The sequence below is a fragment of the Diprion similis genome, chromosome 3, assembly GCF_021155765.1.
Source record: "Diprion similis isolate iyDipSimi1 chromosome 3, iyDipSimi1.1, whole genome shotgun sequence".
In the NCBI taxonomy this organism is placed as follows: domain Eukaryota; kingdom Metazoa; phylum Arthropoda; class Insecta; order Hymenoptera; family Diprionidae; genus Diprion; species Diprion similis.
In genome coordinates, this window is record NC_060107.1 from 11,360,445 (window position 1) to 11,504,623 (window position 144,179).

A 144,179-nucleotide genomic window follows, 5' to 3' on the forward strand; every position below is an offset into this window, starting at 1 on the left:
AAAAAAAAACGGTGACAAAAACACTTACCACCGTGACTCAAAGGGTTTAAAATTGAGACCCGAAGGGTGCAAACCACCCCCTAAACATATCCCCAATAGAATCGAAGCGGACCTCCGACCGACGAAGAGAGATGCAGACAATGGTCATCCAGGTGTGCCGTGCAGGTAAAACTCGGGGTGGGATGGGGTGTCGACCCCCCACCCCCACCCCCACCCCCACCCCCCACCCCCTCCACCACCACCTACGCCGCAAACTCGGCACCCGATTGGCGAAGAGCTTTCGTGACGTCACACCGGCGTCACCCTATGTATATGATGAAGCACGCGGAGCCTCAGTCTGCCCTTGCTTCTCACGCTGACCTGTCTGGCTAGCTTTGTACGACCTGCAGGCCCCTCATCTCGCGAACGACCTCCGGGACGATTACAGCTTTGGCCAATTGAAATCCGAACCCGCATTCGAAGATCCCGTGAAGAACCGAAGAGACGGGAGACTCGCAGATTCGAAAAATCGTAGGTGAGTTTGAAAAAAAAAAAAAATGTTTGTTTTTATTTTTTTGTTTTCTTTCTTTTTTTTTAAATTTTTTTCGAATACCTTGCAGGCTAATTTACACTTGAAATTGTTACGAAAAAAATTGTTACGTGAAATTTAAACTATAATAGCTGAATATTTTCATGTTTCAAATACCCCTCCCCCCCCCCCCCCCAATTTTATTTTATACCCTTTGCAGTTTACTGCAATCGTGTTTTTGTCTGAAAATATTTCTGACTGTTTTGAGAAATTGTAGAAAAAAAAAAAAAAAAAAAGAAACACAAAAAACGTGTCATTTTTATGATATTGCTTTGATTGGATGATAAAAAATCATTCGATTTTAGCGAATTTTTATCACAAACTACGATCGACGAAACGGAATTTAAAGTAAATTTTTTTAAAGGAATTGAATGTTAAATTTTTAATTTTTTTTCTTTCGTTTAGGTACCAAATTTGTATTTTTAAAGAATTAATAATAGGATGTCTATGATCTAAGATATATCACTATGATCTTATTTTAGAAGTTTTAAAGAAGAAAGTTTTATAGTTAGTGATTTTTTTCTAAATCAAGTTCTAATTTTTTATCAAAAACTTTTTTTAATCTTTCATAATTTTCTCAAAATCTAGACTATGATGAATATTTTTTCATCACGGTTTATATATTTCATTCTACTTCGGATAGAATCGAATAAAATCGAAAGGGAATTCTATGTCGCACCAAACTGTTTAGTGAGATTTCACTCGGATTTCACCAAACACGTAATTGAAGTGTATATTTAAAAATTTATTATATATTGTAATAAGCAAGAAAATCTTCTTTTTTTTTCGAGAAAATTAACACGAAATAACAAAAAATTGCGAATGATTGAAAGACAATTTTTGGGAACTTTTCACTTCGGATTTCCGTGCGAATTTCGAGTTCCTTTTCTATTCCTTTTCCCTCGTCATATTTATGGCGTCACTGGTACCACGTGACCCTGAATGGTTACGTCAGAAGGATTTAGCTGCGGAAATGGCGATCAAAGTCGGTCCTAATCGCAAGTAAAAATTCCCGTCGTGTTTTCGTCGTGTGCATATTGTGTCCAAAGCTGAGATTGCTCAGTTCTGATGTGCTCAAGATATCGCGAGCCGGTCGATTGTAAGAAAGCTTCCACCGATTTAAAATCAGTTTCGCTGCACGCAAATCGCGGGCTTTTCTTGATTCGTTTAATCGGATTTTTTTTTCACCCCGAAATGAACTCGCGTCGTGTTCGTATTTAAACGAACACAAAATTTATCCACGAAAATTCAACCGATTGTTAGTTTCTAGTGAATTTAACAAGGAGAAAAAAAACGAAACTGCTTTACTTATTCCTTTAAATTTTCACTGTTTTCTTAATTATTTTCAAAATTATCAATTTTTTGGTAAAAACTCAAATCGGAACGTCTGTCCAATAGGTGGATGAAAAACTTTATGATTCGACAGTTGGGACATTGTTGAAACTGTAGTGGAAACGACGGAATTTCTGTCCCAAAATTTTCTGAGTGCTCATTTCGAAATACGAAGAATTTTCAAAATAGAAAAAATTTCTTCGTTCGTTATTGCAATCAACAGAAAAAAAAACAACTTAATCGATAACGATTGAAAGGAAGAAAAACTTTAATCAGTAGCTAATTTATTGTACAATTTACTTTAGAATATAAAAAATGTAAGGCATTTAAAATGACAAATTTTTTATCGTTGACCAGATCAAGATTTTGCATCCTTTTTTTTTTTATTGCCTAAGAATCATCCTCAAGAATTAAAAACTTTTTCTTCCGCGAATGGGAGAGGAAAATTCTAACAATCGGTCGTGAAATTTTTGAGGAACGTACCACTGAAAAATTTTTCAACTCTGCGTTAAGTTTGTAAGCAAGTTTTTTTTTCACTCTAATTTGCAATAACGTTTGACGACGAATGAAAAAAATTCGCGAGAGGATATCTCTTGAAACTAATTTTGAAACGTCACTCTTGGAATTTGAAGTTTTTAATTCAGATTAAATATGTGAAATGTAAAATGTTTATTGCTAAAATTGTTACTATTCAACCAAATTTGATGATATGAGATTAACCCTGGAATCATTTTACGCTGAATTAAATTCTCTAAGAAAATATCAAGTGAACAATATCAGTAGCTAAAGTCAATTCAAGTTCGCGAAAAAAATTCATCGATCATCGCATGCTTTTAAAGGCGAAATTACTTTTAATTGTCGTACAAATGTCAACAAAAAAATTTACTTCTCTACAAAACATTTTGCACAGTATCAAGTACGTAGGTATCGTTAAAATGCGATCACGTGGTATGTATAAAAATTTTTAAACATGACATTTTTTCCATGTCATTTTAACTCCGAGGAACTGACTTTTTGAAATTGGAATACAATTTAAAATACGACAAGCATTGAGGTGAAAAATCATCAAAAATAAATAAAAAAAAAAAAAAAAACAACAAAACGTCTCTTCCAAGCAAAACACCCTAATATAGATGTATATATATATTTTCAACTCATTCGAGTGCGAATCGTTGCAACTAAGGGTGCTAATTTACCAAAATTCATGCATCAGACATCTGGGGATTCGCCTTCGGGGGACTCGAATTGCGGCCGACGGGCTTTCGCAGGGCTTATAAAGGCCACGCCGGAAGCTCACCCCACATCGCTAAGTTGGTAGAAGCGATAATGTCTTAAATCGGGCTTAAGAAGCCACACTTCCTCACATACGTGTATATTAATGTGTATATTAAACACTGCATATTTACATTAATGTGAATTGTATTGCGTTAATGATTTAGGTATCATTAAAACTAACAGCATTGAACAAGCTTTTTGAAAATTTTTGTTTTTTCCTTGTTTTTTTTTTTTTCAGTTTGTATTTTCATTTTCATTTTCATTTTATCAATAATCAATTATCTTTTTTCTTCTTTCCGTTGCGAAATCATTTTTACAATCGATAAACAGATTTTAAAATCTGTCGATATGTTCGTTTTTCGATATAGAAAAAACGCCGTGTATCGCTGTATAGATTTTATTAACGATAAAATTCTTATGAAACGGTTTTGAAAATGTTACACGCAAATATTTTTTTTTACATCTTTTGATAAAGTGAAATTGATGAAACGATAATAATGGCAATAAAAATTTCAAAGAATTTGACGTCAAATAATTATAAATCAGTCATTATATTTCGCCTGAAAATTTTTGTTAAAAAATCCACTTTTTTCCGGAAAATTGTTCCACTCAAAGTTGAACTCGGGACCTGTTTCATGATCTTAAAAGAAATGAAAAGTAAACGAATATTGAAAAATCAAGATTCACGGAAATTTGTTTCCAGTTCGAGACACGTTTGATAAAGTAAAAGGCAAATCGAATAGTGTAATTGCAGCGGTGAATTCTTATTTTCAAAAAACTTGATGCAGGCGTTGGTTGGTACGCGTATTAAAGGTCGGCAGTGAAAAAATTAAGAGAATATAAACGCGGGTAGCTGAAAACGCGTTATGGCAACAAGGAGTGGTACACAACATAAATTACACGGGAAAATGAAATATTCAGTACTCGCTGAATGTGTTCTTGAAATACTCACGCGATGAGTAGGCGAAACGAAAGTGGACTGAAACGATATCGTTTTGCCACCGAAATGGCCCAAATCATACCGTAAACAATGAACATACATGGAGAATTTAATTTTTACCAGCTGAAGAAAAAATAATAATACACGAAACGCAATGTGTTGGATTGTGAAATAAATTAGCCTAACAATTAGTTAACCATAACTGATTAAGATGGAATTTGAACGGCACAAATAGTTGCTGAAGAAAAAGTAAAAATTTTCACTGGGTTTGCATTTAGTTGCGGAGTAATTTGGAATAGAAAACAAGCCCATTAAAAAAATAAATATTGGCTCGTTACGAGTTGGCGAATTTTATGCGATTAGGTGAAAGCTAGTTTTGACAAGAAGTCTGAAAGTCTAGAAAACGTGTTATTTCGTGTAATGAAAGGAAAGTGAAATAAAAAATTACGAAGGGAATTTAACGAATAATAATATTTCTAAGGAGTTAATTTGTCGCCGGAATTATGAGTTTCAAATTTAAAATCAGTTATACGAACTTACGAAATTCTTATCGTAATCGATTAAAGTTGCAAAATCATTTGAAATATAAAGAAGCTTCTTACTCTTCGCCTAAGAAAAGAATTTTCTGTAGCATGAAAAGTGAAGAAATTTTGATATATGATTCAGTTCTGCCTGAAAAATTTCAATTTCGAGGATTTGTTTAACGATAAAAATAAAAATATCATCTAACATCAAGATTCTGAAGTAAAATTTAACCAGAATTCAGAATTGATTTAGTAATCGACTCATTGGATGAGAAATTTTTTTCTACCAAAGTGTTACGGAAATCGGAGAATATATTTAAAAAAATTTCAAACCATTCTATAATTCATGATATTATATAATTTCTTCAAAGTTTATAGAAAAGTTTCGATACAACATTGAAATAAAATCCAAAAACATTATTGACGGTAAAAATTTCGTGCGAATCGAGCGACAGAAACGAACAACTGTTTTGTAAGTAAATTAGAGTTACCCTGGTGAATAATAATTGTGATGAATAGCAGTGAAGATATTGATCTTTGAAAGTAAAATTGGCGATAATTACGATGTCAGATAAATTTATATCGTGCTTAGTCAATTTTTATAAAAACATAGTATTGTATTATTTTCGGGGTCGCTGCTGACGAATCTGAAATCGAAATTTCATAAATTCAAGATTGCGGATCTAACACGGCGGACGAAAATGTCAAATTTCATCGAATTCGTTAAAAAAAAAAAAAAAAAAAAAAAAAACTCTATGCAGGGAGTTTTTGGGGTCGCTGATTGGTTTCGTAATTCCGAATTTTCAAAACCTGATTTCAGATTCGTCATTAGCAACCCCAACAATCCCTGGACAGAGTTTTTTTCTCTTGAAAATTTCGTACGGCATATTGGATCCATCGTTTTGAATTTTTGAAATCTGATTTCATATTCGAATAGTTCTTTAATTATACAAAAACTGGATATGAAATGGGTGGTAAAAACACTCACCACTATGACTCAAGAGTTACGCAGGTTAGACAGAAGGAGTGAGATGATGATTAATGGGATTTTAATACACCATGGACTATATAATTTCATAACAGCCGTTCCCGCAACAAGTCTTTCTAGGCGTGTACCGATTTTCACGCTTGTCAACGAATCGCTTTCCCCCTGCATTGAAACGGAGAAATATTGCAGAAGTTCAGGGAAGTTCAGCTGCTAAACACAAATAGCGGATTTGAGCCTGGTGAAAAAAAAAAGTCTGAGAAATACTTGCAGTTTTTTTGAAAATTAATAAAATTTTCCGAATAATATTCTCAGAGAAAATTTCCTCATTTATTTTGCAGAAAGATATTAAATTATTCCGATCATGTCAGAGGGATTTAAAAATGTCGTAGAAATTTTTAGATTAATATCAGATGTCTTTGGGAAATCTCATTCTTTGTAGAAAATCCAGGTTTTCTGGTCTTTTAAACAATTTCCAACCAAGTTGAGTGTAAGGTAAAAATCCTTGCAAATTTCCCGAAAAATTTTACTTTGCATATTAAATCCAAAAAAAATCGGATCTCAGTTTTTTCAATAAACAGTAGAAGTTAATTGCTCCGAAATGTAGCTGGTAAAAAATTTGGAAAAATCTTAAAAAAAAAGAAATACGTTGAATTATGTATTATTATATAAAACTAAAATTTTTTAGATGCATCAAGACTTTTGCCACAAATTGATCGTAATTATTGTCTACGTGAAGATCGAAAAAGTAAAGAGAATGAGAAACGTATCTGAAAGTTTGTGCAAATTATTTTCGCCAGGGGGCTAATCGCTTCCGTCGAACTAGGAGGCGGTTAAAAATCAGGTTAAACTTTCAATTTCCTCTAATTCTTCCCACGTACCTAATAGCCAATATCACCGTAATTAATGCTGGTACTTGTCTGAAATCTAATTGGCCACGTCTACGATACTAGGATCTAAACTTATTATTATATAGCGTAAAATTTTGAAAATAGTGTAAAAAATTTGGTCCTTTTTCATAAGAACGTCGGAGTTAAAATAGATAAACTTAAGTTCACTTGTGTTTCCTAAAACTATCGGCTCATCAAATTCTTTAACGCGTTTGTTTACTGATCGCATGAGTTAAATTTTATGCATCGAATCTCGTAAAAAAAAAAAAAAAAAAAAAAAAAAAAAAAAAAAAAAAACTGCAAACATTTTCAACGTTAATTATTACACGTGAAATTTGGCAACTTAGCATAATTTGTGAAAGAATTAAACCGAAGACTTTGATTTAGTCGCATTTGTTAGGAGATTAAATAGAGATTAAAGTGATTAAAAAAATTTTGTGTTCAAATCAAATCCACGTTCCACACAGTTTTCCAAAATTTTATATATAAGAAACAGACGTGGATTCGTTCTTGTTTACGAAGAGCTGCAACTTCTTAAAAAATTTCGATACTCCGACTGTGTGATTTCGGGGTTTTCAATTTTCACGTTAGATTGCTCGAAAGATCTTGAAAATGGGGTCTCAAGTTGCGCCGTCGATTATCGTCGGAATTCAATCAACTTCGAACGATGTCCCAGATTTTTTTGGCCCCTTTACAGAGCAGGCACAACGTGTTTTTAATCGGGTAATAATTATTTGGCTTCATTTGACGAGAGATAATTATTTTGGTAGTAAAATCAGAATCCGCGACTCCTCAAACTTGGCATCCTCGCTAAAGAATCAATAAATTGAAATAAATTGTATTTGAGTTTGGCTCGAGTTCGACAATCCAATCTAATTTTTACATATTTATACAGTTAGGAAACCTTTTCAACACTTCTCGATTATTCAATCTTTTTCAACTGCCATCTTTACTCCACCGGATTTCACTATTCAATGTTTTTCTTCGCGTAAATCTAGCGAGAGGTTCAGACGCTGGCGAAAAAAAAAAAAAAATTCTCACAAATTTCTGATGCTCTCCTTTTTTCTACCGGAAATATTTCAGAAATTTATCACGTTTTCAGACGGTTAAGTGAAAAAAGTTCGATACTATTTCCGGAGGAAAAGTTTGAATTATTTTGACGATGCTTAAGAGATTTTGAAAAATTCACTTCTCAAACTCTGGTTAAAAGTACTTTCAAGAAATTTGCAAAAAATATTAAATGCTTTTACACAAATTTTGAAAAATCACAATTCTGCCCAGAAATAGAGAAATTCTTGCAAAATTCTTAAAAGTTGTTAGAATTTGTTGGTGAGTTTTGAGAATAATTGTGTATAAAATATTTTTACTCAAAAACAAAAAACAAGCGACTAATTTCGATATTATCATTTCTCAAATAACCGCAATCCCCAAATCAAGCCTGAAAAAAAGGTGAAAATTTTTTTTTACAATAAATTGTTTTCACCAAATCGGAACCGTTTGAATATTTTCGGAATATACCATAACTAAAAATCAATTTCGTCAGTTGTAAAATTGTGCAATAAATGTAAACTGAGTAAAAAAAAACAAAAAAACAAAACGACAATCGAGCTTTCTTTAGTTTCGTTAACGCAATTTTCATCTCGAACATAAAAAATAAACAGAATCTCAAGTTTTTGTTTAAATAAAATCCGGTTTTAGTCTCCGAGTAAACACAGGGCAGATAGCGGCGTATCTTCCGGTCAATATCTGCTCAATCACATCATCCACTCCGTCAATTTCGTCCACCCTGATAATCCCGCGGGATTATTGTATGCACATACATTCGCACACCGAGACGCAGGGATTAAGTGTAAGTGAAATTCCCTTATATTACAGAAAATTCTCAAATTTCCCAGCCCAGTCACGTCTGTAATCGTAGTGCGTTTCATTTTTCTTTGATCAAAGCAACATCCCGCAATATTCTTGCGTGCAGACAAGCTGTCCGATTTTTCTATCACCGATGTGTGAACATTTTCGAAATCAATGAGACTCGTCCGGGCCTTTTAATGCGAGAAAGAAAAGGAAAGTCTTTTTTAAGGATGCAAAGGATTCTTAATTTTCACAATCATGTCTTTGTCTTTTAAATATTACTACAAATTTAATCTGCAGAATATGAATTTCGGATAGTTTATCAATTTTTTTTTTTTTTTTGTAAATAGAAGAACTATTATAATGTTTTTGCAAAAAACTGATTGACAAAATGACAAAAAATGTCTCAAAACTTTTCGTTGTTTGAGTTTTATTGGAAATACTTTTTTACAGAGTCTTCGTTAGATTATGATAAAAAAAATATAATATTCATTATAAAAATAAACCACGTCTAGAAAAGATCGTCAGAACATATAATTAAGAACGGTGATTATCAAAACTCGGCAATTTGGCACGGAATGCACCATACGTACATATATTTCTTTGTAGAATATCGACGCCGTTAAGTGGGAATATTGAATACCTGTTGATTGAGGCGTGAAGTCTGTAGGTATCCATAAATCTATACGCGATGTACATTGCAGATTCTGTAGATTTGCGGTATAATTTTTACAACAACGGTTAATGAAAATATTTCGTCAATTTGGAATAAAATTTCTCACGCGGATGAGCAACAAACGCTTACATAAATCCTAAATCTGTACGATTCTTAGGATTAGCTGTATTTCTCACAACTTTCGTTGATTATTTATTATTAGTGGATTTATTTTGTGTTGAATATTGGCGTAAAAATATTAATTGTGCAATCGATTGCCGACCTACGATTAATTCATAAAACGTACTTTCGGCTCACGAGTGTTTAAGTAATACGTAAGAATCTTGTTATAAAAAATTGCATTATAATTATAAAATAATCACTTATTGAGCTAATTGTAAGATTTATTAGTTATTTATTTGTATCAAGACAATATGACGTATTTGACGTATCATAACCTCACTATTTTGCTTTCTTCATCATGTCGATAAACTGTTTCCCAACTTTACCGACTAAATCGATCAAATATATTGCGAGAAAGATTCCTTAAATGAAGAAAAAGAAGAATGATCTCAGAACAACAATTTGTGTTATCAATAAGTTAAATAAAATTCATTTGAATTTGAATAAAATTTATTTGAATTAACGATACGTTACTTTCGCCATATTTTATTTTCACATTTGGCAAGTTGAAGGCAGTTTTTTTCCTGACTGTTATGACAAGTTTCAACCACGTTACTCGATTGATCATTTCACCCCCAAGATCCAGGATTGTAATTTCGTCAAACAAGGGGAAAATTGTAGGGGAAAAAAAAAAACACGATCTTCCCACAAATGCCAGATTGAATAATAAAAAGTAACGAGATTCCGTGTAAAGAACTGCGAGAATACAGGCAGAACTCACCTTATGCCACAAAGATATAATTGGCGAACTCAACGTTACTCAAATTTAGTTTCATAAATTTAATGTGTAAACTTTAACGCTTAATTTACATTAAACAAGCAAAACCTTCCCGAGTTGTTAGATTCTGAACGATTTGTATTTTTTATCCACAACGTCAGGCGATCATTAACAATTTTATCGCTCAAATCTCTGCGCTTCAAATCTATAATCGATGTCGATAAGATATCAGTTCGAGTACTCGTGAAGTTTTAATAATTACGCATAGAAAAAGTGATAAGTGTGAAATGAAGTGGTGATTTATTTTATCTAATCGTGTATCATTTGGCACTAAAAATAAAAATCAAATTAAAACATTATTATTATTACTATTGTTTTGTCTTCAATTTAATTTATCAGGCTAAAAATCGTACAAGTATAATCGATGGCTTGATCGATTTTCACGATATTTTCAGATTGTTTAAATAATAAAATTAATCTGCAGTTACCTGAATTACAAAATTAAAGTTCCCGATTTATTACAGCATCAATTTTGTGCATCAACACAAAATATGTACGCTTTTTCAATTTTTTTACTCTTTTTAAATATTTGTTCAGTTCGTACGTTGAACGAGAAAAAAAATATATATTCGTCATTTAACCAGTTCACTTATAAATTCTGTGACTTTCTTCGATTATGAAAATATATAAATATTTCGTCTTGGCTGAGGTAAATAATCATCGATAAGAAATAAATAATTTGCATCGCGTTATGAACGACAATTTTTTTTTTTTTTTTATCATCTGCAGTAAGAAGTGAAAAATTGCTGTAAGCATCAATGTTTCAGGAAATAACAATTTACTCGACTTTTCTTAGCAATATCTTCATGTATTCAAGAAGGTAAAAGTATTTTAATTCAATCGTAAGTCAAGACGTTAAAATTGTTCATAATTTGAGTTTTGAATATTAAAAAAAAAAAAAAAAAAAAGAAAAAAAAAAGAAAAACTGTGATAATATGCTCAAAAAAATTCGTACCGTTATAAAATCCACATCAATTTCACAAGGCAAACAAAACCATTATTTTCATACATAATTCTAACCCAATTACGACGTGGCTTCGTTACCTTCGCCTCATTATCCTCGTTATTATTAATTCACAGGGTGTATAAAACCAGGTGCATTAAATTTTTCCATATTTTATACGGCCAGGATAAACGAGAAGAAAACACCAGCGGCAATTGAAAAGGGTTTTGCGTTGTCCTATAAGGTGGCAATTTTCTCGGGAGTCCTTGATTGCTTGCGACTCTCCGGGCGTTAAACCGCTCCAAGGAGATTTCAATGCGACTCTTGGATGCGGTACGTCACCGTCTCTATAAAATACGGCAAACCTAAGGATCTGAAGGACACTAATTGAATTTTCCCAATCACTTCTGATGCAGTCTTAACCAATATCGATAAGCAGAAATTATGCGCTAAAAGGACATACTTGATTCATGCTACTTTATCGATGGTCAAAAGTTTTATGTGTGGGGGTCAAAACTTGAGAGGATTAATATTGGAATGACCGATATATCGTAATTTAAAACGAAGGAAGAACGAATTGCTCAAAATCTTGATTTTTGAATGTCTCACTGATTACTGGTCATTCTAATCAGTGAAACTTTCGAAAATCAATATTTCGAACAAATCATCTTTCCTTACTTTATTTTCGCATGTTCGAAATTTCGATATATATCCGCCATTCGAAATTTTGATCCTTACAAAGTTTTAGCCCAACCCAAATTTCATGCCAGTCGTAAAAAATTCTTTGAACTTCTCCACGGAATGTTCAAAGAATTATTTTGAAGCTATAAATTTCTGCACACTGCGATAAATTTCTTTTGTCATATTTGTAGTTTTTCTGCTAGAATTTTCATGCTAGCAGATTACAACGACGGTTTAGATACAATTGAAATCACTAGAAAACAGGGCACAAGTAACTGTTCATAATTTTTCTTGTATCATTAGGAGTTTTTTCTTTACAAAATAATGTTGTAATTATTGTGTAAAATTTTTCGAACCAGTGTGTTTGGTCCCGAGATTGTATTTCGACAGTTTTATAGCCTCGTATTAATGATGACTAAAGTTTATTTATCGCCATCTTGAAAAAAGAGCCAAAGCTGAGAAGAGGGCGTGAGACTTGAAGTAAAGACACAAAATTTTACGAAACAACCAAGTTTCGAATGGTTAGAAATCCGACGACTCCAGATTTTGAAAATTCAAGGTTCCAAAAAGTAATATTCCGATGGAGCACAAAATTTCGAAAAATAAAGTTTCGATAGAGTAAGATTCCAAAAATTAAAATAAAACTCACACGGCTTAGTTTACTCAACGAATGCGTGTAAAAAAGTCAGAAAAACCAAAAATCCGAATAACCAAGATTCGAAACGTAAAAATATAAAAAATCCAAAACAGAGAAAAATCAAAGTCGCGAACTTTCAGCAAGCCAGAAATTCACAGAGCTAAAAATCTTCGATCATTCAGAACATCGATGTTTCAGGTGATAAAATTTTTTCATTTTCGAATATCCGGAACGTCGATTTCCCAAAGTTACGGCCTTTCGGAACTTTGCATTTCCGGAATTACGAGCATCGTGTCTCGACTTTGATTTCCTCACTTCAACTTTCGCCACGAAATAATTCGAAATTTATAAGCGCTTTCGAGATTCTTCAAATTCGGAATTTCCATCCAACCCCCTGTCAAGATTATATTTCAATAAAATATAACCGGAAAAGCTGATTATCGTAACAAACAACAAGTCGCGATTGTTCAAAACCTCGACGACGTTCGTTCGCATGAATAAATCTAACGAAAGAGTAATTAATTGTAAACTAAAGAGTAACCGACACGGAATAAGTTGAATTCAAATTCCGAAATACTCACCCCTGACGTTTCCACGTGACTTTGTGTGCTTAAGGGTATATCGAATAAAGTCTTCACGTGCCTCGCAAAGTGTGCTTGGCGATGATTGGCCGGGGATGGGGTTCTGAGCAGTTCCGATATGCCGAACCACTCGCCGAGTCTATTGTCAGTATTATTATACGTATATATATACATATATATATGTACTTACCTACCCTGAGAAATGTCGTAAGGGAAAACACCCCCAACCTGAACGATGTAAGGAAATTCTGTGTAGGAAGCTACCTGACACCGAATCCGCTTCACAAATCCAAAATTCGCTGCCAAATTCAATACACAGTAATATGGAATTTACCCCATAGAATTCGCAGAGTTTGTATTTATTCACCGGCTTTTACACTCCGCGTCAATTGCGTTTTGATATTTAGTCACGTGGTTTAGCCGATTTTGGGAAAAAAGTTGTTTCCTCGCGAACGAAGACTCGTCTTGACTTTGAAAAGTATTACAGAATCTTGACTAGCGATTCCTGTCGTTTTTACAGTTTTTTTTTTTTTTTTTTTTAAACTTGCAGGTGAAATAATATTCTTTATGGTTTATAGAAAAATTTCTTACCATTTTTAAATCAATTTTGGATGTATTTTTGAACGGACGGGATTAACCGATTTTTATGGTCTCGTCTTGATCGATTTTATTATACTTCAAAATCGTAACATTTTTGGTGAAATAACAATTTCTCGAATCAGCAGTAAGTTGAAAATGGTGGATTGATGTAAATGATATTTGATCAATTTATTTGACTTCTTAAAACTTGGAACTCACCAAATTTTGGGTAAAATCGGTTGAAGGCGTTCGTCAACCTAAGTCGCTTAAGAGAATGAACATTTTTTATCAATGATTGTTTTACAATTTCACAAATAAAGAAAATAGTAAAAAGTCTTGGAATTTTTCCTGGTATTTTATAAAAATTTTATCAATTTTTAAGAATTTCCAAACGACGTTTGATACTGCATTTTGCTTTACCAATTATGGTGAGCGTAGCTGCGATCAATTTTTTTTCATTAACGATACTGTTTTCACTAAATAATATTATTACAGTATAATAAATAATCCTATTTTTTGGAAAGATTGAATTTTTAAATCCGTAAAAAATTAAATTTTCTCAACATGGAATTTTTTTTTTTATTGCGAACAATCGTAGATATTATCACACAAAAGACATTGAAATGAAAATTTTTCAACTTCAGCAAACTAATTATTCGTTAAAAAGTGTATTACATACCTGATAAAATTTCAGAGAGACAAAAAGAGACGAAAAAAGAATCACTTTTCACTGAATTGTTTACCAGGAATACCCAAAATCCGATTAAAAAATTTTAAACAAGAATAACAAACAATTAAAATCATAAACGATAAATTAAAAATTAAAAAAAAAATTTAAAACAATAAAATTCTTTTCCCGATAATTTAACAATTTAAAATCCCTTTCAAATCTACTTTTCACTCTTCAACGAATAATACTCACGTATTTTGCAATTTACCTCGATCTGCCTTACTTGTGCAACAATTTTTAGTTATCCTAGGGTCCCAGGACGGAAGAACAATAACCACGTAAATCCTTAAGATTTCCGCTAAACAATTTAGGTCGAACAATCGATGCAATTACCTACTAGCTGGATCTGCTCGCATAAGATGCTATTTCGCTCGGAATGGAGACGTGGAATTGCAGGTTACCCAATCTTTCTACCGCGACTAATTGGCGTTACGTATTTCTTAGGATCAAAATTGCTAATCGATTCTAATCCCTGGTGAAAATAATGATCAATTATCCCTAACGAAAACGCTAAAAATCGATGGTAAACATACATATATATTTTTTTTTTCAAAGAAAACTACAAAATATGACGTAACATCGAGATATAATCTACGATTCTGGACGAAAAATCTGAAAAAATTAATTTTTTTTAGTGCTAATCTCTTTTTTTCGAAGAAAAAAAAAAGAAAAGAAAATAAATTAATGAACTCTGATCCCCCCCTCGCCCCTCCCAAAAAAAAAAAAACAATGTAAGAAAATTTTTCCCAATTTCCGTAGACGCGCGAATACGATTTTTGTTTCTTTTTTTTTTTCGTTTTTTTTTTTTTTGTTTTTTTACGCAAAAATTACGAGAGAAAAAATTTCCTACGAGAGTTACAAATTATTACGAAATATTATGAAAATGTGGAATTTTTAATGTGAAGAAAAAATAAAAAAGATAAAAAAATCTACGATTAAGAAAGAAGAATTTTGAAAGAAAAACTTTTCACTTCAAATCCTGTAATGTTCGTGTAAGGAAATTTCGATGGAAGTAATTTTACCGAGGATATCACGCAACGAATGATATAAACACGTTTGAATTATTCCGAAAATTATAGCGAGTTTACGGGAAAACACGCAAATATCGCCTGGCTTTCTCCTCTTTGGTATCCTTGGCATTAATCGTACGATAATAATCGGTATTCATACAATATCACATTCAAAAATTATTCAGAGTCTGATTTCCTCGTTGAGTCATTGAACAGAGCTTTATAATATATACAATTCCGATATTAATTAAACCTCGAGATACCGTCTTCGTAAACAACACCAAATACACATGGTGCGTTCCATCTATATTCCAACAGACTTTCACCAAAAATCATTTCGAATTTGGTTAAAAAAAAACAATTTCACGTGATGGTAACTTTATTTATACAAACGCAGTTTTTTTTTAAATTTTTTTTTTTAAATCTTTTGTTTGTTTGTTTGTTTGCTTGTTTTTATTGTTTTTTTTTCCTCTACTCGTCGAAAAGTTTCTGAGCAGCGAATGTCTATATTCTAACGGACTTTCATAAAAAATCATTTCGAATTTGGAAAAAAAAAACAATTCCACGCGAACAAACGTCGAATTTCTTATCTTTTGTTTGTTTGGTTTGGTTTTTTTTTTTTTTTTACCGTCGAACAGTTTTCGAGCAGCTAATATACAATCATTTTTATTCATCCAAGTTCCCGTGAGACGTTTGACGATTTTCTTTCTTTGGTTTTCAGATCGTTTCAAGATCGTTTCGATTATGCAATGATTTTATCCTTCATCTTTTTTCTTTTGGCACTTTGAACATTTTTCATTCGTAAAAATCGATGTTTAATTTTTTCACAAAACTGAAGAGAAAATAAAAAAAAAAAAAATTAACAAAAAAAAAAAAAAAAAAAAAAAAACATTCGTTGAACCAACAATTTTATCGCCTTCTAAATCCCAGCTATGCACACTGACGTCTAATAGCTGTGCTAGTCGACGCGAAATGGAATTGGCGGTTAAATTATGCGATGATGAGTTATAAATCTTCGTTATGGTGGTCGGTTCGCGTCTTCAGTATTTCCCTGATATTTCGCTATGAGGAAAGAGAGAGAAGAGAGGCAGCTAAATGCGGAGTGAGACAGGAAGAGAGGAAACGATTTCATTTTTAACTTGATAACGGTTAAGGTGGTTCAATCAAATCAATATCCGCCCAACGATTGACGGAAATATCCGATTAAGTTTATACACAAATAATAACTTTTTTTTTTCATTGAGCTTGAAAAATCTTGTCGTCGAATTTAATGCGGTAAAAGAAATATTTTTAGTAATAAACTTGAAATATTAGATGCATTTCAGTAGCTAAACTGAAAAAGTAAAAATATTGGACAGTTTCTTTTTTATTGATAAAAGTTGCAAAATCATTGAATTTTATTAGTAATTCTTTGACGAAAATTCGAAGAGATTTTTTATTTCAAATTTGACAAAAATAAAAATTTTCCTCTTTTCCACGTTTACCCAAAAAATTGAACGGGTTAAAAACCATAAATTTTTTTTTTACGATTTTCGAGTTACGAGTAACGTTCCCGAGTTCCGGTAAAAAGAAAAAAAAAAAAATGCGATGCACCGTAGAAATCTGATCCCTTTTCGTTCGTTCGTTCGTTTATTTAACTTACGAAGAAGAAGACAGACGTCGAGTTTGCTCGATTGGTAAAGGTAGAACTAGTGCACGTCCTTAATCCTGGTTAGCCGAGGATTGAACTTTACGTCTAGAACACGTAAAGCGTTCATGATGGCGTTTGAATTATGAATATATATATATATATCCAGCAGATATTCCGTCGGATGAACGGCGAGTTTAAGGTGGCAAGGGGATGAATGAACATCCGTTTACGTCGCAAGTCTTGCGAAAGCGTCGTTTTGACCTGCGTAGAATGAAAATCCGGAGGGAAGAAGGATCTCCGGTGTTTGTAGATCGTGAGCCTAATTCAATTACCATCACGTCTGCCAATTACACCGGCGTGGTAGCAGGTTGTTACGTAACAGAAAATAGTTCCTCTTACTTCTAAGATGAATCTGACGCTGTGCAGCTGCAGCTGCAGCAATAGCAGCAGCATCAGCGAGCTTTTCGCCGTTAATTCAGCGCAGCATCCTCAAGCTAAATAAATTTTCCCTGATATCTGTAGCAGAGTAATTATGATTTTCCTGCTACGACTTATAACACGAATGGCAAGAAATGAAACACTTTTGTTAAAAACTAAAGATTGCCAAGGGTTAAATATAAAACGTGAAGCGTAACGTAGCCGCTAGCTTCCGGAGGATATTTCTCTCTCTCTTTCTCTCTCTCTCTCTCTTCCTTTCTCTATTCCTCTCCCTTTCCGCCTCTGGGCTTGACCCTCTTCGAAACTTTTTAACTTTTCTCTTTTCCCGCCTTCCCGCATATATACAGTTCCTCGAGCATGGTTAAAGCTGCCCTTTGATTATCCCGACTCCAACGAACCGGAGTTCGGATATCAGGTGTATGAGGGCTTTACCGTCAAATTGCTGAACTGAACACCAGATTATTCTGACTACTAGCAATTTTCGAACCCCTTTACGCTATTCAAGATATCGCATCAAAAAGGTGTGCGACCTGTAAAATCCATTTTATCGGATTTTTTAAATCACCGGTTTCGATTTTAGCCATTCATCGACTTTTTGCTAAATACGTAGCTTGAAATATCGATCTTGGCATATTGTAACTCATTTTTTGTACCTACATGTTTTGAGAAGAAAAAAGATAGAAAGACGAAAAAAAAAAAAATTTCCACAAAACTTTATTTATCAAATTATTTCTTTCGTCAGCTACGAAGATCTCTTACATGATAATAAAATAAACAGTACTTGAATTAAAAACAAGGCTTCTCTAAATATCTATTCTTCGTTTGAATTTTTTTTCAAAACTTTTGAAAATCTGGTGTACAGATGTCTTTGATTTAAATTTATAATGAATTTTACTTTATTTTCAACAGATTTGAAACATATTTTTTCTCTTTTTTAGCCGTCAATTCGGTACAGCCATTTTTTGATTCTCATAAAATATTGTTTGAATCTGTTTGCACTATCGCGAATTTCTTACACTTCGATTTTCAATTTTTTCAAATTTGCAAAAAAAAAATAACGGTTCAAATAAATGGATAAAAGATTTCAAAAATCTACTCAAAGTACGACATTTCATCTTTATAGTTTATCAATTTTTACTGCATACTACAATAATTGATATCAGCCACAAAATCCGCTCCTACATGTAATCTAGATGAAATTTCGTGCAGGTTCAGAAACTCGAAGAGAAATAATAACAAAGGTTCTGCAGTATCTGCAGTAGGTAATATAACGTAATACTGTCTTCTCAACAAAACGAAGCCCTCTAAACGCATCCGACGTTTTCTTATCGAATCGACTCTCGCAATCAGTATTTGAAACGGACAAGTCGAGCTGCAATCAGCTTTCACATTTATACAGGACCGTTTGTTCGTTTCTTTTTAAATATCAAACACGAAAAACATTATCAATTTGAGTTAGATTTTTTAGTTACATGAAATGCGATTCTCTATATTGTTATATTTAATTATTGTTTTGTCGAAAGTTGGAAAGAGTCGAGTATGTTGTATAATTATAATATCACGTGACCTGATCCTCGAAACTGTTCGATAATAATTTTAATACGCAGCGCGTAATGCAGATTATAAAAGTGCAACGGCATATTATCACTTCAAAATCCCCGGAAGCCTGGCCTTTATTAATAGCAGAAAGATTGTGCCCGGGAGTCAATATTATTTTAATTATCTTAATCGCAAACTTTCCGATTATCCTGCAGATTAATTAAGAAGCACTTTTAATCCCTTCAGTGTGCCGTATGAAGGTATAATAATAATATTATATATAATGTATACCGTTCGTTTATAAATCCATATTGCGGCTGGCTAGATGAGATAAACTAAATTTATTAAACAAATAACACGTTATTGGGATTGCAACCATAATTCGAAACCCTAAAAATCACGATTTGCCTTCATTCAAGTTAAAATTTTAGGTTATGTGGTTATAAAATGGCGCCGACAATGAGACTCTGACGTCATGAGGATAGAAGAGTAAAAAAAATTAATGGATTATTCATCTACGATATTTTAACGACAGAATTTCGAATAACATTTTGTTGGGATTGTCACTTTGCATGCATCATCCGGTGGAAAAAAACAACACACAAATTAATGCAACCATAAATCGAAAGCCCAAGAATCACGATTTGCCTCCATTGAAGTTAAAATTTTAGGTTATGTGGACATAAAATGGCGCCGACAATGAGACTCTGACGTCATGAGGATATCTTGGAATAGAAAAAGAGGAAAAAAATTGATGGATTATTCATCTACGTTACCTCAATGATATTTTCACAACAGAATTTCAAAGCGTTCGAGATGCGTGGGACGGATTTACGCGAGTGAGGATCTTTCTTTATTTACGAGCGTTCAAGATGTGTATGAAATTTCAATTCTCGATTTATCGCCCCGTTTGTGTGCCGGTTCAACCCGTCTATAGATACGTCTCGATGAACTCTATGCCTCCGTGTATCTTCACAATATATTCTTGTACATTTATGGGAATACTTTTGTATGCCGGGCAATCCATCAAACTCAAAGGCGTCGACGTCGCTAGAGGATCTAATTCTGCTTCCTGCTTCCTTCAAAGCCTTAAGCTTCTTGAAAATTTTTACATGGAGCTTCTGAGTTTGACGTGGGGTGAATTCGATCCCGTCTATGCAGCTGAATAATCTCATATGCTCGTCTCCTCTCTCATTGGAAACCAAGAAAATAATTATTTTCTGAAACCCTTGCAAGTTTCTACGAGTTTATCTAATTTTTTATAATTTAATAATTTATTAATATTTTGTAAAATCATTTTAAAAACCTTGCGATTAATTCTAATCTTTTTTTTTTAGAGATTTTTCAGAAACATCGACGTTTCCCTTGAAAAATTTTCGGAATTTTAGTTTAATCAAAAATATTCTTTTACAGTTAAAGCCAGATTTTTTCACCTTCGTATCAGAATAGTTGATTCGGATTGTTTCCTGAAAATTTTTTATTTCCCTCAGGAATCAATCCCCCCTTACACTTTGACGCTTTTCCAATAGAAAATAATGTTTCCCACAGAATATGAGTTCTTTTGAGAAATTTCGTGTAATTAAAACTTTTTCTGAAGTGATTTCTAAAACTAGACAACTTGTTTAGAATTTTTTTTATTTTACTCGTATCAAAGATGGATGTAATTGAAAAAATTGTTCGAAGGATTAAACTTTTTTTGGGTCAGCAACCCTGTAACTTACATATCGTGAGACTCGTTGTTAGTGTGCTTCACTTGTTATTTACGCACTATAAATGAAGTATTTGAGTTGATTTATAGCGATGCCGAAGCCGAATAATATAGTAATAATATCCCTTCGTCTCGAGCTAATGAGAAAGGATGAATTTGGCGAAATTAATATCAGCAAGAATATGAACCACATGCAGGTTAAGCGTTTGGCAACGGTGTCAAATATTAGATCATAATTATTCTGTTATTATGGAACGGATTTGCAGTTTGGAAAAATTATTGTAATTTAAGGGATATCACAACTTCCTGATTCACCAACGGAATGAGGAAAATTTATCTAGCACTAGTTTACTTCTCTCAAGTAAGGAAATATTTTCGATATCGAGACAATGCAGAACATGTTTTTCCCACAATTTTTATACCTTCGTAAAATTGCGTGTAATTTTTTTGGAAAAGAGAATTAGTAATTTTTTTCTATAGTGACTCTTAAGGGGCAAGATTAAGCTTGAATTTGAATCGTTGAAATTTTTGATGTAGTTTTTTTTCAAGGTTATGTAACTTTTTGTACAGTGCTTTAGGTTTTGAAAAATGCATTGCTGCTCGCGAACTATATGGCTTAAACTAACGCGTCAGGACGGGAAAAAATTTCACATCTTCAATCCGAATATGTGAGAATTTATTTGGAATTTTTTTCGTGCTGTGTAATTGGATGTTCAAAAAAAAAAAAAAAAAAAAAATATGTCTAAATAAATTTGTGAAAAATAAATCTTTCAGCAAAACTCTGGTCTCAAATCGATGGAAATTTCAAAAAATTTGCTTGCTCTGTGGGTCAAGTGGTGAATAAAGCAGATGTTCACAAGCTTCAATCAATATACCGGATTATTTGGTGAAAATATTTCATGAGTAATTTAAAATAGATTTAATCCACTTGAATCGAAGCAACTATGTACATTTTACCCATCGACATTTGCCCCATTATTAATTGTTTTCAATGCCTGAAGGCAATCTCGATCGGTAACGTGTATCTTGAGTTGCATAAATGCAGGCGGATCTATTTCGTGCATACATTTTTCCTGACATGCGATTCACTTCAAATTTTGCATGCATAGGCTTTTGGGTCCGATGATTACGAATCTAAACTCGAACTTCTAAGCTTCAAAATGGCGGATCCAATATGGTGGACAGTCAAAAAAAAATCTAAAAATCTTGAAAAAATTCTGTCAAATGTTTTGGTGTGTATTAAGTTGTTGTAAAAAATGGCATTCAGATTTTCATGGTAGCTTAGCAGAAAATCCTTTTTTTCGTGAAAAAGTACGAAATTCGACCATTTGTTTACACGTGCTATTTTTGCAATAAGTTAATAAACTTTGTTTTTTTTAGCTCCAGAAATATTTCAAGGACCATTTGTTAGCAAAAAAGTAGTTTAATAAATAAAAAAGGTGGGACGCTGGACGTCCTAGCGTGAATTAAAGGTTAAGAGGATGCTATCGTCAATCTTTACCGACAATCAGCGGAATGCGACATGCAATGGCGAAGTCAAATACATATCCAAATAAAGTTTCTTTACACGCTAGAATAATGCTGAGAAATGAAGAAATGAAGAAATATATAAACGTAATTTAATTATCACTTACTGCAGGAATACTTTTAAGGAAAATCATTGATACGCAGATTTTCATAATAGTATAAATAAGTGATAACTCAGTCGATAAAGACTGATTACAGCACCTAATTCCAATTATTCCTGAGACTAGTCTGAACATGATTGACAGTTTTCGTTCTTCGTTACAAAAATGGATATCAACAGTCTACGAATGGATGAATTTACGACGTATCACGTCTGCAATGAGTTTTTGCCGTGTTACAGTGCTTCGCATTTGTTTTTTATTTGTTGCGTCAGCAGCGTTGCTATGACGACGAAATATAAACAACTGACATTCGCCATTTCACGGACGTTATGCGCTATCTGGTGGATTTTAGGTAGCACTATAAAGTAAACTAGGAACAGAAAAAGTGACTAAGACTTGAAAAATGATTCCAATAATGTAAGATTTTATTCGCATTTTGGAGTCTCATTGGAAAAAAAAGACAATAGAAACGGTATGAAGGTTATAATAAGTGACGAAATTATTCCAGAAAAGGGTTCAATTTCCAGATTCAGAAGCTGAAGTGGCAGAAATTATGCTTAGCATGATGGTTATTGACGAAAGTAACGAAAAAAAGTTAAACTTTGATCACAAGATTTATTTTTGTCATTGTAATCGTCTGAAATATGATTTCATTTTTATTTTGTCGTTCATTTTGGATGGTTTCAATGTGGCACTTAACGCGAATCAGAGGTACTTCAAATACTTTTATATAATTTAAAAACAAAGCGAAAGTGTCTAGAGAACAGTTCAAAAGATTTCTGACGTTTAAAAAGAGTTTTTTTCGACAATTGAGTTTTTGAGAAATTTTCCATCCTTTTTCTTCAGAGAGTTCGCTTGTCGAGAGCCGACAATTTTGCATGTATAACTTTTCGTCCGGATCACTGAGGCTTCGGATTCATAGTTGTTACAAAAAATCCAAACTCCTCAAGAAACGAAAATTGAAAACATCACCATTTAGGCACGGAAATTGGGAAAAATCTGAAAAGATTGTGTTATCTCAATTGCTACGACTACAAAAGAGAAAAAAAAACACACACACACAGTTAAATCGTTACTGGCCAGCTTCCTGCACTCAGCAACATTACTTTCTTATTTTTATTGGCTTTTTAGAGCTGTTTGATAGTCCACCTATAACTTGAGTACACCGAGGGATACTTTGCACTTGTGGTCTAGGCCTCAACTATTTCCATTTTTTACGAACACCAAAAAAAAGAAACAAGGTTCAAAATGAAAATGAGTTTTGTAATTGTTGCCAGTATGAGGTGAAAAAAACTATCGTTAAATCAAGAAACAAGTTCAATGTTGTAATAACAAGAAAATATAATACTGACATCTAAAATCAGACTAAATGCCTATTTATATCACATTTTCCTGTAATAACCTGTAACTTCCGGTTTAAACCGTTGTAACGATACTTAATTTCCTTGAACTTTCCGGTAACCATAACAAATGAAATTTTTCTTACAAGTGTTATGAGTCGAGCTGAGCTGGAACACTCCATATATGTATGACCGTCTATCTCGACGCTCGTTATTTTTCTAATTTCTCCGACTGCACGTGGTTGGAGTAAGAAAAAGCTCAAGAACCTTAGCCCTACAGCTACAAGTTATATCGTGCCACCTCGGATGTTTTCTTTTGCCGTACAATATTTTTCCCCGTCTTTCTAGGCAATAAATTAACCTACAAGTACATTTACTCATTCATCTCTTTATTTACGATTTAACGTAAAATTCTGCTTCAGTTCTATTCTGAAATAACTTCGTCGAGTTGTTGTGTTAAAGTTGTGCAGTTAAATTAAGTAAAATTTTGACAAATATGTCATTGAATATGTAGAAAGTCAAAAACGATTTGTTTTGGTTCTTACTTGTGCGCGATAAACTGCTGAGGGATTTTGATAGTAAAATTCATTCATCGGAATTACGTTTTTGTCTAATTATGGTGATGCATTCTTCCACTATTTCTAAAAAATACTTATTTATTTGTTTTTTTAGAGAATTCTTTAATCGAACATTAAGAATTTAAATACTGTATGTGTATTTATAGCTGATGGGTTTTGGAAAATATATTATTTTTCACTTTGGTATGACTTAAGGAGATGCTTGACCAACGAATTGTTGCCCGATAATAATTTCACCTGTCAGAATTCAGGACTGAGTATCGCGTGCGGTCCACCGCCAACTAATTGTATAATTATCGTATCGATTCGAAACTAAAGCTTGCGGCGTACAGTTGTTGCAAAGAGGCAAGTAAAAGAAATGGAATAAAAGATTAACGCTTGTAATAAAAATAAGAAAAATAATAAAAGGAAAGTTACAAGCGAGAGTTGCAAAATTTTTTTATTTTACTTCGACGGTTGGATCTTGGTTTTGAAATTTTTCTTGAACTCTTAAACAGTCGTTACGTTTTTATCAGGGAAACAAAATACTTTAGTAATTTTGTAGAAAATATAAATAAATTATACGAAACAGAAGACGTACAATAATAATAATAATAATAATAATAATAATAATGAAATAAAAACCGAGTAAGTCTGCAACAAAAGAAATGATTGAACCCGAAAATGAGCAACATCGCTTTGCTATTTTTGTGAAAGACGACGCCAGCAGAAGCTGCAGTTACGATTTTAACCCACAAGTTTCTGACCGAATTCCGATTCCGATCTACGCAATACTTTGATGAAATTGAATAGTGAAATTCAAGCGGATTAAGGAAAGGATAAAAGATTCACACGAAACACGTACTATATTCTATCGAAGCAAAGTCGTTTCTCCGTCAATTTGATCCTATCGTTGCAGACACTATAAATTCAGACTATAATCCAAAATTGAACCCAGCTCGGAAGCTCTCGGACCGCGATATTTCTCTGGCGAGGTGATCTTATTCCAGAGAATATTATACACATACATGCACGCGCGTGTTCGGTGGATACAGAGGCATTCAAATCCTTTGAAGTTGAGCATAAAAGTACGACCGAAAGAGTTTTCGGTCGACTATGGAGGCCGGAAAGTCACGAGCAGCTGCAAAAATTAGTTTCCAATAGTTCTAAAAACTTTTAAGTATTCAATCGGAAAGTGAGTTCCGGGTTTATTTCAAATTATAATAATTTCTGATAAGTTTTCAAAAATACGTACATCAATTTTTATGGAGTCAATTAAAAAACAAATTTTTGAAGAATTTTCTTTCCCAGTAAAATTGAAAATATATTCCAAAAACTCGAACTTCATGGAAAATAATACAAAATAATTTTTCTCACAGCTGTCCGAAAGAATATATTGTACATTTTGGAGGAATGCTTTTGAAAAAAATGACAAATTTTAAGAATTTTCTTTAAGCGAGAGAAAGAGTGAAACTTTCTTATTCTTTCTTCATCTCTCAGAATTGTCTTTCGAGTTCTCTAGACCACACCTCGAGACCTTTTTCCGCTGTTTGACCCTCCGAATCTTGACCTGGGAATCCCGGCGCTGCCACTCGCAGTGCCGAGTTGAATTACCATTTAAATCGCAAACTTGAAGTGGATAATTACTTCCCAAATAACCGAACTCCGAGTGTGTACACGTATCCACGTTACACCCACCCGCCTGTATGCAAATAAAATGCCTGCAGAGAGCAGCTTTACCCCGAAAATGCATTTCGAACTCTCCCCCCCCCCCCCCCCCCGATATGTATAATTCCGATCGAACAAACATTTCAGCTTAGAATCAAACCCTCTGGAAAAAGTCGAGTGAACACTCGTGCCGAAATTCACCGCTGCTATTAGGTAGAAAACTGTCGAAAAGTAGACAGACGCTGAAGGCCGATTCAGAATACAGATTCCCATACCGACATTTACCGACACTGTATCCAAAGCTAGACTTTCCTACCCACTTCAAACGTATTGTGATAATTTTTTTCGACAAGCTTTTCGACAGATTTTTCTTCAATTTTAACCAATAAAAAACTTGGGATATACTAGAGAAAACCCTCATTACGAGTGTCAAAGTTTCTAGTAATTTGGAAGAAAATTTTGTATCGTAAGAGTGAAAGGAATTTTAATGTATGAAAGAAAAGAAAATTTCTACCTAGACTGTTACACTTTCATTGGTTCATTTAGAAAATATAGAGGAAGTGAAACTGGCGAATAATAATGTTTTGCCAATTTTCTGTGAGAGTCAATTTTTCGAAAAATTTTCACTGTTTGTGTGATATCAGGTATGATTAGTGCAACGTCAAGCTTTTTTAATTGATTTTCAACTATTAATAAGATTTCATGAAACAAGTGTTAATAAATATTTCAAATTCTTATGCAATGCTTAGAATTTTATAAATTGACGGACTTAAAAAATTAGCATTCATTCTTTTTGTTCTATAAATATGAAAGATTTTGTATAAACGGAGGAATCAACTTACATCAAAGTATGGAGAAAATCCTGCTGTTCGAAATCACGTGAGACGTTCGAAGATCAAGACCTGAAACAATTTATCTTTCGTTATTTTATTTTCACACGTTCGAAATTCCGATGTATCGGCCATTCGCAATATTGACCCTTCCAAGTTTTGACCCCCACTCCACATGACGTATTGCAATAACGAATAATTTCAGGGAAAAGACGTTTCGCGGGTAATGATCATTTTGCGAGCAGTTAACGCAGCGATGATGAAATTCAGTCAAGAGCAAAGGCACCCGAGATTAAACACGTTAAGCATCGCGAATAAAACCGAAAATCCGTAGCTTGATTGGCTGCGTAAACAAGAAACCTTCAGAAGAAGAAAGGTCAAGAATTATTTTCACGCCAGTGAGAAAAAATTAATTCGTTGTACACAATTGGTTTGCATTTTCGAAAAACTCATCACCATTATTTTATATAACCTAATATTCTGATAAAATAATTAATAAATCGTTTTCTTTTTACAAATTAATTTAAAAGAAAAAATTAAGTTTTTTCCGCATAATAATTTAACTTTGTGATCGAGATTAACTGAATTTAAAAAATTGAAGGTTCAACCTGAAACGGGTTATTTTAATTCGTTGCTTCCGGTAAATTACATCGCTAAAATCCATTACGGTTATCAATATTGCTGATCGAGCAAGACGAGAACTGTTTCCGCTGTAGCGGGATTGAAGAAATCTTCACAGAAGCTTCCATGAAACGGCTGCTTCGAATCTATAACGGTTCACAATTTATTTCAATATTACGTTGGTACTCTCTTTTTTCTCGTCTTTCCATCTCTGGTGAAGTTCTTTTCTGGGATTTAGAATGATATCGCGAAGAAAATTCTGCAAGCAATCCAAGGTTTCCTTGCTAATTGAAAAAGACACGATTTGACGTCGCGGGTGCTAAGATTAAAACGTGCAGAAAAAGTTGATGAAATTTTACTGACTCGAGACTTGAGTCTTACAACAACGATGTTCTGGAATTAGTTGGGAAAACCCGGTTTCTGTTTCGGTCACGAATTTGCACAATTTATTTCATTCGCAAATCCCTAAAGACTGTAAAGCGTCAAGCGTGTGTATACATATACACATAAAAAAAATTTTCAGAATGAGTGACTCGTCGAGTTCTCGACTTTATTATTCGGTTTAATTTTCTCCCGTTAAAATTTAGCGTTGTAATATTTTGTGTTATAGTCCTCCGCTGTTTGTTCTTATTTTTTTTATTATTATTATTATTATTGTTATTCTTGCTTATTTATTCTTTCTAATTTTAACGAAAACAATTAAGGATTATGATAACGCAGTAAAAATTATTACCCTAAACTCGTTATTCCTCCGGTTTTTTGAGACACATAGAAACATCTGCGATACACAGAACGAGACATGAATTCATTATGAATGATTAAAGCACGTAAAGTCACTTGCCGCAGAAATTATAAATTATAAGAATGATAATAACGAAAGGTGTTGAAACGAAACGTGATGGACTTGGAATCCGTGTAGAATCTTGAAGATTAGTTACGTTAATACGCGTCGTTAAACCGAAAGGTCTGAATTTAAGTAAAATAACTTTGGACATGGGAATTAATCCTCGTTGGTTAATCCATTGATCGTAAGCATGAAAACTTTACGTCAGGTTTATTAAATGTGCGTAGAAGAAGAAACTCATGCTGAGCCCAAAATGTTAATTAATATACAAAATATCGTTCGGTGAACATTATAAAACTGCGATTAAACAACGGGGAATTTCATGCAAAGCCAACCAAAATACACAAAATCATTAAGGCTGAGAGTTTGTAAAATATTTTTTTTATACCTCTAAGTTGTTTTTTTTTTCTTCTCTTCGTTCTTGGAGAATTTTCATTTCATGGTTATCAGTAGGGAAAACAAAGTTTGAACAAAATTTCGGTTTATTCTAGTGACAAAAAAAATTTTTTGCAAAAATATTAGATACAAGGAAAGTAGAATTGATATTGCAATCTACTTAATTAATCTAGTGTTTAATTTAATTTGTCATGCTTATGTCTAGAATGTGACTTTCATGATCGAATAATTTGACGCTAATCAATCCTGTTGCACAAGACTTTACTGCCCTTCACTACCTATCAAATCTGTACACGTTGTACGCATGAGGTTTTATACACTTTCATCACGTATTTAACGTGTAGCTACGAACCGAGATTGTGCTTTGTGTTTTACAGCCTTGTTTTAACGGCTTAGTTTATACTGGATACTGCGTGTTGCCTTTTTGTGTGTTATACACGGCCCGTCAAGTGAAGACGGCTTAAAAAAATTTGTTTTGGAAAAAAGGATCTTGAAGAGGATTTTAAAAATCTAAAAAACGTTTTTGTTTTTCTGATTAACGATGAGATTTCTGACAGAGTCGAGTCGGTGCCGAAAATTTGACCAGTTTATAAAAAAAACTCATCCTTCTTTCACAACTTCATTTTCTAGCACGAGTCTATGTTCAGGCGTTTTTGTAAATATTTTTTGACAATGTAGCCACGTTATAAAAATTATTGGGATGGACTTTGGATAAAACGTATATTTACATTGTTGGTAAGCAGTTGAAAGAATTTTTTTCCAAAATGGGGATAAAGAAATCTGAAATTAATGCTTATGAAAGAATATTTTGAATAAATATCAAAATACATTTTTTCATCAATATTCTGGGATCAACGATAGTGAAAACATCGAAAAATTTAATTTTCAAGGCGAAAACTGAAAAAGACTGGGTTGTAAAAATTTTTTTTTATCTCATTTCGCTAAGTTTTGATCTGAGAAAATAGACTCATCTTTTATGTTCCACATAACATTTTTTCATTCAAATATTGAGCAGGTTCGTGAAAAATACTCAAAGATTCGAAAAACAATTTTCCCCAGAATTGTTGTCGGACAACATCGCGTCGATTGACTGCAATTGACCCGAACGCGCGGATCGACATTCTGAGTATCTGCGGTGGGTTTGAAGTACCGGAATCCGGATAACCGTATCCTTTCTACCCCGCATCTCGTTTCGATCTTCTTTCGTCGCCTCGTGTTTACTCGATGGCTTAACTCGCTCTCCCTATCTCCCTCCATAAGTCTCTGTTTGCCTGCTACCCCAGTCTGTACCTTGAGTAAACACAAACAAACACGAAATACGACACAGAAACCAAACAACTGCAGAGATTCGCGGGAATCGTCAAGTTTGATTTCTACCAAAATCTACGAAGCAATGGCTATCGGGTCGTAAAAGTAATTCTTGAAACTGAGAATCACTGCCCATCGCACTGACATACAATTCCCGCGACGCGCGACGTTGAATCGACCTGTACAGCTTGAATTGGAGGTTAGAAAACGAGAAAAAAAATGGATGGTAAAAAAATGTTTCATATTTGGAATGATCAAAATGGCGGTTTAATATGGATCTAATTCTTTTTATCCGTGATACTCCACAACATGCTAACAGGAAAATAAAATTGAAAGCAGCGAGGTTCGTGGCTCGGTCGAAATATTCTTGTGTGAGATAGAAAAGCAAAAAAATTTACATTGTTTGTTATTATTATAATCAATGCTACCACTCTTACCAGACAATTTCATTTTCAGCATTTATTTTTGTTGCTTTGGTAATAGAACGTGATAAGTTTTGAAATAAGTAAGATCCTTCTCCTGGATCACGATCGAGTAAAACCGCATTCTTACCACCACTTACTCATTACTCCCGGACACAGTCGCTACGAGAAACTCAAGCGAAATTCGCAATCACCTGAACTCAGCTCCCAATGGTGCGACTAGCGCGTGGTCACCCTGTGCAGTGAAGTGAGTGAAGGTTCACTCTGGGGGGTAAAGTTCGCTGCAATGTGCTGTGGAAACTCGATTCAAGCACCTGCCGTTGCATGTGCAAATTTATTTTTCTCCACGTGCGCAGCGAGTTTCACTCCATAAGCGATGTATAATGATCACAGAAGTTTGGAAAGTCTATAGTGAAAAGGGCTTCCGATGATACACACAACGTTTAAAACTGGACGTTTGGTTGGTACGATTGCTAAATTCGCGGGAAAGTTGGTCAGCTGGTTTGAACAGTTCTGACTTCTGTTCGTGCTTATGTATGTACCAACCTAATACCTAGTTTCTGCAATAAGGTTGGCAGTTCGAACTGCACCTTCGGCAGATAATCGGTGTTGGCTAAGTCACGGCTGGCTCCTGGGTGCCAATTCAAACTCGGAATTATGTGAAGCTGCTTTGCGGAGGCTGACTGACGCGTGTTAATGACGTATAGGTTAAGTGAGGCGTCACAAGATCAATGGCGGGAAATATTTGAAATTCGTTTTTATCAGAATCATCGTTTGGTAATCTCGATCTCTTTGTTGTGCTTAACGCAGTTCACTTTCAGAGTTCTGTGCACCGAGGAAACTTTTTAGTCGTTTACTGTTTTCATTATTTATCATAACGGAGAAATGTGGTTGTGGATAAAAAAAATGAGAATCAGTTTTTTAATTGTAAGCAGAAAATCTAATACGTTTTAATATTCTTAGGGCCACAATGTTGTTTTTTTTTTTGTTTCTTTTTTTTCTTTTTCACTCCACCAGTTTCACAATTTCATTGATTATTTTTAATTTTTTTACTTTATTATTTAATTTTGTTTATTATTAAACAGACGGAAAAAGAAACAAAACTACGAACGAAGTATTATTTTACGGCACCTCTTCTTCATGGCGCACAACTTGACGCACGATTTACAATCTTCAATCTTAGCTAGAAGTTATTGGTTAGTTTCCACAGGTGAACTGATCAATGAACTTGCTGCATTTACTCGCCGATCGATGCGCCCCACCGGCTGATATGCATGTGTGCTTTTGACTCGCTGTTGAGGTTTGGGAAATGGTTAATTTCTTGAGCTAAATGCCAGCTCTCACTTCGTCGATCTACCGCAATTTCAAAACTGATTAATCATTCGTGGCGCAGGAGCTACAGAGTCTGATATTCGTGTCGTTAAGGATGTTGGTTCGCCAAAAAACGATACGTTTTATTACTTTCATCACGAAATTGTTGTATATTGAGTATTAATAATGTTATTATATATGTAAGCTGCAAAGATTTTTTTAGGAATACGAAAATAAACAAAGCATCGTATTTTAAATAAGAGCTTACATAACGATGTTTCATTTTTTATCGATTCTAAATCGGTGAAAATCTAGTAGGTTCGTTTGAATTCACTCCTACGATGAAGCATTTTATTCAGAAAACATTTTTTCCCAAAAATGTGAAAGAGATAGATTTTGTGAAATTTACGAAATATAGTCGAAGAACGCTGTTTTTTTTAAATTTGAAGAAACGTCATTTGTTCGCGTCATAGTTTAAAAATTGTAATTTTGTAGCAAAAACTCGGAATGGAGAACTTCATGCGGAAAATAGCATTCAAATTGCAACCAATTATTTCGGTACATTTTTCGCAATTCCGAAACAATTTTGCATAATTTTAGAGAACTTAGATTCACAATAAAAATTTACGGACGTGTTCAACAAGCTCGTTAAATATTTTCAACTCGTTTATTAATTCAGAGTTGTAAGTAACACATCACCCACAAGCTTCATAAAAGCGATATCCGCATCGTCAAATCTTGAATCGTTTCATCAGTAAAAATGTTTTGAAAAATCGTCACAGGAACATATCATCATCTTTCACTTCCTCCTAGAGTTATGGAAAAATCCAAATGCCAAGAGAGGTGAAAACAGCTCGAGAAGTAATCAGAATAATGTTCGCACGACACGAGGCAGAAAATAAAGGGAAAAAGAAAAAAAAAAACATGAACCGTGTAGAGACAAAAATAAATAGTTATGCCAGGTTTTCAGTCTAGTACCATCTCATCACATTGCACGATTATCCTGATGAAAAAGACTCAGGAATTCCTCAAAAAAAATTTATTTTCACTGTCAGACAAGTTTGAATAATTTCGATAACATATTAAAATGAAGCTATTTTTTATATTGATAATAAAAATAATAAAAAAAAAACCAGGTTTTTGTCTAGCTGACTATTTTTCTCTGATATTCATCGTCGGCAAAAATAATTTCCGACATTGAGGTAAAACACTCGCATATCGACGCTGGAATGTCGGAATCTGGACAGACGAAAGAGGTTATGTGCTTAATAGAAATAACGCGGTTATTGCTTGACTAGTTTTACCTGGACGTCGATGAGCACGGTTAATCGAATCTTGATTGAATTCACAACCGAAGCAAAGCGCTGCTGCATGCACGCTCGAAAGGTTGATAAACGGCTTCTAAATTGTTTTTCTCCGGGTTCCGAAGTGCGGTATCGATTTATAAGAGCTGGTCGGTTTCCGGTCCTGGCTATCGCAGCTATCAGCTTCGTTTTTATTATTTAATCGTCCTTTCCCAGTCGAAAGTTGGAATAAAATAGGTCCCTGGATTCACTTTGATCTCCAGTTAGTCCGGAGCCAAACCGTCGATGAAAGGTTCGAAAGTGAATGGACTAAAAAGAAGCTCCTGACGACCTTTGCGGTTTTTATTCCGTGTCCTTTTACCTGCCACAAATTTGTTCTCCGGAAACGACGTAGGACATTGTTCGAGCTTCCAGGCACCATTTAACGTTTTCCCATTGCACCCATGAAGCAAAGGTTAAGGTTTTTCTTTTTTCCCGAAGGCATCGATTTTTTAGATTCTAATTTTTCCCGTTTTCAATCAGTCAGGTTATGCGACCTGCAATTTGTGACGCATCAATATTTCATTCGTTTAAATGAACCGGCAAAATTCATTCACGTAGAACGCAATCTGCCAAGTGGGGTGGGATTTTTTATACTTATGTTGCAATTTTAGAGCATCAGAGTCTAAACTCGGGGCTCGGTAATATCTGAAATGATGGCTGTATTCTGGATACATCTAAATGGATCTGAATTTTCTTTATTCAAGAATCTATAAAGAATTTTTTTCAAACCATTTAAAATTATGTGATAACATTCAGTGTTCGGGTGGTGAGCCAAAAATTGATGCTCTTTCATTTTGTTACAGAATAGTTGCGTTATTGAGTCTATATAACAATTCAGTATTGAAAATTCAAAATTGAAAAATATCAGAATTCAAACAAAATCTTGGATATCGATGTTCCGTTTCAAATCGCTTCAAGATTACGAAAAATCTAATAGATTCTTTCAATTTCCTACGGACTAGTTTCTACTAAGTTATTGGAACAGATTTTTATTTGGTAGTATTAATGTAAAAGAATTTACTTGGATTCCGAATTTTCATCAATAAATACGCTGAAACAAAAGGAATCGTAATATTTCGTCAGACTTGTGATAGAAAGTAGAGTTTTTAGAAATTGGTCCGAATTTAACTTCTGATTAGACTTATTCAAAAATAGTAAAAAAAGATGTAAACTCTGAGTTTTTCAGATTTTGTTACAGAAAAAGAATTTCCCAAAAAAATCTGTGCCGTCTCCAGAGATTCATTTGATTTTTACCTTGAACTCTATTACAAATGAGTCGGCAATGTTCGGAAACTTAAGGCCTGAAAATTTTCCATAACGATTTATCAATAGAAAATAAAATCCCTCAGTATTACGATTTCTTTCGAAAAACTGTCTAAAATTTCTTACAATCTCTCGTGTATTCTCAAAACCGTTCAAGTTTTTTTAAACATTAACGTTGTTCCGAACGGTTCAAAAACGCGAAACACTTCTAACTCTGCAGAGTCTGAAGAAAAAGTAAATTAGAAGTAAAGTTGTTGAGAACCCCTGAACCAGCGTTAACCTCAAAGACAAATAAATTTCTACTCTACCTGTTTCAGACAGACCGCATTTCGGAAAGCAGACCAGTTCCAGTTGTAGGTGAGTATCTTAAACGTGTATATCTATCTATACTCATCCCGAAATACGACTATCAAAACTGTCGGTAAAATCGCTCTGCTAAACCGAATCGCCAGAGGCTTAAACGTGGTATGCTGCAGGTGAAAACAGATTATATAGAGAACTTTACGAGTTAGTTCATCCACTCGCCCCAGGATACAGAGGCATCAGTAGCTGGTGTAATCCTTATCGTGGCATCCGATTGCAGCAAGTTTTCGTTGAAAGTGGCCACCCACCAGTCGGTGAGCACCTGTTTCTGTGATCCCAGAGTGCGAGTGGCCAATTTCATGAGATATTCTCGTTGTACATACATACGCCTTACAAAGGAATCTTATAGAAGTTTAGAAGCGAGCCGAGAAACTAATCAATCAAGACGTATACTCGGATGCTTTGGGACATGATAATTACATCCTGGTGTTTGCGGCATCCGGTTTACTCATTCGGAGAATAACCTCAAGCGTTAGTATTATACGAAAAGCTTCTGAAACCACTGGCGTGTCATGTTGAGTAAATAATCTGTAGTTCGGGGTTGAGCTGATGCTGTTGTCAATCCTTACCGACCGTTACCGATCGAGTAAAACGTACGTCACTTATTCTTACTGTTATATTAAACTTTACGCATCACTGAAGTAAAAACAATAAAAATAGTTAACATATAGAGTGTTATCAATGAAAATAGTGTAACGGTTGTTGTCCGTCAGAAGAAACACTTCGTTAACACAAGAGAAAAAGATAAAATGAAATTTATTGTAAACGACATAGAGTTCAAACATGAGATAAAATTATTTATGCATGGAATTGATAGAATTGACCTCAGTCGAATTTTGTTTTATTAATATTTCGAGTGTAATCATTATTGTTATTATTATTTTTCTTTTTTTTTTCTTCTTAACGAATAAATCAATAAATGACTCAAAGGAATATATATTTGTAAAGATAAAATTGAAGATATTAATTATTCTCAAGAGCATTCGTTCAGATGTTTAAAACACGCGTTATTGTATTAAAAGTGTTAATTAGTTTTAATTTTAATACAAAAATTTTCTTGTGATTAGTCTATCCTAAGGTTTTAAGGGAAGTATATTCCCATCCAAAATTGAGTCTCGACGAGAATATCGAAAACTTCGCGTTGAGTAATTGTGAAAAAAAAAATCAGTCACAACAAAATTGATAAGATAATTTGTTTCGAATGATAATTCCAGAAAATTTTCAAGAAATTGTTAAAAAAAAAAAAAAAAAAAAAATTTATGTAACAAATCTTCGGTCATTGTAAAAAATAAGAACATTCAAGGACTGTACGTAGAGTAACCACTACGAGAAATTTCTCTCGGTACGGATGGTCACCGGACCACAGAACCTTTGCATCGTCATCTACAACCAAATTTTCATTTTGAAATAAAAAAAAAATAAAAAAAAAGCAAAGCAAAGCAAAGCAAACACGCCTGCACACAAGGCTGAATAAACACTGGACAAGTTGGGCGGAAGAATGACGACATAGTCGTCGACGGGACGGAAGAGGAACACAAGGGGTTTTCCACCGAAGGTGGGCATGTCAAAAGTGGACAGTGATGCGATGGAAAAGGTGGTGCAAGAGGGAATAGCCACCGGCTAGTAGTACGTATCCCACGTTTGCTTCAACGCGAGTCGGTCACTCGTGTAATCGCTGTAAGCATCAGCCCCTTCCCGACTTCCGCCCCCCCCCCCCCCCCCCCCCCGCCCTTTCTCGCTCTCTCTCTCTCTGTCTCTTTCTCTCTTCCACTCTGGGCGACCTTCTCTTAAAGTTGATCACTTGCGGAGTTTCTTTAAAAATCAACTACGGGGGCTTGGATATCCGGTTTGGAATTGAAAATCGTTGTTACTAGGGTGGAAAGTAGTTTGAAAGAATTTTTCATCGTGTTTTTCAAGATATTTCATGGGAATATTATATCTAATATGGGTTGAAATAGATTTTTGTTATCTTTGAACGAGTAGGTATGAGTTGTTATGTTATAATACGCCTGAGGAGTTTTGTAAAAGGTATAGAAAAAAATGAGAACGAAATCTCGGTTTTTAATTTAATTTAATGAAATTTTTTTTATGAAAAATAAACTTTAGCGAAGCGAAACGATTTATTGATTTTCAAATATTTCAAGCTCATTAAAATCAACGACGGTCGCTGTTATTATAATATACTCGAGCCGTAATGTTAAAAATCTTCGTTACTGGTTGAAAATTTAAAGTGGTTGAAATGTATTTATCTTGAGGGAAAACAATTACTTTTTGACACACCAACGAGTCTCGTGAAGAGTATTTTGAATTGAATCTTGCTACAACAATTTGCTAGCTTTCTAAAATATTCAATCGGATGAAAGTCAGGATCTATAATCTATACTTAAGATGATTTACCAAAAATATTTCTTTCTATGAATTAACAAAATAACCTGAAGCAAAGTCTCCAAGTTTGCAGAATTTTCGTTGTTCAATTTGAAATCATACGTTGAAATATAATATTGTATTTGCATTCCAAAGATTCCATTTTGTCGAGTACATACAGTAAGAAAATTCACAGAAACACTTTTTTCATCATGTTGGCATTATCGTAGGTATATTTAAATTTTCAACATTGCACTAATATTGACTATGATCAACAAATGGCAATATTGAATTAAGTACGGAAAAGAAAAAACGTGTTTCCGTTATTTTCTGCAAAACTAGTCTTCGGAATAAAAATTATGACAAAAGTGGAAAAAAAAAAAAAAAAAAAAATCAAACCAATTTACTCATAGATTTCTGACCATTTCGAAGCGAATAACGAAGTATCAATATCTAAAGATTTGTTTATAATTTCATTATTTTGTATTGTGATATTTTCAAACGGATCGTAGCTTACGGTTATAATAATTTGACAAATAAACAATAGACGACAATCTTTTATTAAATTTAATGAAAAAAAATATCCGTTCCAGCCAACCCAACATCCTTGAATGTGCTTTTTGTCGTCCTGTTTGATTTTATCAGACATATTGTATCGAGCTATATTGTCACCTTTCATAAATATGTTGTACAAAAAATGTCACGAAAGAAAAATATACAGCAAGAGAGAGAGAGAGAGAGAAAGAGAAATAGTAGAAAAAGCAGGTGAAAAAGCTTCGTCTACTCTATTCAAGATAGCGCATTCTTTCTCGTGTGACGTATTTCAGGCATAACACTGAACCAACTCCAGCGAAGTGTTGCTGTCTATTGTCTATTGAACAGCTTATCTCGCTTGTTTGTTCCTGGCGACGTTAAGGCTGGGTAACAGAGGTTGGCTCGTGTCGATGCTTCAGTAGCTGTGTGTCTCGTTGAGAAAAGAAAAGCTGGACTAGTTACACGTGGGTGAAAGAACAGGAGAAAGATAGCGCGCCATGTTGTGTAATGGCTGCAGATCAGCGGACGTTGCAATTCTCATTGCTTTGCTACTGATAAAGACCGTTGTTTCTACGATGGAACAACACGTCGTGTGAGTATACATGGTGTGCTTAGAACTCCTACGATACGCCTCGTTTCTTCGAGGTTAAAGCCTTTGGTGAGATGCGTAACAACTGTCTAAAGAAATCTCTATATTGCTAGGGAATTATTTTTCTAGTGAACGCTACCCTGCTCGGTAATGCCATCGTGTATAGTTCTGGTGTGAGTTATTTTAAAGTCCCGCTCATTTTTTCCCCAGGCAGATTCAACGTCACAACAATTAATCACCGCCGATCTAGGGTTTTTTGGCGCCGTTGGTACACATCTTACTTAAGTTCAGTCCAGCGTGAGAGAGAGACTTTTTTGAGGAGAAAGAAGCTGCACTTCTGGGCACACCGTGTATACTCACATTATGGAACAACAGCGGACAATGTGTGTTTAGGTTAGGTTAGGTTAGGTTAAAACTTATATTGTATTATATATTGAATTATTTCTAGTTGTGTGGACTGGACAGTCCTAGAATACTTTAATTTCTTACGATAACTGAAAAATACAATTCTGGTTACAAAATGAAAATCAATTTTTTAATCGTAACCAAAGAATCTAACACGGGTTACTTTTCTTTTCGATAATGATCATCCGCGCTATATTTTTTCATAACTATTGAAGGAATTTGATGCTGATGCAACAACACGGAGGAAAGAAATTCTTAAACAGACCAACAAAATAGATTTTGTTGGAGTTCAATCACATCGATCTAATATTCCTTATTTGTTACAAGTACGATGTCTTTAATTCAACAATTTCGATTTAGTTGGTTTGCCAAAATGATTTAGGCAAGCGAATTCCGTGATTCGACAAAAGCCTTTCTTGTCGCGATCGAGTAAAGCATTGATTCGAGTTTTGACGTGTTTCCGAAATTGAGTTTTTCTTATTTTTCTTTTCAATCGCATGTATGTTGACAGAAACAATTCGATACTTCAAATAAAATAATTATATGGTGTTCTCGTGAATAAATTCATAGCATGATCATTCAAAGGCTTGATACAATCCTACATTAAATTGTCATAAGTATTTCATCCGACAAAAGTATTTTGTTGAATTCAGTAATTCAATATTATTTGCCCTTCAGTTTATCAGGTGTTATTAAAATAATTCAAAATAATTATTAAAACGAAATAATTCGAACTTGAAACAAATTACGGTGTAAAAAAAATAGCCGTAATTCTACTTCGAGAGTAAGAATTCAGCGCGTGAATAACGCGACACCATAGATTAATCATCGACGAAGAAGAGAGGAATTTGCAATGTACTGGCACGAAGAAATGTTCCGAGATTATTTATGCTCGGTATGGAAATTGGACGTGGTCAAGATTCGCTATTCATAACCATGCAATAAATCCGTGTATATTAAAAAAAATACGTCAACTGTGGGTGGAAATATGGGGAGAAATAAAATTCCAGACGTGTTCAACCACTGCTATCATTTTTATAAACCCCTCAAAACGACGTCCTTCATTAATTTACGAGAAAAATGTTCGTAGAAATTTAGATCTCAGAATTCACCTTTCGTTTCTTTTTCATTGACGTCTATAAAAATTCAAAATATTAATTCTATAAAATTTTTCAAATTACGCGACAATAATCAAAATTAGATCACAGATAATCATCGATCAACACGAATTCTGAGTCTCGGTTCTGGATTCCAAATTTTGATTTCTTCCTCGTAACTAATGAAAGTAAAAATAGTTTTATTATATAAAGTTTGCTTTTCAAGAAAATAGAACGATTTTTTTGGATTTCAAAGAAAAATTACCAATTCTCTGAAAAATTTTATTGTAAATAACAATTAAACGAACTTTAGTTTCACATTTGAATTTTTACCATAAAAGTGATTTAAATGCAAAATTAAAGTTTTTTTTAATTATTATTAGCAATAAATATTTGCGAAAATAGCTTATATTTAAAAAAAATCTAGATTATCGTTCTGGTTTCAACATTAAAACTTTCTACAAGCCTTACATCGAATCAAACTATTTTTCATTTTTTATTAGTGACGTAGAAGAACTCAAAATTTGTGTTGACGGATGTTTATTTATCAACGTAAAAAAATTCAATAGCGAACTTTATAAGTAATAAATGAACATTTTAATTATTACTCGATATATAGCATGAAAATTTATTTATTTAAGTATAAACTCTGAAAAAAAAAAAAAAAAAAATCAGAGTTCGTAACAACATTTTCTCTCATTTTCGCTCAGACACTTGCTCAAAAGTAGAAAGAAATGATTTTGGATTGAATTTTTTCCGCCGATTTCAACCTTATATTTCTATCTGCGTAAGGAAGGGAATGTTTGTCTGTCACTTCAACTTCTGAGGGCGGCGCCTGCATACCGAACTAAACTTGATTTCATCCAAGATTCCGATTACTATTCCGTCCCGGTGCGCCTAACTTGATCTTGTGTTTGATTTCCTAGTCTTGCCAACGCCATATTTTACGAGTTCCACACTCGACGACGAAGTCGTCCACGAGTTTGCATCAAGAGACGAGAGGGTGGGAGGATGGTTTTCATTCCCGACTAAACGGATTTCCAGCGATGATTAAGCAAATAGCAGATCATACAGAATATTTCATAAGAGAAGGAAAGTATATAATCTGCTTTTGCAGGGGATTTATTGCCGCCATTTCTTACTCAGATATCTCGTTTCCGTTTGTTTATTCGATCTGCAATCGTTGCAAGAAAATATTTTAGAATATATATTACGAAGTCGCTGAATTAGTCAAATTTTTTAAAACGTTTCTCAATCTTGAGAAATTAATGAACGAAAACTTCTTGGCTTATTACATACTGCGATAAGTGGATCAGAGTGATTTCCTAATTGTATTACTGTCGTTACGACTGAATACTTTCCAGACGATAAAAACGTCAAACGAAAGCTTGGCAAAAAAGAAATTAATTCAATTATCCTCGTTTAGAGTTTATATAATATGAACATAGTTAAGTGTTTTCAAAAAATAGTCAGCTACGAGGTAAACGAATGAGTGGAAAATTTGAAAAAGAGGATTTGCTATTGGTCATGAATAATTACTACCGGTTATACAATTGGAACAATGGATTTTCGTAATATCGATGTATTAATTACTACGCTTGAATTATAATGATCGATTAATCGCGAAGTATTTTTCGATTTTTCAATAATCGTTTAATCGATTGTGAAAAAATTGACATTCTATAAAGCGCTTCCTTTTTATAAATGAACATTTTCTTTAACATTCGCTGTCGTATTAAAAAAAATTTCTTGCATCCATGTTAGACGTTTTTGAACATGTTTCATATTCTATATCACATATATATCGCTTTTTCAAATCAAAAAGTGTAATCAACTAAAAGAATAAAACTACAATTTCTTTTTATCATCGTTAAACTTTCTGTTCGAAATTATATGTAATAGTAAATGAGCGTGAAAAAAATAAATGAAAAAGAGAAAAATAAATGTGATTTAGGTGATTCAAAATTTTGCAATTTTAACAAATTTAGTTTGGAGAAAAAAATGAAGTTTCACTTCAGCAATCTTTTTTCAACTACATTTTTCTATACAGTTATATTTGAGTAATGAATATTCAAATATTGCTTTTTTTTCACTTTTATACTTTTTAGTACTTCGATAATTTAAAATTTATAAAAATATCCATAACATAACAGTTTTAAAAATATTAGAAAAGTTGTCGAATCTTATATGTTAAAATTATAAATAAATTGATATTGATTATTATTATTAATTTTGTCATATTTGCTATGAAGTTGAAAAGATTATAGAATTTTTGCAAAATTCTTTGAACATTTTAGCATTTATTCTTAGGGAATTCGAAACTCTCAACGTGATGAAATAAAATCAATTAAAAGATTGATCACTTTTACGTGGTGGATCAGTGAAAAATTTTTAATATCTATACCTCGAAAATGGTTACGTGCAAAAAAAAAAGTGATGAGAAATGTGGTGATTCTACAAACGCTGTATAACCTTAAAAATTGGACACGAAATTTACCTAACATAACGAGGTAAATTTGCCTTGGTGATCTGGTATAGAATGCCCTATACCTACCGTATATAACCTTTCTCTACAGCGAAGCTTTCATTGGACAGGTATATTCTTCGAGATTCTCATACGAACACCGTAAAGCTTAATGCTAGCGCAGCGGCATGGCAGCATAAAAACATGATTTATGATCACGTTAGCAAAGTCGTAAAGATCTCGACTTTCGAGAAATTGTGCTTTTCTCTTTTTTGCACTAGCAGTAATAGAGCAGGGGAAAAAGAAAACATTGTTACGCACGCCATCTACGTTACCATACGAGTCTCTGTTAAGATCCTGCAATTTTCCAGTTTTAGATCTCGTGATAAGTTTATGATAAGAAAAAATTTGAAAACACTAATAGTCTAACCGTAAATAACTGTCTTATTATATAAAATAAACGGCTTTAGAATGGCCATGATCCAACCCTCGAATTTCCTAATCTTACATTGTAGGTTCATAGTTTATAGAGGAAATGAAGAATAATATCCAATTCGAATTTTGAACTTCAAATTCGATTCGTGATTAGCAAATTCAAAACCCTCGGACGATTTTTTTTTTATTTAGAACGACCATAATAGATCCGCCATTTTCATTCAAATCCATTCATCCATTATCGACATTATCACTTTTTTTTTTTTGATTTTTTGGAATATTGTTGTTTAAATAATTGAAAAAATACGGAGCCAATAAAAGCCAAAATCTAATCAGTTCTAAGTTTAGAAAACCACGCGTCGATTCGGGCTAAAATCATTGAAATCGAGATGTCGTCGGATAAAAAAATTGGTCACAGACGTTCATCCGAAAATGGTAAAATGGAAATATAGCAAAAAAGTAAAGTTTCATAAAACAGTTTTTTTCGAACTATTTGGATCGTACATATCTAAATTTTCCATAATTTTCACGAGTAAAGGTTTGGAGTCTCCTTAATTTTTGACGTATTCATCAAATATTTGATTCATTTCCCATAATTTTTTTTTTTTAAATAACTGACATAATCAGTTTCTAGATCATCAGACTGCAAGTTGCATATCACATTTAGGTGAACATTACTATTCTTATTATTAATAATAACGTAACAAGCTTTCTGCTCGCAACGCCAATTTTCGACGTCATTGGAACAATTGTGTATAAACTAAACATCCATCAATTCAAAAACACAAACAAATATTCATTCCAGAAAACTTGATCAATAAGTAGTCAGAATTCCATGTACCAAAATGAAAAAAAATTGAGATATGAAAAAAAAAAATTTGACACAATTTTTAAAATTTCCTAAAATCATAATTTTTTTTTTCAATAATTCCACGAAATATTTTCACCACGTACCAAACAGCGTTTTTCGTTAATTTTGTTATCATCTATGACGAGAACTTCCGTCATCTGCAACGATGAGTAAACGGCTAGGCGAGTAACGAGAACAAAGTGAGCGAAGGATCGGGCTCCTAAGTCTGTTGACAGCACCGGATTCATCATCCGGATGATGTGGATGAGACATGGTGTCTTAACATAATACACCTATACAGTAACGTAGTTAACGCGTTGTGCTTCCCCTTCAGAACGCGAAGAACGTGACTTTGGACACGTGATTGCGACCCAAGGAAAGAGGAAAAACTCAAATTCATCGAAATTAAATAAACTTCTTGTATTAATTATGATCAGGATTACTTTTATTCTCAGGATGAAAATCAACTTGGAGCAAGATTGTCTCAGCAATAATTTTAACACACTTTTCGAGTTTAGAACGAGAGCTTAAATTAAAAAAAAATCACGAAAATTTCATATTCAAAGTGTGTGAGTGTGGATTTTTAACGGATTTTAACGGTCAAATTTGTCACGACTAAATTTATATGGTTCATTGTAGTACTTAGGATTGATTTCATGGCAATCGGGTGCGTGTTTCATCAGTCATTATCAAACATGAACATTTTTGCCCAACAATAATTCGAATTGTGTAAATCATTGCAGAAGAAATTTGGTTTACTTCCGTTTGAATTTGTTCGACTTAGAGTTACTCAGATTTTTAATAAAATCTGGAAAGATAAAAATCTCAGGCCAAATAAATTTTGCCTGAATTTTTGTTTTATATATTTATATTCTACATTCTTTGAGAAATAGAAAAATTGGTTGACGTAGAATTTCTTAGAGTGAAAATAAAAATCTTATTTATAAAAAGGAGGTTCACTCTTGATCGATCGATTTATAGAGCGTTGGGATGATGGGAATAACTTCGTGGGGATTCGGTGTAAACGAGAGTGTAAATTGGGGTTAATCTTCGTCATCCCTGTTCGGACACGAGTAATTGTCGAGGGCGAATAGCAAGGCGACGGCAACCAGGAGAATCCCGACGCGCACAGACCCGCGGCATCTCATTTTGATTCGTCGACTAGCTGCAGCTGTGAAAAACATTTTTTGAAGTAGTGATAAAAAGTTTCCAGTCTCGAATCCCTTCCGACCTTGAAAAAATTTTGCGGGAGTTGTAAAACGGGTCAAAACATGTATTTTTTCGTACTCGCGGGATGTAGATTGTAAGAGGGTGAAATCAACCCCTTCAAATATCATATTCAATCGTTTTTGGTTTCTCATGTGCGCCCAAACGACGTCATTAAAGACTAAGACACCTTTAAAAAAATGTGTTGTAACCTGAATGCAAACTAGTTAGACAAAGGCTCGATGGACAAGTTAGACGCATATAATGTGTATGAAACGTCCTCTCTGAGTAACGAATCTTCTATGGCGGATGCCAATCGGCATCAGTTCGTAATGAGACGCTTAATTTGAAGAAATTTAAGATTCTAGAATTCGTTAACAAACATTATTGATCATAATATGAACTCCTGTGGGACTTTATTTGGACGAGATAAGCGAGTAATCTCTTCAACGATACCACAAATGTTCCACAAAAAAAGTCTTCTGGCACTTCCAAGTCATGAAAAGTCTCACTCACCACTCAATCACTGATGGAATCGTGCATATTCCACAGCGCAGTACAAGACAATCACCCCAACGATCAGTCTAACCACTTCGTCCTTATGCATTTACACCGTTTACAACCAAGTGTTAACCTCGTAGATATTCGAGAATAAATAAAGCATCGCTTTGGCAAAAACCTGCAACTTCTCGCCATTGGATGTGTAATAAGAAGAGAACAAGAAGAAGAACAGAAGAACTGCCAACACTGATCGGACGCCAGTCACGGCATATTCATGTGCGTTTAATCCCATGAAATTTCCGGCCGTTTTAATCGCGATACCGGGATATGAAAATTGAATAGTACAGAATTCCGCTCATTGAATGAAACGTGGGTCAAAGCTGGAGAGTGAAAGATCCGCGAAGATCGGCGCGCGCCGATCACGCGTTCCAAGTTTCGCGAAATCGACTCAAAAGTGAGGTTAACGAATGCTGGTTTCCGTTCTAGAGGTTCATTCCGACTGGAATGACACGCGCGAAAGTCTGCTACGATTGTTTGGATACAGCAGTAAATTCGGATCGATTTTCTTCGAAGATTGATGAGTTCCGCGAAAAGGTTTCAGGCGGTAAAAGAAAAAGGTCGTTGCTCGACTGCCTCCAAAAACTGCGTTACAAACCGTGTCCTGTGGCCCTTGAAAAATCGTTCGAAAGAGGTGGAGTACCTGCAGCCAAGGTCAGATATTCGAAAAAATCGTTCCGCCGTTCTTCGGCTTTAGTAAAAAGCCGGAAACTTCCGGAAGAGAAACCGAAACTGAACGAGGAGTCGCCGTACTGTGTGGACAGTGATGGATCAAGGATCAACGGCCAGGAAAACGGGACTCGAGTCTCACAGGATCGGGGCAAAAGTACTTTCCTCACACTTTCGCGTGCCAAGTCGTCGACCAATTGGCGAAGGAAATTTCCTTGCGTTACGAGAGTATCAAGAGCTCCTGAGAGTCCAAGAACCAGAACTAGTGCTTCGGGTGTTTCGGGTGCACCGATTGACAGGTTCGAAAGGCTTTCGCGGCGACTCACGAGGACTCATGCACGGTCTAAACTTGACAGACGACGATTTCCTTCACAGGAAAGAGTTTGCAGTCCGTGTTTTAGGTACAGTCGTTGTGTCATCCGGGCTGCTTCGAGCAGCGACGACGATGAAGACGTCGACTATCAAGTTCCGATCAGGTCTTCCAGATGTTGTGGAAATCTGGTACCATCGTCGTCTCACGTTACAGTTCGGATTTGCTCAGCAAACTCCAGCTCTAGTAGCACTTTTGTCAAATGCAACGAGCGGAAATCGGAATCTTCTTATGTTCCAACCTCGGACGAATATTTACACGATATTGAAGAACGTGTTCGCAGAAGAATCCGGGAGACGTGCTGCTGTGACGCTTCGGAGTACAGTACCTTCGGCAGGAAACCTGAAACGTGTCGTACAGGATCGAGTTGTCGACCTGGAGAATTTGGAAAGCACCTCGTTAAGCTGCATCAGCATCAATGTCTACCTTGCAGAAAAACCCTTCTAACAAAACATAACACGTGTAATTCGAAGTGGACTCCCAGGTCTCGAGTCAAAGCCTTTTGCTGTGGATGCAGGAAGATTTCTGGTTTGGAGAAGTCCAAATCTCCAAGAGCGTCGGAATCCCAATGCGGTGTCCCAGGGTTCCAAAGACCAGTCTGCGAATCTGGGATGAAGAGACCTAGAAGAGCGGATGGAATACGGTGTTCAAATTCAGCGACATCGATTGTCCTGACCGGTTCACAGTACGGCGAATTTATGAGGAAATGTAAAAGGATAAGAGAATCTATGAGGGTAATTGATGCTGATCTTTGTCGAAAAAACCAGATGTCTTCTTCGACGAACAGAGAACCCAATTGTGGCATAACGTTGAACGATCTTTGCCCAGATCTGCCGCCATTACAGCACTGGTCACAGTTCAAGAACCAAATGCAGAGAGTGACGGAAGAATACAAGACGCTGAAGTCGTGTTTAGACTCGATGGAGTCCGAAGCAGAGAAACCTGCGCCGGTTTGTTTCGAGGAGAAGAGAGTGACGCGTTGTTATCCTTCAGGAACGGAGTTCACCTTCGGTGTGAAACGCGTGCCTGAAGAAAGCGTAGCTTCCGGTGAAGAGAGATGCTGCGATTGCCCGAAGCCGGAAGTTGGAAAGAGGTTTGTCGAAAAGAAAGATCGTTCGATGTGGTTCGAGAAGATCAGGAGAGAGAAGGAGTCCTGCTGCAGCTGCAGCGACATCCCGGAAGCTGGAAAGATGGAGACGATAAACGCGAGAGAAGCGGACCTGATAAAAACGCTGGAAACATTTTGTGAGAAGATAAAACGCATAAAGTCAGAGTTCCAGAAGCCATTGATCAACTGCTGTCTCGATAATGGAAACGAAAGCTTTTCTCGAAGGTCTTTGTACTCCGGAGGACGAAACAAGAGGTGCTCTTGTGGCAAGCTCAAGGCCAAGAAGCTTCTGATTTTTCCACCCGAAGGTGAAGACGGTCCGCCGTTGACCCTGATAAAAAATTCATCCAACGTAAGCTGCAGGGTGAAGGGAGACGCGGAAAAAGGATTTCAGTACAACGTGACCTACGTCCAACGCTTTGTCAGCTCGATTAGGCGTCCTGGGAAGGAGAATCACCAACACTGCGTGGACTCTGGTTGAAACATTAGCTCTGCCAAATTACTACACGAATTTTCTTAGGCTGGATACGCAAACTTTCGCAATCAATTTTGCTCGGAGCAGCAGATAAGAGACGAGAAGACATTTCGCTGACAATCTGTTAAGGCGATGCTGCAGTTGATTTTTCACGACTGAAATAATTGTTTTGAACATTTTTTAAACGATTTTACCAAACCGATCGTCTCTTTGACATGCGATGATATTTATGAGAAAAAGGTTTGAAATCTCGAAAGCAATTCACTTTTTGCACTTCGTAGTTTGACTTGTTAAAAGTGAATATATATGTATATTCAAAAAAATTTTAGAGCAGCAATTTCGGTCGGTAAAAATCGACTTCCTTCAGGGTCAAGCGAGCGAATCTAGCAATTCGCGGACACTGAGTCTATATAATAATTGTATTTTACACTGTTTTTGTGGGTCTTATCATCGTAATCATAATGTATAATATCAATATAGGTATACACGTGTTTTTTTGTAGTCCTCGTATTGTTTACCGTAATAAATGGCACCGTAACGCTTGCCATGATCGGAAGTTTATTGTGTTACTATAATATTATATCGCGAGATTGAACGAGGTTTTTACCTATCGTTTCACGATATTATGCGCTCGATCGGAGAATGAAGTGATCGTGAAAAGTATCGAGAATAACTGATCGTCAAGTTACAGAATGGCCCAGAATTAATCAAATATTGTTTAGGAGGACCCAAGGGTAAACCGATTCCCTAAAAAAAACTCTCAATTTGAAAATAAATTGACAAGGAATAAGCATTTTCTTCTCGAAATATGTTACGTAGACAATTTTTTCATAAGGTAAAATAAGGCTTTATAGCTATGCTGTTAGGGTAAATTTATGAACTTAATCAAAAAGTGAGAATGCCAATTTAATTATATTTCTTTGAAGAATTCATTAACTGATAAAAAAGGAATCATTTTTATACAAGATAATAATAAGATTTTTTGATATTGTTGATACGGTGAAATGTTCACATTCCAAAATCAGTGCACATTCAAAATTCTCTAACACTGTATAAATATAAAAAAAATCCTTATAATCAAGTTAACGATGAAGTTTGCCGAACATCAAATGCAGCAATCTCGACTTTTGCTTTTCGAATCAACTTTCAGACACTTCAGAGTCTAAGCTGTAGTCTGTCCTTCAAATCAGTTGCTTACTGAAGGTAAATAGAATAAAATAAATGGTTAAACTGTAACAAAATAACAGCTTTAACTAGTGATAATGAATAATTAGGTACGAGTGAAGGGATGATAACATAAAATTTTATTACATCAACGGAAGCGCTGAAAATTGGTGAGTTTGTACGAGTCAATTTCTGCATGATAGAAAAATATGACGAAAGAAATGTTCCGATGGAAATGAAGATTCTCGTTCCGACTACGTTTGCTGTTGAATAAAAAATGAACATTTATTTTAACATGTTCTATCACCAGTAATATGGATCCTAGTTTAATTTCCATGCTTTTTCAGAATGTCTGCCCGGTGTTTCTGGCATGAAGGCTCATCGCCAAAAAGCATTAATCGGACGGCTGACAATAACATTTTTTATTTTGTGGACCGGATACCTAGTTTACGTGAAGGATTTGAAAAGCAGCTGATTTATTGAAATCAACTTTTCGATGAACGTATTTTTCCATTTTTATACAAAGCCAAATCCTTCGGTGAATTGTTTGTACTTTGAGAACAATTTCGGTTACCTCAATTCTCAACTGTTTTAACAAACTTGTGAATGTTCCAGAGTAAAAAAAAAAAAAAAAAAAAAAGAAAAAAAAAACGGCAATTTTTATACTAATCACGGAATCCTTGTATCGATTAAATACTCTTTCAACATGCGAGTCATCAACGTAGCGATTATAACTATTCTTCTTTACTGCGCTTACGAGATACTGCGGTAAAAATCATCGCATAGAAAATAGTTCACATTCATCTGTAGTAGAGAAAAGACCGAATTTTTGAAAAAAATATGACACGTTTTGGAGTGAATTGATTTTATATCTTCTTTATGAAAATGAGAATCATAATCACGTGTATTAACTTCTACATATCAACTTTGAGAATAACTAATGTCATGTGTTGTTATAGAATGTAAAAATTTATATTAACCTGCGATGATTGTGGAGAAGACTTGATTTGTCAAAATGAATTTCATGTAATTATGCACAATTCAACGAGTGAGCAATAAATTGAACTGATACATTACTCGCAAGGTTACGAAAAATTGTGTAAAATATTGAAAATTCTTCTGTTTCCCGAATCGATTAACAATCTTTCCGAAAATCGCGATATTTCTGAACTGTAATTCTTACTTCAATTAAGAATAAAAAAGTGTCGTCATACTTTGGTTGGCAGAAAAAACGGCTCCATTTTAAACCTCAAAAAAATATATTTTTCACATCGATCGATTTATAATTTTTTATAAAAAAATAGGAGAATCAACTTTCTAAATATAGTAAAATTTTAAAACGTCACTGGCAGGTTGAAAAACACAACGAATACATACTTGCGAATGGTTAATCTCATCTCCATGTTCACCATTGTGTTTCGAATTTTCATTTCAATATTTGATTTCCAACTCTGTGTCTTCGTGGTATGAAATTCCGCTGAGTAAAGTAAACGAGCTTCGCCCCACGACGAGGGTGCGAGGGTGCAGCTTAGCCAATTGTGAGTATAAACGTTTCGCAGGAAATGTGTAAGATCCGTAAATCAAACACGGAAACGTGATATGAACAAGGCCTCGAATCACAGGTGGCCTTAAAAACGAAGCTCCTCAAATTTTCCCCCTTCCGGTATAATTTCGAAAATTAGATTTTAGTATATAGATTCCAGAATATAATTAAGAATAATTTCTTTTTCACGGAAGAACAAAATTTTTCATTATTTTTTAAATCGAGCTTGTTACTTTTTGCATCAATTCCAGCAGAGATATTGCGAAATGAGATAAATAAATCAAAGAATGAATTCAAAAATTCATAAGTCAGAGGCGAATGGATACTGAATAATCATAAGACGATGGCACGTCGGAGTTCAGAGGTGAGACGAGACGGCTGAAAAGGCTCGCCACAGAAGGCAATCAGGTAATAGTCAGATTGCTTGGCAAATTGGCAAGTCTGAGGTGCGTGTAAATACAGGATGGAAAGCTGCCTAGTGTTGGTAAATGGAAACGGCTGATTACTCGAGGCCAAGCTCTGCCAATTACAGGAGCAATTAAACACTGCGTTTCTCTTCTTATAGGTATATACATATTACTACTAAGTACTCGGAAATCTACTTTGCAGAAGTCGCTGCAACTCGGTAAGTCGAAGTATAACCGCAAAGCGACTTGCAAAGACCCGTGGCGTGTCACGAGGTCTTGATAAGATCTTTGCAAAGCACCCGAGTGAAGTAAAGAGGGAAAATAATAATCAGGCCCTGCTAAAAAAGAAAAAAAAAAAAAAAAAATTTCTTAGATACGCCTCAAATTTTTATTTTTCATTTTCTAGAAGTTATCCATAATGACTGAGGGATTTGAAAAAATTCCGAAAAGTTTATCGGGAATTTATGGTTAATCAAGATTAAATATATAACTCAGACTAGATGAGTAAAAAATAACGAAACATAAAACAGAAAATATCTTATGCAGTTCAAGGCAAAGCACGGTGGAATTAAAAAATCAACAATAGTAGGTTCAAAAAATTAGTAACGTAAAGGGAGGAAGAAAGGGAGAAAAAGAGAGAGAATGGGGTTCAAGGGTGCTCAACCATTTGTAGTTATGTAAGAGTCTTGAGTTAAAGGAGACCATTTAAACTCAAGGAGAGCTTGAAATTTTTTAAGGAGATCCCCGGCGAAACGCGGGAATCTATTTGAATAAAAACTGAAGCGAGTTCCAAGTTCAATTTTCAATTCTTCCGAATAATCATAGTAAGCTTGTTTTATGAAAATAAACGATACCATAAATAGTTGGGAAAATTTAAAAAATTTATATAAATTTTATATATTAAGTATGAATTTATATTAAAGTTTTAGAATTTTGTAAATCAGGTTGAAATCTGTAGAGAAACGATATTCCGAAATTTGTTTTTTTGATTAGCAATCAGTTTTATTTCGGGGATATAAAAGGTAGAAAAACGGTGAAATTTCATCATGAAATTCTTAACACTTGACGCAGTTTGAGAAAATCTCAGAATCAGCTAATAAAAGCAATTCGAAAGTTGACTAACTTAAATTTTGTATTGGAACGTGAGGAAAAAAAAATGGATTCGAAATCTTCTTCAGACGTCTGACTAAACTGCCAAAGAAAAAAATGAAAATTTAGGATTCTAATTTAATTTCGAATGGTATTTTCCTTTTATCTTTTGTGTATTTTTTGTTTATGTTTTTTATCACCGTAATCCGTAACGACATCGCGCCACGAAGAAGTTATTCACGGTTTATAAATATTGAAGCGGAAACCAGAGGAGTGAAACCGGTTAAAAGGGGCAAAATTTTACATCATTAACCTCAGTAATATTCATTGCATGCGAGTGCATCGTACTCGATACATAATATAGTAAGTTTGAAAATAATATATGAAATAAAAACAAGAAACTGGATTATCAACGCAATACAAAAATTGCGAAATATGGTGTCAAAGTTTTCGAAGCATTGCATTCGTCGTAACTACATTTTCTCGTAAGTATCGACGTAGTCCGATGTTGGTGAAGTATAATAAAATAATAAGTAAACTAACAAAATAAATTTTGTGTTGCAATAAGCAGAAAATGTCGAGGAATTATTAACTCAAACTTTTATTTCGTGACTTCCGATGATTTCAGATGATTTTAAATGATTTCATCTGGTATCTGGTATCAGATATAATTTCTTGTATTACTTGAGAAGATTTCACAACAATTTTTTACGATTCTGAATGACTGCAACTGATTTCCTGTGATTTCATACGATTTCAAAGCGATTTCTTTATCTCATTTCATTCTGATTTCGCGAGTGAATAACCTCTTAGAAAATATAGTAAACTGTAAGTACGTGATAATCCCATTGAATAGTTATTTGTACAAAATTTTCTTGCAATTCCAACAATATTCAAATCGTGATTATAACGATAGCGATTTCACTAGAATTTTTTCGTAGTTTGTCATATTACAAGTGTCAAATAAAAATGGTCTCAATGGACCAATAAACCACCCAGTGGGCGGTACCTTCGAGTGACCAAAAGGCACATCGCATCGTTAGATATAACTATAAGATACAATCAAGCTGAACTGAACGATGTTAAGCCTGCAGGTTGAGCTAGTGGATACGCGAATCTGGCTGAACTTGTATGACAAGGTGCCGAGGTCTGCGTGACATTTCAGCAGGTGTGCGTGTCAATTGCGTGCAGAGTCCTTGTACGCTGGGGTTTCCGTCTCTGATGGGTCGCGTGTCGCTGATTCCACCAGCACTACCACCGTTTATTTCCTAGTAAATTTTCCCGAGCTCTGCACCTCGACGGCTCAAAGTACAGCCAGAAGTCCATAGACTGAGTGACTTAAGGATACGTGAAGGGTACAGTCCGGTTGGAAAATTTTCGAAGCAGTGAAATTAAGGGTGTACAAAATTTACAGTCTGGCCACAAGGGGGCCAAAATGGAACGATTAAGGGACTATCGAGTTTACAGTCTAGTACGTAAAACTGTCAAAATAGAAAAAGCATGGTTCCATTAGGTGTAGAGTTCTGTTCAAATGGTTATCGACAAGGTCTCTACATTGACTATGGTATCGACATTAAATGTGTTCTTAGGTTAAGGATATGCAGGCGTTTAGATCGACTTTGATTTTAAACACTTGTATAAAATTTGGAAGCGATTGTCCGAATGATACTAGAGTTACTTTATTTTTCTAAAAATGATAACAATATTGTTGTGATCACTTGTACATTCTTAAATTGAATCGCAGAATCAATTTATTGTTACACCAACGTTAAATTATTGGAATGATTGCAAAAAAAATAAATATATATATATATATATATATATTGTATAGGAACGAGCGGCCATAATAGAAACGAATAGTAATATGCGAACGAGATTTTCTGATTACAGTTAAAAAACCGTCTTTCACTTTGTATGTATCCAACACGATATTTTTCGATATTATTTAAGACTATGTAGTGACGATGTAGTAACTAAAAGTTGAAAAAGTTTAGGTTAGGAGAGAAAAAGCACGTGTAGCATGCTCGACAAAGTTGGACTGTTATTCTTAGGGGTTATCCGGATAGTTGGGAGGCGGATTCCGAATGCCGATTTCTGATTAGGACTCGACCTCGAGAGATCAGTTACGAAATCAGTGCCTCATTGGCTCAACAGAGTTGAACAACGTCCTAACCTCAGACTCAAACAGTCTACGTCAACGTCAGACGTGAGGAGGCTGAAGCTGTATAGAGGGTTGAAGTCTGAAGGCATTTCTACATGGCTACATGCTTCGAATAACAAGGCATGCAGAGATCTCGTCGGACTCGAAAATTTCCTCAGGGTTTCTCACCCATTCCGCTTTTCTCTATGCCCCGAAGGTAAAACAGGGTAATTAACTCCTATCTAATTGGCGTGTTTGCAGGTATGCACGACTTATGGAGGTGTGACAGCCGACGAATTACAGATTTACACCAACTGACGGAGAGATCAAGGCCGCTTGTCACAACTATTTGTCCTTTGTTTTCTGCTTGATTCCGGGTCTCGCAGAAATTAACAATCATTTTATACAAAAATCTCGATGATTTCTTTCTTTTTTTCTTTCTGAAATCTCTCGGAATCTCTCACGTCAGTCACATCGCTAGTCATTGTCACGTGATTTATTATTTCTGTTGAACGTAGTAAAATTTCTGGCTTTTCACAGGAAACATAATTACTGTTCTCTTTTTTTTTTTTTTTTTTACCATTTTTACCATATCACGCATTTTTACACAAAGCACAAAATTGAGGTTAGGATCGCGTAATGTCAGATTTGTACGCAACAGCGCATGCGTGGAGTACAGAAAAGACAACTTTCAACTTCCAGGACTTAAAAGTGTTTTTTCCTGCATTCCGTGCACATGCACATTCGCAGACTGACTCAACCGTCACAGAAACGGATACTTTGTGTGCGGAAAACACGCGTGGAAAATCGTGTAAATCTTGATGGTAAAAATTTGAAGCGAATCGAAAAAACTCGGAGCTTCTCTGACCAGGAGAGATCTCTTGAAATAAATACGAAATGCTTTCGGACTCTGCGAAAGAATAAGTACATCCAACTTGAGAGGTAAAATAAGGTGATCTGAGAAGGGGATGAAACGCTCTCGACACACAACAAATTTATCCCCGCTACGAACGGGGAAGAACCCGGAGTACCACTTAAACGACCGGATTCCGTTGAGAAAAAGAAACTCGAAACGAATTTCGGGATAATAGTTTGTGGCGTGCAGGACCGAGACGCGAGCCACTGATGGCCGCTGAAGGGCTGCTCGGCTATGTGTCAAGCCGATGGACCCTTCTCACTTCCCTTGTCTGTGAAGATGTCTGCCTTACGCGAACAGCTTATTACTCAGATAAATGATTACCACTCTGCTCAACACGCCGAGTTTTTGCTTCTGATACCTAATAATTGATTCCGTCGCTCCACTCGTTACTGCATCCTCATTAACCCCCAAACGTCGTGTCTTTATCGCTGATTATACACAACTATTTGCAGATAAATTAAGGACAGCCTGACGAAAAAGATCAGTTTTGTTAAGGAGGACGCCGTTTTTCTCTTACTTTTCTTGTTTATTCTGTGGAATATTGTTGCCGGAATTGTTCGTTTTTTTATGTAAATAACATGGAAAGCTTGCCTTTTTAAAATATTCTATCACTCTGTTGTATTTGATGATTCGGATTTGATAGTAGAAATATTTTGTAGAGAATTAAATTCTAGTTAATAAATAAAATTCACCTTAAAACACCATTTTTATACTTTTTTAAGGAACAAAAATTTTCACAAAATACTTTCACGATTAAGTTTATATCATGAAATACGGCTAAGTGAAAAGAGTTAAATGACAAAAATAATGATGGAAGATCTGTAATTTCCGCAAACGATCGACATTCCGAGATTATATTTACTTTTTTCCTCTTTGTTACGTGAAACAAGTTGTTCAGACGGAGGCGAAAAAAAGTATTGCTCTCAATGGAAACACGATAATGTTAAGTAAACCAAACTTTTCAAGAGAGCGAAAAAATATTCGGAATTCCTACGAATGTATCCGTAATCCTTTGAAGGAAATAAAGTTTCCAGTACCCGGTGAACCGAGTGAAACCGTGAAGAGAGCAGTTGAAAAAGTCGAAAGCATCCGAAAAAGAAATACCCAGAAAATCGATGTTTTACAAGTCAGTCTAACAAAGTCAAGTTTCATTATAAAATTATCCTCGATGCGGGAAAATAAAGTTGTAATCGTACTATAAGTATTGAACTCCGAAAAAAACGACGATGTTATTTTTTTCAAAGCATATAAAATTGACTTATTTGAGTTTTTTAAATCTATGATTTGATTCATAGCATTTTGTGCGCTACAGCTAATAAAAAAAAAATACCCTTTTTTTTTTATACAAGTTATAAAAATTTGAAGAATTTTTAACTTTCGAAAATCCCAATTTACCGCTGAATGATTCCTGGGGGGTTTTCTTATTGGGACTTCCGAAAATCCCTAAAAATATGCTACCCAAATCACCGTTGGGACATAGTGACGTGGCCCTTGTTAGCCAGAAAACAAACCCCATTCGTGGCGTTATGCGTGTGACACAAGTGTGGCACTAAATCGTGACGCTTGCTATTCTATTGGATATCTTATTAAATGTTATTTATCCAGGGAATCGAAGGACGAAAATATATAAAAAAAGAGTACCCAATCAGGTTGATCATTTTGCGAAATGGTTCTACCATTTTTAAAACCATCAATCATAACTTTACCGATAATTTTCAACTCTGATATTTTTACCCAATTTTGAACAAATATTTTAAAGGTTCTGACACGTTTTTTAACCTTTCATTGTCTCCGATTTTATAACGATTATTTTTACATCGTTTAAATCGAACTTTTACAGGTTTTAGACCAAATTTTGAAGACAGTTTTTTTTTTTTTGCATTTAGAATTCCATTACTGAAATTGGAATTGATAGTAAAATCTGTAGATATATATTTCTTGAAAATTATTTGAAAATTTTTCTGAAGATTTCTGAAGATTTAAATTATTAGATTGAAATTTATTATTACGAGGCGTTGTCTAAAAATCCTAAAAGTGTTTGAATAACGTGAAAATAATAAAAATATGCTGAAAATTAATGAAAGTTTTCAGAATCTTGCGGAATTTCGTTGAAAAATATTGAGGAATATATATTTCCACCGAGGAAACGACGTGCAGCGAGTTAATTTCCCTGCAGCCACAGCCTCGCCGAGGGGCGTCGTTGTAATTAAATTCAACACCGTGTTGATGACCCACATTAATTAAGCTATCAAACCAGATGCGCAAAGGATCCTGTTTGAAATGAATTGCCACTTTGACAGGGCTTAAGCAAATCCTGCGATCATCTGACTTTTTCTCCGAGATCTTCCCTTCATTAAAATCGTATCGAATAAAATAAATCACAATTTATAATAAAACACAAAAATTTTTCAGAAATCTTCTGCAATTAATTTTCAGCAGAGAATTTAGAATCTTGTGTACCAAACTCGTAACTCATATTCTAAGCAACTTCGTAGAAACTGACATTATTTTAATATCAATTCTGATCAGTGTTGAGAAAAGATTCTTCAAATAAATTTCAAGAAAAAATTATTATCAGGTTAAAATCCCGTGCCATCACTTTATCGTTATTTATCTGTTCGACTAATTTTTACAACAGATTTTACGGCCTTAGAATCCTCAAACTTCAACCCTTTATTGCTTTTTTATTTCGGTAATCAATGACTCACGAGTCGCACTTATTCTTCTATTACAGAATGTACTTTCGCTCAATCCTGTTCGTCCTGGCAGTATTTACATCAGCACTGGCCGATAAACCGTCCAGTGATGTTGTTCCTGTTAAGCGAGCTCCTATGGGATTCCAGGGGATGCGGGGGAAGAAGGACGTGACGTCATTAGAGCACGATGAATACTTGAAGAGGGCTCCTATGGGCTTTCAGGTGAACTTGATACTGCCACTTTTCTACTATGACCTACTGAACAAATATAAATAGTCTTCCCACATCATTGGAATCCGATAATATGATATTTATAATGCACTACGCGAAGCTTCGATCTGGAACTCTGGCGGAAGAATTATTCGTTACTTTTCAATTTCCCTGAGTTTCGGAACAATTTTCGAAAAAATTATCTCAATTTTGATAAATTATCTCAATTTTGATGAGGAATTCTGGAAAAAATATTTTAATATCTTAAAAGATACTGTAGCTACTAAATGTTTAGCTAATTGTAAAAATGTATAGTAGATTCTGATTATTTTTTTTTTTTTTTCATTCAGACTTCAGGTTACAAAAGAATTGTATAAAATGTATGATTTTTGGAAATATTTTCTATTAGGGACATTTCTCCGTAAGCCCGTTTTCTCACAATTTCTTAATATTATTTGATGAAAACATTAAAGTGAGAAATAAGGACGAAAAATTTATAAATTTTTCGCAGAGAATTCAAATTCGTTCGAGTCATTTTTCATGTACAAAAACTCTGAATGTTCTCTGAAAATATTCTCAACAATCTAAAATTGGGGGAAATGTGTTAAAAAATCGATTTTTATACTTCAAATTTGATTTTCAAAGTTATAAACATTAGACATTGGTATATATTTTTTGTTTAAAACTTCAGAGTTTTACGAGGAGAAAAAAAAAAAAAACGTCCTGCAAATTTTTCTTTCCCCCAATATCTGTTCAAGAAAAAAAGTTCTATTGAATTGAAAATTTCGTTATTATCAAAAACTTGAAAATTTGAAAAAAATCATTGATATATTTTTTAGTACTGTCTTTCGGAAGGAAAATTTACTTTTTCAAAATATCGACCACTCGGTATACAACTTGTACCAATATTGGGCGAAATGACCCATGTATAGTTGAAAAAAAATAAAAAAAACCACGAATGATGCAAATGAATGCTATTGACGATTTATTTTATTTCGCATAACAACTCGTACGTCTCTGCAGGTTGGGAATATTTTACTGTACTCGATACACGAAAGCAAGCAGGGTTCGACATTGGAACGACGATTTTAACTGGTCCCATGTGTGCTGTTTACGATCCGCGACTGGCTCGAACATTTCGGTTGAAAGAATGCGTGCAGCGTAACACATATTCTTGTTTAGAGGTTGGACGATGTGTGGGAATTACTGCGGCGAGTGTTGTTACATATTCAATAAGCTAGGACAACGAACATTTCTTTTTATCTACTCAAAAAATGTGCAAATCTGTGTCGAGTAATTGCTATTTGAAAAAAGGCAAGGATGAGATATATTACCGGTTGCATGATGTGAAAAATTTCGTTAATTCTAAAGAGACTCATTTTTCATCATAAAAATTTAATTCTTCTTGTTTTTACGGTGAATTAATTTTTTTCACGTTAGTTATGCCTTTAGATTTTGATTTCTTCTTGCCAAAAGGTTTTTTTTTTTTTTTTTTGCAGTCTTTTATCTCCTTTCATAATAGTTTCGTGTCTGATTCTATGATACGACGGCTCTCTAACATTTCATTGAGCTTTTTGAGGAAACAGGACAGTAAAGCTGAAAACTGTTTTGATTCGTACGAAATTTTTATTGTATAAATAAAGTTTTATGAACCAGATATTTTTATACCTATTTCGATGCACCGTGTGCAGTAATTTCATAGTACAAATTTGTGAAACAGCGGAAATTTATGTCCCTCGAAAAAACTCTTCGCGTCACACTTTTTGTTTGATAAAAACAAACAAACAAACAAAAAATGAACAAATAAATAAATAAAACCGTTTTGAAGATGAATGTGAAACTTATTTTTGCGGCCTTCTGTCACTTTATTACTTTCGAAGATAAGGAGAATAATTTCTGTAAGTCTTACCACTTCTCACCGTACTTGACGCAAAGTTTTTGCACCTGATGTACTTTTGGGAGATTCTCGTATCTCGTTCAGGTTTCCGGGAAACTTGTAAATTTCACACGAAGTGGCAAAGTTTTTGCTACGTCCTTACGAACGTGTACAAGTTACACGCCATGACAGTTTGCTTTGTCTTTATACCTGACAGACGTTTGCCATTCAAGTTATTATTATTCGATTGAATAATGGCGAAACTAAGAAGATAAATCAACACGATTACGAGCGAAAGTCGAGCCTGAATTTCGCGCACATTTGTCGAAGGCTAAGAAGAAGCAAAATAAATTTTTATTAAATTGAATTTGATTTTTCAGGGGATGCGGGGCAAGAAGGATCAGATGGGTCCCGATATTGAGCAGAATTTCATCCACGACGATTACGAAAAACGGGCGCCTATGGGCTTTCAGGGTATGAGGGGAAAGAAGGACTACTTCGAGTCAGATATCGACGATAATTTTGACATTAACAACTTCGAAGAGGACTACGGCAAGAGGATGATGATGGGGTTTCAGCAAATGCGGGGAAAGAAGGCTTTGATCGATGATGACGAACAGTACAAACGCGCTCCGATGGGGTTCCAGGGGATGAGAGGAAAAAAATCATTGGAGGAGGTAGGGATGATAGCGAATAATTCAACGTTTTTTTTATCCCTAAGTTGAAAAGAGAATGGTCATACAATGAAGATGAGTTAGAGATCGAATTTTCAAAAGAATCGTCAGAACAAATTTAGAAATATATAGAAATACAAAAAATATAGAATGCCAAAACGTAGGAACGTCACAGAAAAAGTAGGTACACTAAAAAATGTTGAGATTCAAAAACACAGAAATCTGGTAAATAGAATTAAAAAATGGAGAACATCTGATTATATAGAAAAGTATTTAAAATATAAGAGTGGAAAAATATAGAGAAGACAAAAATAGAATCGTTAAAAGAAATGTAGAAAAACAGAAATAGAAATTCAAAAACGCGAATATTCAATTAACAAAATTTCTGAACCTGTATTCCAAATTTCTGTATTTTGCTATATTTTTACAGTGTAGATATATCACATAAATTTTGACGATTCTCTAAATTTTTGCAAACCGTTTCTATATTTTAATCACTCAATACTTTGACTTATTTCTACATTTTGAAATTAAATTATTTGTATGTTTACACGTTTAAAAGATGAATATCGTTATCTTTAAATTTTATGGCAATTCTATTCCTCGACTCTTCAATCACCTTCAATCATCCGACTATTGGAAGATCGATTAAAAAACGGCACGCTTCTGAAGCCCAAAATTATTTTCCCACTCAAACAGGTGATGGACGAAATTGAAAAACGGGCACCAATGGGCTTCCAAGGCATGAGGGGCAAAAAAATGTATCTACCGGAAATTTCCGACAGTTATGAGAAGCGAGCAATGATGATGGGCTTTCAAGGAATGAGAGGTAAAAAAGCTGAGCTTGATGCTGACTGGGATAAACGAGCGCCAATGGGATTCCAAGGAATGAGAGGGAAAAAGAGTCTGCAGGACGAAATTGAGGAGCTCGAGAAACGCGCTATTATGGGATTTCAGGTAGATCAGTTTGGCAGTTACCTCATTTTTTTTTAGCATTTAAAAAAAAATGTCTGAATTTGTTGTCATGTCACATGAATTGAACATGAGTTACGTAAAATCCCGTGATTATTAACGTAGAATTAATCGTCTAAAGTTCATTGCAATACATTATTGGATTTTGAGTCAATCTAAAAATCAATTATCAGCACAAAATTTTATTGAGTGAGTATTTTTGAGTGTATAGAAAAGGAAGCAATCGATTAAGCAATAACATACTTGATTTCAAGGACTTTTTAAGACTTGCAGATATCAATTAAATTTCTTCGTATTCCCCTTTCAACTAGAACCGAAAAATCGTGAGTATATTTTTATTTCGACAAGTAGGTATTGAAAAACAGGTTTGTTGATTTTTGTCAAATACAATTCCTAAGTTTGCGAACTTTCTTACTTTTATTCCCAAACTTTTTACATCGATGAGTCTTCTTTCCAAAAAAAAAAACTGAGCTAGTTTGCAGTTTCGTTTGTTTGTCTCTTCGTTTTGAATAGTATAAAAAAAGGTCAAATTCTGACGCAAGCAGCTATAATATTACATGAAGTAGGGGCTCGAAACGTTTTTAATAAAGATGCAGTTCGGTAAAAACGCAGAATTAAGGATATAAAAAACGTATTTACGATTGCGATTTCGTAAAAAGTATAAAATCTCTTTATTTCTCCATCGAATGAAAATGCGTTGGAGTATTTTTGTTCAAAACTGCGTACAGAATCGCGCTGTTAAGGTTACCTAGTACTTCTACCTTTACCGACCGAGCAAACTTGTCCCTTTCGTCCTATATTAGAGAGACAATCGAACTAAAAGGGTTCAAACTTTGACGGTGCGACGCTAGAGAGAACTAGAAGTTACAATAATTTCGTAAATAAAAGATGCTCTCACTGGGCTCAGATGGGCTTTAATATAGGAAGAGAAAGTGTGAGTTTGCTCGGTCGGTAAAGGTAGGAGTACTACACAACCTGAAGCACATATTTACGTTTGCGATCCTACGTGGACTTAGAAATTTGCACATATATACGTCAACGTTGAATCGAGTGATTCATGAGAAACGCGCAGAATATCGAAAAGAGATTTTAAAAGCTTTTAGTTTTTTGCAAAATGATGAATGTCTCGCTATTACAGAAGACTACGATAATTTTCTAACCAAAAAATCCGAAGAAAACTTGAGACTGGTTGACTGATTTTGATCCGTTACAACTTCCAAGTACAAAAGTGAACCTGGAAAAGTTGATAAAATAGTAAACTCTTCCATTAGCCGGTATGTCAGTTGCCTTACGAAATGAAGACAAATTTGGTATGAATTCCCACCGCAGCACCGATCTTGTCTTTGACTTCGATCGATTTTTGCAGGTCATCACGATTTCAAGAGGCAGAGTCAACGTAACTTTTCACTGAAATTTTCCAATCGTTTTCGACCGCCCCTTTCAACCCCTTTGTAAATATGTGAATACAATGTCAACGTCCGTTTCCAGGGGATGAGAGGCAAGAAGGACAGTGCGAGTGGTCTCGAAAATTTTTTCGATCACTACCAAAAGCGGGCTCCAATGGGATTCCACGGTATGCGGGGGAAGAAAGACGACGACGATTGGGAAAAAAGAGCCCCTATGGGATTCCAGGGAATGAGAGGAAAGAAGGATGATTCGCGCCAGGATGACGTCTACGGAATTGACACTCGCTTTGATAAAAGGGCACCGATGGGATTTCAAGGTGAGCTGGGTTCGCGTATAATTTTAATCCGCTCAATCCGGAATCATTTCTCTGCAGTAAGAGTAGCTATGAAATTTCATAAATTTGGCGCGAAAATCAAAAACATCGGTCAAGCTGTTTGCGGGAAAAGGCTACTTTTTGAAAATCTAAATTTTCTAAATTTTTTGTTCGGGGAAATTGGAGAGTCAAAAATGAGTATTTTTTTATTTATTTCGATCTTGGTCATCACTAAATATTTTCTGTAATTAATATAGTATAAAAACTAATTTGTAATTAGGTGTAAAAACCGATAGTAATTATACTTGTAATTAGTATTTTTTCCTCTTTCAATAACAAATTACAATTGTAATTAGTATCGGGTTTTCGCCTAGTTGGAAATTAATTTTTGTCATTTTTTATTAGAATATAATTAATGACAAAAATACCCAACAATGAATGATTTTTCTACGGGATAGTCAGAAATTGAATAGACATTTATTTATTTAATATATTCGTAAGTTATATAAAATACCGAATTTATAAGTGAAAGCTTGGACATCGATATTTAGTTCTGCAATATTTTGAAAATTATATAATATCTAGTGAATTCATTCGATTTTCTACAGTCCCCGCACTAAAATGCTTTAAACATTTTGTTGTACAACATTGCACTCATGTTGATGATAATTATTAAATGGCAATAGGTGTAAAATTTTTTTCATTTTGCAATTGCAATACATGTTAAGGTATAAATTTATTCATCAGTCAGTTTATAGTAAAATGATATATCAAATTGATAAAAAATCATTTCACGACAATTTCGTAATAAAATTAATGAAAAGTGATAACTTTCGGGTTTAACAGTATCAAATAACTTTGCTGAGGAAAGAAATTTTCACGATCAACGATTTCAATGATAATTCATTAAAGTCTATAGAAATCCACGCGTTTTGTATTGTTTAAAGAAACACGTGCATAATATGAAAACAAATATTCACACAAGATGTCGCCCTTATGTAACTGGTGATTATTTGTCAATCTCAAATGATCTTCTTGAAGAGAATTAATTTCGCAAATTTTTTCCCAGCGTTTTTACGCATAATAATAATATTTCTTGAATTAAATAACATTTCGTTGTGTAAATTATCGGCAGGAATGCGAGGTAAAATGGACGACGAGCCATTGCAGTTTGAGAAGCGATCACCCTACGGTATGTTTGGAACACGTGGAAAAAAAAATCCGAGGTGGGAAATCCGCGGAAAATTCGTTGGAGTTCGGGGCAAGAAATGGGCCCCGGAAACTGAACTGCTCGTTGACCAAGACGAGACGGTCAGCAACAATTTACTTGATAACATCGAAAGGATCGACACCAAAACTGAATTTTCCCCCACAATAGGTAACATAGGTGAGTACGGAAAAGAGTTTACAGTTCCTATTCAAATTTTCAAATTAAGAAAGAAAATATTCTAGGACTAAAACAGTTTTCTGATCTTGGAGAACTTTTCGGATGTCAAAATCACCTTTTTGCCAGCCATTCATTTTGAGAAATAATTCAACAGCTGTTGTGTATAATAAAATTTTTCATGTTCTTAATTTTTTTTCAACTTTCGACTGAATTAAAATACTGAGATTCAAAATTTAGTGATTAGGGATGGAATGCTGAATAGATATTCAGGTTTCATCTTGACATTGAGAGAAATTTGATTTTGTTATAGTTACTGTAGGTGAAAATTTTGCCAAATTTTTTGCACCAACTCAATTTACATTGTCGGATCGTGTTTCGTATAATCTCCGGCGCAAATCCCCAGAGTCTTGTTTTTTCATCAGACATTTAAAGTTGGTGTGTAAATTGAGTAAAATAACGCGCTTTACTTCTACAGTCGTTTTCCTTAGCTCGCCGCCAACCGCTGTTAACACCTTTAGATTAGCTCAGCGAGAGTTTTTGAAATTGAGAGATTAACGACTCTCGTAACCTTGCTTTTTAATCCGTGACATATACACTAGTTAAAACTTTCATCATAACTAGATCTATAGATCATGGATATAATATAATGTCTAATTTAATTCCTTAACTAACTTGAAAAAAGTAGATCATATTATACTCTGTACGGCTAACTTTCTGTTATCCTTAGCTGAGGACTACCGTTTACACTTTGGCGCGATTCTCTAAGTATCTTGAACTCTATTAAACGATAATAAAAGATATACGAGCGTTAAGTCAGTTAATTTGTTACAAGAAATAGTAATAAATAATTAGTCAACAAGAATAGTTCATGAGATTTAGAATAGCACAAAATCAGACGGTAGCTTGAACGAAGGTGATAGATATAACAAAGATAATTAATTGGTCGTAGGTCGGAATAAGCGATTAACTGAAAAGCTTACCTAAAACTACACGTCATTAGGCTATGTGATTTTACCAAAGTTTTCGAAAAAAAACGACGCGAGAAGCAGTTCTAGAATAAAATCACAAGAAAATCAAAGATGCGAAAGATATTTATTCGGTAGCTACGAGGTCGCTCAACGATAATTTTCAAGGAAATAATTGACCAACAAAATCATGAAGTCACACGACGGCTTACAGGAAACTCACGAGTCAGAGCCGTGGATCACGATTCACAAAGAAACTGGCATTGCACGATGCAACCAAGAACCAAATAAATAAATAATACACGAGAGAAAATAGAAATTATCAGCAACTTCTTAACAATACGATACAAAGGTAGAAACCTTACCTTGGCTGGTGACGTCAGGCGCACACAAGACAAGCACAAGCACAAGCACAAGCACAAGCACTGAATTGAAATTAATTTGAAAGAAACTTGTTGATAGCAAAAAAAAAAAACGGCAAAAAGAAGGTCAGATTACGGGGGCCTTTCCTTAATTACGTAAGGGTCCCAAGGGGGATGGGGGGTATAAAAAATCTATACATAACCTTATCTCGGGTGAAGGGAGGGGATAAAAGTGACTTCTTACGTATTATTTTACAAATCGGAATGTGCATAATAGACATTTTCTATTAAGAAATGAATGTCCGTACAGCAATGTCTCAGGTAAGAAAAATCGCAGAGACAATTAATAAAGAGCAGTTTAAAGAACTATAAAAAGTTTCCATTGAGACGTTTCCGCAAACTATGATAACAATTTTTTCATTTTTAATATACAATTTCATTTATATATATCGTTATTGTAAAAGTTTCTACTTCATAATAAGTTTTTAAAATCGTTCAATGTGTTCATATTTACACACTTTGAAGCTTATAAAATCTAAAAAGTGGGAGGGCGAGTCCAAGAAATCTTACGTATTCTGACATGATGGAAAGGGGGGGGGGGGGGGGTAAAAATGGCTAAAATCGTTCTTACGTAATTAATAAATGACCCCGTAACAGAATTCAGAGGAGAGGAAGAAGCTAACGATAGTGCAAAACGATCGAGAGTCGTAGATAAACGGTATAGCCATAGAACGAACGATAGCGACGAGGAAGAAGGAAAGCAACATTTGCTGAAGCAAATCTCAGCAAATTTCGAAGCGTAACGAGCGAGATTAGCGAAACTGTCTCCCGGCGGGTTGGACGTTGAATAAACAGAGTTCGGAGTCCGGATCACCGATCTCGCCATTTTCGTCAGGTGATTCTTCTTCCTTTTGATTGGTCGGTTGCTCCCCACCACGAGGTCATCCCTCTGTGGTGAATATCGGTTACGACTTGTTCGTGCGTTTTCGAAAACTGCCGCTAGATGTCGCGTAATTTGTTGCCCGTGATTTGGTCGGTGATACTAACTAACTGGCAGAATTTTCAGTCGCTTCACTTTCCATCGCCGGAACATCTCTATAAGAAATTGATAACAAGACATATGTGTGATTATCTGTGGATGATAGAGTTGTTAAGAATTGAAAATGTTGAGGCTGTGCAGTTTAGGGCGTAATGAGTTGAAGAAGGATTGAGAAAGTTAATGAGTGGAAATAAATTGAGCTGAAGTGTATTGGATAAATCTCTTTTAACGGGAAAAATTGAGTTGTCAAAAATTGAAAAAAAATGAATTATATTATTATTGAATTTTATTAGTAGGTGCAAAAATTGTAATACTTATCGAAATATATTTGATACTAACTGGGCGTTTCTACACATCAGCTGAAATGAATTCCAAATACCCTAAATACGTTTATTTAACGAAGTTTACAAGTTTACTAATTTCAATCTACAATGATTTTTCATACAACGATTTGACGGTTCGAAATGAAATCCAACGAAAATAATTGATCCCAAGCGATTTTTAGGGTATAATCAATTCAAAAAAAAATCAGTCAGAAAAAAAACGACTTTCACTACTTGAATTTGTGGTTCTTAATTTTTCTTACATCGCGAAGAGATTTTTTCAATTCAATATCGAACTCAAATAATCTTTCTTAATAATAAATTAAATATAAGTTCAACGTTATTAATCCTGCTTTCATTATTTCCTCGTTCAACTATAAGGTTTCCACTGGACCATAAATCGATGCACTAACATCCTCAAACTAACAACAACTTCTTAATGTTTCTGTATATTTCTGTTTCAGATGTCCTTCAGTAACTAGCTGCAACCGCTACAGCATGACTATATTCTGAAAAGATAAAAATAATTATTAAAATGAATAAGAAAAAAAAAAACAAAAAACAAAATAGTCTACCAACGACAGCGCGAATATGCCAACAATAGTGACGTCATTGAACGTGCTGTCATCTGTTATGTTTCATCAAAACTTTTTTCAAAATATTTATCATTTTATTTTTTTACTATCCACATTGTACTTGTGATTTTACTATCATTTTCACTATTACTACGAAGAGTTTGTTACTTGATACTAATTACTGTATGATTATGATTGTTGTTGTTATTATTATTATTTTTATTATTATTGTTATTTTCGTCATTATTACGGTCACCATCATTACAATTTTCATCGTCATTGTGATCATAGTTATTATACTTATTCTCACTATTATCAAATGATCTAGAATAATTTAGTCACTATCTGCTCGTCCCATATTGAATACACATATCCGAAAGGTATGTCGATAAAAGATAATGTGTGAATTATGTATTGAAGGATTGAATAATCTTCATTTGTTTAGGCATTGCCGTTTCTTTTGTTTGTCTGCCATTATTATACAAGTACTATTGTTGTTATCTTTATTATGATATCTCATGTGTAATAAAAATAAACAATAAAAGCAGTTACAAGATTCGTTTTGTGATTTAAGAAAGATAGACGGAACTGAAAACAATAACGAAATAATAAAATCAGTTTTATCGGATTAAAAAAATAAATAAAAAATTCAACGCAAGCCTGAATGAACCTGAACCCAAAGAAAGTATCTTCACAGGCATTTTTATAGGCACTTTTCGTTCTTTTGCAGTGTCGTCTGATAAGTTGACAGTGAACGTCGACGTTTTATAGCTGCAGTTTAATGTTCCCTGTAACAGGCTGATAAAATTATAAAACTATTTAATTATACGATCTGTTTTCATGAACGGGAAGATCATAATAAATAAACACGCTCGCCGAGGTTATATCTATGAAAAAGGTCGAGACTACTGTGCACGTAAGTGTTCATCTTGTATTTGATACGAACGTTTAAAGTTGAGTGCCTTTTCCAAATAATTAAACCCTCAGGAACTTGAGAGAGACGTCTAGAACTTTATTGACTTTTGACAGTAACGTTCTATTTATTTATTTGTTGTTTTTTTTTTTAAATATTTGCAAGTCACATAAATGTAAAAATGATTTTTATTTTACTATTCGTTATCAAAATCATTTAAATACTACATAAGTCCGGAAAAATTGACATATCGAATGTTAGTTTGCAGCAACATTTATTGATCGTATACAAGAAATATTTCTTACAACATTGAAAATTATATTAGCAAACGCGAATAAAAACAATTAGTTGTTGGTACAGTAGCCAGTGACCCAGCCTGGCTCCTTGTGGCAATAACCACTGCAGCAATAGCCCTGATGTCCATCAGGCTGACACTGAAATCAAACGATTTTTCGTTAAGAACGCAAGTGATGAATTGTCTTTTCACGATAATTTCAAGAAAATTAATAGTTGAATTCAGACCATGAAAAATTTCTCTAAGAAGATAAGAATAGCTGATTATTTATTAATTATTCAATTTTATATTTGTACCAACCCTGTCACGATTACGAATACACGCGTCTGCTGTTCCAATGAATACAAGTATGACAGCAACGACGAAAAGAGACATCAAGATTTTTCTCATCGATACAGCCATTGTGCGTGTTTTTTATCTGAAATATGCAAATTCGAATTAAACTTTTTTTTATTTATTCCAAGGCTTATAGGCTCGTTGAACAAGTCGTACGGTTGACAACAAAAAATAATTATTATGCTCTAAAAATGTAAAATGAGAAAAATATAATAAAAAACATCAAATGCTAACACTAAGGTTTATTTCGGATACTCACTAGAGATGATTTTTTCTTCGCGGTTAGCAAGGGATGTAGACTTGCAAAGTCAGTGTGATGTGTTGGGAAAAACGAAGCGAACTGAATGCACGCATTCGGAATGTGAAGACTTTATAGGATCTCGTACTTCACCCCTCGCTCCCACACGTACGTACACACGTTGCACTCCCATCTCCGTAATTTTTATCTACACGGCCAATGTTTACTTGTTCGAATGTATTTTTACCTTTCGTTGCCTTTGGTGATATGAAAAAAGTATTGGATTCGGTCGATAATTACTTTTTCCAAGTTCTGCGAATGTTTAGGTTTTGGAACCTCTCGAATCCAAAAAAAAAAGGTTTTTAAAAACATATTGGTCTCCCTGACAAAATCCTGCAATGATCTCGAAAACGACTCGATGAAAAAATTCAAAACTTGCAGGATTTTACACTCGAATGATGGGCATTAAAAATTCCCATGTCTTGTTCAGCTTGAACTTGTAACGGATTTTGATTGGAAATCAGAGAAGGATTTTATTCGTTCGATTCTTTTACATTTTGTTGACTACCGTGGATTAATCGCCTCAATTTGTCACAGTCAATGTTTTTCCAACACAGTGCAGTTGCTTATCGATTCTCGTATATCGTTTATAGCTTATATCGCTATGTGATATCCTCCGATTGTCGTATGTGCGTTAAGCAAACAACATTCATCAATTGACTTTAAACTTCTCAATACTCCGTTATGCGACGATTCGCTATTGCACGATTGTTGCTCTTCTTCTTCTTCTTCTTCTTCCTCTGACTCTTGTTCTTACTCTGCGAATTGCTTAGCATACTGTTTCATCCCACAGGTTTTTTTTTCAAGCGTTTTAACGTCGCTTATTCACTATAGAAGAGTGGAAAACAAGAAAACATTTGTTATTTAGGTGATTATTGTGTAGCAAGCATAGTATGTACATGTGCTCATCTGCAGCAGTGACATTAGTAACCTCATCTTTCACTTCTCATTCATCATTGCTCCTATTTTAAGAGAATAAACCTCCAACGAATACGGTTCGTCCGATCAACGATCAGTTGATTTCAAGTATCATGCATGCTGTGTGCAGTATGGTTGTCGTACTTATTGTTTATAGTTTGAATTCGCGGTCGTTCGCCAAGCAAGTTACGACGTACAGTATTTTACCAAGCGTTTATTTTATTGTGTGGTTCTTTCTTACCCACCCTTTCAATTACATATATCTTAGGCATTGCTAAATGCAGTCCAACCTCTCAATAAGAACGCCCAGCCTACGATAAGAGAAAGAGAAAGACAGAGAGAGTCAGTAAGGGAGGAGCGCACGCATCGATGGGGTCCTCGAAATCCCGTAAAAACTCTTTCGAACTCGACTGTAAAAAAAAACGAGTGCAACATCTCCGATTGTCTACTTTGGCATCGATGTATCAGATCATTTATTAAACTAACGAACACACATATTTGATACCGCGTACCATGAACAGAGTTTTCCCGATTTTCAAACAAGAGATCTGTTCGCGTTCGAACCTCGTGGACCCGTTGGTACCTCGCGACGTTTAGGGCACCCAGCCGCATGGCGGCGCGCTGTGCGAAAACGGAGTATAGAGGGCGCACGCGCAGCTCCCGGCTTCACGCGCGCGCGCAATTCACTTAGAATCGAGCGCTCGAGTAGGTAGGACGTACTGCTAAATCTCCCTATTCTGCCCGCGCGTGCGATTATCGTGTTCTTCCCGCGCTCGGTCGGGTGTCGAGTTATTTCCATCTCACGTAGTTTTGAGGATCGCGTTTTTAGGGCTGGTTATGGGAACGGGGTCCACCTTTTGGTGACCCAAGGTGCTCGTTCCTAGAGGGAGCCTCGACGCGGCGACACACTTGTCGCCCGAGCACAACAGCGTTGGATCCTCGAGACGTCGGAACCGCTGTTTGCACGGGCGTGAGCCATTTTGGACGCTCCCCATGAACCCATTTTCACGTAACAGTCGGAAGTGCGGCGTGTTGATGAGTTGTAGATACTTGGCAGGTTAGATTATGGTTATTGAATGATCATTCAATTTAGATTAATTTGTTTAATAAGGAACGCGCCGGCCAATTTATTACTTTATAGCCTGCCGAACTGGTTTTTGTTGAATAAATACAGTATTTGCTTCGGCTTTTCTGTCTAAACCGTGAGGGTTTTTGTGCTGAAGCAACCGCTCTTTTATCTCTCGCGAAATTGTGGACTTTATTTATTCACCCTCTCACTCACTCATCCGATCCCGATTAGCTTTGGAATCGAACTCTAGACAAATAACCAAACAAACTCGGTAGTCACACAAAAGTGAGATGTCCGCTGTTTCAAATTGAGATATTCTTTTGTAGCCGACGACGTATTAGTTTTTCACTCCTTTCTTTTTTTAAATTTCTCGAAAGATCAATCTTATTAATACTCGTTAAGAGGGAGAAGAGGAGAAAACGAAAATTGTTGAAAGGCATTCTGCTACATAAAAATCCCCTACAAAAAGTTGTGTTGATGGTTTAACTCTCATTAGTCTTTCTGATTGTGGAAAACAATTCCTTTCAAGTCACATAAATACCCAAATGAATCTTACTTTCTTTTTTGTTCTTGCGATCATTTATATACCAAATAACTCTGGAAAAATTAAAATGTCAAATTTTATTTTACACCTACATTGGTTGATCAGATACAACGAATATTTTTAACAATATTGTAATTAGCAAACACGAATAAAAACAGTTAGCGGTTGCGACAGTAGCCAGCGACCCAGCCGGGCTCCTTGTGGCAATAACCACTGCAGCAATTGCCCTGACTTCCATCAGGTTGACACTGAAATCGAAAGATGTTTCGTTAAGAACGCAAATGTTTAATTGTATTTTCACAGTAATTTCAAGCAAGAGAATAATCGAATTCAGACCATGAAAAAATGTCTATAAGAAGATAAGAATAGCTGCATATTAATTAATTATTAAATTTTATATCTGTACCAACCCCGTCGCGGTTACGAATACACGCGTGTGCTGTCCCAATGAGTACCAGCATGACAGCAACGAGGAAAAGAGATATCAAGAGTTTTCTCATTGTTAAAGCCATTGTGCGTGTGTGTTTTTTATCTGAAATACGCAAATTCAAATTAAACTTTTTTTTAAATTTAATCCAAGGTTTCTAGGCTCGTTAAACAACTCGTACGGTTGATAAGTAAAAATAATAATTTTGCTATAAAACTAAAAAATGAGAAAAATATAATAAAAAAACTTCAAAATGCTAGCACTTAGGTTTATTTCGGATACTCACTAGAGATGATTTTTTCGTCGTGGTTAGCAAGGGACGTAGACTTGCAAAGTCAGTATGATGTATTGAGAAAAACGAAACGAACTGAATGCACGCATTCGGAATGTGAAGACTTTATAGGATGTCATACTTCACCCCTCGCTCCCACACGTACGTACACACATTGCATTTCCATCTATGTAATTTTTATCTACTCGGCCAATGTTTACGTGTTCGAATGTATTTTTACTCTTTATCGCCTTTGGTTATGGAAAAAAAAGTATTGCTTTCGGTCCGCAAGCACTTTCTCTATTTTTTACGAATCCACACGTTTTCGAATATCTAGAATCCAAAAAACAGGTTTTTAGAAAAGGTCAGTCTAAGTATTGGTCTGTCTGTCTGTCGGTCTATCCGACAAACTCCTGCGATGATTTCCGATTCAATGACAAAATTTGAAATTTGCAGGATCTTACAATCAGATGGGCATCAAAGATTGCCATCTCCTGTTTCGTTTGAACTTCCGGTTGCATCGGAAATAAATCCATTTTCTCTCTACCGAAAATCAGCATTGCTGAGCTTTGACCCTGTTTACACTGCAAGTTCTGATTCAACAAATACAATTGGTGAGGCTGATCAACGATGCGTGAACACCGTCATTCCTTGATTAGTTTTTACTAATCTAATTAATGGGTTGACAACGTTGTCATTGCGGCACAGATTACTGATATCTGTATAATGCTCTGACACAACAAGATTAATGCGACTACTGACTTCAAAGTCATTTCAGGATCTCGAAAACATTGGAATCGCATGGCACTGTTGACACGAGAAACGGGTGTAGTGTCTGACCGATTGTAAACACTGACAACGTGTTGCACTGTTGACCCTCGCGACGGGTGCAGCATGTAACTGAATGTAAACAATAAAAATATATTGCATTGCCGATTTCAACTCCGAGTTGCAATCGATGCGCCGAGCAATTGATTATGATATGGATCGTGTCAATCGGATGATTACAACCTCTGGCGATCGATGCCTTCGTGTGGTCAACTGACACCACCTTCTGCAATGTGCGGGAACACCACCGGCTGTCCTACGTCACAAGTCTTTTACCGATCTGCTCTGTGGCTCAAGGTTCCAGATTGAGTGTGAAGTTTCCGTAAGTTTGAATTTTCAAATTTTTGGACAAAGGACATAGCAGTTTTGTATCGGGAATTTTTGTCTGTTAACATGGAATAACTACCGACCTTGACCGATCCGCTGTCACCTCTGGTATTGAGGACCTGGTCACTGCACTACCTCGAAATGGTAGCATCTTGTCAGTGACGAAACGAGTGCAGCGTAGGTTCTACCGGTAATTCCACCTAGACAAGAATGGCTGTGATATCCTGATAGCAATAACTGGGCATTGATAAGAGTGTGAGTTGACTTTGTGAAAAATTCTCATACGAACTGGACGCAGGTACGAGTTTATGAGAAACTGATGGCAACTGCATGTAGATAATTACAGTACAGCGACTACGCCAACACAGAAAAGCAGCAGACTATTTAATATGTTTCGTTGAACGGTAACCAACTACAATAATTAATCGATACAAAATTACCGAAGAGCATACGAATATTATTCGAATGGCATGATATTAGTTCAACTCTTCAATAATCGAAAGTATCCGTTGTATTTAGAAAACTACGGTATAGTTGAAGTGACGCAATTTTTCTTTGGAGTTGGATCACTTATGTGATTTACATTGATCGCAGTACAACGTATATTGCGTACCAAGTCAAGTCTACATGTAATCGTGTGATGCGAATCAATTATTTCCAACGATTTCGGTTGCTTATTGTGTATAAAGCGTTAATAATTTCCTGTGACAGAAAAAGTTGTAGGATAATGATTGATACCTCGACAATCAGAGTGAACTGGTTCTACTCGTTATACAGGGTGTCACAAAAGTAACGGGACGGCCGAATATTTCCTCAGAAATTCAATGGCGACTTAATTTTTACCTTGACGATGACCTTCGAGGTTATTTCAACCTTGTTTTGAAATGGAAACCCCCTTTTTTGACATCGGTAATCGATAGAACGTGAAATTTTTCGTTCAAATATGTATTTAGGTTGGAGGTACATTTGGACCTTGACGGTAACTCTAAGGCAAATTAAATTTAAACATGGTTTGGATACCTTCTGTGGATACGTTCGATCAATGATCAGCTGATTACAAATATCTTCTTGCATGCTGTATGCAGTATGGTTATCGTGCTCATTGTTCATAGATTGAATTCATAGTCGTTCGATAAGCAAGTTACGACGTACGAGATTTTATCAAGTGTTTTATTATCGTGTGGTTCTCTGTTCCCCATTCTTTCAATTACATATCTTAGGTTTTGCAAAATGGAGTTCAACCTCAGCCAACCAGAATTTCAGGTACTTTTTCTGTATTTAATTATTTCGAGCTTACTGAGTTTATTCTATATACCGATTTTCTTCTTTAGCCGAGGATATGTTAGTTTTTTACTCCTTTCTATTTTCATAATTTCAGATAAAATTAATCTCATTAATAATACTCGTTGAGAGGGAAAAGAGGAGAAAATGAAAATTGGTGGAAGGTATTCTGCGACAATAAAATTTTCCTTCGAGAAGTTGATTTGACTTTTTGACTCACATTAATTTTTCCAATAGTGAAATACAATTCCTCTCAAGTCACATAAATACCCAAACGATTTTTGTTTATTATTTGTACCCAGCATCATTTATATACCAAATAACTATGGAAAAATTAAAACGTTAAATTTTATTTTACACCCACATTTGTTGAGCGTATACAACGAACGATTTTTACAATAATGAAAATTATATCAGCGAAGGCAAATAAAAACATTTAACCCTTGACACAGCGGCCAACGGCCCAGCCTAGCCGCTTGTAGCAATGGCCACTGCAGCAAACACCTTGAGGTCGATTAGGTTGACACTGAAATCAAACGATCTTTCGTCAAGAACACAAGTGATGAGTTATTCTTTCACAGTAATTTCAAGGAAATGAATAATCGAATTCGAACCATGAGAAAAATTTTATAAGAAGACAAGAATAGTTGCTTATTTATCAAGTATTCAATTTTATATTTGTACTAACCCTATCACCGTTAGCAATACACCCTGCGTCTGTTGTTCTAATGAATACGAGAATGACGGCAACGATGAAAACAGAAATCAAAATTTTCTTCATTAATACAGCCATTGTGCGTGTTTTTCTTACCTGAAATACGTAAATGAAATTTGAATTTTTTCAAATTATTCCAAGGTTTTAAGGCTCGTCGAACAAGTTCTACGATTGTTAAGAAAAAAAAATTCGATAATTTTACTCTAAAAGTAAAGAATGAGGAGTAATAAAGAATAAAATACTTCAAAATGCTGATACTAAGGCGCATTTCGGATACTAACTAGAGACAATTTCTTCTTCGCGGTTACCAAGAGACGTAAACTTGCAGTCAGCGTGATGTATTGCGAAAAACGAAGCGAAATGAATACAGGTGTTCAGAATTTAAAGGCTTTGCACCGACTGGCGTACAGGCTTCGAATCTCGTCCTCCACCCCTCGCTCCCATACGTTTGTGCTTTCATTGCCCTCCCATCTACTTAATTTTTATCTACTCGGTCGGTGGCTAAGCTAGTTACGACGCACTTAATTTGATAAAGCGTTTTCTTCCATCGTGTGCCTCGTTTGCAATTACGTATGTCGTAGGCTTAGCAAAATTAAAAGAAACGAGTTTTGCCGATTTTCAAAAAAATTCAACACTTTATTCTGCAGTGGAAAATTGACATTTCAAGACCTAAATGATAAGTGTGCCGTAGTAGATTTATGCGAGACTAATCTTTCAATTTCTGAAAGTCGTTGTATGAATTTCAGGTACTTTTTCTGTATATTTAACCCTCCGTCACACACGTGGATTATTTATGTCCAGCCCTCCTTTCTGTTTCTTTAAAGCTTCTGACAATTCTAAAATAATTCGTGATTACTCCTCAGCACTTCTGCTACATGCTCCAATTGTCTTTGGAATTGACTATACTATGTTTTTTTAATAAGCCCGCTGCTAACCTCTTTGGGTTTCGAAGACATTTGAGCGGAAAATTTTGACTGAGTCTCAAACGATCTACATGTGTGATTGAGGGCAGAATCATTCATGACTGCTAAAAAAAAACGTTTAAGACTCGCGTGAACGCTGTAATTCTTCAGGAAGACAAATGATAAAATTCCCCTACAAAAGGTTGTGTTGATGGTTCAACTCACATTAGTCTTAATTTCTAATTGTGGAAAACAATTCCTCTCAAGTCACATAAATACCCAAACGAATCTTACTTCATTATTCGTTCTTGCAATTATTTATACACCAAATAACTCTTGAAAAATTGAAATATCAAATTTTATTTTACACCTCCATTTGTTGATCAGATACAACAAATAATTTACACAATATTGAAACAAGCAAGCACGAATAAAAACAGTTAGCGGTTGCGGCAGTAGCCAGCGACCCAACCTGATTCCTTGTAGCAATAGCCGCTGCAGCAACGGCCCTGACTTCCATCAGGTTGACACTGAAACCAAACGATGTTTCGTTAGGAAGATTTGCGATTTTCACCGCAATTTCAACAATGAGAATAATTGAATCAGAACACGTGAAAATTTCTATTCGAGGATAGGAATAGCTGATTGTTTATTAATTATTGAATTTTATATTTGTACCAACCCCATCACGGTTATGAATACACGCGTCTGCTGTTCCAATGAGTACAAGCATGACAGCAACGACGAAAAGAGACATCAAGATTTTCTTCATTGATATAGCCATTGTGCGTGTTTTTTATCTGAAATATGCTAATTCAAATTAAACTTTTTTTTTATTTATTCCAAGGCTTATAGGCTCGTCGAACAAGTCGTACGGTTGACAACAAAATATAATAATTTTGCTCTGAAAATGTAGAATGAGAAATAGATAATAAAAAACATCAAATGCTAGCACTAAGGTTTATTTCGGATACTCACTAGAGATGATTTTTTCTTCGCGGTTAGCAAGGGATGTAGACTTGCAAAGTCAGTGTGATGTGTTGGGAAAAACGAAGCGAACTGAATGCACGCATTCGGAATGTGAAGACTTTATAGGATCTCGTGCTTCACCCCTCGCTCCCACACGTACGTACACACGTTGCACTCCCATCTCCGTGATTTTTATCTACAATGCCAATGTTTACTTGTTCGAATGTATTTTTACCTTTCAACGCCTTTGGTAAAGCAAGAAAAGTATTTGTTTCGGTAAAAAATAACTTCCATTTTCTACGAATCTGTAGGTTTTTGAACATTTGGAATCCAAAAAACAGGTTTTCAGAAAAAAGGTAGTGCGGATATTGGTCTGTCTGTCGATCTATACGACAAATTCCTGCGATGATTTCAGAAATGATTCGATGACAAAATTTGAAACTTGCAGGATTTTACAATCAGATGGGCATAAAAGATTTCCATCGCCCGTTTAGTATGAACTTCTTGTTGCATCGAAAGTAAATCGTTGTTTCTACGGTAAACGTGTACTTTTTTTTCATTTTAATTTTCCCGAATAAGCGATTGCATTTTTCCCAGTTGATAGATTAATTTCCTTCTTCATAGGTCATTCGCTTTCTTCCTCGAGCGTTTTGCTCTTTTCTATCTGTTTTTGGGACGTGTTTAGTTTACACATCAAGATGGTGATAAAAAATCTTCGTTCGTATCTGTCCATCAAAAATCAGCTTTGATGAGCTTTGACCCTGTTTACACTGCAAGTTCTGATTCAACAAATACAATTGGTGAGGCTGATCAACGATGCGTGAACACCGTCATTCCTTGATTAGTTTTTACTAATCTAATTAATGGGTTGACAACGTTGTCATTGCGGCACAGATTACTGATATCTGTATAATGCTCTGACACAACAAGGTTAATGCGACTACTGACTTCAAAGTCATTTCAGGATCTCGAAAACATTGGAATCGCATGGCACTGTTGATACGAGAAACGGGTGTAGTGTCTGACCGATTATAAACACTGACAACGTGTTGCACTGTTGACCCTCGCGACGGGTGCAGCATGTAACTGAATGTAAACAATAAAAATATATTGCATTGCCGATTTCAACTCCGAGTTGCAATCGATGCGCCGAGCAATTGATTATGATATGGATCGTGTCAATCGGATGATTACAACCTCTGGCGATCGATGCCTTCGTGTGGTCAACTGACACCACCTTCTGCAATGTACAGGAACACCAGCGACTCTCCGATGTCTCAAGTCTTCTATCGACCTGCTCTATGGCTTATGGCTCCAGATTGACTATGAAGTTTCGGTAAGCTTGAGTTTTCAAATTTTTGGACAAAGGACATAGCAGTTTTGTATTGGGAATTTTTGGCTGTTGACATGGAATAACTACCGACCTTGCCCGATCCGCTGTCAATGCGTAGGTAGAATTAGGGATTCGAAAGGAACTGTGAACTTTGATGCTTGCAAGAAACGCGAGATACTTCTTCTTCTTCACCTCTGGTATTGAGTACCTGGTCACTGCGCTACCTCGAAATGGTAGCATCTTGTCAGTGACGCATTCATACAACGAGCATTCTACGCAATGCAAACTGCATCGAACCCTACTAAAAAGGTTGGAAAAAGTCCTGCTTTCAGCAGCTAGCGTCGTTTGTTCTTACAAGTTCTTTGTTCAGTCTGGAAATTCTATCAAGGTTTGTGGATTTTCATTTTCATTGCAGCTGCAACAGTAAAAGGTAAAATGCACGTGCTATCATTTATCAAAATAAGGATCCTCCAGGTACAATATGGGTTGGAAAACCATATACATACCGTACCTCACGGATTGTATGTATAAAAATATGATCTTGTATTGTATGATATATTCATAAGAACCAACGACAAAAGTGTGTGAGACATTCCGTTGGTAACAAACCTCGAAACGAGTGCAGCGTAGGCTCTGCCGGTAATTCCACCTAGGCAAGAATGGCTGTGATATCCTGATAGCAGTAACTGGGCATTGATAAGAGTGTGAGTTGACTTTGCAAGAAATTCTGATGCCAACTGCGTGCAGGTACGAGTTCATGAGAAACTGATTGCAACTGTACGTAGATAATTACAGAACAGCGACTACACCAACACAGAAAAGCAGCAGACTATTCAATATGTTTCGTTGAACGGTAACCGGCCATGATAACTAATCGATACGAAATTACAGAATACCGTGTGAATATAAGTCGAATGGCGGTAGGTAACCATTTGGTTCGAAAAAGATTTCGTTTATCCCTCATGAGTAGCGGTCAGAACAAGATGATTACGAATACCTTATCCAACCGGCTAATCCGGCTATTCTGGTATATCAATCGGAATTATTCATAGTCAATGTAACAGTTCTCTAGTCCAAGTAGTTAATTTTTACCGATCAAAAGTCAGTCGGATCAGCATACGAACATTCCAATGATTTCATCGCATGAATTAGTCGAAGAATAAGAATTTAATTAATTCACGAAATCAAAACAAATCGTTATTTGAAAGTGATTTTTTCACGTGATTGAACCAATAATTCGTATATCCTGTGGGTTGTATTGACTTGAATTTGTAGGTAGATAAGCATTTGGTTGAAAAAAATATCGAAATAAGATAATTGAGAATTCCGCAATAAACATGCTATTCTTGCATTCCAATTAGAAGTCACCGTTGACTGATAATATATTCTTCAGTCAACGAAGTCACTAAGAATATTAACGACAAAATTAGTACTTAAAGTCAATCATTAATTATTAAAATAGAATGTTAATTTACCGACCTAAACGGTAGTACAAGAAAATGCACAAATATGACATTAGCTTAATTGTTTAATAATCGTTGTAGTTAGAAAACATGTTAACATGTGTACAAATGCCTACATTCGAATTCACACACCGATGGCTATAGCCATAGTCTCGGGAAGAGAAGCTGTAGATTCGTTGTTGAACTTTGTAGTTCTGCACAATTTATTGAGTGAAACTCTCCGCAATAATGTCGATGACGAATTATTTCTTTAGGGAATTTATTGATGTCAAGAAGAGGGAGTCTCCGTTTGAAAAAAAAGGTTGACTTTGAAATAACCCTGAACGTTATCGTCCAGGTCGAAATCAAGGTCACGATTGAATTCTTCGTTGAAAGTTTCTGCAAGAACGACCTTGACCTTCTTGAAAAATATCTTACCTGAGAAAATATTCAGCCGTCCCCATACTATTTTGACACCTTGTATATTACATGTCATGTACAACTTTACGTTTCTTATTCAGACCGGATATTAGCTCGTCTAGCAAATTATTCTTCCGCCATAAAAAACGAAGTCTACTTCCGACGTGGCTTACATCGCTCTTGGAGCTCGGATCTCATCTCGATGTGATTCGACAAGCTCAGCATCTGAAAAAAAATCAACGTTGCCGATGCGATCCTAGGCGAAATATTTCAAGGATTTTGTACATCGTGTTGTTGGTTATACATTTCATATTTGAAATATATACAAATTTTGGAAACATCCTGAGTTGATATTGTGACTTTGCAAAAGACTCTTCCAGCTGTCAGCCTGCATGCAGAGCTTCGAGTTTGACAGTGAATTATTCATGATATTAGGATGTAAAGAACGCTTTGCCTCAAAATTATTTGATACTAGAGAATGCAACAAGAAATAAGGAAAACTTTGAATAATCGACCATTTCTCGAAAACCAATTTCCAAACAGATATAAATGTCGACTATTACGTCGTTCATTCGTGACTGTCAAGAGGAGAGGTAAGAAATAAATTGACAAACAAGAAACGTAGTTATTACTGCGACGCAAAACGCCTCGCGATTCACCTCCAACTGTACTTGGACTCGATTGGCCAGCTTCCAGCTGACTTATACTCACAATCAGAGAATGATTTCATTCGTTCAATTCTTTTACATTTTGTTGACTACCGTGGATTAATCGCCTCAATTTGTCACAGTAAATGTTTTTCTAACGCATTGCAATTGCATATCGATTCTCGTATATCGTTCAAAGCTTATATCGCTATGTGATATCCTCTGATTGTCATATGTGCGTTAAGCAAATAACATTCATCAATTTACTTTAAACTTCTCAATACTCCGTTATGCGACGTTTCGCTATAGCATGATTGTGGCTCCTCTTCTTCTTCTTCTTCTGACTCTTGTTCTTACTCTGAATTACATTATTGAAATCGAATTACTTGGCATACTGTTTCATCCCACAGATGTTTTTGCAAGCGTTTTCACGTGGCTTATTCACAATAGCAGAGTGCAAAACAAGAAAACATTTGTTATCTAAGTGATTGTTGTGTAGCAAGCATAGCACAAGTGCTCATCTGCCGCGGTGACATTCTTAATCCTATTGTATTGCCTTTATTGCATGCAGTGCGAAGTACCGTTTTTGTACTCATTATTCACGTTTCGAATTCACACTCGTTCGACAAGCAATTACGACGTAGGTACACAATTCCATCAAGCATTTTTCATTATCATATGTTTCTTCGAACCCTACCCTCTCAATCATGTTATTTTAAGTTTTGAAAAATGAACAAAAGATAGACGAATTTTTGGTAGCCTCGGACACTTGAATTACGCAACGCTTGAGTCAAAAACGTAAACGTCACGTCACGTCACGAGATTTTTCTACGCGCTTATTTGACTTCAAAGAAGGTTTTCATGTAAAAAAACGTGAGTATTATAAGTAAACTTATTAATCATATTACCGGCCATCACAATTGCTTCACGTTCATAGCCGTGTTTATTCGATTTCCATTTATAATTTGATCGTTATTAATAAAAATATGGGATAGAGGTTATCGGATAGCCTCGGACAGACTGAAAAACGTCTTGAAATACGATCCCGAAAATCGCAAAGAAGTGAGATACAAGCATCTTCTTCGGTAAAAAACCGAAAACGAAACAGAATTAAAATGAAAATAAAAGAAATATGCAAAAACTTAACCGAAATGAAATAAAAAATATCAAAAAACTTTCAAACCTGCTCCCATGAAGATCGTAATGAAGCTACGGAATGTATCATGTGTGGGAAAACCTTCAGCGGAGATTGGATTCCATTTCGAATATCTATTGGTATTGTGACGTTCGTAAAGCCAAAACACGATTAAATCTTCGTTAAAATGTGTGCCCGGAGATGTTCGGTGTTTATTCCATTGTTGGAAATTAGATGGTGACGTTTTTCTATTATTGTTATTATTATTCACACAATTGAGCAAAACATCTATGGTTTTATTAAGGTCGTTAAAGAGATTCTGAAGTTAATAAATAATATGATATTGAAGGTTAAAATTGAACCTTATTCACGTATTTTTCAGTCACTTTTCCAGTGTAGATGTTTATATTAATTATTTTGCGGTTACAGCGTTTATTCTATAAGTAGGGAAATTTGGAGGATTATTTTTGAAGTCTTGAGAAATAGTTTGTAACCCACGCAAAAGCTGTGGCTCGTCAGAAAGCCGAATGGCAGCCTATTTGTGCAAAAATTTGGCAGTTGATTAATGGTGAAATGGATGCTACCACAAATTAAATACTAGATATCAGCTTTTCAAAATTGAAAATTGAAGTACCCGATTATTTATATTAGCCGAGGATATATTATTATTCGACTTCTTTCTACTTATACATTTTCTCAAAAAATAAAATCCACTAATTCTCATTGAGAGGGAGAAAAGAGGAGTAATCAAAAATTGTTTAAAAGAATCTGCTACAATAAAATTTCGATCCAAAGAGTCGTGATTATTGCTCAACTTACAATAATCTGTCCAATTTTTAAAAACATTTGCTCCTAAGTCAGATTAATATACAAGTGATTTGCATAATATTATTTATTATTGAACTTATTTAAATACAAAATAACTATCAAATAATTGCAACATCAAATTTTATTTCACACCTACATTTTCTGGTCGAATACAACGAATAATGTTTACAACATTAAAATTGGTCAACATAAATATAAGCAGTTATTTGCAGTAGCCAGCAACCCAGCCTGGCTGCTTGTGGCAAAAGCCACTGCAGCAGTTGCCCTGACTTCCGTCAGGTTGACACTGAAATCAAACAATGTTTCGTTAAAAACGCAAGTGATGAATCGATTTTCGCATAAAATCCCCCCCCCCCGTAAAAAAAAAAAAAATGACTCCATTCAAATGATGAGAAAATTTCGATACAAAGATAAGAGTAACTGGTTATTCATTAATTATTAAATTTTATTCTTGTACCAACCCCGTCACGGTTCTTAATACACGCGTCTGCTGTTCCAATCAGTACAAGTATGACAGCAACGACGAAAAGAGACATGAAGATTTTCTTCATTGATATAGCCATTGTGCGTGTTATTTTTTCTTCTTTTTATATCTGAAACATACAAATTTGGGTTAAAATTCGAAAAAAAAAAAAAAAATATTTCAGGGTCTCAAGTCTCGTCGAACAGATCGTATGGCTTGGATGAAGAAAAAAAAAAAAAAAAAACTAAAATAAATTTTTCTACCCTAAAAGTTTATTTACAACAAACAGAATAAAAAATTTAAAAATTCTCCTATCACGAATAAAGCTTATTCCGGATACTCACTAGAGATAATCTTTACTTCGCGCTAAGCAGGAACGTAAACTTGCAATCTGGGAAAGACGGAGCGAAGTGAACACATGCATTCACGATCTGATGGCTTTATTTTATACCGACTGGCGTCCTCCCCCCACATTCATTCATCCAATCCGGTTTTTGTTTTGGAAGTGCGCATCAGCAGGAACACACCTTGCGTTACGTAATAAAATCCACGCAAATGCGTACACCCGTAACACTCTCTTCTATTAGATTTTTACATACTCGTCCAATCTTTACTTAAATTTCAATACATCAAATTTTTTCTTGCTGAATTTTTATTTTTGGTGATTTTGATAGTATTGGTTTTCGTTCGCTTATCTATTTACATACTCTCGATGTGACGCCTGGCGATAAAACTGGTTTCAATTCTCTATTCCAATTTAATTACGTACGTTACTAGGTTTAATTTTTGTTTATTTTTTTCTCTTATTTTTTTTATTACTGCAAGGAATCATGGCGTTGAGTTCACGCTGAAGTATGCAATAAGTATACATTGATATTACCATTACAATACGAAGTTATGGCCTTTGTAGTGGCCTATGGAGTTCGTGTGAACTTTTTGCCAAGACTTTTCTGGCCATTTTCATGGGTTCAATTTGCTTTTCTTTGGGCTCACTTCATCTTTGATACATTGATTACAAGTTATTCCTGCCTTTTTGATACCTTTGTCAGTATTTGGGCGTCAAAAAAGTGATCGCGTCGTCATTTTCATCTTTACAATTCCAGCGTGCGAAGCATGCGAGTTTTTTGACATAATTTTTTCTTAATTTTGATAGAATCATAGCGCGGTATCCCTACATCATACAATCTTGATCTGTTGTCAATTCATGTTTTTTTGTTTGGACAAGTTAAAATATGTTCAATGTTAAATCAGCTTCTAACGCTTTTTGCCTGGCCATCCATTTTTAATAAATAATATTATTCTCGATAGTGTTTTTTGGCTTTTCTTTTTTTGTTTTTTTATTCGCAACAATCTAACGATCGAGGCATGTATGGCAAGGATTCCGGTTGTATAAAATTTAAATATGTATATTCATCGGTTTTATTTCAAGAAGAAGTGAAAAAAATTATTATCACTTAAGGATTGAGCCTTATTTCTGAACGTGTAAAAATTTTACTGAACTGATAAAGCAGGAAAACGCAGAAAAATGATATCCCTTCAAGAAATTTTTTCGTACCCTGTAAGGATGTTTCGAAAAATTCAGGTTTGCAATTCTTCTAACTGAATAAATAAATCGTATAATATCATACAAATATTATTTAAATATTTTTTATGAACTGCTGGTCTTAAAACGTTAGTCGCAATGTCCTTGGTCTGGTTAAGTTTTTGGGGAATTTTTTTTCACAGTAATCGATAACTAGGAATGTTTCACAGAAGCTATTGAAGTATCAATGTCATTCGAAATCATTTTGTAATCTCCGAAATTACTTTGCAATCATCATTAATGTTATTAAAATAAAATTTTACATCAGTAGTCATCAAGGTAATCATTGATAGTAATCAGAAATGATTTAGGATCACAGGAAGCTTTTTTTAATCTTAGAAATCAGATGATCAAGATAAAATTTACGTATCAAATATTCTCTGGTAATCACTCTGTAAAATGTAAGTAATCGGGAAACACGTAACGATGGTGGGAACATCCTTTGCATCAATAATCATGTTTAAAATAATAATCGCTGCTGCGAGCAACGAAATATGACACGAAAGGCACTCGCGGATAAATGAGATTTACAGATAATCGAAACATGATTTATTACGTGGTTGCAGAATGTAAAAAACATTCGTTGACGTCGTTATATCTCTAAGAAGATAAACCAGTTTTCTTTTATGCGATTTTCTAAGAATAATCTTTAAGTGTCTCTAAGAATCCACCTCCTCACACGTACGACAGTCTCCTCGAGTACGCATGTAGTTAATCTACTGACGTCCGAATCGATTAACCGAAGTAAAAACAAGAAAAAATATATTCCGCAGCAAATCCGGTTCACCCTCAATTGATCGTTAGTTTTCATTTCATCTTTCTAAGATATTTATATTCTGAGAAGCCAGAGGACTCTAATTATTCTATGTTCAGTTTGATGAACTCTTTTTATTTCATTGAACAATATTTCAACCACAGTTCTTTGCTTTTCTGACGAACTTTATCAAATCACGCCAAATTAGAACAGAGACAGCTCCGGAGACATATCAAGATTTTAATGACGCAAGTTCGGGTATTTTCGAACAAGAAGAACAGACATTTCCGCTTAATTCGATGTTGAATGCTAATTGGATAGACTTACAAGTATTTATCCATTCGCACTGGCTGCGGACATAGGTGTTAAATTCTTATAATAAACTTTTACTTCTCTTTTTAATTGTATCTTGATCGCTGAGTTCTACTTCAAGACATCTAAAAAAGCATATTTTCAAGAATTTTTTTTATCGTACCTCACGGATTGTATGTATAAAAATTATGATCTTGCATTGTATGATATATATTCATGGCTACTCAATGGTAGGGGGAGGGAAGTATAAGAACCAACGACAAAAGTGTGTGAGACGTTCCGTTGGTAACTAACCTCGAAACGAGTGCAGCGCAGGCTCTGCCGGTAATTCTACCTTGACAAGAATGGCTGCGATATCCCGATAGCAGTAACTGGGCATTGATAAGAGTGAGTTGACTTTGCAAGAAATTCTGATGCCAACTGCGTGCAGGTACGAGTTCATGAGAAACTGATGGCAACTGTACGTAGATAATCACAGAACAGCGACTACACCAACACAGAAAAGCAGCAGACTATTCAATATGTTTCGTTGAACGGTAACCGGCCATGATAACTAATCGATACGAAATTACAGAATACCGTGTGAATATAAGTCGAATGGCGGTAGGTAACCATTTGGTTCGAAAAAGATTTCGTTTATCCCTCATGGGTAGTAATCTCTGATGAGAAGGCTCAGAGCACTGCCCCCCCCCCCCCCCCCCCCGCACACAAATGTAACAGGGAAGCAAGTGGTCTTGGAAAAACATCAAACTAACCTCACTTATTTTCTCAATCCCTGCAGACGGCCTCCATCAAGCCTATTACGCCAGGGTGGCGATGGATTAATTTTCAGCCCTTCTGCGGGTGTCTCGATGCAAGTCACCGCGGAAGGTTTACGTTAGTGGTTTTTATAGGAGAATTTCGTACGCTTAGCGACGGGTTAGCGTACTGTATTAGCATTTGGTCTAGACAAAGCCCGACCTATTGAACTTATCATTAATTGTGTGCTCGGAGATCTTCGCAGTTTGAAAATCACTTCGCTGAGGAATAGAACATTATAATTCGAAATGTCCAAAATCTCAGAGTTGCGGTACGCCGTAGTGAAGGCAACTAGTCTAGCTCGAAAGAGCAACGCGGTTCTTCTGCGCGTGCGTCCCGTTTTTTGTCGGGATGCGTTGTTCCGCATGACACCTGCGGAATTGCTTCGGCAATTGCGTCAGCTCCTGGCGGTCTGGGGGGTACGGTCGCTGGCTCTTCTCCATGCCAACGGGGCATTAATTAATTTCGATTGCCTCAGTGCAGCCGTGCGGGTAATCCGGAGGCGGGGTGTCTCCCGCTTCACAGTTATTCGCGAGTTGATGGCAGAGTTCGAAGAGCGCGCAGATAAGTTCAAAATGGTGGTTGTGCCATATGAGTGGTGTAGTTTTTAATCAATGTGGAATTTAAAAAATCAGTTATCCGGTATGGGGTAGAAAATAAAGAAAAATACGATGTGGAAAAAATTCACATCAAGTTTTCACACGTACATGTGCGTTCTAGGCAGTTTGGAATTTTTATTATCACTTATTCGGCGCTAGGTAAGATATAAAAGAATTAAAAAAAAAAATACATTGCGGAAAGAATCACATCGAGTTTTTCATCGGTTATAATTAAGATCGATGTTGGTGGACACGGTGGTGAACGAGGCTGCCCTCAGCGCGGCCTGTGAGAGGTACGAGGTGATAGCGTTGCAACACGGGGTGGACGTAGGCGATGGCTATGGAGGAGGTTGCGGAGCTGATTTCTTGTGTTCGCGATGGTAAGCCCAAATGATTTGTCTGTTTCAAATGTCGCAGCATGGAGTAAACGTGTGTAAATATATTGTGCGTGAACGGTACATCAAGTTTTCTATCCGATAGATTTCTTATCAATGCTAAACGGTACTCCGAAAATCGAAGCAGCTCTTCACGAGGCATGTGTGTCTTGCGAAGAGCGGGCAGTGTCTGCATTCGCGGTGAACGAGCAACCGGATAGACCCAAGGAAAGGGTGATTTCAAAAATCGATTTATCACAGGCCAGACCTTAGTGTTGTCACGTCCGAGTCCGATAGAAGTGTTGGATATTCAAGGTATGGGAAGAGTTTTAAAACTAGATTAACCCTGGTATACTGAGATTATCTCACGCACAATTTCTTTTCAGGGCGGATAATTAGAGCCGGTCGTTGTTCACGAGTCACATGAAGAAGAAGAAGAAGAAGGGGACGATTATGCAATATCGCTGATGAATGAGACTGATATTCTCGTGGCAGCTGTCTCCCGAAAGTGGAGTATTCACACAGCTGAGTTTCACGTCACCTCCGGAGGATGAGGATGGTTTTTAGACTGGGAACTAAACACGTGGGTAGGTACTCGAGAGAGAGAGCGTTTCTAGCAAATACCACGAGATTTGATGAACGGTCCTTTACTAGAGGACTTAGGCTGAATTTCGTTTTTGTATCTAGAACAGGAAATCCCATTGTCAGGCGAAATGCTGACCCGTTTCGTATTAACTAGGGCACCAGTACCTCGGACCTACAGATCGGTGGAGGTAGAGCTCGGATAAATCGCGATTACGATTCTGACGTGACATTCGAGGCCAATGATGGCGATGATGACGATGATACAAAGACAGCTAACTCTGGAAGCACGAGTCTGAGTCAAGTCAGGCATCCGAGAACCGGACTACGTGACTTAGTAATCATCCTACGGTTATTGATGAATCGACGAAATTTATTCGTAAATTCGCAGTCACAGGGCGTGAGTTACGAATGAAGATTGCGGCCCCTAAATCGTGTGTTAATACAGTGGAGTGGGTGGAGGACGCGCTCAGAGACCTGCATGCGTATGCTGTAGCAACGTGTCAGAGTAACGACTACATAAGTTTCACGTTAAGCGTGGAAAGCTTCAGTCAACGCCATGCGTGGTTATCGTTCCATCCGGTGAGGAACTCGCGGTACAGTGACCTCTAGAAGTTAGTTTTCAGTGTAGCCCAGACCGCATTAGAGCTTGGCATTGTCAGTGTCTTCACCATGAGAGTACACAGTGTAAGTGTACCAGCGGGGCGCGAAAAGTCGAAGCCGATCACTCATGTGGAAGGATTTAAAAAATCCGTTGCACAGATTGTCAACACCGATGGTTTGTGTCCACCACGTGCCCTCGTTGTAGCCAAGGCTTACGAGGCGAAAGGGATCATCAGGAGACGGTGAGATTCGTTAGGTCCAGTATCCAACGTGCAGATGTGCGTAATTTTGTTGGGAACGCTGAGATTGTCGAGATTCCACCAAAGAGGTGCACTATGCATGAAATCGCCCAGTTCCAGAACTATCTGGTAAGGCTCTGGAATGATTAGTCCTGAAATAGCGTGAGATGGGCATTAACATCAAGCATGCTAGAAACGGAGGTGGGTTTCGAATACCGGAGACAGACTGCAAGGTGGACGGGTACCATATCGTGGATGACGGTACGTGGCATGTCTATGAATTTCACGGGTGCTTCCGGCACGGCTGCTGCGATTGTTTACGAATCAACCGCGATAGACGTAACGTTGACACCAAGACGTTGGACAAACGCTACGAAGAAACTCGAGCGAAGATGCCACGAACGAAGTGCTCAATCCGCATGATGCGTTTTATGGTGGTCCCGATACTAAGAGGTGGAAACGGATGCAGCGGGCAACACGCACGAGGAAATACGCTACGTCGATGTCTGTTCGTTGTACCCGTTCATCTGTAAGAATGGATGGCTCCCGGTTGGTCACCCGACGGTCTATGTTGGAGACGAGTGTAAGCTCTTGACAGGGGTGAGCGGTTGCGACATCACGCAAGTCGAGGGGCTAGGCAAGTGCAGAGTTCATTCTTTATGAACCTGTTTTACCAGTTCCTATGCACGACAAACTGTTGTTTGCCTTGTGGAGTTCGTGTTGTCAGAGTTTGAACCAGGACGAACGAGCTATGCGAGAATTTGAGGGCACGTGGGTGTCCGACGAATCGAAAAAACCCGGGGAGATGGGATATAAGGTCAGAAACATACGCGAAATCTGGCAGTATATAGTAACTTTGTTTCGACATTTTGCAGACTATATTGACACGTTCCTCAAAATTAAGCAAGAGACAAGCAGCTGGTCTGCTAAATGTGAGAACAAGTCGACACGAATGCGGTATCTGGACGAGTACGAACGGGTCGAGGGTATGCGATCAGTCTCTAAATTATGTCTGAATTCATTCTGGGGATAGTTTGAGCAACGCGAAAATCTGGTGAAAACAAAGGTGATCAAGGCGCGACAGCAGCTGCTTAAGCTTTTGACCAACCCTGATGTCGAGGGGTTAGGTTTGCTGCCCGTAAACGACGACGTGCATTGGTCACACGTGCAACACAGCGTTGAACCTTCAACACTGGTAAACGTCGTGATTATCGCGTGCAATACTGCTCAGGTTCGGCTGAAGCTCTTCTCGTACCTCGAAAAACTCGATTGGCGTGTTCTTTACTAAGATACTGATTCAGTGATTTATACCTGCAACCTCCGACGACTAAACGAATATGAACCTTCTATGGACAACTTTCTTGGCGACCTGACGGACGCGTTGGAGTTGTAGCGACTATTCCTCCACCAGCAAGCCAGTGAAGAGAATTCTTAGAACGTCTGATGGTTAGTTTCATTCCTTAACCTTTGTCAAACAATCGAATCATTTCTGTACCCGTTCTTTTAATAAACCATTTGTTACCGTTAGCCATCATCGTTGGCACCAATTATTGTACCGTCACCCTAGGCACCTGAGAGTCTTACGACCGTGGGTGTTTTATACGGGGTTTCGTCTCGGGTTGGCCAAAGTTCTACGCATTCACTGTCAAACGTCCGAACGGTGAAGGGATAGAAATTTGTAAGGTGAAGGGTATAACGCTGAATCACACGAAGAGCTCGAAAATCAACTTTGAGGCCATCAAAAGGATGGACAGGATGGTGGTAGAAGCCGTTGCACCCACTCTCTTGGAATATCGCGCTATTCGCCGTACGGAACTGCACGCAGTGGTGACTCGCTCCGAACACAAAACGTGTAAACCGGTATTCGCGAAAAGACGTTGCTACATCGACAGTTTCGACACGCTACCCTACGGTTACCGCACAGGATGATGATGAACCCAGTCTCCAAACAGTTTCACTCGGCAATCTGGAACGATCTTCGGAATGGTGCTTCTTCCATGGTGGGAAGAAGGAGGAATTTTTGGTCTGCGCGATTAACAACGCACTCTAACTAAAGAAATGGATCATCAATAATGACATTCTAATCAAATACGATTATACAGAAGCATCGTCAACCAGTAAGCTTAGCGTTACTGGAAAGAAGAGGTTGTCTACTGATCAGTCCCCTCAGCCACCAAAGACAAATTCATCGTTGGAAGCAGTAATACTAGAACCGACCGTTTAATCGAAAATCTCTTCTGATTCGCCCACACCTACATGAGATCGCGAAATTACTGTTCCCTAGGAACTACGTACTATTACGACTGACTCGTGTAACCTCTCAGAATCAAGAAGAAGAAGACGAAGCGCAAAATGGACAGTCTAGAGATATGGAGCACGATGCCGACGATTCCGAATGAGAAGATCATGGTTTTTGTAGCAGATCAGATACCAATCATCTGGACACGCCCGACAGCCTTTGTATCAAACACCGATGAGCACATACGACCCGGTAGCCATTAGGTGGGATTTTTCGTCAGTTCCTCGGGACACGGAACATACTTTGACAGCTTCCGATTACCGCCATTCATCCCCCACCGTAAGCGGACGTTACGAAAAAATTGCAGACGATAGGCCTGGAAAAACAGACAGCTTCAAAGCCTCTCTTCTGATGTATGTGGAGAATTTTGTATTATGTTTATGCACTTTATGACTGCTGGTTTTTCTCTGCGGAAGTTTCTGAATATATTTACCTCTAACTTCAAAAGAACCGATCGTATTGCAGAATTATTCCATAATCGACTAGCCTACGTCACCAAACGTAAAAGTATCACTAATAATTCAAATAACATTTATCCTGTAAGGTGTTTAGTTTGTCGGCTGTTCATCCGTATTCATACCCACGTTTTTATCAAAATTAGGAGGAGGAGGAGGAGGAAGCTGCACCCTAAACTCCCAAGTCACAGAGTTCGCTTCATGGTCAAAGGTAGCGGCTAGAGGGGTTTGTAGACCCAGAGCCTGTCTCACGGCCAGGGGTAGGTGGGAGGGTAAAAGGAAGGAGTCCGTCTCACGATCAAGGGAACCGGGGTGAAGGGTACACAGGTCCCAGTGGCCGTCTCATAGAGCCCGGAATCTGCTCCTCGGTCAGGGGTATCGATATCGGGGTAAGGGGATGACACTCGAGAATCGCTCTTAGGTACGGGGGTGGCCATTGTAATGCAAAAATTCACCTTCAATGGATTGGAAACTCTATCTGTGTGGGTCCACGAACGGTTACGAAGAATTCAAAGGTTATACCAATCAGTGAACGAGTGCAAGAAATTGAATGTGGCGTACATGACTGATCTTGAGAAGGTGAATTTGACACCTTACAAGGAACCGAGCTTTCAACGCATTAGGCAAATGGCGGAAAAGGAGTACGGCGCTGCCCTGGAATATATTAGGTTGACAGTGAGCCCTGCCTTTGCCGAGAGTTATCTCAGTATTGTCCTTCTTGAAATAACTCTTCCATTTCCATCTGAGGACAAAGTCTTAACTAGCCTTTGAACAAATTAATTCGTCGCTGTCAAGGAACATTGGGATAATCTCCTGGAGACTTTTTCCAATTACGATTAAGGGCACCGTATAAGTGGTAATAAATCAGGAAAAATGGTAGGCAACGTCTACCCTAAGAATGTTTACCCTAAGAATTTTTTCGTGCGAAAACAGTCGGATAAATGCTATTACCCACCGGCAAGTGAACGCAGATATTTTATGTCATTGTTTAGATCTCGTTTCCGTTTCCGTTTCCACGAGGGGAGTAAAACAGATGTAATTTATCAAGGGGTAGAATACGTACATATTGTAAGTGACCGAGTAACGTGAAGAGGGTAGCGAGCATGTGCATTATGGTTTCGACTGACTGAAAATGAGTAGCATTCGATTCTTGATGCAATTAGCATCATAGCTTATCATTTAGTTCGTGATTTTCGACATTTTGTAAGCTTGTCCTGGTTTCATTGAACACGGCAATCAAATATGACTTGAGAAATGATTTTTAGTCTCGAAAGCATAGTATTTGACGAGAAAAAAGACTGATTAGAATAACAATCTAGATTATCAAGACAAAACGCATTTATTTATTGATTGAGTAAACATAAATATAAGGTAATGATTCAGTTTATTTTTCACTTCCTAAATTTATCTAATTTTAACTGACAACTATTTTATTTATGTACGACTATTCCTAATTGTTTCCTTAATTAACGCTAAATACAAAAACTTGGTTCGTCAATGTATCTTGCTGTCGATGCATTGGCTGTCTAAGAAAATCTATTACGTCTGACAATGCGTATCTAGTTATCATTAATAAACAAAGTTTTCTTTTGTTTCGGTCGATCGGTGATCTTGAAAGCATTGCGAACAAATCGAATCTATTTTTGATATTCTCTTCTTCTGTTCGTTTCTGTTCTTATTTTTGTAGTCTAGTTTTCATTAATAAAATTTGACTTTTGTTTCTAATAACGTATTATCATTCGCATAACTCCAAGAAGTTATTATTAATTTCAGTTCATAGGTATCTCGTGACGTTTCAGATAGTTTAGTTTTTAATAATAATACACATTATGGTTGGATTGTAATACGTAGACAACGTTTTTTAACTTTGGTTTCATCATAAGACTCTCATACGAAAGTTCGACTTCATTGAAGTCAATAAATATTCAGCTGTAGTCATGTGTTTAAAATATTAATACTCCGGTCGGACGTTACACCTTCTCCCTTGTAACGAACTAATTTATTTTAATAGATGCGAAGCAATGAAGGGAAGCCATGACGTCTTTTAAATTGGGATACAGGTTAACGAAATGAAATTTTAACACACCCTCATTTTTTACACGCATCTAACTAATAAGTTCATGGATTTATTCAATACGAGTTGGCAGCAGTAATAGTTACTTCGGTGTATAAAAAAAAGGAGCAACAAGTTGAAAAAAAAAATGGCAAGTGTCTCTAAACAACAGTGAAATCTTACATGAGTGAATCTAAATTATTAAAAAAAAAAATGGTGGACGCTAAATTTATAAGATTTCATTTGAAAAGGAATCGAAAATTACATGTTACGTTATACAATGTTGGCACTAATCTTATTTTATACAAGTAATTAACGAAGTGTGACACAGTACGACTACGAATTCGTTAATTTTCGATGTTTTCCCTTCCTCCGATGTTCTTAACTTGTTGTGTAAAGTTGAGTTAATGTCGTTGATAATATTCCCACAGGGTCCGTAAATAATGATGATTCAATTGATACTTGCGACATTTTATAAAATCTTACGAACGAAGTTAAGAAGTTGAACATGACCTTTTTTTATGGCATTTGAATTTATCAGGCTCAACACAAGCCGTTATCGATGAATTCGTCAAGTTGCTCAGGCCTTGTTCGGATAGGCGCATCAGAACGTCGAGATACGAAGTTGTCACCTGCATCTTTCGAAGAAAACGAATTTTGAGTTGATGTACAGGCTATAATCAAGACGACGGTTGAAACAGAGGTCTCTTGCGTTATTCAGTAGGTACACGTTGGCTTAAGTTCAAATTTGAATCTTCGTCGCAGAATGTTTCTTTGCCATTTATCTTGGATAATGCTGTACACTCAAGATTTTGTAATTGTAAGTTTGCTACGTCATGGAAGTACGTGCGTGCTCAATGTCCTTGCTGAATTCAAATCCTTGGAATATATAACTTGTCCTTCACTCAATACAGCAAGAGTTTGTTCTGCATGTTCGATGGTTCCAATCTCCAGATGAGTCGATAATAACGATTTCTTCACTGACAATTGGATTGGATGACGAAGTGGTGCATCTGATGGTCCACATAGAATATTATTATGGTGATTTTATTTATTAATAATGCGTTGCCGGTCCTTCGGAATCTTCAAATGTCGACGATCTGTCCCTCCAGTTTTCTAAACTGTGTCGTTGAATATCAGTATAGTGGCATAAATTCGATGAAAGAGTTTTTTGTGTGATTTAATGGTAGAAAGTTGAAGATCACTTCGGTTAGGATGAGGATTCGTGATGAACGTCAGAGCTTCATGGTGGAGGATTCAGTGGCGTATTAAATTGTTGGAATATCGTTCAACAATCACGTATTCCGCCTATTTTAACTGAACGAAATCGCAGTTTTATCGGAGGGTTATATTTTTTTGTCTAATTTTCTTTGATTCTTTCACTCGTTGAAATTACATTCATCGTTAAGTGTTACGTAAGGGTATGTTGTACATTCATACATGCGTTACTGAATTGAGTCTCTGCACAAATATACGTAAAAATACTATTCAACGTGTACTTTATAGACGAACGAAGATCGCATGAGCTTCCTTTAAGAACTGATGATAGTTTAGATATGTTTACGGTTTTGGACGATTTTGATTAAAAAACTAATCATAAAATTCAGTATCTTTGTAGAAGAGGTCATAAAAAACGTTCCGACTAATGGAAGAATTCAGAAAAGAATGGAAAGGAAAAGTGCTAGAAAAAGTGACATTTTTCATAAATCTGAATTATCAGAATAATGTAAAATAAAAAAAGATCCTTGTAATTGTAAAACGAAATAATTCTTTATGTTTTTCCTTTTTCTTCTCTCTCTGTTTTCTTATTATGTATAGCTAGAAGAATAAAACTATTTAAAATTATTTAAAACTATTTATTTTCAAGCAAGACGAAACTCTTTTGTATCATTCCGCATGATTGAGTGGACTTTTACTACTACTACTACTAATATTCAACGTGTTTCTTGATGAAGAAATGCTGACATATTTTATCGGAATATTAATCTGTATTTATCGCTTTAAGTCAGTAAGTATATTCGAATTATTTTATTTCTATTGTAAATATGATAGCTTCTTTCGATTTTATTAAACTCAATTATGATTGTTACGTTTGCTGTTTGATAGTCGAACACGCTATCAGCGTTTAATAGTTTATAAAGTTCTACAAAATATCAAATAAATGCGTTTTGAGTGTCATAAGTCTTTAAAAATTTTCAATTGTTTGTATTTAAACATTTACATACAAACATTATTTATAAACTTTTCAATTGCTTATATTTTGTTTCTTCTATCCGCAATTGCATGAAACATTTCTCTGTCATAATTGATTGTTTCATCGATAATTTTTCGTTATGTATGGACAGCATGTAGTATATTCATAATTTCACATTATCGTTGCCTCTGAATATTAGATTAATTTTTTTCTATTTCGAACACACGATAAAGAAAGCGTGTTCGAATTGAGAAAAAAAATACAAATTTACAATTCAAATCTTGAAGGCTAAATATTTTTTCACGTACAGAAAGAAAAACAACAGACTAAAAGTAACCGTCACCAAGACTCGAAAGATAAAATAGTTAAGAGACTTGTAATAGCAAAGAGTCTGGGTTTTGCTTTACCGTCATGTATCCTTACAGGATCATGATTTTTATGTCTGAGAGGGTAGCAGAAGATTTACAGAAGAGAACCTCACCGTATGTTTTAGATCAGAACCGTCAAAATGCCCAAATAAAGGTGGTTTATGCTTCGAGGAAATGGGTAGCTAGTGTTTACACTGCACTTTAGACCGTTTGTTGTGTTACAGACCCCGTTAGAGGAAGGACATTGTTATGGCTGGCAGGACGACCCAAGCTTACACAAAACTTCTGTCTAGGCATGTGTTTCATATTGAGATTGTACTTTTCCACGACAGCACGTATAGAATCACAAGTGCACGAGGACTATGGACGAGAGAGAAGTTAGTAATTATCCTTCGATCTTAATTCATCGGGTACTTAAGGAAAGAAACGGTGTTTCACATCCTCGGTGCCCTCTATGCCCCTAAATACTAAGAATTCCCCTTAAATATTAATAATCGTATCATTTTATTTTATTTCTCACTAACCGCTTGCACGACTCGTTATTTTTTTTTCGTTTTACTCTGTTTTTAAAACCTAAATAAGCCACCGCATGTGAACGCCAAAGAAATTCGTTTGATTATTTTCTAAATACTAAAATAAATAGCCGAAAAGAGGATTAGACAAGCGCACACATCCGGGGCGATAAAACCATCCATAAAGGTGGTACATAAGATACAGCCACAATGGAATACATTAGTTAGTATGTATAAACGAGAAACGAGAGGTTTTTATGTGCACCCGTGGGTAGATCGGTAGTGGACGTAACTGTCCCACTATTTTGGGCCCGGGACACAAAAAATATCAGCAAATTCGAATTAGCTAAATATCTTTTCTTTTTCCTGACTGGTCCCACGCTCCGGAAATCGTAGAAAACCAATCAGCAGGTGTTTCTGCTTTATATTTTCTTCAATCAGAACTCACAAAGTATGTTTCATTTTTCTGATTGATTCTATCCGCTTGAAACAGCTAGGAAACCAATCAAGGCGGGATGACGAATCAGACGTAGTTCCTCGAGGAAATAGTTTTAGAGGATTGAGACCATTCAGTCCAGATTTTTTAAACGAACTTTTATTTTTTATCAAATTTTATCCACATAAGAGCTGATTCATCTTCCTTAAAAAAGATGTGAATGTCTATTACAATAATACCGATGTATATCTCGCGCTTTGCAGGCAAGTTTATTATGATTAACTTTTTTTGTTGTAATGATGCGAATTTATGAGTGGTAAAATTTCGGTAGTGTAACTCACAGTGCGAGTACAAATTTTTCAACTGTATTGATATAAATTTATACTTATAATTATTGCTGTGTTTATAGCATTTATGTGTATACGTCTTAGTCGAATTTTAAGATTGAACAGTCGATAAAAAGTTTCCTTTCGTCGGTAAACTGAATTCTTAGCAAGCTCACAGAAAAGACGATAACTCAGTAAGTAAGCGAAACAAATTTCTCTCAAACTAGTAAAAAAAAAAAAAACCAAATCTGTCACAAAGAGAAGATACTTGATACTCAAAAAAACTTGGAATCACACAGTGATGGTTTACTATTGATTTGGTATTAATATTACAAAGACCGCAGCAAGATAATAAATCCAAGAGATTTTTCTCGCAATTTCTTACCGCTTTTTAATCCCCGATAAATCTTTTTCATTTATTCCATCTTGATATAATTTTATTTATAATCTTTCGATATTTTTCCATACTCATACTTAATATTCCGCTTTATTTTCGTCAATTTTGTGAATGTCTGAATTTAATTTAATTCTTCTTCACATCTCTATAACTCTAATACCCGATCGCTTTGTAACTTGTAGCGTCGTCGACACTCAGAGCATATAGTACTATATGTTCTAAGGGTTAGCAGCACTGCTAGGGATGTAGTATTGTATTATCTGTAGGTTGGCCAAGCTAAGAGTCTTCGCTGGGCTGATGGCGGTGACCACGGACTTATGGACGGAGCCACGGGCTTAGCGGTGACGCAGGTGACGCAATAAATATATACGCGCGACAAACCGACGCTCGCGTCGTTCCTCAACCTATTTTCCCAAAACCTCATAATATAAGCCGGTACGATGTAATATTGCAGTAAAGGTGACGAGGCTAAATGTGGAAACAAAAGCGAAACGACTGGTGCGTGGCAAACGGACAGATTCAACGTGCTGAAACACGAACGCCCAACAACAGTTGGCACTCAGTGAATTCGTTGATTCGGAGTTGAGTGGAAAGGCAGAGGTGAGTAGGTGGTTGTAGTAGGTAGATTCGGAGAGGAAGCACGAAGCAGTAATTTTATGGGGTTAATTTCAGGAATTGGTAACTCGACAAGCGATTGTTCGATTCGATTCGCGTTTGTTTTATTCAAAATTATGATGAGGCTGAAGTTAGTAACGTTAGCGTAACGAAACATTGGGGGAAAAAAATGACTGTTCTGCAATTTTGTAGTGACTTTGAAGTGGCTAAGGTTTGAAAATATGTACTACTTTTGCTTTGTTATAATTTACAGCGTTTCAGGGGTACGTAAAGTTACGAAATAACGGCTTTTCCGAGACACGAATCGGTGCGATAAGGTTACTAACCGCGACTGTATAAATTATGTAAGCTCGAGCGTAGATACCGAGCGAATTGGTTCAAGTTTTTGTTGATAAAGTTTTCTAATGCAAAAAGATATTTAAAACTTGATGAGACATTGGGCGATGAAAAATATTGTGAACAAATAGTTGAAAGGTGAAATGAATATTTTCCATCCAAATGTAACAACGGATTGAAGTTAGTAACGTTAATGTAATGAAATATTGAAACTAAAATCATTGTTTTGAATATTTAGAACGACTTTAAAGGAGTTTAATTTCCACAATCTGAACACATTTTGCTTTTTAAACATAGATTATTCAATTTGAGAGGATCTTACAGTTGCGAAATAAGAATTTTTCCTAATAATGAATCCTTAAATTAACTTTACGCGAACTTCACTCTCTTAAATAACAAAGTTATGAACGCTAAATTCCTCATACTGTGACGGAAAAAAAAAAAAGAATAAAGAATATTAATAGAAATTGAACGCTCTGTAAAAAAGGTCTCTTATTATTTTCTGATAAATTCACTCGTTTAAATGTTATTCAATTAAATAAATTTAACTTGAATAACTTTTGAACGAGTGAATTTATCGGAAAATAATAAGATATCGTTTTTGAAGAACGTTCAATTTTCAACAAAAATATGTCTGTGAACTTTCTGTAGAACGCGTTGTTAGCTAGTTATAAAAATCAAAAAGAGCAATAACAATTTTTCCCACGTTATTCTTATGGAAATTAGAAAATTGCGACGCGCAACCTCTTAATGTTAATACTAAGAGCTCAAATTTTAACAGCCGTATTTTTATATCTAAACGGATCTATTGAACCTGTGTGGAAATCTTTTTTTTTTTTTAACACCCTATTACACTAAATATTCTTCAAACAATGTTTTTTTACTCATTTTACCTGACAGAGTTCTATCGACAGAAATCTAACACCAATAATTCTTTTTCATATCTTCTTTTCTTTATTCCTTCTCTCTATCAGATGATGTAACTATGATTCGGACTTATTGAATCGACTTTACATTTGACGCTGCTATAGAGGGTGCTTTACGTAATACATGTACATCATATTATAAGAATGTGTTTTCAAGCAACAACTATTTAATATTTATGTTTTTCTGAAACCTATATCCTAATCCGCATTAGTCAACAAACCATTTCTTTTACCCGCAATCATCTTCAAACAGTAAATACAACTCTTAATCTTTCGCTGACCGAACCCTGTCCGTAAATAAAACCCAAATCCCAGGACCCAGGTATAATGTTTCTATCCGCTATTTACACGCATACCTGCAAAATATTCGTGCTTAAATCACGATTCCCAATTACGATCTCCGTATTTCTATTGATTTCAAAACATTGCTATTCCCAAAACTGTAATTGCTACATCCTGAGTGTCATAATTAATTCTTAAACTAGAGTAATCATGAGGTAAGGAATCGCAGTCACAAGCAATTCTCTCCAATTTACAGATCAATCAAATTTTTAATGTACAAACTTGAAGTGAACGCGGAACTAAACTTGAACTCGTTGTAATTGCATTCTAAATCAGCGTAATTTTCGTTTATTATTGAATTAATTGAATCGTCGTTTTAAATTTTTTCAAAACAGAGTTTATCACACTATGACATAAGTTTTTTTTATAAACGTCGGTAGTAATTACAGAATCTATGGGCCATCCATTAATTTTTGAGCCGTTTGAGTTTGTTCGTATTAATATTCTTGGTGATTGAATCATTTTAAAATGACTAGCTTTGCAAAAAATTTGTATTTGTACTAATTTTTCATGTCGCGATTAACGAACTCTGAATCTCGCTGATCACATCGTGTGATGAGATAAATAAACATCTTTTGATAAGAAGTAAAAGATTCGATTGCAACTGGTCTCATTGGACTTCTAATGTGGTTTTTATTGATTAGTTATTCAGTTATTTGAAGAAACAAACTACAGATAGTGCATAATTATGATTTATATAAATGTGTGGCGTTGTTTTTAAATTGTTATAATATTTAACTTACAGTCATGCTGCTCCGAATTCTCGAAATGATCCGTAACAATCAATTATACTGAAGTATTTCCTACCTTTTTCAGACGTTATCGTTTACCTGCATCTGCATTTCCCTTCGGGAAGGAATGAAAATCTGATGGCAAACATCCGTAATTCGTCCGTTTCCATTCGGCGACGATGCTTCGGGACGCTGAAACGGCAAGTAATCGATTTCATAAACGCTTTTCAACAATTATATATTCAAAACAGTATCAAATCATAATTCCGAAGGATGCATTGATTACGTAGTGATACTTGATACATTTAAAATGCTTTTTGAAACTCTGTACTAGCAAAACTTTTATTTCAAAATGTGACACTCAGAAGTATTTTTTAACCAGATTTTGATATGAATATTTCAAATTTTACGTACTTTATTGTCATGCAAATGTGTAAAAATACGTCAACGCATATGCGAGAGCGTGAGATATTTGTTCTCCCTTAACGTAAGCGTGAAATTACAAAAATAGTGTAGGAAAGTGAGAAAAAAAAAACAATAACTTCACAGTGATAAAGTATATTAAACTCGAAAGAAATATTTTTCAATACGACATCGCACGACTTACCGAAAATTTATATCACGCTTTAACTTTGTAGAAATCTTTCAAAACACACAACGCGAAGGTATATATGGACAAATATTCGTACAGTAGATACGAATTGAAATATTTTTATAGATTGCAAAAGCATGTTAAAATCTCCGAGAGATTTCTAAAAGTTTCAAAATATATTCACGAAATCGAATATGGTAAAATTTTTAACTTCATTACACCGATGCTCACTTTGCAGTTAATAATTCGAATTAACAAATGATGAGTTTGATTTCCGATCGACAAAGCCATCGCGAAAAAGCTCGCTTGAAGGCAAGACCATATGACAATAAATTTCAACTGACTCGACACGAATGGCAAAGGATCCGTGAAGACAAATTAAGGATGAACTTGACAGCGATTCGGGTCCGACTGAAGGACTTGCCGAGTGTCTGTGCTTTCACTACCGAAACGGTGCCATTGGCGGGGGTAAAACATTGCTGCTGATTGGCTGATTTGAAGACAGCCGGCTAGCAGCTGACGAATAGCTTCGTAATCCACGCGTCCTGCCTCTTAGATTCTACTTTATATAGCAATTACACAAATGAAACTCGTATCGGTTGATTTTTTTGGCAAGACGTTTTTTTTTGTTGGCTGTAGAGAAGTCCGATAATCTTTGCAGAAAGCCCCGAAATCTTCTTGCAGTTTTGCATAGTCAAATTGTTCTGCTGCATGTTCTGTTATACATTGGTCAGGGGTGATACCATTTATGAGATAATTTCGTTTTATCACATGTTTGATTAAACTTTCGGGCTTACAATTAGCACCCGCTGTGGCATATTTTATATTTGTATCCTGAATCGAAATATTGTGATTCGAACACCCTTATTGTGACTTCTGGAATATGCCTTAACTCTGCTCAGCCCACAAGTCCTCTATCAACAAGGTCTGACAATAAATCGTTTCAATTGTCTTTTGTAGATTCTACTCTAAAGATCACTTCACTCGATAAGCTAATGTACCCTTCAGCAAAACCGAATTTTCAGTTACAACAAATTTGAGGTATTTTTTCAGAAGCTGAATATGATTTGGTTTTGTGATTTTATTATTTTCCATGCTCTATGTATATTTGCGTTTCGGCGTGACTTCTATTACTGATTTCCAGATCAGAGCTATTGTTGAAAACTATCAGGAACTATAGAACTCAGTTGGATGCAAATTGAATTTCATTTAATTTTTCATATGCTGAGAAATGATATGCTAACCTTCACACACATTTTTGTAGCAGGATATCCAGTATTCATGGAAATTATGGATTAAGGGAATTTGCAGGGAATTTGATACCCCCTGGAAAAAATCTGGAATTTTCAGAGAATTTCATGTCGTATCTGGAATATACTAATTTTCATCCTACGTTCATAAAGATTTAGCCATTTGGTGACAAAAAAAAATTTTCTTCCAACTCTAAGGCAATGGTCATGAACCAAGCCCTGATTTCTTAAAAATTGTACGTGCTAGCGAATTCTTATAAATTCGCCTCACAACGAGCTGTGCCCTATTCAAATATAAAATATTCTTGTTCATATAACTATTGTGTTTTTCATTTATTGTGCACTTGAGAACAGACTGGATAAATAACGATTCTTGTCTGGAATACCTGGAATTCTTAGAGAATTACGTTTTGACAATTTATAACTGGACACCCTGTATACAAATCTGAACTAGCAGGAATTTGCATTCCGACTGATTGACCGACTCGATCGAATTCTTGTAAGCACCGTTTTAAGCGAATTTTGGAATTTGAATTTCTGTTAATACTTCGTACCAGCACCTAGCATTGCTGTATTCAAGCTAGTTGTTAGTTTATTCAAAATTATTTTAAACATAAGAGGCGGGAAGGCTGGTGCAACACTCAGATACCTACTCGGACGTTACTGGTTTTCCCAAATCAACATTGTCGCGACGGGGATCTTTGTTTATTGTTTCCAGCTGTCGCATTTTAGTCAGGCTTGGGCCTGGAAAGTTTCAGGAAACCCTTCAGGTCAATTCTTGGAAATAAACGCACACGCCGATTTGTTCTTCAAATATCTACAACGCATCCTCTTATAATTTATCCGAAGAAAGCTCTCATGTTTTTTTTTTTTTTTTTTTTTTTTTTTTAGTTTTTTCAAATCAAACGGTTTCGAGTTATACATTTTTTTTTCAAATCGCCTCTTTTGAAAAATGACATTTTTCGAGAGGACGTAGTGCAGAAACGTGACGTTTGACGATAAAATTTTACTGAAATATAATATTCGATTCCATTCGAAGTCTCGTAAAAAAAAGGGGGGGTGAACAAATCTACAACGTTTTCAAAAGTGATTTTTTCCTTCCTAAAGTTAAAAAATTGACCACCCAAAAAAAAGGTAATTCTCATTTATTTTACCTGCTAATATATATAAATAAATGGGAATAACCTATTTTTATTTTTATTTGAACAGCTTCTGATCATTCTCGAAATAGCGGTGCAAAGTGTTGAAGAATGCAAAATCCGAATCACAGAATATAAATTGAACTCAATCAGACAGAGTCTCTTTATTCCAGTTTGGAATAGTTGGAGTTTACATAGGTAAATAGATCTAGATTCTGAGTGTCTAGAAGATGCTTCATGAAGTAATACACGGAACCTGATACAGGGATGATAATCAATTTCGGATGTTCTGTTTGAAAACCTGACTGATGACAAATCCTAATTGACCGTACAATCCTTAGGGCAAAGACTGTTTCATCTGATTCTACGAAGTAAGTCTCTATTTGTGGAGTTGTTGCATCAGAAGAAAACTTCACTATATGAGTGGCTATACCCTGATACAATACGTCGTATCCTCCTTCTCTACACTCAGAGATATCCGCACGGTTCCAATAAGTAGGTCCATCTACGAAATCATCGCAAAAACCCTTCGTATATGAACATGTAGTCCCTGAATGCGAAGAGATGGTATCTGTTGTCGTGTCAACAATTGCGGGATAATCTTGGAGAGTTATAAATACAGAGGCAGAAACAATAACGTTGTCCCAACTCCCAAAGCTATCACTGTAAGATGATCCTTTGCAGTATCCATCTGACCTAAGATCACCTGCTAGTGTGACTGTTGTGACCAAGGTTCCATTCTTCTTTAGTCCTGTGATTAGATTTGTTGGAGTAATCTGGTATTGTAAGTAGTCATGCATACTATAGTAGATTACATCTGTAATAGGCATAATGTATGATGCCACCCCATTTTGAAGTATTGAATTATGTGATCCTTGTCCACAATTGGTGACAATCCTTACTACATTAACTTTGCATTGCTTAACGCCTGCCCTAAATGTTGTTGCTCTTTGAATAAGTTGGATGTTCACTTTTCTGCTCGCGGGTTTCTGAATCGTGGATTTGCATCCTGGTGTACTGATCAAGGAAATCGTTGTGGAATTCAAGTTAGGACCCACGCAATTGTAACCTAAAATCCCTGTGGGTGTCGCGTCGAGAGTACCAGGTTGTGTAGAATTTTCATCGAACCTCGTGCAGAAAAACTTGGATGACACTTTTAGATCCTTTCGAAGTAGACCTTTTAAGTTACGTAAGTTAACTCTGTGGGATGCTTTATTAACCCCTGTGACTTGACTCCATTGGCGTTAAAAAGAACCCCTACACGAGATCCTGACTGTATAAAATGTTTTATAATTTTACGTGTTGAGTGAGTACCTGAAATTGTTTCGTTGAGAGCTACTGGATGTTCCAACTGTTGTTTTCTTTGTCATCTTAGACTATAGATTGTGGATTGCCCGAATCAATTTCTTCGTGAATATCGTCATCCGTTGGATTCCTTCATTGTAGTTTCCTGAAATGCAAATATTTGATTACCCATATTCAATGACGCGTTTTTGATGTTTCTTCTGTCATTTACTTGAAGATTATTAAGGAATTCATACCTGCTTCTTTAATTATTTTCCAATGCCGACCCAGCGGCGAAAAACAACGCCTGGCTACCGGGTCTGGGGCAACGCTAGTGTTTTTTTTTTTTTTTTTGCGGATACTGGCAACCAAGATATTGGCGAGCGCTGGCCCAGCCTCGGTAAATAACGCTTGGAAACCAAGCATGGGCCAGGTTTGGCCTGTATTACCAGCGTCGGCAAACTTTTCATGGCAATGTTTTCCCCCAATCTCCCAAAAATATTTCGAGTATCGAAATCGCTGCCTTGATCTTCCACAAGTCACTTTGGTACGCCTAAGCTACCACCTTTTGCAACAATGTTTTGCTATGATCTCCCAAAAATATTTCGAGTATCGAAATCGCTGCCTCGCTCTTCCACAAGTCACTTTGGTACGCCTAAGATACCACTTTTTGCAACAATGTTTTGCTATAATCTCCCAAAAATATTTCGAGTATCGAAATCGCTGCCTTGCTCTTCCACAAGTCACTTTGGTACGCCTAAGCTACAATTTTTTGCAACAATGTTTTGCTATGATCTCCCAAAAATATTTCGAATATCGAAATCGCAGCCTTGCTCTTCCACAAGTCACTTTGGTACGCCTAAGCTACAATTTTTTGCAACAATGTTTTGCTATGATCTCCCAAAAATATTTCGAATATCGAAATCGCAGCCGTGCTCTTCCACAAGTCACTTTGGTACGCCTAAGCTACAATTTTTTGCAACAATGTTTTGCTATAATCTCCCAAAAATATTTCGAGTATCGAAATCGCTGCCTTGCTCTTCCACTAGTCACTTTGGTACGCCTAAGCTACAACTTTTTGCAACAATGTTTTGCTATAATCTCCCAAAAATATTTCGAGTATCGAAATCGCTGCCTTGATCTTCCACAAGTCACTTTGGTACGCCTAAGCTACAATTTTTTGCAACAATGTTTTGCTATGATCTCCCAAAAATATTTCGAGTATCGAAATCGCTGCCTTGATCTTCCACAAGTCACTTTGGTACGCCTAAGCTACCACCTTTTGCAACAATGTTTTGCTATGATCTCCCAAAAATATTTCGAGTATCGAAATCGCTGCCTCGCTCTTCCACAAGTCACTTTGGTACGCCTAAGCTACCACCTTTTGCAACAATGTTTTGCTATGATCTCCCAAAAATATTTCGAGTATCGAAATCGCTGCCTCGCTCTTCCACAAGTCACTTTGGTACGCCTAAGATACCACTTTTTGCAACAATGTTTTGCTATAATCTCCCAAAAATATTCCGAATATCGAAATCGCAGCCTCCCTTTTCCATGAGACACTTCACTAATACCCAGTTTTTACATTCAGCAGTGCTCCACAGTTTTCCCCTCGGACCTAGAGTGAGGTAGAATTTGATGCACAACAAATACTCGTAATCCTAAATTCGAATTATATTCTGCCGCCTCTCAGAGATTTCGAATCATGTAGTCGTATACAAAATATTCCATGAAAGTACTGTATGTACTGTAAATGAACTGTAATCATCCGTTGATTACTTTCGTCACGATGCCAGTTTTCTCTGTACCTTTATCTTTCTTAGCGTTCAATTTGTTTCCCTCATTCATAACGAAAGGATCAACCACGTCAAGAGAGATGGACTCTCCTTGATCACACCTTGATAAGTTCGTTCTATAATAAATCAATCAAGTACAAAGTGACTCGATAGTACTGGTAGATTGTACTTATTTCAACGATGGCTAAAAATTTTCATGTTGTGCATATTCTCGAGTACTCAACCATAGATGCCAAACCGCAACCTCGGGTTGTCACGATTAGTGGAGGAATGGCATTTGACTGTGTTACAATCGACAGATCTTTAAGTGATCTTTCGAGTTCAACGCGACGTCAGTAAATATGCCCAATCTTTTAACGACTTCCGCGCGTTTCTCGTTCAGTTGTTTAAACCAAAATGCGTTCGTATTCTTTTGCCTAGAAACCTTTCCTGACCGTCTTGGACGTTGTTTTAAAAGTCTCGTCAAAAATGGATTTCTCCGAAAAAATCACTTTTCGTCTGTAATTATTTGTCTAGGGTAATTCCGGGTGAGATGGCCATAGTTTTTTGAATCGACTGTAATTTTAGAAATTAATTATCAATAAGAAACTCACTATGTTAGTTAAATCTTTATTAGGTTATTAAAGAAATTCTGACAAATCTTAGCGTTTATATCACACATCATATCAGTAATAAACACTAAATTCCCTACGACACTTGTCGCATCTGACATCCGAGGGAGTATTCGTTTGCTTAATAAACATCATAATAATCTGACAGACAGAATTAAAAGCTATCGAATTGCTAAAACACGTTATTCAGAACAACCATTTATCCCCACGTCAAAATCGATGTATTGCATGCTCAAATCATTACAACAATGTCATAACAGCCATACCGAATTTAGAGCACATAAATTTCTCAATCAAAAATTAAATCGACAATGTGTATGTGAACTTGTAACAGAAGGTATAAAAACTTAGGTTTTCGATTAGGGTACGAAGATAAGTGAAGTATACCTAAATTGATTAGCTTATTCGGTTGAGTCCGACCCTACGTGGAATTTTCATATTATTATACTTTATTGTAAATGTAGAATATTCTTAAGCACAAGATCTATCTAATAGTACAATATAGTATAAACGAGAAATCTGCTATACAACTGTGCATATAAGAATCGAGATATAATGTCACTCATTAATTCATAAAGCATGAAACCAGATAAAACAAATTTATTGAATAGTTTATTAAATATAGTTTCTCAACGCCAGCAGTGAATTCAACCATAATGAGGCGAACGTTACTATTATAATTAGGTTTAATGAAACTTCAGGAAATAAGGGAGACTAGAACGAACTGGGTAACGTGAAAAAAGAAGATTGTCACAGTCATTCGACTGATATTTTTCTATTTTCTATTACTGAAAATTAACGAAAATATTTTACTTTTGAAATTGCCGTAAGAAAAAAAAAAAAAAAAAAAAAATTGTTTTTTCAGGCAAAGTGGAGTAAATCTGTAAAATCAATTGCCACTGAACTCACTTCGATCTGTGCTTCCTTATTTACCTGAAGATACTTGAATCAGAACGCATCTATTTTAAGGTAATTAGTATACATAATTAGTACAGCGTAAATTTAGGGAGAACATAATTAATGATGAATACAGAGACACCATAAATATAATTTTAAAGAGGTAAAGAATCAGAGCAGAGCAGAACAATTTTATTCGAATATATTATCGAAGAATCTTTGCTAAGGAAACTATCTACCAACTATAACATCGACTACGAATGCTCACCATCGTTGTGAATTATCGATTCTTAAGGATTTCGAGGGAAAATAAATAATTTCTGACGAGTCAAAGTGTGAAGAACCAAATTTCCATCCATGAAAATGACATTGATTTGGATTAAATGGTGTTGTAATTTCCATGGAACTTAGTAACACTGTAACTAAAACAATCTGGCTGCACCAAAACTTTACGAGGAATGCAATCTGTCAATTAATATGATACATGTGATAACAAAATTGCTCTAAGGTACATGAAAATCGGTTTCAGAAATTTGGCAAAACTCAATCTACGTTCTAAACAATATTCCATTCCGATCTAAAATTATTTACAACTTCTATTGCGGTAACTAAATCGCTAAAGAAGAGAGAACTACGTTCCGGAATATTGCATTTGGATGGATACGACATTTGATATAATTTTCTACATCGAGGGCTACTGGAAGCAAACAAAATTGTAAGATAAAAGAAGAATTATGTATCACGTTGCAGTACAGCAAGACGTCATAATTGCATTCGCGAAGAAAAGGTAGCAATTGCTTCATAGTGTCAACCTGAATCGCACTGAATATCCGAAATTAATGACCGTCGACAAGTCCGGGAGAGATGAATTTACTCGGAAGAAACCTGTTTCAACCGCCAACTTGAAGATACATTGCTCAACGTAAACTTTAAATTTATCCTCGCCGAAAGCAACTTACAAGGAACTTAAATGACTTCTTTATATCATGACATTTCAATACCAAACTGTAAACCTGAGGAAGAAAACGTGAAGAATTTATTGACAACCGTTTCATTTCAGTCTGACAAATTCAGATGTCATCTGTGATGAATGGGTCAGTTTATACGAATAATAATCCACAAATCTTCAGCATCATCAACATCAAAGTGCATCGATCCAATCTAGTAACAAGTGGAGTTCGTTCATTCTTGAGTTCAGTACGCCGCAGCTAATGATTTCGTTCCCTAAAGTAAAAAAGTGAAACATCAATTGACATCGCTCGTTGGAAGTAGAGCGCAGGATTCCTCAGGATATATTGGATCTTCCTTGAAATCAAATCCTTCGTCGATACGATGACACACGCTTACGAATTGAAGGACGCCTTTCGCATCTTGTTCAGTAGAAGAAAGCTAGAAACAAAAACAGTGAAGAGTCAGCGCAACCAACGAAGACATTATCGGCTCCAGACAACGCGCTGAATACACGTCATGGAGTCGACAGCAAACTCAGTGTGACATACTTACCGCGATAAGAATGGACATTAAAATCAAAGTCAAACATCGAGTCTTAATCCTGATTAACGAAAATGTATCTGCTCTAAATTTAGCGCACAGTGACAATGAAGTGGCAGTCTTCTTGGCAATCCTGATGTCATCAATTATTGTACGAGAGAAAAACCATCGAGCATGAAGTCGCCAATTTTGCTTAACAATAAGAGAAAAGATGTAATAACGTTTGAGTGTGAATCCGTACTTGTCGACTATCTGATATTGTTAAGTATTGTTTAGGCATTAGGAAATGGATGGTGTACCATATAGAGCGTCTCCGAAGAACTTGTTCAGCATATATTACAAGTAGGTGAGGGTTGGGAGAACACAAGACGATAGACGTCAACTTTTTTACACCCTAACTTCACAACTCTAAGGAAAGTTCTGCAGGCATTTGTATACTTTGTTAGTTTCAAGTCGCTAGGCTTAAGTGATTCTAAGAAGTGAGACTAACTGAAGCAGTAAAAAGTGGAGGCATTCGAGATGTAGAAACAGAACTGAGCAGTGCTAGACTCTCATTTTCATTTCCATTCTTATTTATATTCTCATTGCATCTAGAAAATCACTTGTTCGATCTTATTTAGTTGCATTGTCTAAAACTAGATTAACGTAAAAGTCACGAGACTGCGAAAAACTCATCTCGTTCCAGGAGATGTCGAGCTACGTTACTCATAATCGAACGAATCTTAGGTGTACTGTACCGCTATTCGTTCCATCGTCATTCTGATTATGGTAACATGGCTATCGTTTGTTTTGTGAAATAGTTATAATATTCAGTTTAAGCTTTGCTGCAATTTAAATTCAAGAATTTCAAGGCATTATTAATAATTTAGCGTCAATTTTATCACCAAGCTTTTCTCTTGACCATATGATAAGATATTCTGTCGGCACTTCGCCATTTCTTCCTTTTAAACGAATAGTCTTGCGCTGATACACGTAGGTACGTCCAACAGTTTGGTTCATTGATAAATAGCATTCTCCGTAAGAGATAAAGCAATCTTAGCCAATAATTATAGATCTGCGAAGACAAGGCAACGCTTGAAATTCCTCCTACAATGTTCATTCAAACCTCAAGTCACAGTGGAGAAGTCGGAACTAATTTAGACATCGAATAAATCAGACTTAGACCGATATAGCAGACATCTAACTGATATGTATATATCAGAAATTAGATTTCATTTATACAACATCCATAGTTGGAAAACTCCGAACTCTAATGTTGTTAATATAATTATAATTAGTGAATCCTATAAGTTAATGAAACGATTGTTTAAAGCTAACTGTAAGATACGATCGAAAGAACTTTTTAATACACGTGTAGTTAAATTAAATTCTTTGTGGTAAAAGAATTGTTCAGAACAGTCTAATTTCCAACTGTAAACGAGTTGAGCATTAGAGACTTGAGCCTCAGAAGGTCTGTAAGTCGAACATGAATCTAAATCATGTAAAGTTTTTTACAGAACGTAACCACAGAGCGTCCGAGTATACTTAATAAAAAAATTGCACAACTTGAATAGACAATTTTTAAACGAACGTAATCTAGTACATTTCATACACTGCGTCGATTGGTTTTTATGATTTTGATGTGATCTTCGAATGGTTTAAGTTGGTAGCTGGTAACGAAGCTTATAGTATAAAAAATATTTTTTTTTTTGTCGACAAATATGGCCTATCATGGTTGAAACCATATTTCGTTGATTCGAATACAAGTGCTTAAATTTGATCAGGTAAATTGTTGTTCTGATCCATATGGTTTTGTATAAAAAGACATTTTTTTGAGTCGAAAATCCTTCTACCAAATTTTATCGCCATTTTACGCGAGCGATGGTGTTTTATTGTTATTAAGTTCGTGAAGAAAATTGAAAAATTATTCTCGAAAACTTTCCGCGTAACTAGTTGGTAGCTTGAACCCTTTTTTCCTAATTCCATACAGGATTATACGGTTACTTAGATAACGGAGGCTGATTCGAGCTCTATTTATTCAATTCAGGAAGAATAAATGATAACATTGGATTCAGTAAATACACAAAATGAAAATGGTTAACTGATAAAATTCAATACATTTTTGAAACAACTTTCGTTCAACTTAAGGTTGTTAATGATTTTATGTTTCAGTGATTGAATGGAAATTCTCAAAAATACTTTGACAAATTCAGTTAGATTCGATTTTCTCTAATTAAATTTATACAAATCCAGCAATATGGAAATAAGTTGTAAAGTAATTACACATTCATCCATAGTGACTGCTTTCTAAGTAACCTATTTTAGTTTGATGCAAATTGTGTAGATGGTTTGATCTAATCATTGATGATAATTTTAACTTGAAAAGGGAGATATTTTTCCCTTCTCGCGACGCGCTCAATATCTGTTTCTGGTAAAACAATAGAGCGCCGCTGCGTAAAACGAAATGAAATTATAATAAATATGGTTTTTATTGGTAAATTGGTATTAGAATAATAATATATTATTTGTACATTGCAGGCATATGCAGGATTCCTAGCACTGCGTGCGTAGGTAGGCCTATTCTAAAATAATTTCAATATTTTCACAAGATTTATATTCTTTTACCTCAACGTGACATGTTTTTTCGAATCGAAATCGTAACTAAACATTTTCAAATAATAGATCCGGTGTAGTTTAACTTAAAACATCGGATACAACAAATTTTTCAGAAGTTCTTTTTCAAGAACTCATGGAATTTGTCGTGAAATATTCGACATTTTTTATCTCGAGAGATAGTAAGGGGCCCCTGGTGCCCTCGGGGCCCGTGGTTGAGGCCCCTCCTAGTCCCCCCCCCCCCCCCGTAATCCAGCGCTGGGTGCCATGTAAAAGTATCTTTTCCGTTTAAGGTATCTTTAAATGATGTCAGGAGGACAAATTTCAGAACGACTTACAGATGAGATCGTAGCTTTAGTTTCTAATTCTTTCAGCGTATTGTAGTTGCAACAATGTCCAAGTCGATTTAAAATATTTATCATTTTTCGACTACTTGTAAGACTTTTCATGGCCATACCCAGAGTTATATGCTTCGATGGTTTAACAGTATTATTACTTATACAATAAATAGCATCAGAAGCCAATGACTTGCTTAACCTATGATAATTGACTCCATCTCTGCGATGAATATCTTTTACAGCGATGCTATCAATCAAGCAACGCCGCGGTCATCAACCTTTTCAACCAATCATCAATCACTAAATAATAGGTGAACCTGCTGCCAGAAGAAACTTTAAATAGAATAAATCAAAACAAGGAATAAACAAATTCAGGAATGACCAGGGATTACAAAATAGAAAAATAAATTTCATTCATTGAAACCAAAAAATATAAATTGAGTAGAATTTATAGGAAAGAAAATTTGAAAATAATTAAAATTTCCCATGCTCGTTGCTGTGAGTGGGGAGTTCTTCTAAACTACGATTTTTTATTGGCTAAGCTCAGAACAAAAGACCTCCCCCCCCCCTTGGCAAGGGGAACGTTACTCTGTTCAATTGATGGATATGCACGGAAAAACTCGACCGAGGTTTGACCGTTGGGTTCGCATAGCCGTACACGTGCAGTTTGCATTTGATGACCAGATGCTTTATGGACGAGTCGAGGTACAGTCTGAAGGGTTTTTCGAACCCCAAAAGACCTGGCGAACCTTCAAAAAATTGATCAGTGTCCCCAACATTCGCAACGAAATGCTTAGAATTCACACGATCGAAACACGCGGCCAAGAAGATTTGAAAAACGCTATCGAACGCGCAGGTGTTACTTGGGGTCTAATTTTTTCCATCCAATCTCACCGGCATTAGAGTCATCGTATTTCCGTTCTTCATTAATGGTACTTTAGGATAGTTTTTCACGTAACAAAAACTCATTTGATACATAATCCGTGTGGAATGTCTTTTTTGTCTTTCGCTGTTAAATCCTGCCAATTTTCTATTTGATTCAATGCGGCAACGTTGGATATACAGGTGTCAACCGTTGTTCCAAAACGTGTTTGACTTTCTTACATATAATACAGTATTTTTCATTTAAAAATTTTTATAATTCTTTTTAAATCCAGGGAGCTTAACTGTCTGGTTGGCTTCACTTGTAAGTCGAGATATTTTTTTGAGAGCACTACTTATTTGAGCACCATGATGATGATATTTTCTCGAGTATTCAAATGAATATCTTGAGGACCAAGTATCCTCCAGCTTTATTTTTAACCCTACTAATTCTGTCAATCTTTGTAATTCTTGTAAAAACAACTCAATAGATTGATTAGTTGTCATGTTTAACTTACGGAGTTTTCCCTGAAATGGAATTCTCAAGAAAATAACCTGATTGTCTTCTTGTCCCAACAGTAAAGCAGAAGTACCACATGCCCATGAAGCCATACGAATTATTATTACAGTGACTAATGTCCAACCTTTTTGTCTTAAGCCATCTAACCACGCCTCTGGGAATGGAAAGCACCGAGTTCCTATTTCGGGTTAACCATCGGGTCCGTGTTTTGGTGGACGAAATCTGTCTTGAAAGAGAAAATATGGTATTAAAATAAAAATATTAGTAAAAGCATACACATTTTTGAGACCAAAGAGGTTGTCTATATCTTCGAATGATATTGTTATCATTCCGTAGCAAAAATTTGTACACTAGAAGGAAAAATCAAGTACTATAAATACATAAGTAGCTCCTTCAATATGGATACCCGGAGATACTTGTAGCAAAAATTTTATGGCGTTTAAAATTTTATCCGCATGACGAATGCGTCGATTCCCAAAGTTTTCGTGTAATGACACGCTGCCAAATGTACTCGCGAACCCGTATATCCGGGCTGTTTTTTTTTTTTTTTTGTCTCTTATGAATTTTATGTTCTAAAAAATTGTCGAATTCCTAAAACGATATAGAAATATTACGTGGGGGGGTGAGACGTGTAAACTTGATCTGTTTGATGGAAATGGAATACCATAAAAATGTCTATTTGCGAAATAATTAGAATAAGTAAAGAACAGGAAAGAGTTGAAATTAGGCGATAGTAAGTCTTTTCAATTAACAGAATTAATTGAAAGCTTGTAGGTTTCACGTCTTCCTTTACGTTATTATTAATATCTTGCTTTTCTTCTTATAGCCTGGTAAAGAAAATATGCTGGATAACATCGGTGGAAGAAGGGGGGGGGGGGGGGGCTGCCACACACATTTTGGCTATAATAAGTGATTCCCTAGAGGACTGTGAGAGGCTGGAGGAAGCTTGATTCTCCACTATTTATGGTTCAGACGGGTTGACGGTATCAACACCCCTCCTGAAGATCTCTCAACATATTTTCTCTGGGAGATCTCAGCCAGAAATCCCTCTGCTCTCAACCTCGCCCTGGAGGTCTTTGATATTGATGCTGATTTTCATGATCTCAATGTAGGTGGCCTCTCCTCCTCCGATGATGAGGAGTGGTATGTGTACTATTCCATAATTAAAATTATAATTAATGCATTACGATTAATTTTTTTGTATTTTTGTATGCTCTCTTATAGATTTTATCGAGAATGAGACGACGGAGGGGGAAATATTCATTGACTTTTCCGAAGCGACGTCGGAATTCTTGTTGGAGAAGCTTCGGGAGCTCGTTGAGGACACTCGAGTGGCTCATGCGTGGTCAAACGGCCGATATTACATGCGTTTTTATAATAATACCTCTATGGAAATTGTAATTGAAAAATTGGGAGATTATGCTGTAACATTAGTGATAGATACAGAAAATAATGTCGATGATACTGATGAGGGATAATGAGGATTTTTAAGAATAAATCACATAAAGATTGCAATTATTCATTGCGTATTTGCCGGGGAGTAAAATTTTTAATATTTCACATTTTTACTCAAATAAATTTATATTGCAAGAACAGGCGACAGTTATAAAGATCTATGTATTATTTTAATAAATTCTATTTCATGCTGTATTTATCATAAGTTATATATTATTGAACATTTCATTTTAATTCTACGTATAAGCTAGGATATAATTGTATATAATTTTAATGAATTCAATTTCTTAGAGAAGTAAATAATTTTATTGAATATTTCATTTTAATTCTATGTATCAACTGAGGTATTGTTGCATATAAATTTAATAATTGCAACAGATTCTATCAGTATGTAGCATGTAGGTGGTTATATGAAAAACGAATATGACTTAGTACACATCAAGACCGCTAACCGCTGACTGATGTGTACTCGGTTGCCTAGATGCCGGCGGTTAGTGTGTTCGGTTCCCTGCATGCTGGCGCTTAGCGGGACTTTTTTAACCGGTCGTATTTCGCGAACGCGACTTCGGAGACTACATGTTATCTGGGTTAATTCACTCGGTTCGACCTCCTCTGTAACCACTATAAATTTGTGCACTTGAGGTTGGGACACCCTGTATACGCTAAGTGGATATACTATGGGTAGTTTACTTCCCTGGCCTAACTTCAGGAAATCAAGAAATAATCTTAGCTACCAGGAATTGTGCCAGATCGGGAGAAATATAATAATAATAGATTTTTCACATAAAATATATATACATACATTTTTTTTATATTCCTTTTTCTTAACTCACAAAAATAATTAAATACTTAACATTCTCAATAATCCTTATATTTAAAACTGAACTGGCAAAAATCCTTATAATTAAAAACTCGACTCACAAAAATCTTTATAATTAAAACTTAACCTATCCACACAACTCTGGAAACTCAGGTTATGAAAACGAAAATGAGGAATAAAGTTTCGTCTATTCGAACACCCTAAAATCGAGACTAAAGCTTAACGACAATATTACTCACCAACCTGGGACCTTGCCCACTCCTTCAGGGCGCGTAGATAACACCACCACTCAGCTTCACACGACTCGCAGTTTTTGATCAAGATCTAAATCCAAAAAAAAAAAATCATTAATATGAATGGGTGTTCAACATATATTCTATATATATATATATATATATAGAATACTTCTACTACTTATCGACAATTGATCTAAGACCACAGAAACTCACATTACTATACCTACGAAACCTCCAAGTACTAATGAGAACCGATTTTATTTCATATCACAGAAAACCAACATGGACATCAAGGCGATATTTCGCTTCTGGCTAGTCTGGACAAAGACTGCACTAATCGCTTACGATTGCGACTCCAACATGATATATCTGACCATGATCTCACTCCTCGAAGTCGGACCCTATGACATGCCGAAACTTCAGCCTGTTACTACCAACATCAATATCCAACTACTACAGCTGACTGAGTACTCCGAAGCCGAGGTCACCAAGTGCTAAGTGGAAATTCATCGGAGCGTTTTCCGTTGCGGAATGCATTCTCATGTATCGGCCGTAGAGAATGGACAACAGGAATACATCCACTTCGTATCTAAGAAAGTACGCATCCAGATGCAGCTATACGACCCTGGTAACTCGGGCTAATTACTAACATCACGTCGCTGAAATATTACGTTACCTTCAACATCAGATATCAAATATTAAATGAGTCCCGGACGTGAAGAAACCCCGCGAAACATTGCCATGAATAATTGTACTCAATACACCCAAAACATCTGTGCAATCTTTTCACATGATTACTACATTTTTGAATCATTATGATAATCGACTACTGGACTATTACTTGTCCGAAATTGAGAATATTTTCGACTAGAAGATGGTTTCGAATATTTACATGAAGCCACGAGCACAAATATCGGATATCAAAGTTGATAGTAAGCTTTGTAATGTATTGTTCCATCATTTTGTATATTTTTTCATGTACTTTATTATGATGTAGCTATTTGTTTACGTATTATACACCCAAACTCTTGAGCTATGACTAGGGCAAAATAAAAATACAGAAACTGAACTAAAACAGAGCTTCCTAGATGTAAATTCATTATTTCCCTTTCACGTGTCCACAATGACCTGGTGAAAATTTCATGTTTTTCAGCCGTTCCCTTGGATATGTAGTTCGAGGCGTAGCAGGACTGCCTTACATGAAATTATCTTGCGAAATTGCGTCAAATTAGGACATACAAAAATTATTTGAATAAGTTCTCGAATTGGTCAGAACGTTCAACAAAAATCAAAAGGGGTTAGCCTTACTTTTTTGCTCATTTTCAGAGCCGGAAATTTTTCGTTTTGGAATCGATTTGTGTGACCATCTCTAGAGTAATTCGACCCCCAGGAACTCAAAAAACACATGAAAAAGAGCGTAGGACCAGCAGCAGAGAAATGACGATAAAAATCTGCAGTTTTTTGGCTGTAACTTTTGATTCGTTGCTCGCAGCGTATTGGGACTGCGCTTAATCGATTTCTCTCGCAAAATTACGTCGGAATAGTGCCCTCAAGAATTCATCGCAGCACTTTCTAAAATAGTCGAAATTTTTGCCAAAAATCCAAAGGGGTTAGCCTTACTTTTTTGCTCATTTTCGGAGCCGAAAATTTCTCGTTTTGGAATCGATTTGTATGACCATTTCTAGAGTAATTTGACCCCCAGGAACTCAAAAAACACATAAAAAAGAGCGTAGGACCAGCAGCAGAGAAATGACGATGAAAATCTGCAGTTTTTCGGCTGTAACTTTCTATTCGTTGCTCGCAGCGTATTGTGACTGCGCTTCATCGATTCCTTTCGCAAAACTACGTCGGAATAGTACCTTGAAGAATTAATTGCAGCACTTTCTGAAATAGTCGAAATTTTCGCCAAAAATCCAAAGGGGTTAGCCTTACTTTTTTGCTCATTTTCGGAGCCGAAAATTTCTCGTTTTGGAATCGATTCGTATGACCATTTCTAGAGCAATTCGACCCCCAGGAACTCAAAAAACACATGAAAAAGAGCGTAGGACCAGCAGCAGAGAAATGACGATGAAAATCTGCAGTTTTTCGGCTGTAACTTTTGATTCGTTGCTCGCAGCGTATTGAGACTGCGCTTAATCGATTCCTTTCGCAAAACTACGTCGGAATAGTGCCTTGAAAAATTAATTGCGGCACTTTCTGAAATAGTCGAAATTTTCGCCAAAAATCCAAAGGGGTTAGCCTTACTTTTTTGCTCATTTGCGAAGCCGAAAATTTCTCGTTTTGGAATCGATTTGTATGACCATTTCTAGAGTAATTCGACCCCCAGGAACTTAAAAAACACATAAAAAAGAGCGTAGGACCTGCAGCAGAGAAATGACGATAAAAATCTGCAGTTTTTCGGCTGTAACATTTGATTCGTTGCTTGCAGCGTATTGGGACTGCGCTTAATCGATTCCTTTCGCAAAACTACGTCGGAATAGTGCCTTGAAGAATAAATTGCAGCACTTTCTAAAATAGTCGAAATTTTCGCCAAAAATCCAAAGGGGTTAGCCTTACTTTTTTGCTCATTTTTGGAGCCGAAAATTTCTCGTTATGGAATCGATTCGTATGACCATTTCTAGAGCAATTCGACCCCCAGGAACTCAAAAAACACATGAAAAAGAGCGTAGGACCAGCAGCAGAGAAATGACGATGAAAATCTGCAGTTTTTCGGCTGTAACTTTTGATTCGTTGCTCGCAGCGTATTGGAACTGCGCTTAATCGATTTCTCTCGCAAAATTACGTCGGAATAGTGCCTTTAAGAATTAATTGCGGCACTTTCTAAAATAGTCAAAATTTTCGCGAAAAATCCAAAGGGGTTAGCCTTACTTTTTTGCTCATTTTCGGAGCCGAAAATTTCTCGTTTTGGAATCGATTTGTATGACCATTTCTAGAGTAATTCGACCCCCAGGAACTCAAAAAACACATGAAAAAGAGCGTAGGACCAGCAGCAGAGAAATGACGATGAAAATCTGCAGTTTTTCGGCTGTAACTTTCGATTCGTTGCTCGCAGCGTATTGGGACTGCGCTTAATCGATTCCTTTCGCAAAACTACGTCGGAATAGTGCCTTAAAGAATTAATTGCAGCACCTTCCAAAATAGTCGAAATTTTCGCCAAAAATCCAAAGGGGTTAGCCTTACTTTTTTGCTCATTTTCGGAGCCGAAAATTTCTCGTTTTGGAATCGATTCGTATGACCATTCCTAGAGTAATTCGACCCCCAGGAACTCAAAAAACACATGAAAAAGAGCGTAGGACCAGCAGCAGAGAGATGACGATGAAAATCTGCAGTTTTTTGGCTGTAACTTTTGATTTGTTGCTCGCAGCGTATTGGGACTGCGCTTAATCGATTTCTCTCGCAAAATTACGTCGGAATAGTGCCCTCAAGAATTCATCGCAGCACTTTCTAAAATAGTCGAAATTTTCGCCAAAAATCCAAAGGGGTTAGCCTTACTTTTTTGCTCATTTTCGGAGCCGAAAATTTCTCGTTTTGGAATCGATTTGTATGACCATTTCTAGAGTAATTCAACCCCCAGGAACTCAAAAAACACATAAAAAAGAGCGTAGGACCAGCAGCAGAGAAATGACGATGAAAATCTGCAGTTTTTTGGCTGTAACTTTCTATTCGTTGCTCGCAGCGTATTGGGACTGCGCTTAATCGATTCCTTTCGCAAAACTACGTCGGAATAGTGCCTTCAAGAATTAATTGCAGCACTTTCTAAAATAGTCGAAATTTTCGCCAAAAATCCAAAGGGGTTAGCCTTACTTTTTTGCTCATTTTCGGAGCCGAAAATTTCTCGTTATGGAATCGATTCGTATGACCATTTCTAGAGCAATTCGACCCCCAGGAACTCAAAAAACACATGAAAAAGAGCGTAGGACCAGCAGCAGAGAAATGACGATGAAAATCTGCAGTTTTTCGGCTGTAACTTTTGATTCGTTGCTCGCAGCGTATTGGGACTGCGCTTAATCGATTTCTCTCGCAAAACTACGTCGGAATAGTGCCTTGAAGAATTAATTGCAGCACCTTCCAAAATAGTCGAAATTTTCGCCAAAAATCCAAAGGGGTTAGCCTTACTTTTTTGCTCATTTTCGGAGCCGAAAATTTCTCGTTTTGGAATCGATTCGTATGACCATTCCTAGAGTAATTCGACCCCCAGGAACTCAAAAAACACATGAAAAAGAGCGTAGGACCAGCAGCAGAGAAATGACGATGAAAATCTGCAGTTTTTTGGCTGTAACTTTTGATTCGTTGCTCGCAGCGTATTGCGACTGCGCTTAATCGATTTCTCTCGCAAGATTACGTCGGAATAGTGCCCTCAAGAATTCATCGCAGCACTTTCTAAAATAGTCGAAATTTTCGCCAAAAATCCAAAGGGGTTAGCCTTACTTTTTTGCTCATTTTCGGAGCCGAAAATTTCTCGTTTTGGAATCGATTTGTATGACCATTTCTAGAGTAATTCAACCCCCAGGAACTCAAAAAACACATAAAAAAGAGCGTAGGACCAGCAGCAGAGAAATGACGATGAAAATCTGCAGTTTTTCGGCTGTAACTTTCTATTCGTTGCTCGCAGCGTATTGGGACTGCGCTTAATCGATTCCTTTCGCAAAACTACGTCGGAATAGTGCCTTCAAGAATTAATTGCAGCACTTTCTAAAATAGTCGAAATTTTCGCCAAAAATCCAAAGGGGTTAGCCTTACTTTTTTGCTCATTTTCGGAGCCGAAAATTTCTCGTTATGGAATCGATTCGTATAACCATTTCTAGAGCAATTCGACCCCCAGGAACTCAAAAAACACATGAAAAAGAGCGTAGGACCAGCAGCAGAGAAATGACGATGAAAATCTGCAGTTTTTCGGCTGTAACTTTTGATTCGTTGCTCGCAGCGTATTGGGACTGCGCTTAATCGATTTCTCTCGCAAAACTACGTCGGAATAGTGCCTTGAAGAATTAATTGCAGCACCTTCCAAAATAGTCGAAATTTTCGCCAAAAATCCAAAGGGGTTAGCCTTACTTTTTTGCTCATATTCGGAGCCGAAAATTTCTCGTTTTGGAATCGATTCGTATGACCATTCCTAGAGTAATTCGACCCCCAGGAACTCAAAAAACACATGAAAAAGAGCGTAGGACCAGCAGCAGAGAAATGACGATGAAAATCTGCAGTTTTTTGGCTGTAACTTTTGATTCGTTGCTCGCAGCGTATTGCGACTGCGCTTAATCGATTTCTCTCGCAAAATTACGTCGGAATAGTGCCCTCAAGAATTCATCGCAGCACTTTCTAAAATAGTCGAAATTTTTGCCAAAAATCCAAAGGGGTTAGCCTTACTTTTTTGCTCATTTTCGGAGCCGAAAATTTCTCGTTTTGGAATCGATTTGTATGACCATTTCTAGAGTAATTTGACCCCCAGGAACTCAAAAAACACATAAAAAAGAGCGTAGGACCAGCAGCAGAGAAATGACGATAAAAATCTGCAGTTTTTCGGCTGTAACTTTCTATTCGTTGCTCGCAGCGTATTGGGACTGCGCTTAATCGATTCCTTTCGCAAAACTACGTCGGAATAGTGCCTTAAAGAATTAATTGCGGCACTTTCTAAAATAGTCAAAATTTTCGCCAAAAATCCAAAGGGGTTAGCCTTACTTTTTTGCTCATTTTCGAAGCCGAAAATTTCTCGTTTTGGAATCGATTCGTATGACCATTCCTAGAGTAATTCGACCCCCAGGAACTCAAAAAACACATGAAAAAGAGCGTAGGACCAGCAGCAGAGAAATGACGATGAAAATCTGCAGTTTTTTGGCTGTAACTTTTGATTTGTTGCTCGCAGCGTATTGGGACTGCGCTTAATCGATTTCTCTCGCAAAATTACGTCGGAATAGTGCCCTCAAGAATTCATCGCAGCACTTTCTAAAATAGTCGAAATTTTCGCCAAAAATCCAAAGGGGTTAGCCTTACTTTTTTGCTCATTTTCGGAGCCGAAAATTTCTCGTTTTGGAATCGATTTGTATGACCATTTCTAGAGTAATTCAACCCCCAGGAACTCAAAAAACACATAAAAAAGAGCGTAGGACCAGCAGCAGAGAAATGACGATGAAAATCTGCAGTTTTTTGGCTGTAACTTTCTATTCGTTGCTCGCAGCGTATTGGGACTGCGCTTAATCGATTCCTTTCGCAAAACTACGTCGGAATAGTGCCTTCAAGAATTAATTGCAGCACTTTCTAAAATAGTCGAAATTTTCGCCAAAAATCCAAAGGGGTTAGCCTTACTTTTTTGCTCATTTTCGGAGCCGAAAATTTCTCGTTATGGAATCGATTCGTATGACCATTTCTAGAGCAATTCGACCCCCAGGAACTCAAAAAACACATGAAAAAGAGCGTAGGACCAGCAGCAGAGAAATGACGATGAAAATCTGCAGTTTTTCGGCTGTAACTTTTGATTCGTTGCTCGCAGCGTATTGGGACTGCGCTTAATCGATTTCTCTCGCAAAACTACGTCGGAATAGTGCCTTGAAGAATTAATTGCAGCACCTTCCAAAATAGTCGAAATTTTCGCCAAAAATCCAAAGGGGTTAGCCTTACTTTTTTGCTCATTTTCGGAGCCGAAAATTTCTCGTTTTGGAATCGATTCGTATGACCATTCCTAGAGTAATTCGACCCCCAGGAACTCAAAAAACACATGAAAAAGAGCGTAGGACCAGCAGCAGAGAAATGACGATGAAAATCTGCAGTTTTTTGGCTGTAACTTTTGATTCGTTGCTCGCAGCGTATTGCGACTGCGCTTAATCGATTTCTCTCGCAAGATTACGTCGGAATAGTGCCCTCAAGAATTCATCGCAGCACTTTCTAAAATAGTCGAAATTTTCGCCAAAAATCCAAAGGGGTTAGCCTTACTTTTTTGCTCATTTTCGGAGCCGAAAATTTCTCGTTTTGGAATCGATTTGTATGACCATTTCTAGAGTAATTCAACCCCCAGGAACTCAAAAAACACATAAAAAAGAGCGTAGGACCAGCAGCAGAGAAATGACGATGAAAATCTGCAGTTTTTCGGCTGTAACTTTCTATTCGTTGCTCGCAGCGTATTGGGACTGCGCTTAATCGATTCCTTTCGCAAAACTACGTCGGAATAGTGCCTTCAAGAATTAATTGCAGCACTTTCTAAAATAGTCGAAATTTTCGCCAAAAATCCAAAGGGGTTAGCCTTACTTTTTTGCTCATTTTCGGAGCCGAAAATTTCTCGTTATGGAATCGATTCGTATAACCATTTCTAGAGCAATTCGACCCCCAGGAACTCAAAAAACACATGAAAAAGAGCGTAGGACCAGCAGCAGAGAAATGACGATGAAAATCTGCAGTTTTTCGGCTGTAACTTTTGATTCGTTGCTCGCAGCGTATTGGGACTGCGCTTAATCGATTTCTCTCGCAAAACTACGTCGGAATAGTGCCTTGAAGAATTAATTGCAGCACCTTCCAAAATAGTCGAAATTTTCGCCAAAAATCCAAAGGGGTTAGCCTTACTTTTTTGCTCATATTCGGAGCCGAAAATTTCTCGTTTTGGAATCGATTCGTATGACCATTCCTAGAGTAATTCGACCCCCAGGAACTCAAAAAACACATGAAAAAGAGCGTAGGACCAGCAGCAGAGAAATGACGATGAAAATCTGCAGTTTTTTGGCTGTAACTTTTGATTCGTTGCTCGCAGCGTATTGCGACTGCGCTTAATCGATTTCTCTCGCAAAATTACGTCGGAATAGTGCCCTCAAGAATTCATCGCAGCACTTTCTAAAATAGTCGAAATTTTTGCCAAAAATCCAAAGGGGTTAGCCTTACTTTTTTGCTCATTTTCGGAGCCGAAAATTTCTCGTTTTGGAATCGATTTGTATGACCATTTCTAGAGTAATTTGACCCCCAGGAACTCAAAAAACACATAAAAAAGAGCGTAGGACCAGCAGCAGAGAAATGACGATAAAAATCTGCAGTTTTTCGGCTGTAACTTTCTATTCGTTGCTCGCAGCGTATTGGGACTGCGCTTAATCGATTCCTTTCGCAAAACTACGTCGGAATAGTGCCTTAAAGAATTAATTGCGGCACTTTCTAAAATAGTCAAAATTTTCGCCAAAAATCCAAAGGGGTTAGCCTTACTTTTTTGCTCATTTTCGAAGCCGAAAATTTCTCGTTTTGGAATCGATTCGTATGACCATTCCTAGAGTAATTCGACCCCCAGGAACTCAAAAAACACATGAAAAAGAGCGTAGGACCAGCAGCAGAGAAATGACGATGAAAATCTGCAGTTTTTTGGCTGTAACTTTTGATTTGTTGCTCGCAGCGTATTGGGACTGCGCTTAATCGATTTCTCTCGCAAAATTACGTCGGAATAGTGCCCTCCAGAATTCATCGCAGCTTTTCTAAAATAGTCGAAATTTTCGCCAAAAATCCAAAGGGGTTAGCCTTACTTTTTTGCTCATTTTCGGAGCCGAAAATTTCTCGTTTAGGAATCGATTCGTATGACCATTTCTAGAGTAATTCAATCCCCTGGAACTCAAAAAACACATAAAAAAGAGCGTAGGACCAGCAGCAGAGAAATGACGATGAAAATCTGCAGTTTTTCGGCTGTAACTTTCTATTCGTTGCTCGCAGCGTATTGGGACTGCGCTTAATCGATTCCTTTTGCAAAACTACGTCGGAATAGTGCCTTAAAGAATTAATTGCAGCACTTTCTAAAATAGTCGAAATTTTCGCCAAAAATCCAAAGGGGTTAGCATTACTTTTTTGCTCATTTTCGGAGCCGGAAATTTCTCGTTATGGAATCGATTCGTATGACCATTTCTAGAGCAATTCGACCCCCAGGAACTCAAAAAACACATGAAAAAGAGCGTAGGACCAGCAGCAGAGAAATGACGATGAAAATCTGCAGTTTTTCGGCTGTAACTTTTGATTCGTTGCTCGCAGCGTATTGGGACTGCGCTTAATCGATTTCTCTCGCAAAATTACGTCGGAATAGTGCCCTCAAGAATTCATCGCAGCACTTTCTGATATGGTCGAAATTTTCGCCAAAAATCCAAAGGGGTTAGCCTTACTTTTTTGCTCATTTTAAGAGCCGAAAATTTCTGGTTTCGGAATCGATTTGTATGACCATTACTAGAGTAATTCGACCCCCAGGAACTCAAAAAACACATGCAAAAGAGCGTAGGACCAGCAGCAGAGAAATGACAATGAAAATCTGCAGTTTTTCGGCTGTAACTTTCTATTCGTTCCTCGCAGCGTATTGGGACTGCGCTTAATCGATTCCTTTCGCAAAACTACGTCGGAATAGTGCCTTAAAGAATCAATTGCAGCACTTTCTAAAATAGTCGAAATTTTCGCCAAAAATCCAAAGGGGTTAGCCTTACTTTTTTGCTTATTTTCGGAGCCGAAAATTTCTCGTTTTGGAATCGATTCGTATGACCATTTCTAGAGCAATTCGACCCCCAGGAACTCAAAAAACACATGAAAAAGAGCGTAGGACCAGCAGCAGAGAAATGACGATGAAAATCTGCAGTTTTTCGGTTGTAACTTTTGATTCGTTGCTCGCAGCGTATTGGGACTGCGCCTAATCGATTCCTTCCGCAAAACTACGTCAGAATAGTGCCTTGAAAAATTAATTGCGGCACTTTCTGAAATAGTCGAAATTTTCGCCAAAAATCCAAAGGGGTTAGCCTTACTTTTTTGCTCATTTTCGGAGCCGAAAATTTCTCGTTTTGGAATCGATTTGTATGACCATTTCTAGAGTAATTCGACCCCCAGGAACTCAAAAAACACATAAAAAAGAGCGTAGGACCAGCAGCAGAGAAATGACGATAAAAATCTGCAGTTTTTCGGCTGTAACTTTTGATTCGTTGCTTGCAGCGTATTGGGACTGCGCTTAATCGATTCCTTTCGCAAAACTACGTCGGAATGGTGCCTTGAAGAATCAATTGCAGCACTTTCTAAAATAGTCGAAATTTTCGTCAAAAATCCAAAGGGGTTAGCCTTACTTTTTTGCTCATTTTCGGAGCCGAAAATTTCTCGTTTTGGAATCGATTCGTATGACCATTTCTAGAGCAATTCGACCCCCGGTAACTCAAAAAACACATGATAAAGAGCGTAGGACCAGCAGCAGAGAAATGACGATGAAAATCTGCAGTTTTTCGACTGTAACTTTTGATTCGTTGCTCGCAGCGTATTGGGACTGCGCTTAATCGATTTCTCTAGCAAAATTACGTCGGAATAGTGCCTTGAAGAATTAATTGCGGCACTTTCTAAAATAGTCGAAATTTTCGCCAAAAATCCAAAGGGGTTAGCCTTACATTTTTGCTCATTTTGAAAGCCGAAAATTTCTCGTTTTGGAATCGATTTGTATGACCATTTCTCGAGTAATGCGACCCGCAGGAACTCAAAAAACACATGAAAAAGAGCGTAGGACCAGCAGCAGAGAAATGACGATGAAAATCTGCAGTTTTTCGGCTGTAACTTTCTATTCGTTGCTCGCAGCGTATTGGGACTGCGCTTAATCGATTCCTTTCGCAAAACTACGTCGGAATAGTGCCTTAAAGAATTAATTGCAGCACTTTCTGAAATAGTCGAAATTTTCGCCAAAAATCCAAAGGGGTTAGCCTTACTTTTTTGCTCATTTTCGGAGCCGAAAATTTCTCGTTATGGAATCGATTCGTATGACCATTTCTAGAGCAATTCGACCCCCAGGAACTCAAAAAACACATGAAAAAGAGCGTAGGACCAGCAGCAGAGAAATGACGATGAAAATCTGCAGTTTTTTGGCTGTAACTTTTGATTTGTTGCTCGCAGCGTATTGGGACTGCGCTTAATCGATTTCTCTCGCAAAATTACGTCGGAATAGTGCCTTAAAGAATTAATTGCGGCACTTTCTAAAATAGTCGAAATTTTCGCGAAAAATCCAAAGGGGTTAGCCTTACTTTTTTGCTCATTTTCGGAGCCGAAAATTTCTCGTTTTGGAATCGATTTGTATGACCATTTCCAGAGTAATTCGACCCCCAGGAACTCAAAAAACACATGAAAAAGAGCGTAGGACCAGCAGCAGAGAAATGACGATAAAAATCTGCAGTTTTTTGGCTGTAACTTTTGATTCGTTGCTCGCAGCGTATTGGGACTGCGCTTAATCGATTTCTCTCGCAAAATTACGTCGGAATAGTGCCCTCAAGAATTCATCGCAGCACTTTCTGAAATAGTCGAAATTTTTGCCAAAAATCCAAAGGGGTTAGCCTTACTTTTTTGCTCATTTTCGGAGCCGAAAATTTCTCGTTTTGGAATCGATTTGTATGACCATTTCTAGAGTAATTCGACCCCCAGGAACTCAAAAAACACATAAAAAAGAGCGTCGGACCAGCAGCAGAGAAATGACGATGAAAATCTGCAGTTTTTCGGCTGTAACTTTCTATTCGTTGCTCGCAGCGTATTGTGACTGCGCTTAATCGATTCCTTTCGCAAAACTACGTCGGAATAGTACCTTGAAGAATTAATTGCAGCACTTTCTGAAATAGTCGAAATTTTCGCCAAAAATCCAAAGGGGTTAGCCTTACTTTTTTGCTCATTTTCGGAGCCGAAAATTTCTCGTTTTGGAATCGATTCGTATGACCATTTCTAGAGCAATTCGACCCCCAGGAACTCAAAAAACACATGAAAAAGAGCGTAGGACCAGCAGCAGAGAAATGACGATAAAAATCTGCAGTTTTTTGGCTGTAACTTTTGATTCGTTGCTCGCAGCGTATTGGGACTGCGCTTAATCGATTTCTCTCGCAAAATTACGTCGGAATAGTGCCCTCAAGAATTCATCGCAGCACTTTCTGAAATAGTCGAAATTTTTGCAAAAAATCCAAAGGGGTTAGCCTTACTTTTTTGCTCATTTTCGGAGCCGAAAATTTCTCGTTTTGGAATCGATTTGTATGACCATTTCTAGAGTAATTTGACCCCCAGGAACTCAAAAAACACATAAAAAAGAGCGTAGGACCAGCAGCAGAGAAATGACGATGAAAATCTGCAGTTTTTCGGCTGTAACTTTCTATTCGTTGCTCGCAGCGTATTGTGACTGCGCTTAATCGATTCCTTTCGCAAAACTACGTCGGAATAGTACCTTGAAGAATTAATTGCAGCACTTTCTGAAATAGTCGAAATTTTCGCCAAAAATCCAAAGGGGTTAGCCTTACTTTTTTGCTCATTTTCGGAGCCGAAAATTTCTCGTTTTGGAATCGATTCGTATGACCATTTCTAGAGCAATTCGACCCCCAGGAACTCAAAAAACACATGAAAAAGAGCGTAGGACCAGCAGCAGAGAAATGACGATGAAAATCTGCAGTTTTTCGGCTGTAACTTTTGATTCGTTGCTCGCAGCGTATTGGGACTGCGCTTAATCGATTCCTTTCGCAAAACTACGTCGGAATAGTGCCTTGAAAAATTAATTGCGGCACTTTCTGAAATAGTCGAAATTTTCGCCAAAAATCCAAAGGGGTTAGCCTTACTTTTTTGCTCATTTGCGGAGCCGAAAATTTCTCGTTTTGGAATCGATTTGTATGACCATTTCTAGAGTAATTCGACCCCCAGGAACTTAAAAAACACATAAAAAAGAGCGTAGGACCAGCAGCAGAGAAATGACGATAAAAATCTGCAGTTTTTCGGCTGTAACTTTTGATTCGTTGCTTGCAGCGTATTGGGACTGCGCTTAATCGATTCCTTTCGCAAAACTACGTCGGAATAGTGCCTTGAAGAATAAATTGCAGCACTTTCTAAAATAGTCGAAATTTTCGCCAAAAATCCAAAGGGGTTAGCCTTACTTTTTTGCTCATTTTTGGAGCCGAAAATTTCTCGTTATGGAATCGATTCGTATGACCATTTCTAGAGCAATTCGACCCCCAGGAACTCAAAAAACACATGAAAAAGAGCGTAGGACCAGCAGCAGAGAAATGACGATGAAAATCTGCAGTTTTTCGGCTGTAACTTTTGATTCGTTGCTCGCAGCGTATTGGAACTGCGCTTAATCGATTTCTCTCGCAAAATTACGTCGGAATAGTGCCTTTAAGAATTAATTGCGGCACTTTCTAAAATAGTCAAAATTTTCGCGAAAAATCCAAAGGGGTTAGCCTTACTTTTTTGCTCATTTTCGGAGCCGAAAATTTCTCGTTTTGGAATCGATTTGTATGACCATTTCTAGAGTAATTCGACCCCCAGGAACTCAAAAAACACATGAAAAAGAGCGTAGGACCAGCAGCAGAGAAATGACGATGAAAATCTGCAGTTTTTCGGCTGTAACTTTCGATTCGTTGCTCGCAGCGTATTGGGACTGCGCTTAATCGATTCCTTCCGCAAAACTACGTCGGAATAGTGCCTTAAAGAATTAATTGCAGCACCTTCCAAAATAGTCGAAATTTTCGCCAAAAATCCAAAGGGGTTAGCCTTACTTTTTTGCTTATTTTCGGAGCCGAAAATTTCTCGTTTTGGAATCGATTCGTATGACCATTCCTAGAGTAATTCGACCCCCAGGAACTCAAAAAACACATGAAAAAGAGCGTAGGACCAGCAGCAGAGAAATGACGATGAAAATCTGCAGTTTTTTGGCTGTAACTTTTGATTTGTTGCTCGCAGCGTATTGGGACTGCGCTTAATCGATTTCTCTCGCAAAATTACGTCGGAATGGTGCCCTCAAGAATTCATCGCAGCACTTTCTAAAATAGTCGAAATTTTCGCCAAAAATCCAAAGGGGTTAGCCTTACTTTTTTGCTCATTTTCGGAGCCGAAAATTTCTCGTTTTGGAATCGATTTGTATGACCATTTCTAGAGTAATTCAACCCCCAGGAACTCAAAAAACACATAAAAAAGAGCGTAGGACCAGCAGCAGAGAAATGACGATGAAAATCTGCAGTTTTTTGGCTGTAACTTTCTATTCGTTGCTCGCAGCGTATTGGGACTGCGCTTAATCGATTCCTTTCGCAAAACTACGTCGGAATAGTGCCTTCAAGAATTAATTGCAGCACTTTCTAAAATAGTCGAAATTTTCGCCAAAAATCCAAAGGGGTTAGCCTTACTTTTTTGCTCATTTTCGGAGCCGAAAATTTCTCGTTATGGAATCGATTCGTATGACCATTTCTAGAGCAATTCGACCCCCAGGAACTCAAAAAACACATGAAAAAGAGCGTAGGACCAGCAGCAGAGAAATGACGATGAAAATCTGCAGTTTTTCGGCTGTAACTTTTGATTCGTTGCTCGCAGCGTATTGGGACTGCGCTTAATCGATTTCTCTCGCAAAACTACGTCGGAATAGTGCCTTGAAGAATTAATTGCAGCACCTTCCAAAATAGTCGAAATTTTCGCCAAAAATCCAAAGGGGTTAGCCTTACTTTTTTGCTCATTTTCGGAGCCGAAAATTTCTCGTTATGGAATCGATTCGTATGACCATTTCTAGAGCAATTCGACCCCCAGGAACTCAAAAAACACATGAAAAAGAGCGTAGGACCAGCAGCAGAGAAATGACGATGAAAATCTGCAGTTTTCCGGCTGTAACTTTTGATTCGTTGCTCGCAGCGTATTGGGACTGCGCTTAATCGATTTCTCTCGCAAAACTACGTCGGAATAGTGCCTTGAAGAATTAATTGCAGCACCTTCCAAAATAGTCGAAATTTTCGCCAAAAATCCAAAGGGGTTAGCCTTACTTTTTTGCTCATTTTCGGAGCCGAAAATTTCTCGTTTTGGAATCGATTCGTATGACCATTCCTAGAGTAATTCGACCCCCAGGAACTCAAAAAACACATGAAAAAGAGCGTAGGACCAGCAGCAGAGAAATGACGATGAAAATCTGCAGTTTTTTGGCTGTAACTTTTGATTCGTTGCTCGCAGCGTATTGCAACTGCGCTTAATCGATTTCTCTCGCAAGATTACGTCGGAATAGGTCCCTCAAGAATTCATCGCAGCACTTTCTAAAATAGTCGAAATTTTCGCCAAAAATCCAAAGGGGTTAGCCTTACTTTTTTGCTCATTTTCGGAGCCGAAAATTTCTCGTTTTGGAATCGATTTGTATGACCATTTCTAGAGTAATTCAACCCCCAGGAACTCAAAAAACACATAAAAAAGAGCGTAGGACCAGCAGCAGAGAAATGACGATGAAAATCTGCAGTTTTTCGGCTGTAACTTTCTATTCGTTGCTCGCAGCGTATTGGGACTGCGCTTAATCGATTCCTTTCGCAAAACTACGTCGGAATAGTGCCTTCAAGAATTAATTGCAGCACTTTCTAAAATAGTCGAAATTTTCGCCAAAAATCCAAAGGGGTTAGCCTTACTTTTTTGCTCATTTTCGGAGCCGAAAATTTCTCGTTATGGAATCGATTCGTATAACCATTTCTAGAGCAATTCGACCCCCAGGAACTCAAAAAACACATGAAAAAGAGCGTAGGACCAGCAGCAGAGAAATAACGATGAAAATCTGCAGTTTTTCGGCTGTAACTTTTGATTCGTTGCTCGCAGCGTATTGGGACTGCGCTTAATCGATTTCTCTCGCAAAACTACGTCGGAATAGTGCCTTGAAGAATTAATTGCAGCACCTTCCAAAATAGTCGAAATTTTCGCCAAAAATCCAAAGGGGTTAGCCTTACTTTTTTGCTCATTTTCGGAGCCGAAAATTTCTCGTTTTGGAATCGATTTGTATGACCATTTCTAGAGTAATTTGACCCCCAGGAACTCAAAAAACACATAAAAAAGAGCGTAGGACCAGCAGCAGAGAAATGACGATAAAAATCTGCAGTTTTTCGGCTGTAACTTTCTATTCGTTGCTCGCAGCGTATTGGGACTGCGCTTAATCGATTCCTTTCGCAAAACTACGTCGGAATAGTGCCTTAAAGAATTAATTGCGGCACTTTCTAAAATAGTCAAAATTTTCGCCAAAAATCCAAAGGGGTTAGCCTTACTTTTTTGCTCATTTTCGGAGCCGAAAATTTCTCGTTTTGGAATCGATTCGTATGACCATTCCTAGAGTAATTCGACCCCCAGGAACTCAAAAAACACATGAAAAAGAGCGTAGGACCAGCAGCAGAGAAATGACGATGAAAATCTGCAGTTTTTTGGCTGTAACTTTTGATTTGTTGCTCGCAGCGTATTGGGACTGCGCTTAATCGATTTCTCTCGCAAAATTACGTCGGAATAGTGCCCTCCAGAATTCATCGCAGCTTTTCTAAAATAGTCGAAATTTTCGCCAAAAATCCAAAGGGGTTAGCCTTACTTTTTTGCTCATTTTCGGAGCCGAAAATTTCTCGTTTAGGAATCGATTCGTATGACCATTTCTAGAGTAATTCAACCCCCTGGAACTCAAAAAACACATAAAAAAGAGCGTAGGACCAGCAGCAGAGAAATGACGATGAAAATCTGCAGTTTTTCGGCTGTAACTTTCTATTCGTTGCTCGCAGCGTATTGGGACTGCGCTTAATCGATTCCTTTTGCAAAACTACGTCGGAATAGTGCCTTAAAGAATTAATTGCAGCACTTTCTAAAATAGTCGAAATTTTCGCCAAAAATCCAAAGGGGTTAGCCTTACTTTTTTGCTCATTTTCGGAGCCGAAAATTTCTCGTTATGGAATCGATTCGTATGACCATTTCTAGAGCAATTCGACCCCCAGGAACTCAAAAAACACATGAAAAAGAGCGTAGGACCAGCAGCAGAGAAATGACGATGAAAATCTGCAGTTTTTCGGCTGTAACTTTTGATTCGTTGCTCGCAGCGTATTGGGACTGCGCTTAATCGATTTCTCTCGCAAAATTACGTCGGAATAGTGCCCTCAAGAATTCATCGCAGCACTTTCTGATATGGTCGAAATTTTCGCGAAAAATCCAAAGGGGTTAGCCTTACTTTTTTGCTCATTTTAAGAGCCGAAAATTTCTGGTTTCGGAATCGATTTGTATGACCATTACTAGAGTAATTCGACCCCCAGGAACTCGAAAAACACATGCAAAAGAGCGTAGGACCAGCAGCAGAGAAATGACAATGAAAATCTGCAGTTTTTCGGCTGTAACTTTCTATTCGTTCCTCGCAGCGTATTGGGACTGCGCTTAATCGATTCCTTTCGCAAAACTACGTCGGAATAGTGCCTTAAAGAATCAATTGCAGCACTTTCTGAAATAGTCGAAATTTTCGCCAAAAATCCAAAGGGGTTAGCCTTACTTTTTTGCTCATTTTGAAAGCCGAAAATTTCTCGTTTTGGAATCGATTTGTATGACCATTTCTCGAGTAATGCGACCCGCAGGAACTCAAAAAACACATGAAAAAGAGCGTAGGACCAGCAGCAGAGAAATGACGATGAAAATCTGCAGTTTTTTGGCTGTAACTTTTGATTCGTTGCTCGCAGCGTATTGGGACTGCGCTTAATCGATTTCTCTCGCAAAATTACGTCGGAATAGTGCCCTCAAGAATTCATCGCAGCACTTTCTCAAATAGTCGAAATTTTTGCCAAAAATCCAAAGGGGTTAGCCTTACTTTTTTGCTCATTTTCGGAGCCGAAAAGTTCTCGTTTTGGAATCGATTTGTATGACCATTTCTAGAGTAATTCAACCCCCAGGAACTCAAAAAACACATAAAAAAGAGCGTAGGACCAGCAGCAGAGAAATGACGATGAAAATCTGCAGTTTTTCGGCTGTAACTTTCTATTCGTTGCTCGCAGCGTATTGGGACTGCGCTTAATCGATTCCTTTCGCAAAACTACGTCGGAATAGTGCCTTAAAGAATTAATTGCAGCACTTTCTAAAATAGTCGAAATTTTCGCCAAAAATCCAAAGGGGTTAGCCTTACTTTTTTGCTCATTTTGAGAGCCGAAAATTTCTCGTTTTGGAATCGATTTGTATGACTATTTTTAGAGTAATTCGACCCCCAGGAACTCGCAAAACACATGAAAAAGAGCGTAGGACCAGCAGCAGAGAAATGACGATGAAAATCTGCAGTTTTTCGGCTGTAACTTTTGATTCGTTGCTCGCAGCGTATTGGGACTGCGCCTAATCGATTTCTCTCGCAAAATTACGTCGGAATAGTGCCCTCAAGAATTCATCGCAGCACTTTCTGATATGGTCGAAATTTTCGCCAAAAATCCAAAGGGGTTAGCCTTACTTTTTTGCTTATTTTGAGAGCCGAAAATTTCTCGTTTTGGAATCGATTTGTATGACCATTTCTAGAGTAACTCGACCCCCAGGAACTCAAAAAACACATGAAAAAGAGCGTAGGACCAGCAGCAGAGAAATGACGATGAAAATCTGCAGTTTTTCGGCTGTAACTTTCGATTCGTTGCTCGCAGCGTATTGGGACTGCGCTTAATCGATTCCTTTCGCAAAACTACGTCGGAATAGTGCCTTAAAGAATTAATTGCAGCACCTTCCAAAATAGTCGAAATTTTCGCCAAAAATCCAAAGGGGTTAGCCTTACTTTTTTGCTCATTTTCGGAGCCGAAAATTTCTCGTTTTGGAATCGATTCGTATGACCATTCCTAGAGTAATTCGACCCCCAGAAACTCAAAAAACACATGAAAAAGAGCGTAGGACCAGCAGCAGAGAAATGACGATGAAAATCTGCAGTTTTTTGGCTGTAACTTTTGATTCGTTGCTCGCAGCGTATTGGGACTGCGCTTAATCGATTTCTCTCGCAAAATTACGTCGGAATAGTGCCCTCAAGAATTCATCGCAGCACTTTCTAAAATAGTCGAAATTTTTGCCAAAAATCCAAAGGGGTTAGCCTTACTTTTTTGCTCATTTTCGGAGCCGAAAATTTCTCGTTTCGGAATCGATTTGTATGACCATTCCTAGAGTAATTCGACCCCCAGGAACTCAAAAAACACATAAAAAAGAGCGTAGGACCAGCAGCAGAGAAATGACGATGAAAATCTGCAGTCTTTCGGCTGTAACTTTTGATTCGTTGCTCGCAGCGTATTGGGACTGCGCTTAATCGATTTCTTTCGCAAAATTACGTCGGAATAGTGCCCTCAAGAATTGATCGCAGCACTTTCTGATATGGTCGAAATTTTCGCCAAAAATCCAAAGGGGTTAGCCTTACTTTTTTGCTCATTTTGAGAGCCGAAAATTTCTCGTTTTGGAATCGATTTGTATGACCATTTCTAGAGTAATTCGACCCCCAGGAACTCAAAAAACACATGAAAAAGAGCGTAGGACCAGCAGCAGAGAAATGACGATGAAAATCTGCAGTTTTTCGGCTGTAACTTTTGATTCGTTGCTTGCAGCGTATTGGGACTGCGCTTAATCGATTCCTTTCGCAAAACTACGTCGGAATAGTGCCTTAAAGAATTAATTGCAGCACTTTCTGAAATAGTCGAAATTTTCGCCAAAAATCCAAAGGGGTTAGCCTTACTTTTTTGCTCATTTTCGGAGCCGAAAATTTCTCGTTATGGAATCGATTCGTATGACCATTTCTAGAGCAATTCGACCCCCAGGAACTCAAAAAACACATGAAAAAGAGCGTAGGACCAGCAGCAGAGAAATGACGATGAAAATCTGCAGTTTTTTGGCTGTAACTTTTGATTTGTTGCTCGCAGCGTATTGGGACTGCGCTTAATCGATTTCTCTCGCAAAATTACGTCGGAATAGTGCCTTAAAGAATTAATTGCGGCACTTTCTAAAATAGTCGAAATTTTCGCGAAAAATCCAAAGGGGTTAGCCTTACTTTTTTGCTCATTTTCGGAGCCGAAAATTTCTCGTTTTGGAATCGATTTGTATGACCATTTCCAGAGTAATTCGACCCCCAGGAACTCAAAAAACACATGAAAAAGAGCGTAGGACCAGCAGCAGAGAAATGACGATAAAAATCTGCAGTTTTTTGGCTGTAACTTTTGATTCGTTGCTCGCAGCGTATTGGGACTGCGCTTAATCGATTTCTCTCGCAAAATTACGTCGGAATAGTGCCCTCAAGAATTCATCGCAGCACTTTCTGAAATAGTCGAAATTTTTGCCAAAAATCCAAAGGGGTTAGCCTTACTTTTTTGCTCATTTTCGGAGCCGAAAATTTCTCGTTTTGGAATCGATTTGTATGACCATTTCTAGAGTAATTCGACCCCCAGGAACTCAAAAAACACATAAAAAAGAGCGTCGGACCAGCAGCAGAGAAATGACGATGAAAATCTGCAGTTTTTCGGCTGTAACTTTCTATTCGTTGCTCGCAGCGTATTGTGACTGCGCTTAATCGATTCCTTTCGCAAAACTACGTCGGAATAGTACCTTGAAGAATTAATTGCAGCACTTTCTGAAATAGTCGAAATTTTCGCCAAAAATCCAAAGGGGTTAGCCTTACTTTTTTGCTCATTTTCGGAGCCGAAAATTTCTCGTTTTGGAATCGATTCGTATGACCATTTCTAGAGCAATTCGACCCCCAGGAACTCAAAAAACACATGAAAAAGAGCGTAGGACCAGCAGCAGAGAAATGACGATAAAAATCTGCAGTTTTTTGGCTGTAACTTTTGATTCGTTGCTCGCAGCGTATTGGGACTGCGCTTAATCGATTTCTCTCGCAAAATTACGTCGGAATAGTGCCCTCAAGAATTCATCGCAGCACTTTCTGAAATAGTCGAAATTTTTGCAAAAAATCCAAAGGGGTTAGCCTTACTTTTTTGCTCATTTTCGGAGCCGAAAATTTCTCGTTTTGGAATCGATTTGTATGACCATTTCTAGAGTAATTTGACCCCCAGGAACTCAAAAAACACATAAAAAAGAGCGTAGGACCAGCAGCAGAGAAATGACGATGAAAATCTGCAGTTTTTCGGCTGTAACTTTCTATTCGTTGCTCGCAGCGTATTGTGACTGCGCTTAATCGATTCCTTTCGCAAAACTACGTCGGAATAGTACCTTGAAGAATTAATTGCAGCACTTTCTGAAATAGTCGAAATTTTCGCCAAAAATCCAAAGGGGTTAGCCTTACTTTTTTGCTCATTTTCGGAGCCGAAAATTTCTCGTTTTGGAATCGATTCGTATGACCATTTCTAGAGCAATTCGACCCCCAGGAACTCAAAAAACACATGAAAAAGAGCGTAGGACCAGCAGCAGAGAAATGACGATGAAAATCTGCAGTTTTTCGGCTGTAACTTTTGATTCGTTGCTCGCAGCGTATTGGGACTGCGCTTAATCGATTCCTTTCGCAAAACTACGTCGGAATAGTGCCTTGAAAAATTAATTGCGGCACTTTCTGAAATAGTCGAAATTTTCGCCAAAAATCCAAAGGGGTTAGCCTTACTTTTTTGCTCATTTGCGGAGCCGAAAATTTCTCGTTTTGGAATCGATTTGTATGACCATTTCTAGAGTAATTCGACCCCCAGGAACTTAAAAAACACATAAAAAAGAGCGTAGGACCAGCAGCAGAGAAATGACGATAAAAATCTGCAGTTTTTCGGCTGTAACTTTTGATTCGTTGCTTGCAGCGTATTGGGACTGCGCTTAATCGATTCCTTTCGCAAAACTACGTCGGAATAGTGCCTTGAAGAATAAATTGCAGCACTTTCTAAAATAGTCGAAATTTTCGCCAAAAATCCAAAGGGGTTAGCCTTACTTTTTTGCTCATTTTTGGAGCCGAAAATTTCTCGTTATGGAATCGATTCGTATGACCATTTCTAGAGCAATTCGACCCCCAGGAACTCAAAAAACACATGAAAAAGAGCGTAGGACCAGCAGCAGAGAAATGACGATGAAAATCTGCAGTTTTTCGGCTGTAACTTTTGATTCGTTGCTCGCAGCGTATTGGAACTGCGCTTAATCGATTTCTCTCGCAAAATTACGTCGGAATAGTGCCTTTAAGAATTAATTGCGGCACTTTCTAAAATAGTCAAAATTTTCGCGAAAAATCCAAAGGGGTTAGCCTTACTTTTTTGCTCATTTTCGGAGCCGAAAATTTCTCGTTTTGGAATCGATTTGTATGACCATTTCTAGAGTAATTCGACCCCCAGGAACTCAAAAAACACATGAAAAAGAGCGTAGGACCAGCAGCAGAGAAATGACGATGAAAATCTGCAGTTTTTCGGCTGTAACTTTCGATTCGTTGCTCGCAGCGTATTGGGACTGCGCTTAATCGATTCCTTCCGCAAAACTACGTCGGAATAGTGCCTTAAAGAATTAATTGCAGCACCTTCCAAAATAGTCGAAATTTTCGCCAAAAATCCAAAGGGGTTAGCCTTACTTTTTTGCTTATTTTCGGAGCCGAAAATTTCTCGTTTTGGAATCGATTCGTATGACCATTCCTAGAGTAATTCGACCCCCAGGAACTCAAAAAACACATGAAAAAGAGCGTAGGACCAGCAGCAGAGAAATGACGATGAAAATCTGCAGTTTTTTGGCTGTAACTTTTGATTTGTTGCTCGCAGCGTATTGGGACTGCGCTTAATCGATTTCTCTCGCAAAATTACGTCGGAATGGTGCCCTCAAGAATTCATCGCAGCACTTTCTAAAATAGTCGAAATTTTCGCCAAAAATCCAAAGGGGTTAGCCTTACTTTTTTGCTCATTTTCGGAGCCGAAAATTTCTCGTTTTGGAATCGATTTGTATGACCATTTCTAGAGTAATTCAACCCCCAGGAACTCAAAAAACACATAAAAAAGAGCGTAGGACCAGCAGCAGAGAAATGACGATGAAAATCTGCAGTTTTTTGGCTGTAACTTTCTATTCGTTGCTCGCAGCGTATTGGGACTGCGCTTAATCGATTCCTTTCGCAAAACTACGTCGGAATAGTGCCTTCAAGAATTAATTGCAGCACTTTCTAAAATAGTCGAAATTTTCGCCAAAAATCCAAAGGGGTTAGCCTTACTTTTTTGCTCATTTTCGGAGCCGAAAATTTCTCGTTATGGAATCGATTCGTATGACCATTTCTAGAGCAATTCGACCCCCAGGAACTCAAAAAACACATGAAAAAGAGCGTAGGACCAGCAGCAGAGAAATGACGATGAAAATCTGCAGTTTTTCGGCTGTAACTTTTGATTCGTTGCTCGCAGCGTATTGGGACTGCGCTTAATCGATTTCTCTCGCAAAACTACGTCGGAATAGTGCCTTGAAGAATTAATTGCAGCACCTTCCAAAATAGTCGAAATTTTCGCCAAAAATCCAAAGGGGTTAGCCTTACTTTTTTGCTCATTTTCGGAGCCGAAAATTTCTCGTTATGGAATCGATTCGTATGACCATTTCTAGAGCAATTCGACCCCCAGGAACTCAAAAAACACATGAAAAAGAGCGTAGGACCAGCAGCAGAGAAATGACGATGAAAATCTGCAGTTTTCCGGCTGTAACTTTTGATTCGTTGCTCGCAGCGTATTGGGACTGCGCTTAATCGATTTCTCTCGCAAAACTACGTCGGAATAGTGCCTTGAAGAATTAATTGCAGCACCTTCCAAAATAGTCGAAATTTTCGCCAAAAATCCAAAGGGGTTAGCCTTACTTTTTTGCTCATTTTCGGAGCCGAAAATTTCTCGTTTTGGAATCGATTCGTATGACCATTCCTAGAGTAATTCGACCCCCAGGAACTCAAAAAACACATGAAAAAGAGCGTAGGACCAGCAGCAGAGAAATGACGATGAAAATCTGCAGTTTTTTGGCTGTAACTTTTGATTCGTTGCTCGCAGCGTATTGCAACTGCGCTTAATCGATTTCTCTCGCAAGATTACGTCGGAATAGGTCCCTCAAGAATTCATCGCAGCACTTTCTAAAATAGTCGAAATTTTCGCCAAAAATCCAAAGGGGTTAGCCTTACTTTTTTGCTCATTTTCGGAGCCGAAAATTTCTCGTTTTGGAATCGATTTGTATGACCATTTCTAGAGTAATTCAACCCCCAGGAACTCAAAAAACACATAAAAAAGAGCGTAGGACCAGCAGCAGAGAAATGACGATGAAAATCTGCAGTTTTTCGGCTGTAACTTTCTATTCGTTGCTCGCAGCGTATTGGGACTGCGCTTAATCGATTCCTTTCGCAAAACTACGTCGGAATAGTGCCTTCAAGAATTAATTGCAGCACTTTCTAAAATAGTCGAAATTTTCGCCAAAAATCCAAAGGGGTTAGCCTTACTTTTTTGCTCATTTTCGGAGCCGAAAATTTCTCGTTATGGAATCGATTCGTATAACCATTTCTAGAGCAATTCGACCCCCAGGAACTCAAAAAACACATGAAAAAGAGCGTAGGACCAGCAGCAGAGAAATAACGATGAAAATCTGCAGTTTTTCGGCTGTAACTTTTGATTCGTTGCTCGCAGCGTATTGGGACTGCGCTTAATCGATTTCTCTCGCAAAACTACGTCGGAATAGTGCCTTGAAGAATTAATTGCAGCACCTTCCAAAATAGTCGAAATTTTCGCCAAAAATCCAAAGGGGTTAGCCTTACTTTTTTGCTCATTTTCGGAGCCGAAAATTTCTCGTTTTGGAATCGATTTGTATGACCATTTCTAGAGTAATTTGACCCCCAGGAACTCAAAAAACACATAAAAAAGAGCGTAGGACCAGCAGCAGAGAAATGACGATAAAAATCTGCAGTTTTTCGGCTGTAACTTTCTATTCGTTGCTCGCAGCGTATTGGGACTGCGCTTAATCGATTCCTTTCGCAAAACTACGTCGGAATAGTGCCTTAAAGAATTAATTGCGGCACTTTCTAAAATAGTCAAAATTTTCGCCAAAAATCCAAAGGGGTTAGCCTTACTTTTTTGCTCATTTTCGGAGCCGAAAATTTCTCGTTTTGGAATCGATTCGTATGACCATTCCTAGAGTAATTCGACCCCCAGGAACTCAAAAAACACATGAAAAAGAGCGTAGGACCAGCAGCAGAGAAATGACGATGAAAATCTGCAGTTTTTTGGCTGTAACTTTTGATTTGTTGCTCGCAGCGTATTGGGACTGCGCTTAATCGATTTCTCTCGCAAAATTACGTCGGAATAGTGCCCTCCAGAATTCATCGCAGCTTTTCTAAAATAGTCGAAATTTTCGCCAAAAATCCAAAGGGGTTAGCCTTACTTTTTTGCTCATTTTCGGAGCCGAAAATTTCTCGTTTAGGAATCGATTCGTATGACCATTTCTAGAGTAATTCAACCCCCTGGAACTCAAAAAACACATAAAAAAGAGCGTAGGACCAGCAGCAGAGAAATGACGATGAAAATCTGCAGTTTTTCGGCTGTAACTTTCTATTCGTTGCTCGCAGCGTATTGGGACTGCGCTTAATCGATTCCTTTTGCAAAACTACGTCGGAATAGTGCCTTAAAGAATTAATTGCAGCACTTTCTAAAATAGTCGAAATTTTCGCCAAAAATCCAAAGGGGTTAGCCTTACTTTTTTGCTCATTTTCGGAGCCGAAAATTTCTCGTTATGGAATCGATTCGTATGACCATTTCTAGAGCAATTCGACCCCCAGGAACTCAAAAAACACATGAAAAAGAGCGTAGGACCAGCAGCAGAGAAATGACGATGAAAATCTGCAGTTTTTCGGCTGTAACTTTTGATTCGTTGCTCGCAGCGTATTGGGACTGCGCTTAATCGATTTCTCTCGCAAAATTACGTCGGAATAGTGCCCTCAAGAATTCATCGCAGCACTTTCTGATATGGTCGAAATTTTCGCGAAAAATCCAAAGGGGTTAGCCTTACTTTTTTGCTCATTTTAAGAGCCGAAAATTTCTGGTTTCGGAATCGATTTGTATGACCATTACTAGAGTAATTCGACCCCCAGGAACTCGAAAAACACATGCAAAAGAGCGTAGGACCAGCAGCAGAGAAATGACAATGAAAATCTGCAGTTTTTCGGCTGTAACTTTCTATTCGTTCCTCGCAGCGTATTGGGACTGCGCTTAATCGATTCCTTTCGCAAAACTACGTCGGAATAGTGCCTTAAAGAATCAATTGCAGCACTTTCTGAAATAGTCGAAATTTTCGCCAAAAATCCAAAGGGGTTAGCCTTACTTTTTTGCTCATTTTGAAAGCCGAAAATTTCTCGTTTTGGAATCGATTTGTATGACCATTTCTCGAGTAATGCGACCCGCAGGAACTCAAAAAACACATGAAAAAGAGCGTAGGACCAGCAGCAGAGAAATGACGATGAAAATCTGCAGTTTTTTGGCTGTAACTTTTGATTCGTTGCTCGCAGCGTATTGGGACTGCGCTTAATCGATTTCTCTCGCAAAATTACGTCGGAATAGTGCCCTCAAGAATTCATCGCAGCACTTTCTCAAATAGTCGAAATTTTTGCCAAAAATCCAAAGGGGTTAGCCTTACTTTTTTGCTCATTTTCGGAGCCGAAAAGTTCTCGTTTTGGAATCGATTTGTATGACCATTTCTAGAGTAATTCAACCCCCAGGAACTCAAAAAACACATAAAAAAGAGCGTAGGACCAGCAGCAGAGAAATGACGATGAAAATCTGCAGTTTTTCGGCTGTAACTTTCTATTCGTTGCTCGCAGCGTATTGGGACTGCGCTTAATCGATTCCTTTCGCAAAACTACGTCGGAATAGTGCCTTAAAGAATTAATTGCAGCACTTTCTAAAATAGTCGAAATTTTCGCCAAAAATCCAAAGGGG

General features: G+C 36.5%; 1 protein-coding gene and 3 long non-coding RNA genes across 7 annotated transcripts; 2 read left to right on the forward strand and 2 right to left on the reverse strand.

The window, feature by feature from the left end:
• Positions 1 to 344: 344 nt before the first annotated feature.
• On the forward strand, positions 345 to 67,490 carry LOC124404203 (tachykinins). Of its 2 annotated transcripts, XM_046878152.1 has the most exons (8): positions 345 to 514; positions 34,306 to 34,345; positions 57,472 to 57,655; positions 59,900 to 60,196; positions 60,893 to 61,150; positions 62,654 to 62,888; positions 64,021 to 64,272; positions 67,426 to 67,490. In XM_046878152.1, exons 3-8 carry the CDS (start codon positions 57,473 to 57,475, stop codon positions 67,437 to 67,439), a joined length of 1,239 nt encoding a protein of 412 aa, XP_046734108.1. In that variant the 5' UTR covers positions 345 to 514; positions 34,306 to 34,345; position 57,472; the 3' UTR covers positions 67,440 to 67,490. The 2 variants fall into 2 exon arrangements, with proteins under 2 accessions (XP_046734108.1, XP_046734109.1); XM_046878153.1 differs by lacking the exon at positions 34,306 to 34,345.
• A 4,484-nt stretch (positions 67,491 to 71,974) lies between these two features.
• On the reverse strand, positions 71,975 to 84,300 carry LOC124404204. 3 transcript variants are annotated; one of them, XR_006928986.1, is made up of 3 exons: positions 84,242 to 84,300; positions 77,343 to 77,460; positions 71,975 to 72,157 (listed from the first exon to the last, which is right to left on the reverse strand). It is a non-coding gene; the product is annotated as an uncharacterized LOC124404204 (long non-coding RNA). The 3 variants fall into 3 exon arrangements; XR_006928987.1 differs by having other exon boundaries at positions 84,238 to 84,254; XR_006928988.1 differs by lacking the exon at positions 84,242 to 84,300 and adding an exon at positions 77,639 to 77,655.
• On the forward strand, positions 75,056 to 77,127 carry LOC124404206. Its single transcript, XR_006928990.1, has 2 exons — positions 75,056 to 75,240; positions 76,863 to 77,127. It is a non-coding gene; the product is annotated as an uncharacterized LOC124404206 (long non-coding RNA).
• Positions 75,435 to 76,212, reverse strand: LOC124404205. The gene is made up of 3 exons (XR_006928989.1): positions 76,040 to 76,212; positions 75,732 to 75,854; positions 75,435 to 75,569 (listed from the first exon to the last, which is right to left on the reverse strand). It is a non-coding gene; the product is annotated as an uncharacterized LOC124404205 (long non-coding RNA).
• Positions 84,301 to 144,179: the final 59,879 nt, after the last annotated feature.

Excerpts from the sequence above, each read along its gene's own strand:
- LOC124404203 (XM_046878152.1), top strand. The coding sequence starts at position 57,473 with ATGTACTTTCGCTCAATCCTGTTCGTCCTGGCAGTATTTACATCAGCA. Across the intron at positions 60,197-60,892 it reads GAAAAAAATCATTGGAGGAG|GTGATGGACGAAATTGAAAA; the intron begins GTAGGGATGATA and ends CCACTCAAACAG. Across the intron at positions 62,889-64,020 it reads GGCACCGATGGGATTTCAAG|GAATGCGAGGTAAAATGGAC; the intron begins GTGAGCTGGGTT and ends AATTATCGGCAG.